Genomic DNA, 121896 nt, shown 5'->3' with positions numbered 1-121896 from the left:
AGTCTGAACAGTGTGTGCTGAGGTTTAATTCACGAGACAGCAGGACTGTGGTCAAGACACACTTTGGTTTCTGTCCAGTTAATGGGAACAGATAATGAAGAATAAAATAAGCTATGATCTTTTGAAATAAAATAATTTAAGGCTACTGTTTAATAGTTTGAGGTCAGGTTTTTTTAATGTCTCTTATGGCTGCATTTGATTCAAAATACAGTAAATATTGTAAAATAATATTACAATAAAAAATGTTTTCTATTGTAATATAATCTAAAATTCTATTTATTCCTGAGAAAGTAAATCTGAGTTTTCAGCAGCCAGTGTCACATCATCCTTCATAAATCCTTCTAATATGCTGATTTGCTGATCAAATTATTATGAATGTTGAAAACAGTTTAATTTTTGTGGAAGCTGTGATACAATATTAAGATTATTTGATGAAGAGAAAGAAAGGAAATCTTAAACATACATGTCTTTGTCACTTTTGATAAATTCAATGCATTCTTGCTGAATAAAAATATTAATTTCTTTAAAGAAGATCTTACTGACCCAAGACTTTTGTACGGTAGTGTACATGCATCTCCTTTAAAAAAAAGATTGAATGTATAAAAATCATCATGAGCTAAACAGGGCACTTACAGTTCAGGTAAGAGCTATCATGTTGAAGACCGCTGGGAATGTTCTGTCCTTTTGCCTCCGTCTCTCCTCTCTGTGGGGGTTTTAAATGTCAGATGAAGAAAAGATGTAAAATCACAGCCGGAAGAGGGCAAAGGCCAGTCTCGATACACTTGAAGTCAAATCCTGTTGCAGTTTTAAACTGTCTGGAAAATAAACAAGATGTGTCACATGCATGAATGGAAAAGGTCTCATTTACATAAATAATTCAGCTCCTATAAATATAAAGTTTTGGTATCTGTTATCACCATTTAGACTATAGCTCACTCACCACTGATACTTCAGATTGTGCTACTACTTTTTTGCAAATAACTGAATGCAAGTGATTTTTATGCCAATAAACATTTTGTTTTTAACAGCACAAATAGCAGTTTTTACACACATGGTAAAAATAAATAAATAAATAAAATCTGTGAAAAATAATAAAGCATAATGCAGAGCAGCTGTCGGTAAAATAATTTGCTTATGTAAAAAAAATTGGCAATGCATAGGCTCTGCAACAATAAACAACTTTAAATTCGACTATATTTTTTAATTAAATTAAATCAAGCAAAACCTGCTGAGAATATAAAGTATCTCTTGGGATCTGTGAAGACTACAAGTGCGAGGAAAATCAATACTGTCTAGTACTGCAATGAGATTTTATCACTATACCGAATCAATACACAGACGTCGGGTATTGATTTTAATTATTATTTTTTGTTTAGAAATGTTTTTTGTTGTTGTTGTATCATTAAGATAATGCAAAACTGTTTTCTAAGCAAATGACTGTAGATAAGTGAATTGTTTGATATGTTGAAAATTAGGCAGTAATTAATAAATAAAAAGATTAATGAATGGAAATGCATATATATATATATATATATATATATATATATATATATATATATATATATATATATATATATATATAATGTACAGTATTGAAATAGAATACAGTGTGTGTGTGTGTGTGTGTGTGTGTGTGTGTGTGTGTGTGTGAGTGTGTGAGAGTGTGCCTGTGTGTGTGTTACTTATTGGGTTATGCATAATAATTTGGAGACTAATCCATCATAAACTGATGAATGAATTATTAATGTGTCACCACCTAATAAACAGCTCAATACTCATTTTTTTTCTGGTTTTCCAGACACAAACTGTGAGGAGGTTGGGCATGCTTATGTAAAATGTTTCATGCTTTTGCATTCTCCATGCCCTTGATAAAATAAATACTGAAAGTCACTAAAATCACTTTTAACACAGTAGAGAGATAGAGGAGAGAAAGAACCCTGATCTAGATTCATTTGCTTTCTGTGCCCTATTGATTTAATAAAGCATGCAGTAACAAAGAATTCAATAATAATACCACACAATAAAGTTTAATTGCATATCAAAGTGCTTATATTTGGAGTGGCTGCTGAAGGACATGCTTTTCAAAACTCCAACTGTGCAAAGTGAAGCGCAGAATGTTCCTGCGTTCAATTAAGCTTACAGTTTGTTGTGAAAAGCGCTATAAATGTATTTATTTTTTATTATATTTTTATCTTAAACAGCAATACTGCATGACCTTATCCTCAAAACTCAATATATATATTTTTAATGATTATTTACATTATTTAATCTCTAATCATATTTACTGCCTTGTAATACAAGAACTGTATAACTGATATGCCTGGTTTCATAGACAGGGCATAGACTAAGCCAGGATTCGCCAATAGTTCAATTAGGACATTTTTATAAATGTGCCTTAGAAAAGAAGAAGAATGGAAAAAACATCACTGGTGTGCATCTTGAAAAGGCATTGATATATTTTAAAATCAATCAGTGGAAGTTTCTTTCAGTTATAACAGACGTAAATTTTAGTCTAAAACTAGGCTTAGGCCTTTTCTGTGAAACCAGGGAAAAGTCTTTTAAGACAAATAGGCAGAGTTCAAACACAAACCCGCCAGGACAAAAAAAAATCAGGCTTTGTGAGTGTATTTTTGTTACAATTTTGTGGCATTTTGCTAGCAAAACTTATTGGAATTTGATCTACTGTAGACCAGTGGTACCATTGCTCTGCACATTTTGTTTGTGTCTTTTATCTGACGCCCTCAGTTCAGTTCATGGATCTCTCTCCTAACGAGATGAAAATCTGAATCAGATGTGTTAAACAAGGGAGACAAGCAAAAGTGCAGATCAGGGGGAATTTGAGAACCACTGCTCTAGAGAGGTCACACAAACTGGAAGCAATATTTGAAAACAAACCAACAGTGCCCTCTACAGGAGCTGGATAAATGAAATCTCGCACACATAAACAGTGAACAGAAAGGCAAATCTTTTCATTCGCACAAAGCTTTGCAGCAAAGAAAGGAATACATATTTGCATATACTAGCCCTCATAACCAAGCAGTAAAAAGGTTACTGGAAAAGAGTTTGATGCATTATGACAAAATACAGCTCTGTAATTTCCAGAATTATTTCCGTTCAAACTTCCAATCCTTTAAAGAGCACTGAAAAATAAGCTACAACCATCTGATGTCACACAGATAAACGCATTAACACAAGACTAGCGACATTCACAATGATGTTCATTTGCTTAGTTCCAATAACCAAATACTGGTAAATACTGGCAAAATCCTAGTCTGATAGAAACAGCATCATCTCTAAACTACTTCACGTGACACACTATAAAATGGCCATATTCACGTAGAATATTATTAGACTTCAAAAACGCCTTGTTATACCACATGTAAAATAACAAATAAATGAATGAATGAATGAATGAATGAATGAATGTGTTTACGTGTACTGAAGAATGTTTTACCTGAGGTAGGTTACATTCATTCTCAAGTTGCACGTGCAGGTGTCGAACGTAAAATACCGTTTTTTTATCGGATGTATAATTTTTTTTTATTTTACTGGGTTGTAGGTAAATATCTATCGTAAATATCGAAGGTAAATGTTATAGGTAAATGTAAAATGCGTTATTTCCCTGAGTGAAAAAACTGCTCCAAACATCATTTGATTCAGAACAGAACCGCGAAAAGATTCAGACTGAAAATACCTGACTTAAAATTATTAGCAAGCAGACAAGCAACTTGGTAAATTATATTTTCATTGAAAATGTAACGTTGTGGAGTTTGTGAATAAAATTACAGCTACACTGTACAAATTAGCAACCCTAGCGACACTACTGCCCGAAATTAGTACATAAATCCTAGTTACTTTCAAAGTCACTTTCACGCCAATGATCTACTAAACTGGATTAGGTCGTCATCCCGTCAGGTGAGCGTCTCAATCAAACTGTATTTGTTAACCAGAATATTTGGTCAACGATTTTATTTATTTTTTGTCAAAAAGCCAGAGTCCATTTCTTAAGATTTAATAAGGCAGATAATTCGGTCATATTTAACAGAAATAAACATGAAGAGATTTAAAAAATGGGATGGACGAGGGGCGTGAACAACAATGTTGTTTTAAAGCTACATGATTCCTTCAGATACAAAGCTTTCCAGCAGATTCATTCATAAACATTTAGCTAATCTGCATGAAGGAGGCAGTGTGTGTGTGTGTGTATATATACCCTTACGAAAAATAACCATGGTTTTATTATAGTAAAACTGTAGTAACCCATGGTTTTTTGGCGTGTTGACTACCATTTGTATAACCACAGATTTACTACAAATACCATGGTTATACTATGGTTAATTTAGCAAAACCATGGTTAATTTGTGGTTACCATGGATTAACTATAGTAACCATGGTTTTTTGGTTTTATTTGTAGTAAAACCATGGTTAATTTTCGTAAGGGTATATATATATATATATATATATATATATATGTATGTATATTTATGTATATATATATATATATATATATATATATATATATATATATATATATATATATATATATATATATATATATATATATATATATATTACTATCATTGTTAATATTTATGTGTATTATTGTCATCCATCCCAGTCCATCCATTACATGTTTGAGTGTTTTTCTTCTGTGGTACATAAAAACACAATTTTTAAATAATATCCTGGCCATTTTCCTAATAAACTATTAATTCAGATATTAGTACATCATTAATCATGTACCCTTATTGTAAAGTGTTACCATTTCGACAACAAGATACAAATCAACAACAACAAATGTATTCTAAAATTGACTTGTGCACTATATTTCAAGTCTTCTGAAATTATAAAGTAGTTTTGTGTGAGGAACAGACTCAAATTGAAGTTCTCACTGTGTAATTCAAGATACAGTTACAATGGGTTTTTTTTTTTGTCATGATGGAGCTTGACAGTCATCTGCTTCTATATGATTACCTAACCCTCACAGAAAACTGCACTGTACACATCATTTGATTTAAATATTCACATGATTTTGCCAATTTATTAGGATTTTTAAGTAGTTAGGACAAATAAAATGTCTTCACAAGTTGTTTTTTACGATATTTCATAATATTAGTGAGGATGTTTGGCCCTCACAAACCAAACTCTCTTATTAACGTCAACAAGGAAACAAAGTAGGTTATAAAGAAAGGTATCATCTGTAAGTGACAGAGTGCTTGTGACAGTTGCAGGGGATTGCAGTAGGAAAGCCTCTTATAAGCACTAACTGCAGCTTCCCAATGCTGCTGAGAGACTGCAAGTTTACCACACACACACACACACACACACACACACACACACACACACACACACACACACACAGTGTAAAATAAATTGTAACAATAATTATTAAATCAATTAGTTATTTTTCCAGTGTACATAACAATCATAAATTATATTGATTGTTTTTTCAAATTACAAAATGTACAGTATGTATGCAATTATACGCCCCAACAGGGTGTTTGCTGAATACACAGTACATCGGTTTCCATGAATTCACACCCCGTTTTGTTCTGCTGGAGGTTTGCCAGATGGTGGCAGTGTAGGCACAATTGCCTTCCTTACACAAGTCTCTTAATTCGTCCTGCTTAGTGATGAGGAGACTCAAACATACGTCAAGGGGATTTGAATACCTGGCTGACTTGTTGACAACGTAACATCCTACGACATAAACACCTATTTGTGTGCCCATGACACCTTTCTCCTCTGCCAAATCCTTCCCACGACATGCAGACAGACAAACCACGCATCTTCGATCACAGGCTAATTGCCTTTCCCTCAATATAAATGCATCAACACAAGTGTCTGATGTAAGGAAGGACACTCGTTTGCCTGTGCATACAAACAAGGGTCAATGTCTGTTCAGCCACAGTTTTGCCAGAGCACTTCTTATAGAGCGTCTGCGTGTAATTAACCCGTCAAGAGCCATTTTCTGTTGCTCCAACCTGAAGCCTCTGCAGGGTTGAGCACACTCCATCAGTGCACCCTGGGATTTGACTTTGTTTATGAGAAAGCCGTTTCTAGGCTGTGCGTACACATAGTGACAGAGGCGTATGAATGCATGCACATGCAAAAGAATGAATGTGACACCCAAATAAACTGTTAACGCATATTTTTATTGATACAAATGCATGCTTTTCATAGCCACATGAACGCACAAATGTGCACTGCAATGTTACCTTTGGAGAAACAAGAGGTGGGGCGTGTAAAACCCATCCCTTGTCCTTCGCTCCATTAGTGAACACCATGCAAGCACCACAAGTTCCTCCCCCTGTTAAGGCACACACACAAACACACATGCACACTTAATGCTGCAATCCTCTTTGTGAAAGTGACGCGCTTCTGTCAGAAACAGAGCTTAACTGAAGTGAAACAGGGAGAGAGAGAACCAGGCTCATTCAATTTTTGCTTGTCTGCCATCCGGTTAACTACTGTCCTGTCTGAGGTTCTGTGATCTGGTTTTTCTTTCAGGTTGATCAGTGGGACTACGAAAAAGACATCCAACCAGATCTTGGAAGCTTCTCATCTTATACATTTGAAATTTGGGATTGTCAGCTGTTAATCAAAATCACAACTACATCTGAATTGCTGCAGGTAACCTGCTTTGCACTCGCACAACTCTACAAACTTCGGCCTGTGGTTAGGGAGATGCTAATAGCTTATGCAAATTGGATACAAATCTAACTGAGGACTCGCATATCCAGCGCTTATTATTTTTGGATTTTGTATCCTTTTAAACTTTGTGGAGGAGTTTGAATCCAAAGTTTTACCTGGTGTATGAGCAAACAGCTGCGACTGTGAAGGGGTCTCAGGTGAAGGGGGTGAGAGAACAATCAGGTGTTTTTTTTGGAAGGGTGAGTCAGGCTCAAACAGAGCCACGGTGGAGGACGACCTGCTGGTTTTTGCTGATATGGACGTCCATGGGTATGACCGCTATGCAGATGGGGATAGGGACAGCTACCAGATTGATTACCGGCGTATCGTGGGGGACATGGAGCCGGCCAGACCACAGATGTCATTACGAGACTCAGATCATCACTTCTATGGCCCGTTTACCCATAATACAATTCATGGGCATGGGCATGGGCATGAGACAGCTGGTCAGCGGTACAGTGCCACCCGGATTCAGGCAGGATATGAACCAGAAAGGTGAGGACATAGTGTAGGTCTACTTAAAGGATTAGTTAACTTCCTGAGTAAAAAATACCTGATAATTTACTCACATTTATTTCTTCATTCGAAAAGAAATTAAGGTTTTTGAGGAACGCATTTTTCTCCATGTAGTGGACTTCAATGGGAACTAACAGGTTGAAGGTCCAAATTGCAGTTTCAATACAGCTTTCAGAGGGCTCTACATGATCCCAGCCGAGCAATAAGTCTCTCGTCTAGCAAAACAATAGGTCATTTTCTAAAAAAAAAAATTTAATCTCATGTACTTTTTAACCACAAATGCTTGCACTAGCTCAACTTCACCCATAAAGTAGTCACGTTGGAAACGTAGGTGTAATTACGGACCCAGTGTTTACAAAGCAAACGTGCAAGGGTATAGCAATGATGTCGGATGATTTTGAAGTTGGAGGAGAAAATTTGATGGCGTTTTTCACCCTAACCTATACCTTTTGGAACCGGAGTACACAGACGAAGAGCTAACCGTGCCAGCCCTTTCCAACGTGATTACGTAATTTATGAAGATGTAGACGCGCATCGCAGCGCTAGTGAAAGATGAGCATTTGTTTAAAAGTATATAAATCTTATCTATATATATATACACAGTATATATATATATATATATATATATATATATATATATATATATATATATATATATATATATATGAATACAAGATGTTTATATTTTTATCATTAAATTGGCATAATTTGTTTATTGCAGGCAGCAATAAAAAAATGATATAAAATAAAAATATAGACATAAATATAAGCATTCTGTATATTTAATTATTCATTCATTCATATATTTATTTGTACAAACTTATTAATAATTAATATTGTTTTGGTAATAACTCAGGAATTGTTTTGGTGTTGATTTTGGTCCCCTTTTGTGTTTGCATGTAATTATAATAATTTATTTATATTTTATATTGTGTTGTGTTAAAGAAGTAAATAGAATAATAGAAAAATAACAGCTGTGAGCGAGTGGCAGAGAAGAAGGAGGGGGCGGCTCTGTTTTGTCTGGATTGACCTCCGTCCAGTCAAAACAAGTAAAGACAGTCATGTATTGTTGATCAGCTGTAAATACGGAATTAACATAATGATATATTAACAATATTTAAGCATTTAATCATCATTGAACAACATTAAATGAATGAATTCAAAACAATTAATTAAATGACTGATGTTAGTTATGTGTTTTTGCAGCCTATAATAACTTTTTATAACGTTCCAGCTTCTTAGCTTGAGAACCAATGTATAGATAAATGCCAAATCTCGTCAGTACCTATCAAATCCTTTTTTTTTTTAATGGTATATTTATTGTGTTAGCATTTTAAACCTATCAAAAGTATCTTTGTGCTATCGTTATTTAAAATTAATGCCATTGGTTTGATATTTTCTTACTTAATATGGTGACACTTATAGATGTCCAAATCTAAGGCTCTAAGTGTCTTTTTGTCTAAGGGTCAAACAAGGGTCACCCCCACCTCTGCGGCTGACACTTCTACTTGCCCTCAGAGGTTAACTAGTATTTATCTGCCTCAGAATTGCAGATCTTCAGCTTAGCTCAAGGACCATGTGACTCTGAGAATGTGAGACATGGCCCATCAATCTGTAGTGTGCCTGCGTGCTCTTCAAAGCTCCTTACATATCTGAAATAAGCTCTGCTTTACTGTGTCATGAAGCTCTGATGTGAAATGTTGCTGTAAAAAATTTTTTAATCTAGAGGGACTTTTTCATTTTTCCACCACATCTTTTCTCTTTCCATTAGAGTTGGCTCTCTCGACAGATGAGCAGAGAACTTTAACGAAGGATTACATTGAGAGAGCACTCTTTAGATCTAATCTGCAGTTTAGCGTATCCCACTAGGAAAGAACATGTCTGTGTATGTGGAGAGGGCAAGATTAAATGTCTATCTGGAATAGATTCAGCTAATGGCATAACCACTTAGAGTCATCTGGGTGTTAGAAGCTGACTACATGTTAAACAAGGCTTTAAATGTTGAATGTTTAAATGTTTATTCTAGTGCAAAATGTATTACACATCCCATGATGTAATCAAGAATTCATAAATCAATGAATGATTTTGCAATTCACAATTAATGATACAAAAAACTTATGTTATTAAATGCAAAAATATAGCACTCTCAGGGAGTTAAATTATTTAAGTGCACTGACGTTTAAATTTGTATGCTCAGATAACTAGGCTACCTGAAGATCTGGCATAAAACAAATTGCCATTTATATAAAATATTTTTTATTATTATTTAATAAGACATTTTTAGTATATATGTTTAAGTGGTAAATAAACAAACAAACAAATAAATACAAAATACAGACTTATACAGTAGTAGTCTGCCCTTCATACGAAAGATAAAATAAGAACAATTCGAGATCAAATTTAAAAACAAATAAAAACTGTAATACAATAAACTATAACATCTCAACTAAAAAATATTGCATGCTTTAACAAAATAAATTAAAAGGCAGAGAAAGTTTCACTTCAAATAACAGGTTTATTTAAATAATCAATAAATATAGTGTAGTCTATATTTCCAGCCAAACAAGCATGATTCAGCTTATTAAAAAATAATTAAGATGTAATATAATTTTAATCCACCTTAAGCTTTATTATTCTTTAATTGATTCTTGAACGTATTTTACTTGTGCATCGGTTCGATCGAATCATCGAATAGATTCTATGACTTGTTTACGAATCGGACTTCGCGTTTCTGTCAGATTCTTGTTCCGTAACTCGAAGGATACCTGTTTCGATGACATCTGTCAGGTAGTACGAACATTTTGCGGTGTAATCAAAAAATCGCTTCAAGATAAAAGTTGATCAAAAATTGAATTACTGACTCAAAAAAACAACAACAGGTGTGTGAAGTGTTTAGCTCAACATTTCCTGTTCCTTTTCCAACGCTAAACTGAGCGTGTGTCATGTGACTTCAGTACACGTTGACGTTCTCTGGACACACTGCTGCGCGTCTCACCATGAGAGCCTCCCTTCATTCAGAGCAGCTTCAGCTTCAGCCTCAGCCTCCTCAGAACACTGCGGTTCGGGATGAGAGACCGCTGCTCCTCGCACTGATCTAAATGCACTTTAACACAACCATCATCATGTGAGATACTGTACATGAAAATGAATATTTAGCAGAAGAAAGTCTGCTTATAATACTGCTCCGAAAGAGAAAGTAACTCGAACCTGTAAGTGGATACATATTTTTTATTATTTGTCGTCTAACTCGCCTAAAAAATCGTATGTTTCTGGCTCTATGAGAATGAACAGTAAGTTATCTGCATAGAAAACTGTCGCTTTCTTGTCGTCTCTCTCTCTCTCTCTATCTTTCTATATATATATATATATATATATATATATATATATATATATATATATATATATATATATATATTATACTTCTCAAAAAAAAAAAAGATTTTGTCAGGTAGAAAATTGTTTGTATGCTCTACAATATAGTCATTCATTACATTTTGTCTGTGCATGGTTGTAGTTGAAAGCAATTTTCATATGCATGTGTTACAAACTCTCTTTTGCATGTTTGCATGGTTATAGCATGGCTGATTACCTTATCAGTGGGGGAACTGGGTACGTTCCAGAGGATGGGCTGACTGCCCAACAGCTCTTTGCCGTCGGTGATGGTCTCACATACAAGTAAGTCGAGGATCATGCAAAAACCTTTTTTAGATGCCCTGCCTTGTAATCAGACACTTAGACTGATATGGACAGCACAGTGTCAGCGCAGGACCTATCATGTGTAGCTTCACCCTGGCACACACACACACACATACACACACGCACTTTAGGTAGGCATCTTTCTGGACATCTGTCATGAAATGGCTCTCAACTCCATGGCAACCCTCTGTGCATCTCCATAGCAACGGAGAGCTCAAGTGCTCAGTCCCAGCACATGCGGCCCATGTTTATGGGACAATGCAAATCAGATGTGTGGTCCTTTTTGTCCCTGTTTTTCTTTCTTATTCACAATCCAGCTTGCGCAACATGTGCTTAAGTATCATTTATGAACATTGTTTTTTTTTTATGCAGTATGTTTTGCATCAGTGTATTATATAAGCTTGTGTTTGTGTGTAAATATGAACATGCTTAGGCTTTTTCAGCCTTATGAAAACTTGTTGGCAGAGCAGTGGTCTCTGCGTCTATTTTTGTCATGCTGGCTGGAGTGTTTGGTTAATCTGGTCTAATGGAGGTTTTATGAGCATTAGGCTACAGGAAACATGATACATTTTTTTTTTTTCGGAATTGTTTGATGAATAGAAAATTCAAAAGAACAGTATTCATCTGAAATAAAACTGAACTAGCCATTATAATACCCAAAATTCTGGATCTACCATGGTTTTTTAATGTTTGTTTTAGAGTGTTTTTGACACAGATTTGCGAGTGCGTTTAAGCATTTTGTAATTCTGATAATGTTCTGTTTCATAAATTGCTGATCTAAAGGTCATTGTTGCCTAACTCTGCCATCTGTCCTTCCTCTTTCAGTGATTTCCTGATACTGCCTGGCTTTATTGACTTCACATCCGATGAAGTGGTGAGTAACAACATTTATCAGAGGTCATCAACAAATGGGTGGAACAGGCCTCAAAAGCTCCGATGTGAAATGTTGCCGTAAAAAAAAAAAAAAAAAATCTAGAGGGACTTTTTCATTTTTCCACCACATTTTTTCTCTTTCCATTAGAGTTGGCTCTTTCGACAGATGAGCAGAGAACTTTAACGAAGGATTACATTGAGAGAGCACTCTTTACATCTAATCTGCAGTTTAGCGTATCCCACTAGGCAGTGTTGTAGTCGAGACCAGCTCATTCGAGTCCGAGTCCAGATCGAGTCCAGAGAGGGTCGAGTCCGAGTCAAGACCGAGTTCAGAAAGGGTCGAGTCCGAGTCAAGACCGAGTTCAGAAAGGGTCGAGTCCGAGTCAAGACCGAGACCAGAGAGATTGGGTCTGAGACAAGACCTAAAGAAATCTTCAAGAGTATGTCAAATGTTTGGTGGAAACAATAAAGGGTAAAAGGGCCACATAGTATGTGGTGTAAAGGTAATTTTATTAGTATTATGAAGTGTTACTTGTCAATATTAAGTGCTCATTTTCACATAACATCGTTGTACCACTATACACATCCATATAACCTTTCTAGTACACATAATATTACTGTACGACTCTATATTGTAATTCTACATAACACTTCTAGTACAAGTAACATTATTGTACCACTATACCTGTAAATGTTCAACTGTAACAGCTTTTACATAACTTTTAACCTTGAAGCTTAGCTAATAACTGCTAATATCCTTACAATGTCTTGGATTATGTGCACTTTAGATGTTGTGAAGATTAGAGATAGGCATAATTACTTTTCAAAAAAATAAGTGAGGAGACCATCCAGCTACCCAACCAAGCACGATGTGGTCTCATGATCAATCCACCCCAACTAAAAACTCTCTCTACTGGCACAGAGGAAGCCGGGACTGACAACAGTTACCATTTTATCACTTTCTGTAACAGCAACGGATAATCTAATGCTAATTTCCCTGGATGGTGCGTTTTAATGCAGGGTAAAATACACACTATTTTTTTTTTTTTGTTACGGAGGGCATACACACAAGAGCCGAGTGACTGTCCAGGAAAATTTCATCCAAAAGTGTGTATGTGCCAGGGGAAGAAAGCTGGATCAAATGCCATATAAGTTCAATGCATTCTGTCAGACATTGTTTTTGAGGGGGAGATGTTTAGTGTTGAGACAGTCAGTCTGTGTCTGTATTCATTATATAATTTAACTAAACAATATTTGTTTTTTTTCTGTGACCATTTTGTCCTACTTTGTAAAAATAACACAGTTGAGAGAAATAATGTAGCAATGTGGCTTCCTGGAAAGCGGGATCACTACAGGCGGATGGCAGGAGGGTAACTTAAGGCCGGTGACACACTGGCTGCGTTGCGTCTCTACTGCGTGCCAGAAACGTGGTGGCTGCTTCGCGTTTTCTGTGTCTTTACACACCAGAAGCGTGCCTGCACGCGGCGCTTGGCGCGCTGCTGCGGCTGTAGGTGACATAGAGGGAGGCCGCCAAAAAAACTGGCTCTCGTCTTCATGACAACAATATCAAATTTTTTTTTTTTTTTTTTTTTTACACACCTACTGATAAGACACCATCAACAGTATTGACGACAAAATAGAGTATGTTTGACAGGTGCAATATTTGAAAATCGATCCTTATTAATTTATTTTTAAAATTACATTTATATCTGAATTTATGTCAACCTATAGACTTTCAAATATCAAAATGTCATGAATTAATATGTATTTGTGTACAAAATGACATATAAACATATTTTCCTAGTATATTTTGCCTGGAAACACTTCCAACATGCATGCGTGTCGCGTGAAAAATAGGCGTCGGTTCTATTTCTAGCATGCACGGGTTTTCCGCGCGTCTCACGCAGGCAGTCTGCAAGATCTAACCTGTTAACATGGGAGCCGAATTAAAAACAGACACGCCACGCAGCTGAGTGTGTTGCTGGCCTAACGTCTCACGTCAAAAGAAAATCACCAGTCATTGGATGTGTCAATCATACATCAATTTAAATAAACATTAACATACAGTAATAATCATGAAATATTTTGATTGGGACTCGAGTGGACTCGGGCATAAGTCCGATTCCTAATATGTTCGAGTCCGAGTCAATACCGAGTCAAAATGCACACGAGTCCATGACAAGACCGAGACCATTAAAATACGGTCTCGAGACCGAGTCCAAGACCGAGTCCGAGTCTCGAGTACTCAACACTGCCACTAGGAAAGAACATTGACATTGGCTTTATTGATTTTACATCCGATGAAGTGGTGTCCAACTCAGTCCAACTCAGATGCTAAGTTGATGGAAAATGAGCTCTTTAAGCATCAGCAAGGTGAAAGATCTGCAGAGAACAGTACTTGTGTGCATGAGAGGTTAGCATGGCCATGTTAGTATCCACACAGTCCCTGGTGTGCTGGGCATGTTGTCACAAGCACTGAAGCTCAGGTGTGTGAGTGTGTGAGACAGGGTGAGATAGAGAAAGAGACCAGGATGACACAAATATCAGTCCCCCTGGAACCACAACTTTAAACACATTTTTAATAAAAAATGGAGCGAATTTTACTATGCTGGTATACATTATAAACCAATGATTTAGTTAAACAGGGAATCAGTTAAACTTAATAGGTAGTTAATATGGTAGTTATGCCATTAGGTATTTTAATTTATGCATTTAGCAGACGCTTAAAAGCGACTTACAGTGCATTCAGGCTAACAGTTTTTACCTAACCTGTGTTCCCTGGGAATCTAACCCACAACCTTGTGCTGCTAACGCAATGCTCTACCACTTGAGCCACAGGAATACTTATTTTATTTAAAAGTCCGTTCTTCATGATCCCATGTTTCAAACTTTAGTTAGTGTGTAATGTTGTTGTTAGAGTATAAATAATAAAGCTCAAAGTTCAATGCCAAGCGAGATATTTTATTTAACAGAATTCGCCTACATCGAACGGCCCGTTTGGACTACAGCCCTCTAGTTCCTGCAGTAACGACGTCACTAGAACCGTTTTTTGACTAACCTCCGCCCACATTAATATACAAAAAAAAGGGGTGTGGTCTTGTTGCGCTCTGATGGAGAAGAGTAAGAGTTGCGTTTGTGTTTGTCGCCATGTCGTCGAAAAGCTGTTATTTTCATCTCGGAGTCCAATCACCATTGTTTGGGCTTCCCAGGAAATGCTGTACTTCGAGATCAATGGTTACAATTTATGTTTAACTCGGTTCCCGAAAATTATAATCCACATGTAAAACTATGTGCAGCACATTTTGCTGAGGACAGCTTCCTCACTCTCAATCAGTTTAATGCCGGATTTGAACAAAGATTATTCTTGAAAGATGAAGGAGTTTCCTCTTTGTCTGGAGAAGGCGTTGTTTATGGACCACAACCGGTTAGTGTATTTTATTATTTAAGTTGGTGCATTTAACAGTTTCTGTAACTTATTACACAAAGTGCAATGCTGTTTAGCTTCGTTAACTAGATGGTAGGGCTGTGCTAAAAATCAAATGCGATTTTCATGCGCATCTCGTCAGTGAAGGCATTCTGTGATTAGAAGTACATCTCCAGCACGTGCGTTCAGATCAGGATTGCCAGGTTTTCAAAACAAATCCTGCCCACTTGCTTCTCAAAACTTGTCCAAAACTAGCCCAATCGCGTTTCCAGGAGGGAAGCGTGCGCTAAGCTGCTGTCGAATCACAACACAGGAACCGCTGGCACAATCAGAACTCGTTACGTATTTCTGAAGGAGGGACTTTATAGAACAAGGAAGACATCAGCCTGTTTTTATGACAGTGAAAACAGCAGTATACAGATAAGTAAATTGTGTGAATTTTTTTTATATTGCACACTGTAAACACAAAGCTTCAAAAAAGCACGAAAAACGGGACCTTTAACTTATTTTGTTGAAAAACTAAAAAGAAATTGATTTAGGGTAGTCGATGAGTCTGTTTAAAATGTTTTTTTTTCTTGTGTAGGGCAGGTATGTTAGCTTCCTGCAGGTTGAACAGTAAATGCACAAACACAACACTGTTTTCTCTGAGCACTTCTGAGACTACACAGAGCTGTGGTTAATGAAGGGACACAGGTGTTATAGAGGGAGAAGAAAAATAAGACATGTATATAGTGCTTTTGTCAGTTTGAGGAATTTTAGTACTTTTAACCGTTAACCGAAAGTAACCAATTAATACTATCAGTTAAATGGTTTAATTTTTTTTTTTTTTTAAGTTTGCTGTTAAATAAAAATATTCTAAACATATTTGTTAACTCATACTGATTCGTGCAACCACACGTACTTACAGACATGTTTCGCTGAGCAAGAACTTGCTTTCGCTTACTTGAAGTAATAAAGGCAGCAAAATGGCAAAAGGCAATACTGGTTAAACGTCGATTTACAGTTAGGGAATATGCAAAGAGATTCTTTTTAAAGAGGCAGAAAGAAGTTTTAGGCAATGTTCAAATAAGTACAATCTAGAAAGCGAAGGAATAAATAAAGTAAACTCGAAAGAGTTTTCAGCTGTCGCTTGTTTGTTCTGAGAAAAAAACAATGATTCCTGGTTGAAAACAACTCGTTTGAGGGTTTTCGCTATGAATGTAAGGAAAGAGACAAATCTGTAGCTGTCTATAAGATAAGTGTTTAATGAAGGCTTTTTAAAGCAGCGGGGTTACTCAAGCCTGCTTGAATGAAGTGGGAAAGGTGCCTGTGAGGAGAGATGTGTTTGATGATGATGTGGGAGTCCTGGTAATAGTGTAGGAGAGATTGCTTGGAGAAGGTGTGAGGGGTTTGGGGGTTTGTTACATAGACAATTTATCCCTTTCTGATATATTTTTTTAATAGTTTATGTGTTGCCACAGGATTTGACATCTGCCCTGACCCGGAAGATAACCCTGAAGACGCCCCTCATTTCATCTCCCATGGACACAGTCACAGAGTCCTCCATGGCCATCGCTATGGCTGTAAGTAACACTCACAGAAACATTATAAATCATTATTTTTTCTTAATGGCTTTTCCATTTCATCCACTGGTTTGTCCCATAGCTCATGGGTGGAATAGGAATTATTCATCACAACTGCACACCTGAGTTCCAGGCCAATGAGGTCCGGAAAGTGAAGGTCAGTCATAAGATAAGAGATGAAGATTCTAAAAAAAAAAAAAAACTTCTGGTAAATTGTAGATTCACATATTATAAAAATTGTTGAATTAAAGATGTAATGAAAATGATCAGTTACTATAATGTTTTATGTGTCTGTCATAATGGCAGAAATTTGAGCAAGGCTTCATTACGGACCCTGTAGTGATGAGTCCACGGCACACGGTCGGCGATGTGTTTGAAGCAAAGGTACGGCACGGTTTCTCCGGCATCCCTGTCACAGAAACTGGCAAGATGGGAAGCAAGCTGGTGGGCATCGTTACATCACGAGACATTGACTTCCTGTCAGAGAAGGATTACGATAGGCCACTGGAAGAGGTTTGTGATGTGGAAAATTCTAAATTCTATTTTAACTATTTAATAGTTTAAAGTTTGATTCCAATTTAAGTGACGTTCTACAATCTAAATATTCATTTAACTTACATAAAGTAGCATTTTGAGTTTGACTGAATATTCAGCAGCACAACTGTGTTCAGCATTGATAATAATAATAAATTATTCTTGAGCACCAAATCAGCATATTAGAATGATTTCTAAAGGATCATGTGACACAAGACTGGAGTAATGGATGCTGAAAATTCAGTTTTTCATCACAGGAATAAATTAAATTGTATAATTCATTAATTTTATAATACTTTTTTCTTGTTAAAATAGGCAATAGTTATTTTAAATTGTAATATTTCACAATATTACTGTTTTACTGCAGTTTTGATAAAATAAATGCAACCTTGGTGAGCATTTGGGGCTTTCAAAATATCGAACATTTCAAATTTAAACTTTGAAAAACATTGAACATATCAAAATGTATTTTGAATATTGTAGCATTTAAAATAACATTAATCACTGATGAATCATTCACAATAAAACCAGTTACATTTATTAAAAAATATATATCCTGAGGTTTTTTTTAAACACTCATAATAGTCCTGAATACTATTATTATGCTTAAATGATTGTTTCTGAAATCTCTCAAATCCTCCAGGCAATGACAAAACGAGAAGACTTAGTGGTTGCTCCAGCAGGTGTAACATTAAAAGAGGCAAATGACATCTTACAGCGCAGTAAAAAAGGTATGAACTTCAGCTTCAGTCTTATGTTGTGATGTTTAGCACAAGCCTGCTGATCACATTCCTGTTTCTCTCTCAGGTAAACTGCCTATAGTGAATGACAGCGATGAGCTTGTAGCTATAATAGCTCGTACCGATTTGAAGAAGAACAGAGACTATCCTCTAGCCTCCAAAGACTCTCGTAAACAGCTGCTGTGTGGCGCTGCCATTGGCACCCGTGAGGACGACAAGTACCGGCTAGACCTGCTCATGCAGGCCGGAGTGGACGTGATAGTTCTGGTGGGTCCTAAGGGGAATAGGGTGACATTAAACTTTAATGACACTCAGTCCTCTTTCCGGAGATCAAGCTTATTGCATCGCTTTTGCTGCATTTCATAATTTGTTATGCTATGATGCAAATGAAAGATGTAAACAGTTAATGAGAAACATTCACTTTTAAAAGAATGACTTACCCATAACTTAAAATATGCTGAAAATTTGTTTGATTCTTTGTTGGAACAGATTTGCTCACCAATGGATCATCTGCAGGGAATGGGTGTCGTCAGAATGAGAGTCCAAATAACTTTTTGACTTTTTCACTGGAGAAAGCAATATTATTAATAGAGAACTACGGTAGCATTCCTTTGAGTGCTGGAAGCTATGGTTTGAAGTAAAAAATTAATTTGTTTCTTACAAACATGCAGCTTTTCACTTCACAGGACATTAATTGATGAACTGGAGTCGTGTGGGTTATTGGGATGTTTTTATCAGCTGTTTGGACTCTCATTCTGACAGCACCCATTCACTGCAGAGAATCAATTGGTGAGCAAGTGACGTAATGCTAAATATCTCCAAATCTGTTCTGATGAGGAAACAAACTCATCCACTCATCCAAGTACATATCTAGCAAATTTTCATTTTTTTTGGGTGAGCCATTCCTTTAAGCAAAAAATGCACCAGCAAGACAAATTTCCGACGTGACAAAAGAAAACCTTTAGCAACAAACTTGTTTTAGCAAGCAGAGACACATGCGTCAAACATGGTAAATGACCCTCTCTATAATCATACACCAGCACAACACATGCAATGGAGACAATGATTACAGTCAAACCTGCAAAACTAAAAATAGAATTTCCATTTGATTTCTTTGAACCATGTGTTGAGTAGTGTGGTGTCCAGCATTAGCATGTTTTCATTTTCAGTAGTAAACTGTATTGGGCCAAAGGTAGTTTGAATTACACAAAAATGAAAATTAATGTAAACCTGGGGTTTCGCACTCACAATGTATGTTATGGGTAAACCATATTCTGAGATTGAGATTTCATTTGTTATATGATAGTTTGTATTTAAGCCAAAATGTTTGTGAACTGCTTAGAGGCCTATAATGAAGCAAGTATAAAATGCGCTTAAAGTGTAAACCAGAAAGTCAAGACGTTTGTCAAATATTGGCAGATATTTGAGGGGAAGGGTTGCAATTCAATTCGGAAGACTGGTATGTGAAATAATATTGCAAAAAAATATTGTATGGCAAACACTATATGATGTCAGGCTCTAGGACGAGACCAAGGATGTATCTCTGAAGTAATATTGCAATTTAAAATATCAATTTTCAATTTTATTATATTTTAAAATACAATTTATTTCTGTGATGCAAAGCTGAATTTTCGTAGACCTTATTTCATCATTCTCCATTCTGTCATTATAATGTGCTTACTTGCTGGTCAGTTAATATTTCTTATTATTGTCAATGCTGAGAAAAGTTTGTGCTAAATATTTTAAATAATTAATTTTCTTACGATTTTCTTACGATAGAAAGTTCAAAAGAAGAGCATTTAGAATGTTTTGTAACATAATGAATGTCTGGACTCTAGCGTTCTTGCTGAATAAAAGTATAAATTACTTAAGTGATCAATCCATGATTTTTAGAACCTGTGTTGGTCAAATAAATGTAAAGGTTGTTATATTGACTACTTTGAACAAAGAACGGTGTCATTTCTTACAAACGACAATTAAAAAGACAGAATGGATTTATGTTCTTACCAAAGAAGTTGATTAGCTGGTTCAGGTGTGCTTGATTTAAGATGTGACAGTACTGTTTGGCTACATCTTTACTTTCATTAGGAAATTAATTAGAGGGTGGATTAGGGCAGATAATAATATGCAAATAATATTGCATAAACTATTGCATAAACTTCTGACTTTCAGCTCTTAACCCTTCATGATATGTGATGGTCTTCTGTTATTCTGTCCCAGGACTCTTCTCAGGGGAACTCAGTGTTTCAGATCAGTATGATCAACTACATCAAACAGAAATACCCAGAACTACAAGTGGTTGGAGGAAACGGTGAGGCTTTTTCCCCCTTTGTGTGCTTTTTACTTTTTCTGTATAAACTGAGGATAGCTTGATATTAGTCATATTTAAGATGCATGGACCTACAATTGCAGTTTTGCAAAGTTAAATCAAGTAATAGCATATTCTCTGTGTTTTATTCTTTCTCTTGTATACAGTGGTGACTGCTGCTCAAGCAAAGAATCTTATAGATGCCGGTGTTGATGCTTTACGAGTGGGCATGGGCTCTGGATCCATCTGCATCACACAAGAAGGTATGTCTTTAGAAGACAAACTTGCAGTGGAAAGTTCTCAGAAGTTAGCTAAATGTTGAATAACTTTATGAGGACACAGTTGAAAGTAAAACTGGTGCCTTTATTACTTCTGAAAATGGCAAAAGTTTTATTTCAGGGTTAGGATTTGGGATTAGTCTAAAAATAAATGAATTGGCAATTTTTATAGCAATGTAAACTTGGATATGTAGACATACTTAAAATATTCATTTTTAGGGATAACTATCATTTTAGACATTACCGTATTTTTTGGACTATAAGTCGCACATGAGTATAAGTCGCATCAGTCTAAATATATGTCATGATGAGGAAAAAAAACATATATAAATCGCACTGGAGTATAAGTCGCATTTATTCCAAGAACCAAGAAAAAATATTACCGTCTACAGCCGCAAGAGGGCGCTCTATGTTTTCAGGAGTAGACTACAGGAGCACTGAGCAGTATAGAGCGCCCTCTGGCTGCTGTAGATGGTAATGTTTTCTTTTGGTTCATTTCTTTTGGTTCATGTCAAATTAATTTTGATAAATAAGTCGCACCTGACTATAAGTCACAGGACCAGCCAAACTATGAAAAAAAAATGTGACTTATAGTCCGGAAAATGTGATAATTAGATTAATAGTATATAGTTGTGTGTTTATCATGTAGTGATGGCATGTGGGAGACCGCAGGGCACATCTGTGTATAAGGTGGCTGAGTACGCCCGGCGTTTTGGGGTTCCGGTCATTGCAGACGGTGGCATCCAGACGGTTGGGCATGTTGTCAAAGCCCTTGCTCTGGGAGCATCCACAGGTGTGTGTTTTTCTGGGTGATTTGCCTGAACGATCGTTGTTATTAATAGCTGGGATTTGTTTGCCTACATTTTACTGGCCACGTCAGACCGTGCCCTTCCCTTCTGCCTGTTTTGTTTCAGTGATGATGGGGTCATTGTTAGCAGCAACCACAGAAGCGCCCGGTGAGTATTTTTTCTCAGACGGCGTACGACTGAAGAAGTACCGTGGCATGGGCTCTTTGGACGCAATGGAGAAAAGCAACAGCAGTCAGAAACGTTACTTTAGGTAAACAGTCTTAGACTCGGATGACTGCATGTGTACATGGATAAAGATGACAGTGGGTGTTTCTTCAGTTATGAATGCAAAGGAGAGTTTCTTACATTTTGATATCTTTTCAGTCATGAACAGTTTCTCCAGTGTCATTTCTAGCACATCTCAAATGATGATAACGGCATCCTCTTGTGGAAATGAGGGATGGAAATAAATGTAATTGAAAACAGTTTAATTCTCCTAAATACAAACAATTATTAGAATTTTCTTCACACTTTACATGTCATATTTCATCTCATGTATGCTCTTCACTGACAATGCTGTCTTCTTGTTTGTTAACTTATCTAAAAATGGTTTATGTTGGAAATGATGCCAAAACTGATGTGTGTGAGTTTTTGAAAAATAAATAAAATATTCTTTATATTAGAATAGTTTATAATAGTTTTGATAAATATTATAGTTGAGCTTTCAGTATATAATAACAATTTGTATTTCAACATTTTTTTATAATCCAAGGTCCGAAACAAATAAATATATACATAAATGGCATTTTGAAATTGAAATAAACAATAATGACCTTCATATAACAGAAAAAGTTTAAAACCAGTTTAGTGAAGTATATACAATCTGTTATATTACATATTTATTGTATGCAGGACATAATGGGTTGTGTGTATATGTTGGTGTTTTCCAGTGAAGGTGATAAAGTGAAGGTGGCTCAGGGAGTCTCTGGCTCAGTTCAGGACAAAGGCTCCATACACAAATTTGTTCCATACCTCATCGCTGGAATTCAACATGGCTGTCAGGATATCGGTGCAAAGAGCTTGTCCATTCTGCGGTAAGCGTCATTTTCACTTCTAGATGTCCGGAAAGCTTGACAAAAGACCTCATGAAATCAAAATTGTAGTTTTGTTTCTTTTAATTCATGTTTATTAGATTTAAGCCCATCTCTATACTAGTACACACTGTATTCTAGCCCCTTTATGAACTAAAGTCTTATTTTTTTTTGGATCAAACTTTTATCATATATACACTACTGATCAAAGGTCTGGGTTTTCAACAAGGCTGTATTTATTTGAAAAAAATTACAGTAATATTGTGAAATATTATTCCAGTTTAAAATTGTTCTTAAATAGAAAGTTTTCTATCTAATATATTTACAAATGTAATTAATTCTGCAGCATTGACAGTAATAAATTGTAAAACATTAATAATTGAGCACCAATGAAATGGAGCTTTGCCATCACAGAAATAAACTACATTTCTCTATATATTGAAACAGAATTATTTATTCAATTTTTAAAATGTATAATTCAGTTTATAGAATTAAATTGTATAATATTACTTTATAATATAAATATTAATTTATATTAGTCTTAGTTTAATTTGATAGTATTTCACAATATAACTTTTTTTTTACTTTTGGTGAGTGTAAGAGACTTCTTTCAAAAACATTAAAGTCTTTTTTTTAATGAAAAAAATTTAATTGGAATAATAATTAAATTCCAATTTATTATCCCAACATTTTGCCATTAGTTATTTCTTCTGGAAAAAATTAACTACAAATATTTTACGTATTCTGCACTAAACAATTTTTTGATCATTAATTCTCTTAAGAAAAGAGTATCCTGTTTGATTTAAATTATAAATATCACCAACATTTGACTAGCAGTAGCTAGATCTGTCTTCACTGTCTTCAATGCTTCTACAATATTTAGTTTCATACATCAGATAGAAATTATATGTATTCATTACTTCCATCCAAGTCTGCATTTATCAAGCTATAATGTAAACCAAAGGCTGTTGACTATATAACATAAGGCTGTTGACTATATAACATATAAAAACTCTTTCTCAAAAAGAAAACATAAACACGAAACTGAATGTAGTCCGTCCGTACCTACATCTGTGTAAGTCTCCCCTGCGTTACATATAGATCGATGATGTACTCTGGAGAGCTGAAGTTTGAGAGGAGGACCATGTCTGCTCAGGTTGAGGGCGGAGTTCATGGACTGCATTCGTAAGTATCCTCCCACTCATTTAACCCCACCCACCTGAACCACCATGTCTGTTTCTTTCCACATAACCTCAAATAAAAGCTGTGAAACATTTCACGTCATTAGAAGTCTTCTAAAAGTTTAGCAATCTCCTCTCAGAGACCCTCAGTCTTTCCCTTCGCACATTCTCATGGAAAAGTAGAGTTTACATGTGAAACTGTCTTCTCTTTCTTTCTCTTATGCTGTCATCATAGATATTCTTTTGTGCCATGTAAGTATAATAACGTCTCATGTCTCTTATAATAGTGTTAAGTTTTGGTGGAGGGAATTGTGTTGTAAACAGCGGTAGGATCTGGGCTCTTTAGTGGGCATTGAGACTGTTCTTATCAAGTAGACAAGTGTCCCAGTGTCCTCCTGCTGTGGTTGTGTACTCGTAACGCTCTCAGAGGCTTGTCTTTGACAGGGAGATTATCTAGAAAGAAACCCATTCCCACTTTTAAAAGGAGAGATTACCCAAAAATGACAATTCTGTCATTTATCCATCTGAAAATTTCAGAGCCTTTTTTATTTCCATAATTCGCATGCAAATAGTAACTAGAGGCTGTCAACCTTTAAAAAGGACAGAAAAAGACCAGTTGGGCTCAGTAGGTTTTTATTTTATTTTAAGAAATCTCTCATGTTTACTTGTGTGAAACTTATGTAAAATAATTTAAATATTATTACAATTTAAAATAACAGCTTTCTATTTAAATATATTTTTCGATATAATTTATTAATGTGAAGCAAAGCTGAATTTTCAGCAGCCATTACTCCAGGCTTCAGTGTCCCATGATCCTTCAGAAATAATAATTTGTTGTTTTAAGGAAAATGTCTCATTGATAAAAAAGGGTTGCTCTGCTAAATATTCTTGTGAATAAATTTTTTTTTCAAGATTCTTTGATGATTAGAAAGTTCAAAATAACAGCATTTATTTGAAATATATTTTTTTAAATATTTAAATGTCTCTGTCACTTTTGATCAGTTTATTGTGCCCTAGCTGAATAAAAGTATTATCTTTCATATAAATAAATAAATACACTATCTCCCTGACCCCAAACTTGTGAATGGTAGTGCATCATAAAAATAATCCATATGACTTGTGCACTATATTTCATATGATATCTTTGTGTGATGAACAGACTGGAATTTAAGGTCGTTATTAAATATGACATTAGATCTATGACGAGGCCATTATTTCTCATGCTTCTCATAACCAATGACAATAAGCAATTTCAATATCTGGAAGCAAAAATTATATTTAAGACTGAATAATGTCTTAAATTTGATTCTGTTCCTTGCTGAAAGGCACTTTTATGATACTTACATGCTGTTTTTTATATTAATTTTTGGGCGAACTGTTCGTCTAATGAAATGATTTAATTAGATTTTTTTTTCTGGACCAATCAATGTGTGGACAATAAAACTGCATTTATTAAGGTTGTGTTGCTTTTCTGTTCTCGACAGTTACGAGAAGTGGTTATATTGAACAGAGCAGCAGGGGGCACACAAGAGCTGGACCCAATGTCCCGTCACCAGCCAGCCGTCACTAAACACAGTTACACAAGTGATTTCTGCAATTCTCAACCCCTTGATCCTTTTTCATGGGCTGTATTTCAAGGTTAACTTACCATCACATATACCCTGAACTCTCTGTTGATTAACCCAGACCATGCTTACTTGAGTATATTCACAGTTAACACACAAGACTTTCTCAACAGAGCGATGAATCAACGAGTCACCATGCAAACCGACGCTATGAATAATCGCACTATAGTGCTTTCTTCTTCTTTTGATCAGTGCTCATTTACTTATTTGATGGCAGTGGAATATTTCTTTTATGTTAATTTTTTGTTTTGTTTGTTTAATCTTTTAATCACAGAGAATAAGAATTCAATTTTTTGTGTTGCACCAATTATATAAAAAGAAATATCAAATATGTATTTTTTATTATAGAAATGCACATTAAATATAGATTAAACATTAAAAATGAAAATAAAAAAAACTGTCTGATTGTAATAAAAGCCAGCAACATTACTAAATGTACAAGGAAATTTGTTTTGATTGTTTTTATTTTGTTTGGGCTTCCAAGAAGGTACTTGACATATTATTTGAGATATTATTTTGAAAATCCTATGAATGTACTGCATCATGTGAAATATGAGGATGCAATGTATGTGTATGTAAGAGAGAGGCTTTCTATGAACATTTCTGATATGTGGGGTATATTTTTCCAGTCTGTCTTGGTGGTTCCTTCTAATTCACATTGTCTGTTATTTTAATAGCAATAATACTTTTTGTGACCATCATGTTATGAGTAAATCAAGTGCTTACCACTTTGCCATTAGAGTGTTACCAGTTAAATTGGAAGGTAATCTTAAAAAAAAAAAGCATTTGTTTTCCTTATTGTTCACAATGCTATTCCGATTATCCAGAAAGCATGATTATTTTATGGACCAGATTAAGTATCAGCCTTAAAGTCAGGTATTCTGTACTGTTACTCTCATTACACTAGTCAGTCATGTACACAGACATTAGATATGCTCATTTCTTTGTTTATTTCACACAAAAAAGACTGTTGTGTTGTCATTCTGAATATAATCCAGTTTATAGAATAAAGATTGAGTTTTATAGACTGTGTTTCCTTTTTTCGTCCTGTAGTATCCATTTCTGTCTACTCTGATTCAATATTTTTCTAAACTGTATACTTTGATTAAATCTTTTAAATGTTAGTGTACCTTTTTCTAAACACAGTAGCATAATGAGCAATGCAATACGGAGGTTTACATTGTCATGCATAGAAGTGTTGGACCATTTACTATTCAAAGAGAGAAAATGCATTTGAGAATTTAATACATTTGAAGAAAAAAAAAGAGAAGCCAAGCATGAGACAATCTTAAAGTTTCTGTGATGATGCTGTCAGTCACAAATGCACAAGCTGTCACAACTTTATTACATCTCCATGGCTAACAGAGGGCAGTATTTAAGAAGTGGGATTATGGGTACAGGGTAGAATAGATCTTAATGAAGCAATACATATTAAAATAACAGTTAAAGCTGCGGTCGGTAACTTTTGACGCTCTAGCGGTTAATAAACAGAACTGCTTGCGTCTTGCGGAAGAACATCGTAGCCGGAACTACTTCTCTCTGTTTATGTCTATGAAGAATCACAAAGGTACTGGGTTACTCCGCCGCGGTATCCCCGAAGCAATATAAAATAGTCCGAATATAAACACTTAATATAGGTGCACCCTAGTGATTCAGGACAAGCCAAAAACACGGTTTGGAAAATGGATTCATGTTGTACTCGCTTATTATATAAATTTTTCTACATTTTGAACACAAACAAAGTTACGGACCGCAGCTCTGATTGGTTATTTTTTACCGGGAGCGATGGAATTTCTGCAAAAGGCAATAGGACCACTGGGAGGAGCCAGAGGAGCTTGATTTTTTTCACAGATTATCTGTCTCATATTCTACTGTCAGGACATAATGACAGGTTTAATAAATATGTAAAAAATATTTTTTTTTACAAAAGTTCCCTACAGCACCTTTAACTACTTTAAAGAAAAAATCATGATTTTCTCCATGCAGCCTTTTGCTAAATGCATCTTTTCCCATAAGTATATGCTCCAAAAGAACACCTACTGTAGGTCTCACTCCAGATTAAAATGTTAAGTGACAGGGCTGCCACACATTAGCATGTTAACACCAATGATAGTGCTGAAATAAAATGCAAATTGTTTCTAAAGAATGTCTCTCTATACAGTTGTAATGTTGTCAAGAGTGTTTAGGTGATCTGTGCTGTAAGAACACAACCAAAATATCATCATAAAACATGTTCGTAAGTGCTTAATGCTGAAAGTTACACAAGCCTCATGTTCATTAAATAATTTTTTTTTAAGTCTTTTGATCAAACCAAGCATTTTCAACAATATTCGTCGAATATAAGAAGTGGATTTCAGAGAATTTCTAACTGTTGAAAGAGAACTGTGATCTTGAGAAAAGTTATACTCACTTAAACGTTGTAGGTTGCCGTTTTGTCCATGTCATGTCTGCTTCCAAAATAAAAAAATACTTTCCATTCAAGCAGAGTGCATGAACAGCAAATTCCTCTCTATGTTTATATCAAGAAGAGTTCTGTAAATAGGGTTGAAATTACTTAAAGTTTGTTGGTTAAATCAGGGGTGTCTTCTCGTCCAGCAGAGGAGTTTATAGCCAAAATTAAACGCACCTGAAACAAGCAGGGAAGTTGGAGCTAAATTATGTTGGAAGGTGGACCTCCCAAGAACACACCTTGACAACCCTGCGTTAAGCGTTAAACTGGAAAATGTTAATTCTGCAGGTAAGCACAGCACATCCTCTATATTGCACAATCTGTAGCATCTGCTAAATGAATAACTGTAAATGTGGTTGAATAAAGATATGTCTCCCTATAGGTTGATCGTAGCACTGCTGATGCTGATTGCATCTATTTGCCTGCAGTCGTTGATGAATTCATCCTGAACGGCATGCTCATCAACATGAGAAGTTTTCTCCACATCCACGCTCTCTCTGGTGGACGTAGGGCCCAAGGCCATGTACCGTCTGTGGGGTTGCTGCACAGATTGAGAGCCCCTATGTAGGTTGCTCTGGGACAGTTGTGTTGAGTTAAACCCACTACAATTGACCGAGGCGTGAGCAGGTCTCCCACATACAGTGCTCCATTGCCTAGGTCGGCTGGGGACTGTAGCAGGGTCCACATCACCACAGGAGGCAGTGCGGTATATGCTGGGTTCGGTGGAGTTTCTCCAACAGGATTGTCCGTCCGGGGGTCCGCGTGTGCTGAGAGAGAGCCTGGAAGAGCCGAACTGGCTATGCTGTAACAGAGCCTCACTGTTCAAGGCCTCGTCAATGCTTCGTTGCAGATCGATTGTTGAAGGGGGCTGCAGATCTGCCGTGGAGTCGGCGTCGGAGCTTGCAAAGGAGGACGCATGGGATGCTTTCCTCTTTGTGGTTTGGGAGAGCTGTGTGCAAGACTCATGCTGAGGGCTGGCTGGATAGTGGAGGTCCAAACCATCTGATTCGCTGTTCAGAAGTTCCACCAAGGTGTAGAGCGGCACGCTTTCACTTTCCCGTCGTACTATTCCCTCACCCAACCCCAGCTTCTCGGCGGGCCGTAGTGACCAGCCACACCGACTCGAGAGGATGGTGGGTTTGGCCAACGTGGCGCCTTCTGTGGGTGTCTTTTTGAAGAGCCAGCTGCAGCCTCCTGGTTTGGAAAGGGGCACTCCGCAACAGAGAAGGGGGTGAGTGATTACAAGAGCGAGTGTGAGACATACTCCTGTTTCACACACTCGGCAGCTGAGCTGAAAGCCCCACCAGGGCCAGGGCTTCAGGCCAACCATGACTCCACCGGTTAGCCCTCCTGCATGGAGCATGGCGTAAAGTCGTAGACTGCCACATGCTAGCAGAAACAGGGCAGAGAATACCCCTGTCCTGGCTGCCCTTTCCCACATCTGTGCCTCTGTGAATGGACACCTGCTAGCATGGCATGATGGCCGCTCAGGACAGCTCTCTTTTAGTCGGTAAATGTGCTTGACATCGGCACGGCCACAGCAGTAAAGAAGCAGGTACGTGAATGAGAAGAGAGAGGACAACAACACAAAGGCTGCAGGCGGCAATAGAGGCACAATTTTCAGGGTGGGAAAGAGTTGCAGTATTGCCATGGAAGCCATCACTATGGCTATGTGCAGCAGCACTAAGGCGGCCAACACGCAGGTGCTGCGCTGCAGGGTATTCTGGGAAAGTAGATGGGAACAAGAGCGAGCAGTTAGCAGTAGAAGCAGAAGGCCAAATGACGCAGTAATACAGGGATAGGCAGCTTCGTGCAGCAGTCGTGCCCAGACTACAGGTAGGCGCTCTTTTTGGCCATATGGATCATAGAGGAGCCACAGAGCTCTGCTGGAACCTGTTAGTAGTTGGAGAAGGTGGAGGAGGCTGAAGTGGGCACAGCCAGAGGGCCAACGCAATGGCAAACACATCAGGCTGAGCACAGACAGCACAGCCACGAGCGAGAACACACAGCTGAGCCCGTATACCTGCAACTCCCATGCAAGGCCCCATGATGCCATAGCAGCATTCCAATCAGCCAGCAAAGGGACCAATAGAGGCGGGGTCTGGGCTTCAGGGGGTGGGGTTATTACACCAGGGGGTGTGGTTTCATACATAGGAGGTGGAGTGGACAGGGTGTTGTTAGTTGAAACGTGATTCCTTGAGGAGTCAGGTGACTGACAGATCCCAGTGCCAACCAGGCTGCAGTCATGAAGCGTGGAAGATTTGCGTCTGTCATCACTTGAAGATGCTGAAATGCAATATATAGACTGGTTTAAGAATAAGATGCATTTAGTTGAACTCTCTGAAAGGCACAAAATTGCTTTAATGAGCAGAACAATACAGAGTGAACCATTTCATTTGATTTACTCATATTTTTTTAACTGTTAGTTATAGAATGCTGTTTTTAAAGTGGAGTAAGATATTGTAATGCAGCCTCAAATTAGATTTAGTCTTTTTATGCACTCATGAGGTTATATTCGCAAAACACAAAGCTAATTTTCCCCACAAGCTTGCTAACAACTCTAACAACGACTGTGTTAATTAGCTATTATGTGTTATTAGCTATGTGGAGCTAGGCTGTTGTAAATGGGCCGTACACTTCATCTCTGACACACATTCACATACGGCACAGATAAGAGGGCATTGATCCTGTTAACGTTCCCCTGAGTGTGGCTATTTAAAAACTAGTAACTGACACACTTTCATGACATCACATTACTTAAATACCTGTGCGTGGACGTGAAAAAGAGAATCTGAATACTGAAATCTTTTTACCAATACTCTGCTCTAACTGTGGATCAAAAGGCACTTCATTGCTTATTTAAGGACTGACTGATTAATATAGATTATTAGTTAGAGTTTCTGCATGAGTAATGATTAAGAATACACTGGGACTGAATATTTGAATTAGCATTAGCCTTTAGCATTTATTAATTAAGGTTAGGGAATCTAGCTTGAATTTTGATTTTGATTGAATGATTGACCTTTGTTCACAGGAAGAAATTTCAATATTACCACCCTTAAAAATCTCTTTGGTTTGTCTACAAGAACCACAAAAAAAGAGTTGCAACATTTAATTAACCCTAAATTCTAGCATTAATCTTCACAGTTCGCCAGTTTCTGCTACAGTTTTAGCTTATTTCTAAGAAAAAAAATACTTTTTTCTTAGCTTTTGCAACATGTCAATTGTCTCATGAAATTTTCTTTTAGTAATGTAAACAAATGGTCATTTGCTGTCATCAAGCTGTAAACTGTAGTAAGTTTCACTGTTTTAAGAGGAGGACAGTCTCTCTTACTGACGCAGACATTTAGCGGAAACTAATGCCAAAATGCCAAAACAGGATTACCAAAGAGATGCAGTAGAAGTACATAGTCGATATCCCTTTATTACAAAATTTTGATTTGTACATTTATATATTTTATTCAGTCTAAAATGTCATCATCAGTGTTTCAATATTGTTTTTCAGCAGTGAGGTTTTCCCATTAATCATATTTTACCTGTGTATTAGAAAAAGTGAATGAGGGAATTTTTCATTTGTATTAAAAGTGATGCAGTAAAAAAAGGCTAAGTTGTCCGATTCATAAACAAATGTCTCTTATGAGCCAAATATTTCTAGTGAATGGAAAACATACAGTGCCACCAGATTAGTCCGATTCATTAACAAATTATGAGCCGATTATTTAAAGTGCATTATAAGCATACAGAGAAACATTGGTAGTCTGATTCATGAACAAATTGCTCTTATGAGCCAGTTTTATTTTTGTGAATCAAATAGTGCCACCAGAGTAGTCCGATTTATGAACAAATGACTCTTATGAGACAAATATTTTTTTAGTGAAAAAAAAAAACATACAGCGCAGACTGAGTAGTCAGATTTGTGAACAAATTACTGTTATTATCCAGTTGTTTTTTGTGATTTGAGAATCAAAACATACAGTGTTATTCCCAAACAAATGAATCATATAGGCCGGTTCTTTTAATAGTTTAATAAGACATGTTACTGCTTTGAATTAGTCTCACAAATCCTTCACTGACCAGAATCCATCAGAACGGTTATAACAACTGACTCACTTTGATTAGCCTATTATCATGACTATTTTCAGTGGTGGCTGTATCAAAATTATAGATCAGCACCAGACCGACATGAACCATCATGATCCAACATGGAAATAGATTTGGTCTAAGCTGGTCTTTTAAACAACCCAAAAACTAAGCATGTCTTTTCTGCAGGTACACGCTGTCATGACACGCAGAGTTGGCGTATCACTGGTGTATCATTAATTTGATTACCTGTAGGAGCATCTGTCAAATCCTTTGTTTCCTCAGATGGTGTCTGGGTAGCACCGGAGGACTTCCACAGTCTCTGGTAGGTGCTAAATCTGGTTTCGGCAGGAGTCTGAGGTGTGTATGTCTCTGTATTCCAAGCAACAGGTTTCTTGGACTCAGCACCCCAGGCCTGAGAAGGAAAAGGCTGTAGTGTTGCCAATGAAGATGATTTAAAAGATTGTTCCATATTGACTTGCATAATAAAAGTTGGCCAATCAGATGCCTCTTCATCATTCTGGATGTCTAAAAGAGGTTCAGTGTTAGTGGAAGTCAAAGTTTTGATCCACTGTGTTCTTGAGGCTAGAAGTCTTGACAAACCATGATCATTCATTGCAGCATAGGGGTTTAGATCAACTGAAAGGTCCACCTCAATGTCTTGCCCAGTCTCCTCTGAATATAATACATCGGTTGGAGTAGTCATGTCCATTTTTGTTGATTGGGACGTCCATTGTGTTGGCTCAGTGTCTGTGCTAGCCCAAAAGTGGGCTCTTTCATTTCTATTTAAAGATGCAGCAGACAGACTACCACACAGTGAGAAACTGAAGACCAGCAGTAGAGCTTTAGTGTGAAGGGTCATGCTGACACTCAGTGTCACCAAGCTGTCTCCTTTTGACTCACATTCTGCACTGGGGTGAAGCAAACACGATATAAGAAAAGCTAGATTCAACCATAAACTGATTTCAAATATCATGCACCAACATTAAAATCCAGCCAAAACTATAATCCAGTTATTTCCGTGTTAAATAGCAATATTAGAAATATACTCATTCAATCAGCTAATCAGTCACTCGTTTCGTTTTTTGTTGTTGCTAAATAAAATATTATAATAATTATAAATTATTATAAGTCTATACTTCTTAGTAAAACAATAAAATAAATAATAAAATGAAATGGATGAAGTTAGTATAAAATTATATTTTATTCAAATACATTTATTCTATACTTTTTTCTAAATAAAACAAGATACAATCAAATCAAAAACTATAAATTAGTAAATTAAAATTAGCTTAATTACAAATTCTATATAACATAAAAGGGTTAAATGTTTACAATAATCATTTCCTATCACTTTAATTTAGTGTTGGTGTTATGATAATATTTAAATACAAACATAGGCAGTTTAAATGTATTGGTCCCGTAAATATTCACATTTCCAACAAAAATCCAATAATACTGAAATTATGAATGCACAATGTAATAGTTATCAGCCAATGTCTGTTATTTTATTCCATGTATCATATCTGATAACTGATGTATATTTATCGCTTAATGTCAAATCTTTACACGGAATTAGACATTTTTGGTTCCCCAACAGTGGCATTGCACTTAAGGTTGAGTGCTGGGTCGTGTATATTACCGCCAGAGCTCTGAATTGACACACCATCAGTCTTATCCGATCCCCTCGAATCATGTGACCCAATTCAGAAAAAAAAGGTACCTCACAGAACAGGCCATCCACCAAACATACAGAAATACTTACAAAATACATCATAGTGCATACTTTTACACAGACAAATGCTATATATTTTGCATAGTCTACATGTATCAGTCCTCATTAATTATATAAATATCTGTAACAGTCAGCAATTCCATTAGACTCCTCAGATTTATGTCAAACGACCTGAAAAATGCTGCAGTGCCAGCAATGGTTAACTCACATTAACCCTTAGCCTCTTTGCATTTTAACTCTTTTCTCAACCCTCTTTCATCTTTTTTTTTTCTGTCTCCCTAAGTGGATGCAGAATTTATCCTTTATATTTTAGCAATAGAGAGGGGTGGGAGGGGGGGTTGGTGCTGGTCAAAATTTCCGACCAGCGCAGCACCGTTTCATGCATCCTCTCTTCAGCAGCATTCAGTGACACATTTTCACACAGAAGCACCTGAACTCACATACACATATATGCATAGACTCAAAGTTTGATTGTGCAAGAAGAGATGTGCTTACCCCGGGACGCATGGATGAAGAGTCTAGAACAGAAGTAATGCTTTTGCCTCCCATCCTGCTGCAGAAAGATTTCATTCTGTTTGTGCCTGCGCACGAGTGTGTGTTTTAGTGCTCTCTCTCTGTCTCTCTCTCTCTAAAACACACACACATACCCATCTCTGCTTTTCGCAGTGACACACACATGCTGCCTGACACACCCCTTTTAGTATCCCATCTCCATTCTCTTTCTCTCATCTGGAGTCTGATCTCTCTCTTCTGATTCAGTTAAACTGTGTCTAGTTTCTAGAGCTGGGTTAGCCTGTTAGGTGGTTGACTTCCTTTCTCTTACTTCATTGAGTACCAGGGGCAGGTGATCTACTGAAGTCTACTACTCCTAAAAAAAAAAATATGTTTGCAGTACATTCATATATATAAATAGAAAAGGGAGTGTAACCTTTCATCCCAATTCAGTTCAGCAAATCAATTTACAATATTGAACGTGATCCCGTCCTGCTGCAGAAAAGATTTCATGCTGTCTGTGCCTGTGTCACAATATTACTGATTTTTCAGATTTCTGATCAAATAATTGCAGCCTTGGTAAGCATTAGAAACTTCTGTCAAAAACATAAGACATCTCAAACATCATCTGTGCTGTTATATGAACTATGGCTACTCATTTTTTTAGCTGATCCCATTGGCATGTTGGTAAATTATTGAGTGGCAATAGCTGGGCAAACAGTCTACTTCCATATTCAGATCCTATAAACACTCAATACATATTTAAAGCAGTGAATCCAGGATGCATGGTCCGCTGGGATGCTCCAGTGTGTGTGGAAATACAAAACAAGCAGGATGTAGATCAATCCTTATTAAAACAGACCCTAAGAGAACACAAACTGGGGCAGTTCCATAAAAAGCTAGTTTTGAGAGGACTAGTTAGGGTCAATGAATATAAACAGATAACGGTTGTATTAGTAAGCTAATACATAATAATATTTGGCAAAACAGTTAAAGTAATCACTGTATGTCCTATTCACCAGAGAAACTGAGACTGATGACTTATAAATTCATTCTTTGGGAATATAAAGGGATGTTTTCATTTGTTTTCACATGCACTTTGAATGCAGGGCACGTTGCATTTGCTTATAGTGTGTGTACAGGAAGGCACAAAATGAGCTGGAACTAAAGGGGGTTTGGTTTAGAACAATGACCCAGATGAGCTGATCAAACATATGGCATCAGAATAGTCCGCAGCCAGATCCCCAGAGGAAAGGGCTGCTTTTACGGCCCTACCAATCATCTGCATCAGTGCTGCTGAGAAGGGGCTTGTTGGGTCAGACCCGGCAATGCTGACTTCTCCAAACAAGACAGCACTAAAAACAAGACAGCACTATACAGCACACATTCTGCAGAAACAGTTCAAATGCATGGCTATGATGATCAGATTCATCAAGTAAAGAATGAAACAAAATCTGTCAATTCAAAGGAGAAACTGTTTTTTAATGTGCACAAATTGAAGTCAAGACTAGATGAAGACCTAACCCCAAGATTCAGACCACAGTCCAGAACAACTGAAAAAAAAAACTACATTTATTTTGATATTTATTCACACTGAAGCTTTCACTGTATTTGACATTAAATAAATAAATAATATTTGTACCCTGCCAATGCAAATATGCTTTGACCATCATTAACTTTTCCTATTAAATGAAAATGAAAACACAAGTCGCGAGTAGATAGATGTAATACTATTCAAAAACATAAAAAAAATACACAAAAATATTAAGTAGCATTTTCACACCCAATTCTGTCCGTCTTTTATATTTTATGCAGTTTTACTGTCACTTGATTAGAATGGTGGTCATGTATAATGATTTTACTCCTTTAGTTAATTTCTAATTGTTTGATAGAATGTAGGGATTTTTCTCCAAATGTTTTGTACCCATACCTACTGAAGGGCTTTGCCACTCATTCAGCTTGCAGGATAGTCTTTGAATAGGCTATAAAAGTGGTCACAACTGACTTCATAGAAAATATGCGTACAGTACATATGGATTTAATGTATTTAAGTGTTTTTTAATGTATAAACATGACGCTGGGGTATCAGATTTATGTAATGACACAAAAATAACTGATCAGTTTGTTTGAGTCGGTTCACTAAAAAGAAACGTTCGAAAGAACCGGTTCAAGGTAACTGAATTGAAGTCGAGTTTCATCTAGGTTTCAACCCTTCACAGCTGGATGAATGTGCTTGCTGAGAAACCATTATTAATCTACGCCACCTGCTGGAGTTCTGCTTCAACACACATATCATATCTTTTCCAAAAAGCATGAAGGACTTGATCATAGTTGGTGTTTGATTAGGTTTGAATCCAAACTCTGCAGGGCTCTGACCCTTTAGGAATTGAGTTTGATACTCCTGGTTTAAAACGTGTGCACTAGTTTTTATATATGTATTTACGTTTATTTATCCGATTTATTTTCTTTATTTTATTTTTCCCCTGCTCGCGCCCGTCGCAGAGTGTCACGCGCAGAGCGTACCCAACCGTTTCTCGTGAACGCCGCCAGTATCTGCCTCAGCTCGCCAGTCCTGTCCGTAGCAGGTAAAACACGCTCATAATCGTGCTCCTTATTTTTTTAAACGTATAACGTTAGTTTGTTAACACCTAGTTTGTCCAGTAGAGATCTGAGATAGTTTATGTAAAATAAAAGTCGTTGAGTTGTTATGGTTTTATCATTTAATTTGGCGTACCTAACGCGAAAGCTAGCCATATAAACAAGTAACTTAACGTTAACGTTAATCTCTCCAAAACTATAACAGAATGCTAAATTTAATGAAAAGCTGACTATTTCCGCGTAAAGTGGAGCAAAACTTCAAGCCTATCTTCTGAACGTTTTCCTAAGCTTTTGTTTTGACGTTAGAACTTGTTAAATTATTCAGAAAGGCAGCTAATTGTGTTAGCATGTTTTAATGAGCATGATTTAATGTGATTTTTCTGCATCAAATATCATAATCACCATCATCCAGACATCAGTTGATGATCAGGAATTATGATCGTGGTTTATTTTGAGACGGGTGTTTGTTTTGGATCAAAACACGAGTGAGATCGTCGACATGTTGACACTGACCTTTTAGAGCACATGCATCGTAAGACTGAATAAGCATACTAGAACAAAACAGGCAAGATAAGATTACCTTTGCACCATAAGACCATAAACATGACAGCACTGAATACAGGTATTTATTCGCCGTTGCTTGCTTTGCGTTTCCACTTTAAGTGACGCGACACATTGGACACACACATGGCATGATGGCAAACTACATAATGAACCATTTATTGAACCTTTTGCACAGTTCGGGTTGGAATTTCTTTCACTTTCGAGGATGTGTTTACAGTGACAAAGGGATATGACACATAGGCAATACAATAAAATGTTTGCTCGATTAATGAGGAAAGGTCACCCGCAGGGCCGTGCACAGACCTTTTGAGGTGCATGTGCTGAAACTGAAAAAGGGCACCCCCCCCCTCCATTTTTTTTATATCAAAATTATTTAGTAAGTTTTTTTGTCAGTATTATTTGTGGTCCTGTGTTTGTGAATTGCTCTTTTGTACTCCCTCTTTTTTTAAATTGCATTTATAGAGAAAAAAAATACTTGACTCATACATAAACATACAAATTAGCTTATAAAACCAAACAGAAACCAAAATCTTTTTTTATTGAAGTTTATGCACTTTTTTAATAAACTTTGCAAAGAAAAAAATTATATATATATTCTCTTTTTTAGCTGTTCTGTATGGTTTTATAAGCTAATTTGTATTATTTGGTTAACATGATTATGAATGACATTGAGAAGAGGGGAAGGTGAGCAATGAGTCAAGTATTTTTGACAAACTTTTTTGAAATATAATTTAAGTAATTATGTCCAACTCAATTCGAGATTATAAGAGACTATAGCCATACCGTTACTATAACATATCCAACATGCATCCGCCTACCTGGCAAAAATTTGATACTGTGGTGGACCAGGGATGTTGGTCTCTTGAAGGTCTCTTATTCACTACACTTTCACTAAAATAAGCCAGCAATGAAAAAATAAATAAAATGGTGTGAAAAGTACAGTTGCAGTGAAAAGCATTTCTGAAGGATCACGTGACACCGAAGAGTACTGAGTTAATGATGCTGAAAATTCAGCTTTGATCACAAAAATAAACTACATTTTAAAATATATTCAAATAGAAAACAGTTATTTAAAATTGTAAAAATATTACACAATATTACTGTTTTTGCTGTATTTTGGATCAAATAAATGAAGCCTTGGAATGAATCATGAATTACATTCTGCATGATAAAATGTAACGATTTCACAGTGATCTTCTGTACTTTTTTTTTTTTTTTAGTTACTAACTTACTACATTACTGTAGTAAAACCATGTTTTACAACATTTTATACATGTGAGGACGAGCGGAGAGTATACCATAACATGATTAGCCTAAATGTTAATAAATTAAGTGTATAAGCAATCATAAATCAAAGAAGAAATTTCTTAGAAATATATGTTATCTAGGTGACGAGGATCACTCGTCGCTTTGTGTAAGTTCCAGTATGAAACAGCGCGGGATTGCACCTGTTATGATTTCCCGATGGTAAAAACTAATTATATGTAGTTGTATTACTTATCAATATATAGTTTTTGACCAGCGAATGTGTGCAAATGTGATTTTTTTTTTTTTTTTTTTTGTCCGTCATAAGAACGGCGACGGCGCCTGCTACTGTATGCACAGGCTATTTAAGTGTTGGCTATGTATTGGCTATGACTAGATGGCAAATGCTAGCCCTCTCTCTCAGGCGACGTCCCATGTCTCAGTCAGTGAGTCAGTCAGACATCCAATAAATAAAATAGGAGCCTTTATAGACATAGTGTTTAGTAGTACTTATTCAAACAACAAGGTATTTATTTACCCTTCGCAAAACTTTGTTCAGCTCAGCTGGTGTCTACTGTGCGGCTGCTGTGGAACTTCAGTTGATTCAATGAATATAGAGGGGGCGGAGTTATCAGCTTATTGACCGCTTGAGGATCCAATAAGATTTACACAAGCTCGTTTTAAGAACTTTCATTTGCTAAATATTTGTAAAACAGACAGACAGACGTAAAGGGTGACCAATAGCATTGATTAAAAAAAAAAAAAAAAAAAAAACACCACCAAAAAAAGGGCACTTCGGAGTGTAAGGGCAAAAAGGGCATGTGCTCTGCACAGGTTGAGCCCTACCTGTGCACGTGCCTGGTCACCCGTTCAATTGATAAATTAACGGCTAGTTAAAGATGTAAAAGAAACTGAACTACTATAGTATTAATTAAAAATAAACTGACATTAGGAAATCAATCTCTTGCTCTCCTTATGTTTCTATATGCGTGTTAACACAATTCAGCAGAAAATGAAGACTGACGCCAGGATGTGGTTTTTCCAGAAAAACTTTTTACTTCGATTTCAGTTTAATAAGAAATAACTGAAGTCACATAAATCACTGTTTACACAACTCACTTATATTACACTGCTCATTTATATCACATTCCTCACTTATATTACACTGCTCCGTACTATCCATATGCATCTTTGCTGTTTCGTGTTTTTTTTTTAGCTTCTCCGAGAGATGATGCATTTGGGTGACACCTGTAGTTGTCCGCTCTGGCGATGGAACAAAATGCAGCAGAATAAAACGTCTGCTACTTCGCAGCCTATTAGCCTTTTTCTCCACTGCTTCAGCTGACAAAGGGATAGCTGTGCCCATCTCTCTGTTTTTTTTTTTTTTACATTTGATAAAGATAAAGTAGTTTTTCATTTTTTTTTCTTGTTGTTAAAATTCAAAATAGTTTTTAAATATTATTGGATGTCACTGTTCCCACCAGTCGTTGCACAATTTAAGGTTTCGCACGATGACGAAAGCACGTTAGGGTTAGCCCTCCGGGAACTCATTGAGATTGCATTGCAGTACCTGCAGTTCGAAAAAAAAAAAAAGATCTTTGAATGGAAATCTATGGCTGCATTTACACTGCAGGTCTTGATGCCCAAATCCAATTTTCTGACTATATCCGATTTTTTTGACGACTCGCTTACATCATCTTTTAAAAGTGTCCCGTATCCGATTTTTGCATTTACACAACACACTGCTGAAACTACCAAATGTAGACGTTCTGACCCGGAAAAGGAAGTAAAACAGCACGAAATACAATGGATGCAGATGCAATTAAAATGATACAGTGTTTTGCTTTCCACAATATTTTGAAAAGTCAAAAAAATAAAAAAAATCAGCAAAACATTGGTCTCATACGGCGGAGAAAAAAGAGGAGCCCTTGTTGCAGCCTGGGCTAATTTTGCGCCTATAAGTCATGTGATCTCAGTTGGTGGTGTCCACCTGAGTTGACGTCACTTTTTTTAATGACGTAGCCTACGACTCGCATTTACTGGGGAGTATCCGATTTGTCTGCTTACATGGCACACGCAAATGCACGTATCCTATTCATATCCGATTTATTACCACATATGAATGAGGCCTGAATCCGATCTGAGAACATCGGAATCCATGCATTTTTTTCCTGCTTACATGTTCACCAGTCATATCCGATTTGTGCCACATGAGAGGAAAAAATCAGATTTGGGTCACTTGAACCATGCAGTGTAAATGGGGCCTATGAGAGCACTCGGGGTGATTCTCAGTTTGACAGAAATTGCCCAAAAAGGCAGTCCCTCCAGAAAAACGCGAATTTTTTTTATGATTGTTGCGGGCAAAAATCCTTGATTTTACGGCACATTTTCTTAAAAAATGCGATGGAATATGCAGAATAATTTTGCAATTTTATGCAATGAAATTGCGTGAACTTGCAAAAACTGCGGTTTGATGAAAAAGACAAAAAAAAAGGTGATTCCCCCAACACCTTTTTCTCACTAGGCTATACCTTAATGTAATGAATAATTTCTTATTACTTCCTATGATAAGCGAGCATACTAAATCACAGAATATTTAAGTTGCAATCTCTTACTGCAACGTAAATTATTTTACATACTACTAATATAATTACAACTGTAAGTTTTTTGGGTACTGTTCTGTAACAAAAAAGTGCAATCTTACAACTGTAAAGTTGCATCAACTTCTGAATGAAACTACAACAGTGTTAGTAGCCTAGTGAGAAGGGGGTGTTGGGGGAATCACCTTTTTTTCTATTTCATCAAACCGCAGTTTTCGCAAGTTCCTGCAATATAATTTGGCTCAACAGTCATGTAACAAATCGGGAAATTGCTTCGCGTGTTCTTTTGCGCTTATTTTTGTTGGCAAATAAGAATGATTTGTGCACTTCAAGTTTCACCCTGGTTTCACCGCGGGGTTTGCAGATGATGTTCACGTCATGTAATTACGTCACTTCATAAGGTTCCCATGGCAATAGGGGAAAATGGCGCTTTACTTGTGTAAAACATTTTTCAACGTTCTGCTAATATATATGTGAGTTTTTTGCAAAGAAAATACAGGGATTATGAAATCATGCTAGCCCCACATATTTTGCTTTCTGAAATCGGTAATTTATGCGGCAAAAGAGTAGTGTATTTGAAAAAATGCAACCCTGCATAAATATGCGGCCTTTGGCTGATTAACGTTATGCATTAAATCAAGAGATCGCATAATCGCGTTTTTCTGGAGGGACTGAAAAGGGGTCGGTACTACAAAAAACGCGACTCGACGATGATTGGACTATTTAGAGGCAGCACAAACAGTCTAGATTAGTGAAAGCTAGCGTGACACTGTGGTTGAATGTAAAATAAATAAAAAAATCCCTCCCTTTCCTTTGGTGGTGCGTCGCCCAATCGCCCTAATGGAGAAACTGCCACTGTTCACTGTATTTTGAAGTGCCTACAATAACAATATTGTTCATGTTCATTATTGTGATATCACAATTATAAATACCAGCACATGTCTACAAGCTGCACATGATCTAAGTTTATGTTATTTTTATTTTTTTCTTTTATCTAAACAATCTCATGTAATGGAGGACATTCAAAATATGTAGCACACCGGGGAAACTCCAGCTGCAGGATGGACAAATACAGATGAATGTGTGACCAAAGAACAAATGGCATGAGTTTGTTCCAGGACTCTCAAATTAATATCAAGCTGACCTTGACCTTTCAGCACAAGTGAGTGCACAACACATATTGCAAACCTTCCACATTCTCTCACAAGACTAAATGGATTTAATGACACTTTCTATTCCAGCATGTTCTAGTTCAGACATTCCATCCAAGAACGACATGTTCTAGTTCGGCAATAACGTTCAAGAACGACATGTACCAGTTCAGACATTCCATTCAAGAAAGACATGTTCTAGTTCGGTAATAACGTTCAAGAACGTCATGTACCAGTTCAGTCATTTCATTCAAGAACGGTTAAGTCATTCTTTGACCGGATGAACCCGTCCACAGAGCCACCCGGTTAACTGAGCTGCACATGTGCTGCTATGGATGGAGGGATTCCAGTGAACTGGAATAGGACTCAATGGATTATGTCAACGAGAACGATTCGTTCTCCTAAACTATTATTAAAAAAAGAAAAGAAAAAAATAGCAGTTCATACATTACTATGTTACAGGAACTTTCAGCCAAGTTTCTGTTGCCGTTTCATATTCATTCGTTTCTTTTTCATCAAGTTTGCATTAAATATGTCATTAGGTTATGATATTCGATCTATATTCCATTGGGTTATGATAATCTAAGGCTCTCTTAAAAAAATTTTTTATAGACATTTCATAAACATTTATATTACGGTTCATGCACTGAAAAGGACAGAGAAACAGCGCTGTATAGACAGTGCTTTAGATACCAACATGTTAATGAAGCATCACATCATTAAAGCTGGAATAGAAAGTGTCATTAAGTCTAGTAGGTGGATTTATGGATTAGTCTTGTGAGAGCATGTGCAAGGTTTGCAATATGTGTTGTGCTCTCACTTGTGCTGGAAGGTCAAAGTCAGCTTGATATTAATTTGAGAGTCCTGGAACAAACTTGTGCCATTTTTTCTTTGGTCACACATTCATCTGTGTTTGTCCATCCTGCAGCTGGAGTTCCCCTGGTGTGCTACATATTTTGAATGTCCTCCATTACATAAGATTGTTTATTTAATTTTTTTAAATAACAGCAACTTAGATCATGTGCAGCTTGTGCCGGTATTCGTAATTGTGATATCACAATGATGAACATTGTAGGCACTTCAAAATACAGTGAATAATTATTTATTACAAATTATTCCGATTTTTTTGAATGCATTGTTTCCCATCAACTGGTCACAATGCACAACACCGCTGCACACTCATGTAAACAAGCACGGATGAGAACACTATTTTGCAACTAAATAGTGATATGACAAGTCAGTTATAATACTGTATACTAGTGGTTGACCGAAATGTGTTTTTTGACAGCTGATGCCGATATCTTTACATGACAGAATTTTTCACAAATAAAAATTTAATACAAAAGTATTAAAAAGAAAGTAAATAAATATTGTAACCAACAGGGCACTCAGTATTCTGGGAAGTGTGCATCGGGAATCATATTTTTAAAATAAAAGTGCCACCTCAAGCACATCGGCCAAGCAGAAAAACGTATTGGCCGATGCCGATATTTGAAAAATGACAAATATCGGCCGATATATCGGTCGACCACTACTGTATTGCATGATAAAAGCAATTAGCAATTAATCACAAAAATCGAATTCCTTTCATATGGATATAACACCTTGTAATGCCTCTTTGTGAGTTTTATGACTATAAAACGTCAGTTGCTGTTAGATGGGGCAAACATGTTGAAAATGACGTGGCTTTTTACAGTAGAGTTCTCAAAACTGTTAACAGAGTTATGAAATTATTAAAAATATATATTTAAAAAAAATTAGCATATTTAAATAAGGCTGTAAAATTCTGGAACTATACCAGGCTAAAATAAAGAAGGGGGCAATAAGTAAATACAAATTTAACACTGCAAATAAATGTGATTTTTATGTATTTTAATTGATAGTTTGTTGAAATCTGACATGCACAAATGACAAGCTTAAGAAAATGCATTGTTCAGAATAATCAGTTTTATATTTGCAGATCAAGTTCTTGCAAAATGTCAACATTATTAAATACTGTACATCTAAAGTCTTGTAGTCTGTCACCAGAACTCACTAATGTAATTCAGACTGCTATCGCTCCTGGTCAGAGGTGTTATTTTATATTCACTGTTATTTATTAAAGTTTAATGGTGCAGCACTTTAAGTATTTAACATTTCATGAATTTGTAAATTGCTCCCTCCCAGGGGAGAGGGTTTCTTAACCATGGTCTGTCAAGTACATTGTGAACACATCCAAAATTAGCAGTGTCTGAGTAGCAGGGCTCAGAAACGCTCTGCTTTAATAGATTCAGATCTTACTAAAACAAATGCAAGAATTAAGGCAATACAGCATGTCGTTCTTCCAGAAGATTAGATGTTTCTTTAAGAGGCAGATTTCTAGAGTTCAGATGACATTGAGCGGATTTCTTTGGTGCAAATGGACACGTGAGTAAGTTTGAGTCAGTTGTTACTTTTATCAAAGTGAACTGTTGTTCTTTCCACTGTGTACTTTCTAGGCATGGGCCGGTATGAGATTTTGACCTTATAATAACCTTAAGCAAAAATATCACGGTTTCACAGTATTGTGATTACAGCTCTAAAATGACTTCTTTTTAAATGTCTTGATCCGGGCTCCAGACTAACTATTTTTAACTAGGAGCACCGTAGCCCCTGATTGAAAATTCTTAGGAGCACAAGCAGAAAATTTTGGGGCACACTATAAATCGGCTCGAAATGCAAAATCGTTCACATTTTCCCCATTTTAACTGTATTACTGACAAATGCTTTGAAAATAAATAGACTAGGGGGTTCAAGAGTAACATTTGTGAGCAGTGGCACAAGCGCCAGTAAGTTCTACAGATGGTGGCGCAGGAAGCAGATTTGGTAGCATTGGGGTTTGATGAGGGGGGTATTAAAAACAAATATAATTTAATCTTAAAAATACTGTTGTTTTGAATAACAAGTGCAGTTAATAATACTATTACATGTTTATTTCTTGGTATTAACATTTGACAGCAAAGCACTGAGCATGAGTTGGGCAGTTTACAAAATGTACTTTTATTCAAAACCGTAACGAGCAAAATATATATATATATTTTTATATGAAAAAAATTATATTGTACTCATTAACTGTTCCATTATTCTTATAGTATCCTATCATATTGAACTGTCTGACAACTAGCGATTTCTGAAGGAATGCTCTTTGAGTGAATAAGTTGCAAATTTAGTGAAAATAGTGATTTTATGATATCAAAATCTAAAGCAAAAAAGTGGAAATGAATGACTAATAAGTGCTCCTCTGCTGCCATCTACTGGTTATAGTGGTTATTCGATGTCTTTTTTTCCTCGTTAAAAACAGCATTTAAATTGGATTAAAAGTGCTGAAAATAGTGGTGTGAAATAATACATTTAAACCGTTTAACTGATTGTATTAATCAGTCAAAATTCTTAAAGGTTGATTAACTGTTAACCGGTTAAAATGAACATCCCTACTTCCAATATTTTGTGCGTCATGATAGGAGTGTCTCATTGTGTTCAGAGGTCATTGTCAGCTAGACAGTAGTTTAAGAGTCATGGAGCAAACACTTGCCATTTCTTCTTTGACCTTGCATTGTGCAAGAAAGTGCATTGTTCAGATCAGTTTTATATTGAAGATGAAGTTCACAATATGTCAACATTATCAAATACTTTGTTTAAAAGCTTTTAGTCTGTGACCAAAACTACCAGAGTATAGTATATCATTCATCCAGAAAGTTAGATATTTCTTTAAAGACAGATTTCTAGAGTTCAAATGGTATTGAGTGGATTTCTTTGGCGCCAGCAGACGTGTAAGTTTGTCAGCTGTTACTTTTAATAAAAGTGATCTGTTGTTCTTTCCACTGTGTCTTTTTTTTTTTTTTTTTTTTAGCTCACCTGCTATCATGCTTTCCAGAGCGGCCACCACGGCTGGGGTCACAGCTCACAAGATCAGTAAATGCATCACCTTTCTCGCCAATGATGTCACTGGGACTCCCGCGGCTTCTGTGTCACCTGCTCAACCTAAACCCATATTGTTGTTGCTGCCATGGCTGGGCTCCAAACCGCAGGCCATTGCCAAGTACTGTGATATTTACTTTCGCACAGGCTTTGATGTGCTTGTCGTGGAAAGTGAGGTGAGCCAGTTCTTGTGGCCCCGCTGGGGGTTGGAGTATGGTGGTCATGTGCTGGAATTATTAGAGAGTGAGCGCTTCTCACAGCGCCCCCTGCTGGTCCATGCTTTCTCCATAGGTGCATACACATTTTCTCAGGTGCTTGTTCATGTGGCCAATGACACACAGCGTTACCAAGGCCTGACAAACAGAATCAGGGGTCAAATCTATGACAGCCTTGTCATGGGATCGCTGGAGCATATGGCCAACGGTACGTACAGAGATAGTAATGTAAAGTGTTTTTATATATACATATATATATATATATATAACTTACTGCCTATACATGCACTGCTAATGATTTGGGGTGGATGTTATGATCAGAATCATGCATCATGGTACAGTATGACTATATTTATATCATGTCATTATTAGAAACCACTCCATGCCATTGCAATAAAAATGTTTTCTTTATTTATATATATATATATATATATATATATATATATATATATATATAAGCGATTATTAGCCTACTTGTTGCACCAAACTTTTCTTATTAGTGTAGGGCGATATGCTCAATAGTCATATCGTCCTATTGTTAGCCTGTGAAATAAACAGTATTGATAAGTTAATTTAATTATTCAGTCCAAAAATATGTCATGATGAAGAAAAATACATATATAAGTCGAACTGGACTATTAAGTCGCATTTATTTAGAACCAAGAACCAAGGGAAAACATTACCGTCTACAGCCGCGAGAGGGCGCTCTATGCTGCTCAGTGTAGGCTACAGGAGCACTGAGCAGCATAGAGCGCCCTCTAACGGCTGTAGACAACAATGTTTTCTCTTGGTTCATTTCTCTTAGTTCATTTCTCTTGGTTCGTGTCAAATGAATTTTGATAAGTCACACCTGACTATAAGTTGCAGGACCAGGCAAACTAAGCAAAAAAAAAAAAAATGTAATGCATTCTTGCTGAATAAAAGTATAAATTGCTATAAAAAGAAATCTCATTGATTGATCAATCAATCATTTATATCTATAGCATTGTTTAAATCAACACATGTTGACCAAAGTGATTAACGGACCCAGAATTACAAAACATAGAAGGACACACAAACCATAAAGCACAAAACACTAAACAAACCTCATGTAATTAAAAACAGTTAAAAGCCGCAGAGAAGAGAGTACTCCTGAACATAGATTTAAGACACTTGATTGAGTCACAGGATTTAATATGTAGAAGGAGGTTATTCCAAAGGCCTAGTGCCGCAAATGCACATAATAATATATCCTGCTTATTTTTTAGCCGAGAAACTTTGAGATGATCTTATGGGTCTGGCAGCACAATGAAGCTGTAACAAACTAGATGTATATACAAGGCAGGGACAAGCCCATGCAAGCCTCTAAAAACCATTAAAAGGACCTTGTATTGCAACCTATACTCAACAGGGAGCCAATGGTAAGAATCACGCGTCGGAGAGATACTGGAACATTTCCTGGTGCCAGTCAACATTCTGCACCAGCTGCAGCCGTGAAAGCAAATACTCAGACAGCCCCAAATATAGAGATTTACAGTAATCCAATCTGGACTAAATAAATGCATGGATCCCAGTTTCATCAATTTTTATCAATTCATCCTGATGGATTTTCTAGTCTATGAAATAACTTGCCTAATTGTTTTGGGTTTGTTTGTTGTCCAGGTCTGGGCAAAACCATATTTCCCCGGATGGAAGGTCTCGTGAAGTCGACTAGCCTTCTCTACTTTCGTGTCTTCAAAAACCAGACGGTTGGCTACTTCAGCTCAGCGATCAATGTTTTCTGGAACACTCCTGTGACGGCACCTTCTCTTTTTTTCTACTCTGAAAATGATGCACTGTGCGATTACGAGAGCTTGGAGAAGATGGTGGAGTTCTGGAGGAGCCATGGCCTAATTGTTGAGAGCAAGAAGTGGAAAGAGTCGGTTCATGCAGGTCACCTGCGCACACACCCTCAGGATTATCTGTCCACACTGGAGAACTTTGTGCAGTCTCTTAACATGGTGCCTCTGAAGGCCAAAATGTGAATTCTGAAGGCTGTCACTTGTCTCATTAAACATCCAAGTTGGCTGAAGTGCCTGGTTTTAATGTCTCAGACATTCTCATGCTCTTTGTTCAAGTGGTACTATGTTAAATTGATGTCTTAGTTTCTCAGACTTCTTCAGCCTTTTTATATTGATGTGACTACATGAAATCCTTTTCAGCCAAATATTCCTACCTGGTCCAGAAGATGATTCTGGGCTCTTTTTGAAGACCGTAGCACTGGGATGTTGGGGTTGTGCGATACTGCATACAGTCTGCTGATATGCGTCCAGTTAGGTTCATTGCAATAAAATCTGAAGTTCCTGTACTTTGTCCAACATCTGTTCGGACCTCAAAATGACAGTCTATCTTGAAATGCAAAACAGTTTTTATCCTTTTTTTTATAAACCGTAAGCACTCTTCAATAACACTCAACATGTTTTATTAGACCTTTTGTTAATAGAGAATAATGGTTTATGTAACAACTTAATTTATAACATCTATGTGAGTACATGTCCTTTGATCGTTTATCTGTTGCCTCAAAAGGAAACAGCCCTGACTAATTATTTTTTGAATCTACAGAAATAGCATAATTTTTTCAATGACCAAATCTGAATTTATAATAAATAAAAAATATATTTAAATATAATCCACTGTTTGACACAATCTTGGTAAACCTATCAAATGTTGTTTTTCTAGAAATGGCAAGTGTTTTAAGTAAAGTTGGTATGATCAGGTACCTATGCAGACAATATAGTAAATACAGTAAAGCGTGATACCTCGTTTTTATATTACATTTCACTTTCTATTCTGTAGTGTGTAATGTTATTCTTCAGTTTATGCCAACTTGAATATTTTAAAACGACGTTCATGGCAAATTATCAAAATGTTCTGCTTTACAAAACATCAATGCAAAAATGAAGGTTTTTACTTTATTTGTTGCTTCATCTTGCAAAAGTCAAATAAATCTTTCTTATTAATGTGTGTGTGTCTTTGTGTGTTCTTTAAGAAGTCTAGCATTTTAATATGCAATCATCTGTTTTAGACGTGCATACAATTCAATATTATTGGAAAGTTGACAAATAACATGGACCTTTTTAGTATTAATAAGTAGTTAATAATTATTTCGACGTTTTCGAATATATTACAGATATTGTTATGTTTATGACCCTACGGTGGTTGATTATAGAAATAATTGATGTTCACCCCAAAAGTATAAAACTCTTCGCGAGTGTATATGTAGGCTACTATGATTTAAGATCCCGCTGTGACGTCATTTATAAGACTTCAAAGCGGCTCCGTCAGATGACGTTGTTGACGTCGCTCGCTGATATGATGGGACGGTCCCGTTATTCCAGTCGGCAAGCGATGGAACGCACGAGGAGAAGCATTGTCCGCCAACGAAGCTGTTTTATACTGCATTATTCGGCGTGGATATGTTACATTTTCATCGTGAGCGCGTCCGCGGCATTAGCCGCTCACCTGCGCCAGTGTGAAGAGGTGAGAGGTCATTCCCGCTGAGGTTTCTGCGTTCATATTCAGCGTTCTTTGCGATAAATGCACTCGTCCAGTTCATATATATGTTTGTGCACACGCCGGGTTGTTTTTAAAGCATCTTTGACTGTTTGGCATACATTTATTTGCACTTTTTGGATCGATTTCCTTTACTAACACGTGCAGCAAGATGAGGTTGTCACACCTTACAATAACCAAAGTAACAGGTGCGACAGATACTCTACACAGATTGGATAACCGTAACCAATGAGAAGTAGACTGTCTGAATAAAGTACTAAAAGCTGGTTTATAGAAACATTTAGAATAGATGCTCCGTTCAATTGTTACTTGTGACTTTTTTTTTTTTTTGCTTTAATATGTAACATTAAAACGAATCAGACTGTCACACTGACAAATCTAAACACGTTTACAAACGATAGTTCTGCAAAAGGCTTCCTGAGGAGCCTTAAATCATATCTCTGGAAGCTTTGGAGTGCTTAATGGAAGTCATAAATTCTTACAAGAAGTGGAAATACTTTTCAGGGGTTCCTTCAGCCAAGAGGGAAAGAACTTTTGTGGCTCTGAATATACATTTAGATTCTTTTGAAATCAGATTTTTTTTAGGCATTTTTAGTTCACACAGTATTATAGTTTATATGTTTCCTGTATCAAATGTTTGGCATTTTTATACTAATGCATCTTGAGATTTTCAGATTCATATTGATTTAAGAAGCTGATATGCTTTTTGTCTCGCTGTGTATTGATTGGTGTCAGATTGCTGTTTGGGATGGGCATCCCATTTAAATATGCATTTATCACTGAAATAATCGGAGAGAATCCAGCCAGGGTGTGTGTTTTATGTCTAATGTTATGGTAATGGATGAACAAGGTTTCAGTGGCATGCTAAGTGGAGCTTTTGCCCGAGACGGTCAGCCCTGCGTTCCCATCTGAAGAGCCTGGTGATATGATGCTAAGAATAGCCTCGCTGAAACCACTTTCAATGAGAGCTCGTCTTCTCCTCTGGCCTTTGTGCATGGAAAAACTGTGACTGTTAAAATCCTGCGTGTCCCGTAACCTAAAAGATTGACTGCAGTTATTGGCTATGAATAAGGAAAATTATTGCAGATTTGGAACTACTTGACTTATGCATTCATAAAAATCAGTGGGTAATTGTACACGCTTCTCTCAGGCCACATTAATTATTTACATTATCCGGTAAAGCCTGGCATATCAAATATATCAAGCTTTTTATTTTTTTTATTTTTATCATATTTGACACATCAGGCTTTTATGACTTCTATAATATTAAATAGGACAATATGGAGATCATACTCAGAGTAAAACACCTATTTTTTCTTTAGAGGCTCAAATTGAGCAAAAATATGCCATTTGATGAAGATGCAATCAATGCGATCTTAAAAACAGTATAGCAGGCTATTTACACAAATGGATATAAATGTCATATAATGAATAACATTTCACCCTATATCTGTCAATGTCTCAATGATTTAAATACTTTTATGATCAAAGCTGTGTAGTTTTATCATGGGGGGGGGGCAAAATACATAATGCAATACAAAGATGATTGAAAGATTAAAAAAATAAAGGTTCCTCAGAAGTTTGATGTGTCATATTTGATACTCATAACATAGCTAATTTTTCAACTACAGAAAAGTGGCTGCACAAAAAGATTGATTTTACTGCATGATTTGTAATGCATTGTGCCATTATAGCCATCAGAGGCACATTATTAATACTGTATCTGTGGTAATGCATTAGGGTTTTGTATGGTAACATCTGAGACTAGCTCCTGTTTTGAGCAGTCTTTCAGTCCGCCCTCCCGTATGTTGACCCGCAGGGCATTCTGGGTTTTATTATCAGCTTCCTCCTGATGGCTGCCTTTCCTTCCAAGTCACTCAGTAAGTGCTGGAGGAATTGCAGGCATGTGATGTAAAAACATTAATGATTTGGAGGTTTTCTATTGCATTATGGCACAAAAAAAAGGTTACAGCTCAGCAAAATCAGTAAATTAGGTTATTAATGTGCTTTATATATGAACATACACCGCAGTTTGATCATAAATGCGATGTTTCTCTAATTTGGTCGAGTCTAACTCCGACTCAAAACACAGACTTGTTGAGTGAAGGGGAATTGGTTTCCAGTTGAAACCCCACTGATGCTGATGCCTGGAATGGAAAGGGTGCGTCCTCCGCAGACTCCGGACGAGATGACTCATGCATTTATTAAGTCATGTTCACTGTCCTCTGCATTAAATCCACAGTATATTCAAAGGCCCAACTCTTTTTCAGCCAAACTTCACACCCACAAAACACAAGTATCTTGTTAAATTTAGACGTGTTGTTTGTTTTCGCAGGCGGACTACTACTTTCAGTACACAGAGTGTGACAGCACTGGGTCCAGATGGAGGGTGGCCATCCCTCTGAATCCAGGAGAGTGCACAGGACTACCAGACCCTGTGCATGGCACCGACTGCAGTAGGTTAACACAGTGTTTTTGACAGACAGGAAGTTTGATTTTAACTGAGAGGAGATGTTGAGAAATGAACCTCTATATAAACTTGCAATGTTCATGCATAAATGTGTGCACTGATGTGATTGCATGCACTTTAAATAGCAAGTGTGTGTATTTGAACAGCATTTTGTCACCGCTTATCAGCACAGAGGAATTTCTTCTTGGACAGAACATGTTCAGTGGCCCCTGAGAAATCATTCCGAGTCCTCGGACCCTGTATTCGATTTTAGTCATCATGTAGTATGGATGAAAGCAGCTAACTTTATAAACACATTTTGTGGTCTTATTCTGCACATTATTATTATTTATAATATTCCCTGCCTCTAAAATTACTTTTCCTTCTGACCAAGAGTACACAGGTAAAAAAAAAGAAAAAAAAAAAAGATTATTAACCAGTAAAAATGTTCATGATTCTGTGAGATTGCCATGTGTAAAAAGGCTCCCACTAATCACCTTATTTCATGCTAATTAGTCATTTTCAATTAAAACTGTGTCTCATTATGGAAGTTAAAAGCTTTTAAAATCTGTTGAATGTGCCTGAAAAACCTAGCCTGTTCTAAAAAAAACTTTATAAAGCGAATATTATGGCCTAACTGATTTCAGATCTGTAATAATTCTTTGGATGAGTGATTGAACTGGTCAGTATGGCATAAACAGTATTGTACATTTGGTTCCGTCCTTCGGGCAGCATTCTCGTGCAAGGCGGGGGAGTTTCTGGAGATGTCTGCTCAGGAGTGCACTCTGTGTGCGGCTGGCACTTACTCGCTGGGCAGCGGCCTGCGCTTCGATGAGTGGGACGACATCCCTCCTGGATTCAGCAGCCTGGCACCCAGCGGACAGAATGCGTCCACCTGCAGCAGGTCAGTTCCTTTGAGGAAGTCATCGGGTACAGTATTAAAGATTGTCTGGCTTTCTGTATTTGGTGTGTTTAAAAGGTATTGCTTGTGTATTCTCTTCATTTATCCAACACTAAATAGAAATAAAGTCCAAATGCACAAAGGACAACATGCATATAAGATACAGTTTTATTTACAACCAGTCAGATATACATAAATGATTGTTCCCAAGTTTTCAATGTCTTATTCTTATCAAAGTAATTACAACTAACACTGTACTCCCTCTTATATTTTCATTTAATATCAGCACATATTCAGATTTAAGCATACACAGACTTATTCGCACAGGCACACACACACTTCCAGGGACATGAAACAATGAGTATTAAACCAATCTTTTATTTCTATCCTGTTATATAACTTAAGACTGTAGTGCCCAAAGTATGTGCGTGTTGTTTTGTATTTATGCATTTAGTGCAAAGTGGGTTGCTCAGGGCTCGTATCTGGAGTCCAACCGAGATGAGTGTACCGTATCTCTGATCTACACTGTACACTTGAAGAAGCCGGGGTCAGTGTCCTTTGACTACCAGTATGTGGATAACAGCATCTTCTTTGAGTTCTTTGTAAGTTTGGATCCCATTTTGGCTCTGGAATGTTTGTGTGCAAGATATTTAAGACGTCCAAAGCAGCTAATCTGTATTGTACAAATCAAATTGTCTTTATTTTTTATGACAGATTCAGAACGATCAGTGCCAAGAGATGGACCAGGAGTCAAATAGAAAATGGATCAAACTGACCAGTCATGGAGAGTGGGGAACACATATTGTAAGTCAAAAACACTTACCATATTTTTGAACTATTAGTCGCACCTGAGTATAAGTCTCATCAGTCCAAAAATACGTTGTGACGAGGACAAAAACATATATAAGTCCCACTGGACTAGAAGTCGCATTTATTTAGAACCAAGAACCAAAAGAAAACATTACCGTCTCCAGCCATGAGAGGGCGCTCTATGCTGCTCAGTGTAGACTACAGTAGAAATGAGCAGCATAGAGCGCCCTCTCGCGGCTGTAGACGATAATGTTTTCTGTTAGTTTTTTATATTTGTATTTATATTTGTATTTACACTCATGCTTGGAACACTACCATACGAAAGTTTAAAACATTCAGTGAAAATGTCAATAAAATAATTGTTTTCTATATGAGTATATTTTAAAAATGTAATTTTTGCTTATGTGAAGCGAAGCTGAATTAGAGCCACAACCCTAGTCTTGAGTTTCACATGATCATTCAGAAATCATTCTTATGACTGATTTGCTGCTCAAGAAACATTTCACATTTTTATCAATGTTGAAAACCGCTTAATATTTTTGTGAAAAACCATGATGCAGTTTTTTCAGGATTCATTAATTTATAGAAATTATTAATTTATTTAACATTTTTTGTAACAATTTAGAAATCTTTATCACTTTTGGTCAATTTAATGCATCCTTTCTAAATAAAAGTAATAACCTCTTCAAAAAAAAGTTTTAAAGGTAAAACAGTAGTGTACATACATTAGTAATTTTGTTTGCAATTCTGTTTCTTAATTCTAATTCTAATCCTGGTATGATCAGGTGAATCTGAATTCTGGCACTAATATACTGTACTGGAGAACTACTAGAGTCACACTCGGCTCTAAAGCAGTCAAACCTGTAATCCTGAAGAACATACGGATTGAAGGTCAGGATGTGCTGATATTGAAATTCTCCATTTTAATTTGAAGTAATTACGCCTTGTTGAAAGATTATATGATGGCATTTTTCTCATTCAGGTGTGGCGTACACATCAGAATGTTTTCCATGTAAACCTGGGACATTCAGTAGGGCCCCAGGCTCTTCCTCCTGTGAGCCCTGTCCACGAGACACATACTCTGGCCGAGGGGCCAGCTCCTGCACGCCTTGCAACTCCAAAACACACTTTGCCTGTAAGTGCACACATGCATATAGATGCCACATAAACTGATTTCTAGTGAATGCGTAGGCCTAACTGCATTATGCAGATATATGTCCTTGTAGAACATAAAAATAAAACAAAAACTCATTAATTCACTTTTTCCAAAACTTGGGTTTGTGAGGGACCTGAAGGGTGTTCATAAGTTGATCAAAGCTAATGAAAGTTGATAATTTGTTAAATAATAAAAATCATAATTCTAAAATAAATACACACACATTTATGCATGACGTGACCATTAACAAACATCAGAGAACTGTGTAATTTCCTCACTTTCATATGATTAAAAATTCACATTATTGTTTCTTCCTCAAACATAAAGGCATATTTACACAAATTGACTTTACTCTTTGTTTTACTTATCTAAAATACATTAGGCAAATATTTCAATACTTTTATTTTCATCATTTCAGTTGTTGAATTTCATTTATATTGAATCGCATGTATCAAATCAAATTGTTTTTGAATTGAAATATAAGGAATCAACCAATCCCAAAGCTTCACAGACCTAATTTGGACTAAGAAATTAACATGAGAGAAAAACTCCACAACTATCATCTCCTTCTACACTTATTTAAACCTCAAACATGCCTTCACTCATATTACATGAACCTATTCTTTTTATTAACATTTTGAATAGTTTTGCTTGTGTGAGGCTTGTTTCCAGTTCCAGACTCTTCACTCTTCTTTATCTTTAACAGCAGAAGGCTCTGCCACGTGCAAAAGTAGACCGCCATGCTCCGAAAAAGATTATATCCAGACATACAGCACCTGTGATAAAGATGGAAAGGTAAAAAAAAAAGCAAAACAACTAGCACTGTATTTCAGATGAAATAAGTAACATTTCTTTTTACATACACACACGCATAGTAATGTGGTCAAATGTTTTTCAATTTAAAAAATACAAGTACATTAATTCGGTCTCTCTCATAGACTCAGGTCATATACAAGTGGGTAGAGCCTCAGATTTGTTTGGAAGCTGCTGCTGGCGCAGTAACACTGCCACCTACTGGTCAGCGTGAGCCCTGTCCGCCCTGTAATCCCGGCTTCTATAACAACGACACTGCTACCTGTTCTCCCTGCCCACCCGGGACTTACTCTGATGGGGTCAAAGGTGATAAATCATCCTAACATTTTAAGAAAGACATATGAAACATGATTATTTCTACAAGCATGAACAGCATACAAATAAACAGCGAGAAGATATTAACGATGGATTGTGTGGCATCTGTAGCATGCCAGCCTTGTCCAGCTGGCACAGAGCCTGTCCTCGGGTATGAGTACAAGTGGTGGAACGTGCTGCCTGCCAACATGAACACATCCTGCTTCAACGTGGCCAACAACAATTGTGATGGATTGAATGGTGAGAAATTACATGAGTGTGATGTGGTATTATGTTACGGGCATATGGCTGCAATGCTCTTCTTTGCTGCTAGGTGTCGCTGTTGCATCACTGATCTATTTAAATGGACCTTTCTAACAAACGTTCTTCTCGTTTTATGTGTACATCTGTGAATAATACTTTCATATCTTGAACATTTTGTGTGTTTTAGGTTGGGAAGCAGCTGGTGGTCAAGTACAATCAGGGGCAGGTCGTTCAGATAACGATTATCTCATATTAAATCTCGCTGTTCCTGGATTCAAGTGAGTTTTAAGTACTTGTCCACCTCCACACAACTATTCAAGTGCTGCCCCCTGTGCATAATGTTCATTAAAGCCGTGTAAGATTAGCATGGTTAAAATTCTGTACATTGTGTGAGTTGGTATAGGAAGAACATAATGCCCTTTGGTACTCTATCAAAGAACTCGCTGTGTATATAGAAGCGTTTGTCCTCACATAACCTGTGCTGTCTGTCTAGCAGTGAGTCTGTCTTGTTTGTTGTATCAGGTTGCCTGTGTCGGTTCGAGAAGCATCCGGTGGTGAGTACGGCCGGATCACTTTTGAGTTTGAAACCAACTGCTCGACTGACTGCGAGTTCTACTTCATGGAAGTGAGTGTGTTTGTGATGTTTTTTACGGCAGTTTGTTTTTATCTGCTTTTAAAGGTGCACTTACAATAATTTATTAAGGATGGTACTTTTAACTTATCGCTTTCATGACATTTATCCCCCCCCCCCACATTAACCCTTTCTGCCAATAGAAATGTGCAAAATATACATTACAAGTTAAACTTATATATAATTTTTTTTTTTTTTCGATTATGTTTTGGTTTATGGTTAGGGTATGTGTTTGTGCAAAAAACAAAGATTAAATTACTTACTGCAATTTTGCTATAATTAATTATATAGAAAATAGACTACAATTTCTAATGACACAGTGTAGAATATTTTAAAAGCATGCACATTCACACGAGATGAAGAATTTACTGGTGTACCTTTTAAAGACATTGTCCACCCAATATAAAATTAAGATTAATTAAAAAAAAAATCATCAAATGAATGTCATTCCAAACCTGTATTATTCACTATCTTCTGTGAAAAAAAGAATGTAGATCTTCAGAATATATCTTTTGTGTTCCACAGAAGAAAGAAAGTCATAGAGGTTTGGGATGTAAATAATAAGAAAGATGAAATAAAATGTCCTTTTAATTTAGTACTATCAGAGTTTAGACTTTCAGCCTTTAATTTATTTTTTATTGACTTTGTTGTTGCTCCAGGATGTGGACAGAAGGAGCACAAATGTCATTGAATCATGGGACGGGAGTAAAACCAAACAGAGTTACACACACGTCATAACTGAGAACTCTTCTGTCACGTTCACCTGGGCTTTTCAACGCACCAGTCACGCTGCTGATGTGAGTACAGATGCACGCGCCCACACACCCTGATAAAAATAAAATAATTGTACATAGAATGACAGTAGTCGATGTTCATTCCCACTGTCCATCAGGTGCGTCAGTATGTAAATGACATGGTGAAGATTTACTCTGTGACTCTCACTAACGCCATGGATGGAGTGGCATCAGTGTGTCGTGCGTGTGCCCTGCAGTCTCAGCAGACCGGCTCCTCCTGTGTGCCCTGTCCAGCTGGACACTACATTGATAAAGAGACCAACCAGTGCCAAGAGTGCCCTCCTAACACCGTCCTATCTGGGCACCACATCTATGGCAAAGAAGCGTGCCAGCTGTGTGGGCCAGGTAGCAAAAGCAACAAGGTATTTCAACTGTTGTTGCTCTGTATTGGGGTAGCACAGTAACACTTGTATAATTTAAATAGAATTTAATATCTATTTATTATTACTATTGCTAAATGCAAATAAACAGAAGTAATGAAACCTGTTCTTTTCTATGGGTTTCTATTGGGATTCACTCCACTGTGTTGAGCGAGAGCGCTTCTCTGCTGTCTTCACGTGCTATCGGAAACTTCCTATTATAACTTATAAAATCATGATTATGAATTATTCTCCCAAATTAAACAATTTGTAATATAATGCAATGTTTTCAAAAGTCTGGCTAATGATATTTTAGCACTATTCATGAAAAAAAATATGATGATGGGTTGTTATATGACATTAAAATTTTTATTTTTATTTTAAGTCATTATGCAAATTGATAAAATGACAAAATGGCTTAGTGGTTGAGAAAACAGGCATTACTGAAAGTGCTTCAGGAATAATAACTAGTTCACATACACTGACCAGAGCCGGACTCTTCAGTATGACTTCAGTGCTCTGACCTCCACTGGGTCCTTCATGAACGGGCCCAGCTTCACTGCAAAAGGCACAGAGTACTACCACCTCTTCAATGTCAGCCTGTGTGGAGCTGAGGTACGACACCAACACCTGAAATGAGCAGAAATTTCATCACAAGAATGTGGTTTATTCATTCATCTGTCTTTTATCAGGGTCACAAGACTGCAGTCTGCAGAGATAATGTCACAAACCTGCCCAATGAGGACGCTGGAGGTGGTCAGCAGGGCAGTTCAGTGGAGGCGTTTCTCTGTCAATCAACGATTATCCCATCCGATGGGCGGGGCTTAAGAACGGCTCTATCCTCTCAGTCCATTAGCCTGGCTGACACTTTTCAGGGTGCGACCATTTCATATTTAAAAATTTAAAACCAAAAATATATATTTACAGTTTTTGATAGTGTGACTAGCACATCCATTTGAATTACTTCCTAATAAGGCTGCCAAAATTAATGTTGTAATTTATGAGATCAGTTAAATGTTTAACAGACTTTCCATTTCCAGTAAATAATGGAGAAAAGCTTCCTTAACGATTTATTTAATAAAAATTTAAATCCCAATGGGCTTTTTACTAAAGTCATTTGCAGTTTAATCATCAAAGCTCAATAAGTATGAAATATCACCTATGAGCAAAAACATTGTCTGCGCTGCTATTGTTAATGAGAAGACCACTTGGGGACTGTTGCAACTATAAAACATCTTCATGCAGTGTACATTTTTTGTTCTTTTTTTTAAATTATTTTTTATACGAGTAAAATTTGAATAAGAGTTAAATATATTTTTTTGTGTGTGTGAATACAATAAACAAATTAATAGTGTTCTCCACACACTTTTGCACGCAAGTAATCCTGTTACACCTCAACATTCCTGCAAGAAAATAGGTAATATTTAATATTTTTTTATAGAATAGTTAAATATTGAATGAAATATTAATTATACTTTTTTTCTTATATTATAAAAAACTTATATAATGATTTAAAAAAAATAAGAATTCTATATATTTATACATTACTTTTATATCTCACACAAAATTACAGAATTATAGCATCAATACATTTATCGGGACCTAGATGGAATGCAACATTTACATAGAAACCTTGGATCTTATATGCTAAACTCATGTATTCATTAAAAGATCCTAGCATCCTGACACTAGGAATATTTACTGTTCATAGCCATTAATATTAGAGAAGCTCCAGCTAATAAAAATGTGCTGTAGATTTCTGTTTCTTTATAATAATTTAACACGGTGCCTGTCATCTGTGTTCTAAGGTATAAAACTTGTTTAGTGATAAATGCGATTAATTTCTTGAATCTACGGGTGGTCCTGCTTACTGAGCACCTCCTGCTGTGCTGCCTGTCACCCCCATGTGTCCTCTAAGACAGGTTGTGTGTGTGTGTGTTTGTGTGTGTGTGTATGTGTCACAGGAGCCACAGTGGAGAAATCACTTAACGGAATAACCGCCAGACCTGAACTATTTCCATCTGCATCCAAGAGAATCCCAGATATCCACTTCTTCTATCGGTACTGGCAGTTACGTCATCAAACTACCTCTTAAACTTTCTCTCATATATTGTTGTCTGGAGTTTTAGGGGTTTTGTAATAAAGTGTGATGTTTGTTCTTTTGGCTTTATCATCTATAACCTGTTTAATGGTGTCTTTTATTTGTTAAGATCTTCACAGGTCACAAGCTCCTGTCCGAGAGGCAGGAATGCAGTGGTTTCACTGCGCTGTAACCCAGAGAAGACAGCGAAGGGAGACATCTCCATACCCAGGTACACACACACACCCACACACACACACACACACACACACACACACACACAAAACAAGTACTCTGCTGTTAATGTAGTCTAAATTTGGCACAGGGCATCTCCCATCATGCCATACCAAATCACCTAACCGCAGGCCCACTGAGCTGATTTATTTGTCTTGTTTTATTTTGGTAACATTTATTTTATCACCAAAGGTGTGTGTCTATGGATTATTAATAATGCCAATATATTAGAGAACAGCTTGCAGTGTATAAGATCAGATTTTTTTACAGTCATTAAGAGGGTTTTCAGTTAGGGTTGCCATGTCTCAAACAAAAATTTGTACTATTGCTAATCAAAAGTAGCCCCTTTCTTTTCCTTTCATAGTTTTCTCCTCTGTCCGGGTTCCCCTCTGTCAAAATTGTGTTCCAGGGAGATTACTAAAACACATGACAGTATTGTAAAGGTAGCCCAATTCCAGTTTAGATTGACTTCCTCCGTCCTGTGTCAGTGAGTGTCCTGCAGGGACCTGTGACGGCTGCACGTTCCACTTCCTGTGGGAGAGCTCTACTGCGTGTCCACGCTGCACTGCGGTCAACTACCACGCCATTGAAGGAGCCTGTAAGGCAGGAGTGCAGGTACTCTCTCAATAACTTCTACTGATGCGTTACGGTGTATATAGCATCGTCTGTAATGTTTGTGTTCCTAATAGGGAACTGCAAGGTATTCTATAGTTTAAATCCGATAAGAATAATAGGCTGATCCTTATTGATGTAAGTAATAAAATGAGTCTACTATAGCATCTGTTGTGACTTGTGCGCACCCTAGTTTTTCTAGGGTACGTTTGTTTTCTTCAGAAGTTAACAGCATGATGTGGATCCTCTTTCTAAGGACACAGTGTTTGTATGGACTGAACCTCGACTGTGTACTGGAGGGCTGTCTCTCCCGCTGAAGAGAATGTCTCCATGCGAGACGATTGATTTCTGGCTGAAGGTGGGCGCTGGGCTTGGAGTGTGCAGTGCTGTTCTGCTCGTCTCCCTGACCTGCTACTTCTGGAAGAAGAACAAAAAGTAGGATTCTTGTGACCTATCTTAGTTTTTGGAGATCTACAACCATCTCTGTTTGTTTCTGCTAATAAGCTTCGTGCTCCTTTATCTTTGTGCTCCGATAGGCTAGAGTTTAAGTATTCCAAACTTGTGATGTCGGCCAATAAAGAGTGCGAGTTACCGATAGCGGACAGCTGTGCCATTATGGAAGGAGAAGGAGAGGAGAACGAAGAGGAAGAAGTGGTTTATGCCAACAAGTCTTCTCTTCTGGCTAAGCTGAAGGCTGTCGCTACCAAGGTTAGCTGAACCACAGCAGGTTTAAATGCTTTCCTTGAAATAAACATTGTAAATGGTGCCAAATTAAAAAGAGTCCAGCCCTTTTCTGATTTTGTTTATTAAAGAGGCATAAGACTCAGAAAAACAGGTACTCCGTTTTTAAGAACATAAGCTGATTGAGGAAATTATACACTAACAGCACTGAACTACATTGCTATACTACTTTTTTAAAGATCGAGTTTGTGGCCCTCCAAACAGAACAGCAAGAATAACTCTTCATTTACATTACATTTTACAAGTACACATATAGCAAACGCTTTTATCTAAAGCAGCTTAAAAAATAACAAAAAGCAATGAGAGTTGTAATATAAAACTTGTAACACTTATTTGACAACTAGATGCTAGAGAAGAGGAGGAATGCAAGGGGGTTTGTTTTTGTTTTTCAAAAAGTTTGAGGGAAGACTTTAAAAAAATACTTTTATTCATTGAGGATGCATTAAATTGATCAAAAGTAACAGTCAAGACATTTATAATGTTACAAACAATTTCTGTTTCAAATAAAGACACATTTTCTATTCATCACAAATCAGTTTCCATAAAAATATTTAATAATAATAAAACGAAGAATAATAATTGAGCACTGATAATAATTGAGCAGTTAATCAGCATATAAGAATGATTTCTGAATGAACATGTGACTTTAAAGGCTGGACTAGACTGTTGAAAATTCAGCTTTGCATTAAAGTAAATTAAAATGTAAAATATATATATATATATATATATATATATATATATATATATATATATATATATATATATATATATATATATATATATATATATATATATATTATTATTTTTTATTTATTTATTTTTTTTATTGTAATATTTCACAACATTACATTTTGACTATTTTGGAGCAAATAAATGCAGCATCGGTGAGCAAAGGAGTCTTCTTTAAAAACATTTGAAAAGAAAATCTGAATTATTTCACATTTTTGACCAGTAGAGTATTGTCTAGTGACCTCTACTGGACAATCAAGGAAGGGTTTTTAAAAACATGCTTCAAGTCCTTAATGATTTCTCTTCAACACCCAGCAGTTTCTTCATTGCATATCTGATGAAATGACCTAAGTTCAACTCTCCTTGTAATCTATTTTTATATATTTTTCTCTCCTTCGTCTTTCCCTCTAAGACTCCACGCGAGAAGCCAATGCAGTCAGAAAGTTAGCTGTGAGTCTGCGTGAGGGAGGATGTGTATATGTCTTGATGTTTAACTCAGCCGCTGAGGGACTTCTGGAAACATCTGTAAGATTAAAGACTGTTGAGCTGCTTTGGCGTATGTGTGGTGTCACACTGTGTTCACGGCCAATTAGAAGAGAGTTTGCGAGGGAGCGAGTTGTATTCAAGTGTCACTCTTCAGAACTTACATTGGCTCTTTAAGTTTTAAGTCTCAAGCGTTCAGTCCTGAAAAATGCTGTATGACCGCCGGTGGGAATGTGCTCAGATTTCCAGCAGTATATGGAGTCAGTTTTGGTCTTGTAATTATCAGGGAAGTTAATTAAGAGAATAATCTGTCCAAATGGAGAGGAATTAATCAATCATGCAAAAAAAAAAATATATATATATTGACTGCACTCTCAGCCAAGTTTTAGAGAGGTTTTGGGCACTTCTCAGCAGGCAAATCAGCTAGAAACACCAGCTTGGTGGACAAAATTGCGGTTAGACTTTACAATAAGGTTTCATTAGTTAACATTACAAATATATTTTTGTACCGTATTTCTGCTGCTTTCTACAATTTTTTTTTCATGTCATATACAGTAATCAACATTTGAAGTGGATCAGAAAAGTTTATCAAAGTTGTCCTGAGACAATAATACTTTTGGTACTTTTGGACAACGTTGATGAAAGGTTTTGATCCACTTAAAAATTCTGACTTGTGTGTGTATATATATATATGTGTGTGTATATGTGTATGTGCATATGTATGTGTATATATAATATATACACACACACTAATACTACTGTAATTAGTAGCCTACTAATTATTTAATCAATTTGTATTCAGATGAACACATTTAAAAATGCTGATTTTACAGGTTGAAATATTTAATTTTTTAGATACATTTGTGTGCTGAACTTCCTTTAAATTCAAAAGTTTAAGTATCAAATTATAAATACTATGTTTTGCCAAACGATGAAAAAATAAATAAATAAATAAAATATATAGCAATGCTTGGGTCTTTGAGCGTTAAAGATTTGTTGTTGTTGTTTTACATACAGTCTACATATTTTGTAGTGAAATGATTCCAGAGGTAGAGAAAGTTGTTATGATGTGGTTAAAATACCAGATGACAACAAAAATGTATTTGGAAAAATGTACACATGAATCATTCACAATAAGACTAGGAATATGTTTTCATAGTAAATAGGATCTAATATTGAGCTAATAAGAAATGTATACACAAATATTGGGTAAAATAGCCTTTCAGTATTGATTAAATATGTACATTTTAGCCAGCATTTCTTTCAGCTCAGTGGATCTGCCATTTTGGATGGATTTTTCACTGTGCTTATGTCATAATTCATTCCATTTTTGTTTTCTTTACAGAGGATGTATGTGATGCTGCCTTACATTTTGCCAAAACGAGTTCTTAAAATGCAGGATATTGTTGTTTAGAACAGCTTTTGCGTAAGGAGCATGTCAGCGTTGCATTAAAAACTGTCTATGAAGGCATCTAGGTTTCATAACCAAACTTATGTGTGAATATAACAGCGTTTCTGTAGTGTTCCAGAAATCTGTTGCAGGTCATTTGTCTTTCAGTTTGACAGATGTAGCTTACCTAGCAACTCGCTGTTTGATCTTCACGCTGGTTGTCCTGGTAACACACGGTGTCCGCGGACAGTCCTTGGCCTTCACGGGGCAAGCTTTTCAAAGAGATGCCACCTTGACGAAGAGGCCGACTCTGCTCTCTGTTTGTGAACATTTTGTCGCGTCTGCGTCCAGTGATTTGTTCCCGTTTCAGCTGCGTATTCAAAACAGTGTTCCTGTTTCTAGGGCAACAAGAAGAGCGGTGAAGCCGTCCAACTGAAATTCCCCAATACAGAGAAGTCTGTGTGGGGATAGAAGACGAGCGAAGAGGGATACGGAAAAGGAAAGGGATGAATGGAAGTCCCTTTCTGTTCGACATTACATGCAGTGGCCTTAAGAAAACATGGAAGGAAAATGGGTTAAAAAAGCCTGCGATGCCTCAGGAACATGGATGGATATGCTTATATGAATATTTCTGACTATGCAGTTGTGTATGTGTGTGTGTGTGTGTTTCTTTTGTAAATGCATTGAAGTCCCCTTCCTTTGCCTGTACCCATGTTTCTCCAGAAGCTTTTTGGAGCGACAGCCGTGACTTTACATGAGTCCTAGCTTGTCAGAGCGAATGTAGCCAAGGGTCAGAGTGAACACACAGATCCACTCAGACATTAAGCTTTACTGACAGACACTTCCAATCCCAGCTAAACAGCACTGGAAAGCCACGGAAAGTGTGTTTTGTTCAAGTGCAGCCAATGTTTTTTTTTTTCTTTTTGACTATGATGGTGACTTTTCAAATGAAATATGACATGAATAAAGTCTATGAATAAAGAGATTACAGCAAAGCAGGAGCCATTTCTGTACAGCTATTTTTATTATTTTTTTGACATACCTCTATGTCATTCTGGCTTACAGTAGCAAGACAAACACAGGAGATTTCTTGGGAAAAGTGTTCCTGCAGAACAGTGACTGCAGACTGAGGTGATGAAACTTGTGCAGTCTAATTATAGGAACATAATGAACTGCCGCTGGGGTTTTATTTATGAAACTTTAAGACCCATCAACATGAAATCTGGGGAAGGATCTGCTGAGACCCATATTGATTCTGAATTGAGTTCTAAATCTAGTTTACTGTCCTGCTGGGGTTTAGTTGTTTTGCTTGGTCCACTACTGCTCGGAGGTGTTAGATATACTGGAGGCAATATTATTCACATGAGTAATTCAGTTTGTGTGTGTTTAAAGTCAAATTAAACTGTAACTGTGTCCAAATTATATCAGTTCTCGATATAATTTGATTTTGTGTATAATAAAATGATTGTTTGCACTCTCAAATGTGTAAAACTGAAGAACTTCATTAACTAAGCAATGTGGTTTATTTCAGTAAAAAGGTTTTTGATGACATCCTTTTTTTGTAGTATTTATATAATATATAAATATTTTAAAATAGTCTCTTTTTTCATATGTAATGGAGTAATTTTATCGTGTTTTTAAATATTTCTATTTTGCTTTAATTTCAATATTGTAATATTGTGAGTCCTGTTGTCTTTGGAATTTCGGAAGTTAATAAAAATACTGAAAAGTGCTTTTTCTTCCATTCAGATCTTGCAATATTGTAAACTTGACTGGTTTTTATTCATTATTTTAAATGAGAAAACAAATGAATACAGCAAGGCAGCTAATAAAAATAAATCAGGTAACCTAAGTAAAAAAATAATAATAATGCGTCATTTTCATTGTCTTCTGAAGTCATCTGTAAATATAGCGATCAGGTTGATATTGAAGTCATTATTTATGGAATCCTCTTTCCAAAAAACAAATATGGTTTTATAAGTTGCATCGCAGCTTGACATCACTTGACATTTTATGTTTAGCCTATATTAAATATTTTTCTCACACCAAGCTCAAAATGAATATAAGCTGGGTGAAGACTTTTTCTAAAAAGAACTGATGATTTTGCTCTCTTTGACTCATTGGATGGAAATGGTGCTTATTCGCAAATGTTTTAGGTGATAGCCTATTTCAAGCGCAAAAGTTAAATTCGCAATTCTGGATGGAAACCCAGGAGTAGACGATCACAGAACAGTCACTTTTGGGTGAAGTATCGCTTTAAGTAACACAGCAGCGGTGTAGCAAAAGCTTTATGCATAGCTGTCCTCATTAGTTCTCTCACTCTTTGTAGATTGCACATCTCACTGTCTTTTCTTCTGACTCTCACTCATCCCTGTGCCGCCTCCTCTCTCGGGGCTTCAGAAATCTTGTGGTTGTAGGTGGAGGAGGTTGTGTTACCTGGAGAAGTGCAGCGGCTCTGATATCTCCCGTAAAAGCCTCGACTCAGTCAGTGGCACAGCCATTAGAATTCCACGGAGGACGAAGGAAGGGTGATGTGCACAGTTCACCAAAAGAAGAAAAGAAAAGAAAAGTCCTTGACTATCTCTATCCCTCAGAAATCACTTTAACTCTCTCATTTATGCCGTTTTCTCTCACCTGTCCTCTCTCTCTCCTCAGTCGAACTCGTGTGGCTGATAAAAGGAAGAGTTTTCAAAGGCTTCAGCACTTCCGATGTATTATTCTGGCCAGAAAATCCCTGGCAAAAATTGCATTCCATTTCCCCCGCTCATAATCTCTGCTGCTTCGTCCTCTTTAGAAAGGCAGAAGCCAGCTGATTGGATGTCAGCAGAATAATTTAGTGGAAGAGAGAAGAGGTGAGGGAAAGCTAACCTGACTCGTCTTTGTGGGACATCTGGATCCATCACAGTCACGGTGACAGACGGTCTTGAAGAGGTACAGTACTTCAGTAATGTGTGTTTGTGTATGATAATGATTCACTGTTATCCCACAACCTCTACGTGAGGAACGAAACATACACTTCATCATTTAGTTTGTTTATTATGATGTCATGATGTCCTTTTTATTGCACACTGCTCCATTGGCACTGTTCTATTGCTTTGTGTTCAAACCGAAAAGTTCAGTGCCTTCCCGAAGTACACGTCCCACGCTTTAGTAAATTTTTACAGATCTGAAGGAGGGTTTTTAGTCTAGTTAAGCGTTACATACAAATTTGAAATCACCCAATATTGCTCTTGGCACATCCAACGAACATTATGTTTCAGAAAAACAGACAGAGTGTCCATTCACACATTCAGTATTTGGGACTGACAACTATACTGTATTTACTAACAGATGTGACACTAAATTGTCCTGTACATACAACAGAAAACAAAGTCAATTCATTTCATGCAGGCCTGCACAGAATCAGTACAATATTGGAACCTACCCAAGTTATATTTATTATGTTGGCTTAATTGATCATCTAAGCTCTGTTTATCAGATTTTTGCAGGTTTTTATTTCCAGGAACGCACTGGAGATGTTGGGAAACGTCTGCAGATTCTGTTCAGGCCTGGTCTTGAGTTAGGCCTGTCACCATAAGTGATGAATAACCACAGTCAGACTTTGTATTATTTTGATTTAGTTGGATTAATCGAAAAAACAATATTTGGCAACTCCTGCTGCCTTTACTGTAGATATTGAGCCAAAAATCTCTTTTATTCCAATTACCTCATCTGCCCAGACACTTAGATATTTTGATGAAATTCTACTCACCCACAGGTCATCCAGTATGTAGATGAGTTTGTTTTTTTCATCTGAACAGATATCTCACCCATGGATCATCTGTAGTGAATTGGTGCTGTCAGAATGAGAGTCCAAACAGCTGATAAAAAAATCACAATAATCCACAATATTCCAGTCCATCAGTGAACACCCTATGAAGGAAGCTGTGTGTTTGTAAGAAACAAATCCATCATCATGTCTAAAATTCATAATAATGCCTCCTCTTGTAAAAGAAAGTCCATCCCCTGCTGGACTGATATTTTAGACAAAAGCAGCAGTCTGAAGATAAAAAAAATGATTTATTTCTTCCCAACATGCAACTTTTCGATTCACAAGATATTAATTGATAGACTGGAGTTGTGTGGATAACTTTATTGTTTATTATTGTGTTGTTTTTATTTGGACTCTCATTCTGACGGCACCCATTCAGAGCAGAGGATCCGTTGGTGAGCCACATTTCAAACATTCAAACTCATCTACATCTTGGATGGCCTGAGGGGTACATTCAATCTTTTTAGGTGAACTGTTAGTTTAACAGAATTTCTATCTTGCTCTCGGCCTATATAATACATGCTCCACTATTTAATGTGTGTAGTTCTGCACACACATCAACTCCATGTTGAATTCAGATGTGATACCTGTAAGTGTGAAGTAGTCACTTTAGTTATAGAATACGGACAGATGTCACTTTTTCTTTCAAAACCAAACTGTTTATAAACCTAACCGTATTGAGGACTCCAATCAATCCATTCTTCCATGGTCTGAAGATTTATGTCAAACATGAACCGATCTATGAAAGTTTGCTTTAAACTTTCCCACACAGTGACACGTTTAGACATAGCCGACTGCTTTTGCAGTAAGACCCTCGATCCCCACTCTGAAATGAGATTGCTGCAGTGGGTGAGGGAGGCTCGCTCTCTATTTGTGTTTCTGGGCAGACTGCAGTCTTGGATCCCTCCTAAACCATTTCGAAGCCACTCGAACGAAACCGCCACATTTGACTTTTTCTTCTCTCAGAAACATTCACAAAGAGGCTAAGTCTGGAACGAGGACCCCTAGGAACTTAACGTGCAGAAAGAGGATGTGTGCAGATTTTGGGAGGGTGTTTTACTGTAAGCCTCGCCACAAAAGCATTGAGCTGCTGGAGTTTATGGGGCAGCGAACTGCTTTACATAACCGCACGCTGTTTATTACTCTGCACTCACTGACTTAGTAACTTTCTTTGTTTCAAAAGTGGCCTGTATCTGCTGTCCTTACGTTGCCTTTTGTTTTGAAGTTCTTCCACTGTTACTTTACTCAAAGTGCAAAATAATGTAAATATTTATTGATATTGACAAAGTTACCGCCACAGTACTTGTTTCCAGGGTGTTGCTAGGCAACTGCTATGCTGCTCTGAGTGGTTTTTAGAATGTTACTGTACTGTTGCTAGGACGTGATTGGTTTACGGAGTGTTGCTATGCAGTTATTTTCTGGATGGTTTTTTAGAATGTTACTGTGCAGTTTCTAAGGTGTATTTTAAAATGTTCCTATGCAGTTGCTAGGGTGGTTTTTTTGAGAAATTTGTAGTATGTTACCATGCATGTGCTAAGGTACTATGGTTGGTTTCCAGGGCATTTTTAAGCAGTTGCTAAATTTCTCATAGTGGTTTTTGCCATGTGACTGTGCCGTCACTAGGTTGTTTTGGATGGTTGCCAGGGTGTCGCTATGCATTTCCTAAGGTTATGCATTTCCTAAGTTAGTTTTTAAGGTGTTCCACTTCCAGGCAGTTTCCAGGGTGTTGCTATACAGTTTTTCAGAAGTTTTAAGTGGTTCTTGCATTTGTTGTTTTTACCACATTCCTTTGCAGATGCTAAAGTGTTGTGGGTGGTTTCCAGGGCATTGCTATGAGGTTCTTAACACATTTTAAATGGTTTTAGCATGTTGTTTGGCAGTTGCTAGGGTGTTCTGAGTGTTTTAAATGTTACTATGGAGGTGTTAAGGTGTTCTGAGTTGTTTCCAGTGCATTGATTTTCAGTTGCTAAAATGTTCTTGGTGGTTTTTTAACATCTTACTGTTTAGTTGTTTGGTTTCTTGGATGTTCTGAGTGGTTTCCAGGGCATTACAATGTGATCGCTAAGGTAAGCTGGCAAGTCTGTGTCTCTTCTGATGCTTAGGTATGACTTGAATCTCTTCATCAATGTTAGTCCAATTCATTTTTAGAACTTTTAATCATTTGACAGGCAAAAGCTGTAGATTTGCGTTACCTAACAACATTTATTAAGGGTTTGGGACTTGTTGAAATACGTAATCCTATTCTTCACCAGAAGTAATGACTAAATAAAGGTGGGAAAGGGAAAAACTGAACAAGCATATAGTATATATGGGCTCGGCTACAAATTGATTGTATGTGTGTGTGTAATAGTTGCACTACATATCTTGAGTTTCTATGAGCGAGTCCGTCTCCACTGGAAGACTAAATCTGTCATTCATTGGTTCTGTTTTTCTGTCATCTGATTTATCGTTCCTGCTGTGCATGTTCACCTCCTGTACTGTTAACTGACACACAAATGATTTCCTCTGCTGCCATGCTGATGAATTATGAATGTTGAGAGCTTTAGCATTTCTAGGTTACTGTTACATGTTTGTTTACTATGTCTCTTCATGATGAGCTAAGAGTGGATGATCCTACAGTGACATGATTTTGACACTTGCATTAGGTAACGTGATATTGTAGAGAATCCCTTGAGGCCGTGCGAAAACCGCAAGCTAAAAACAAGCAATCAGTCAAACTTTTAACTCAATCTTAAGCTTGTCGAAAGAACCAGTGTCCCACTCTCTTCCAAACGAACCAACAAAAAAAAAAAACATAGAAATGTATAAAACTTTTGAAATGTAAAAAAAGACGTCTTTAAAAAAATGGTCTGGCCCCCTCCTGCCCAAAGGCTCTGAGGAACCTGTCATATTAAAACTACAGGACAAATGATAAGGCACAACAAGCCGATATTGAGCAACAGGATACATTTTACATTCACTGCATCACAAAGCATTTCACACATCAGAAACCTAACTGATTATCACCAGTTTTCCACTGAAATGGAAACTCGGTGCCAGAGTTGGGATAGACAGAAATATTAAGCAGCAAATCAGCATATTAGAATTTCTGAAGGATCATGTGACACTGAAGACTGGAGTAATGATGCTGAAAATTCAGCTTTGCCGTTTAAGAAATAAATCCCATTTTAAAATCGACTAATATAGAAAACAGTTATTTTAAATTGTAATAATGTTTCACAAAATCTCTGTTTTTGATGTATTTTTGATTAAATACATGTAGCTTTGGTGAGCAAAAGATAATATAAATATTTGCAAATTTATGATTTTCTAATTACTTCCACTTTCCAATTACTTAAGTTTTTCCAGTTACCTCTAATTCTGATTTATGTTTTAAAAAGTATATTTGGTGAGGACATTATCCTAATATTTGAGCTCTGAAAATTTGAACTCTTGCTTTGTCACATGCAGGTTTAAGGGACAGGAGTGGCCCTGTCTTTTTCTGGCAAATCATCTTTGATCCGTGCATCCAGAAGTATGGAACGGCACCAGCAATGGCACCATGATGGTTGAAAATAGGTAAGTCAACTTTGTAAAGTGCCTCACATGCTCATCTTCCAGACTTTCTGTCCCTGAAGGCTTCTCGTCACAGGCAATGTAAACATATAACGTCTTTTAGCACTGCATATCTGTGTTGCAACATAAACATGCATCACAGCCAATCTGAATACAATGCTTATGAGATGCAGTTAATGTAATATGCTTTCAGATGTCATGACATTGTACTAAAATTGGGTTGTAACCTCTTGCGTCAAGCCACTGCCTGTGATGAGACGACGTGAATTTTGACCACTCTGTGGTTTCTGCTCTGGACCTCATGACCAGTGTAGACTCTAATACTGTCGGCTTGTGCTAATAAAACCATCGGTTAAGATTCTGTACAAAATGTACAACATAGAAATACATACAGTTAGGTTATTACAATGAGGCCTACAAAAGAAAACGACAACAAAGTCCAGTGTCCAGTATTGTAGGTGGAGCCGTTTCTGTCAGTCTCTACTGTGGTCCAGTCAAAAACGGGTCTGTGTTTTACATCATCACGTCATGGCCGTTGACAACATACATAATAAAGCTATCAAAACAAAAGTTTCCAAAATCTTTCTATAAAGGATTATTTTGTTCTTTTGTTTCTTTACAACTTCAGTTAATATTTACAACAAGCCCTAAAAATAATTTAATAATCATAATCATACACACTTTCTACACACTGTAGGCAGACCTAGTTCTTGGGTATAGCACAATGTGTGCTGATTGGCTAACAGTCGCTAAGGGGCAGGGGTCTGGAGGAAGGGTGGGGTCACAGAGAGGAAGTGGTGGAGTCGACAATCTCTCTGCCGTTGCACACTGTCGGGACGAAGTGGGCGCTCACAGATGCTTAAGAAAGAAAGAAAATAAGAATTAGATGAATGCAGAGAAGGAAATGTATCCAAACAAAATAGTATATATTTCAAAACCATGCGGTAATATTATTTTAGATTTTCCAGTAAAATAAATATATACATGTTTTACTAATTAAATAAATGATAGCAAAGAATTAATTGAACAAAGGCAAAATGAGGCGAAAGTCTTAGTTAATATTACGTTAGGCCCTGTCCCAAATGGAATACTTCATGTGCACTTTCGGTCTTCTGGACTGATATTGGTCGCCGCGTGTCTGTTACGTCCATGAGACCGTAGGGTGTCCCATTTCTCATTTTAGCGTTCAAAAGTGTGCTTGTGAGCACCCCCTTTGTGGCCATTATGCACCCTCGATCCATACGTCAGCTGAGCCCAATGGGCCGAGCTCTGCAGCAGACTTCTAGCGACATTATGTCACGAAAGTGAGGACTTTAGGGTGCCATTTGGGACAAGGCCTTAATAGTGAGAATTGGACCTTAAAATAAAGTGTGACCATAGAATATTGACATATAGTATGTATCAGTTATGGATATTTCATGCATAATAAAATATTCATACCGTGAATACAGGCTATATTGTATATTGCAGCAATAGTGATGTAAGTAAAAATGGTACACCCAACACAGCCAGGTTTACAGCTGGCCAACTTCACATAAAAGGCACCACAAACTTTTCACAAAGTTCACCGACATGCTTTTCCCCTGACTTGATTCTCCTCGTTCTCCTCTCATCACCTCCCTCCCCCTCTTTTCCCTCCTAGCGAGTAACTCGATGTGATCTCTGCTCTGCAGTGTCTTCTCTTCTTTGCAGTGTCTGTCATGTTATTTATTAGACGGATGAAATGTGAATAAAGATGAAACCGTTTACCTGATCTGTTTTTGTGCTCGTAAATAATGCATTAGAGCAGAAGATGTTGTCGGCGCACACATGAGCTTATTACCCAGCAACGGCCGCTCAGCCGCAACTTTCCTTATGGGCTCTTACACAACTGCTCTGTGTGACAATGCTGACATTAAAATCCTCAGTGTAAATTGCCGTATCAAAGGGCTGTAATCATTACAAACCGTCTGTGTAAGCACTGCGGAATGTTCAACATTGACAAACAGTTGGCCTCGCGTGGCCTTTGCAGCATTTTCTTATTGTTTGAGTGTAGTTCTCACCGTGGGATGCGTAGCTAGTGGCCGGCCCGCTCACACTGAACCGGTTCATGTTTAACCGATGACTGGCGACATTCTTCTGAGGCTGGAACATGATGATGTGGACTTTGGGGGCAAACATGCAGCCCAGCACCACAAATCCGCTCAGACTGACAGATATACACATGGTTGTGGTTTGGACCTGAGAGAGAGAGAGGAAAAGCACAATTCATTCCCCACCCTCATTGTCTCTAATGTAATTCCCATTCATTCCCGTAATCAGAAGCTATTAGTTGTAACTACCAAGAACCCCTTGGTTATTAAAAAGGTAGAGCGCTGTTATAATAACAGTGACATTTAGCAAAGTGCTGCGTAAATAGCTTTTGATTAGAAGTCGTTAAACGTCTCCCATTAGCAACATCATTTTCCTCGCTCCAGTTTTAGATCTTCGTGTTGTTCCCCGCGGTCCCCCGTCAAGGCACACCACTGTTAGCGAAACGGATAGGAGGATGGATATACCACTAAACTGAACAGGAATTTCTCAGCCTAGGGGTATCTAGACCATCACTTACAATCCAACGCTGTTCTGCTTAAGGAACGATTTCACAGAGACCTAAATGAAGAGTATAATCGGTTTCAGTTATACCTTTATCTCATTATGACTTATCAGTGGGTTAAATAAATTCCCCATGCACATACATTCATGTCCTGCTAAAAATATGCAAACCGCTAAGCTGTTCTGTTAGTCTTGATCATATTTTCTGCGTGAGCAGAAATCTTACGAGCAGAAATCTTATGAAGCCGTTCTTATTCTGTTGTGTTTTACTCTGTCGGTTCCTAGCTCCGCATGCATTTGCAATCTGATTTCTGTATCTTTCAACTATCCTGCACTTTTACAGGCATCAGCATTCTGTGCGAACGGTCTCTGTGGGCCGCGTCCCTTGAGCAAAGAAGCTCTCTTCGCTCTTCATTGACTCTTGCCTTTTAAGACCCGTTTTCGTCCTGCTCACTGCAAGAATTCCTCTTTACGTCATCAAGCTGTCTACGTGGTCCAGTCCCTCTCTTGAGTGGAAATGCTGTTTGGGTACTTCAAGCTGGATTCACGCAGTGTGGTGAATGACAAGCTCGGTTATAGAGACTGAATCGCTCTTTGATATATTTGTTGCATCAACGAGCTATTGAGAAGTTGTCTGTTGAGGCTACATGTTTGCTGAAGATTTAAATTTGTCAACAGATTTCTGTCTGACAGTTCTGCTTACTTGGTGTGATTCCTAATACAAGTAACAGCTATCCAAACAGCAGGCGTCTTGCGTTCCCACAAGCGCGGATACAAGACAGCGTCGTCTGTTTTGCATGTTAATAGCTTTTTTTTGGTTCTGCTTTTCAGCTCAGATCAGTTTGATTCATTCTCACTAAAGCAGATTAAATCTAGCTGTGTTCAGTTAGCTTCAGGTACTTTTATTTGATTTGAGCAGTATTTCTGCTTATGTCAGACAGGACTGGGTGTGATTCAGTTAAGTAAAAAATTGGTTACCTTTAAATTCATGAGCTGGAAATGTAATCGACAACACCCCAAAGGAAGTTAAATTAAATTAGATTTGTGCAGTAACAAATACAGTTATTTTAATGTAAGTGAAAAGTTAAGTAAGATGTCCCCTACCCTCAGAATATGGGCAGAATGTCAACAGTGGGATGCTTTCTGATGGTATTTTTCATTAATATTAATTAGTTCTCTTAGACACTATTCAGATGTGTTGAATAGTATTTATTTATCAGTAATTTTGCATTTACATTTTTAAAACAACAAATATATAACATACAATATTTAGATTAAATAATTGAAACACTCAAATTTCAAAATAGATCTGTCTGTCTATAAGGCCTAAGAAACTTCTTTAAACTTTCAGACGAGGCCATCATTCAAGATCTGCCCTGACAAACCTTCCTGTTCTACTTAAAGGGAAAGTTCACCCAAAAATGAAAATTCTGTCATCATTTCATTGCAAAACGAAAAAGATACTTTGACATTGGCACCTTAACAACACTGGAGCCCAGTGTCTTTTGTGTTCCATATAAGAAAGTAAGTCATGGCATGACATGAGCATTAGTAAATGGTGACAGAATTACATTTTTGGGTGATTTATCTCCTTAAAAGTTGCACTAGTTGAATTTCAGTTCACTTTCATTGTACAGAAAGAATTACATTTAAAGTGTCAGACTTACCCTGTAGTCACTGGAGGTGACGTAGAAGATGGGCAGGAAGGCCAGCCAGATGATACAGGTGGTGTACATGGTGAAGCCGATGAACTTGGCCTCATTGAAGTTCTCTGGACACTTGCGGGTCTTGAAGGCGTAGACCGTGCAGAGGACTACCAGAACCACATCGTAGCTCAGCGACAGCAGCATGCTAGAGTCCCGTACATTACACTTCAAAATGACAGTCTGGCGTTTCTCGGGCGTTGTGAATCGCCGTGTGCCGGGCACTTCTATGAGCAGCCAGACAGACACCAACAAGAGCTGCACGGAGATCAACGACAGACAGATGAACACCTGTGAGCTGGGACTGATGAAGCGTGGCCGCTGAGCTCCGCCCTCTTTCACACCACTGAAGATGCGAGCAATGCGATTGGTCTTGGTGAGCAAGGCGGAGTAGCACACTGCGAACGAGGTGCCGAGGCCTAACCGCCGCAGCGTGCACACGATAGGGGAAGGTTTTGCAATGTATATGAAAGTCATGATGTAGGACATGAGGACACCCAACAACAGGATGTAGCACAGCTCACGACCGGATGCTTTGACCAGTGGCGTGTCGTTGTGCCGAATGAAAACAACGAAGACCATTAAGGTGCATATGAAGCCAGCGCATGCAATCGTGATGGGTCCAATGGCCCAAGCATCCTCCCACATGATGTAGTCCTCAGGAAGGTCGTAGCATCCGGTCAGGTCAGGACGGGGCCACTGGCCAGGCGCACAGGGCATGCATGTGAACTCATCTGGCAGGTATTCGTAGGGCTCGCAGGGAGTACATATCCAGCAACAGTATTCACCGGCTTGCATCTTCTTCATCTCATTAGGAGCGCAAGGGTCACTGCACTGAGACGTGGGTACGTCCCCTCCCCTCGGCCAGCCGATCAAGCCCTCATTTAGGGAAAGAGTCTCTGCCCACTCTCCAACCTGAATGTAGGTGAACTTGTCGCTGCCTGGCACAAGCTGGTAGTTGAAGATATTGTAGCGGCCCATTCCGTCACCATAAGCGTCAAACTTTACATGATTTTCCAAACCGGCAGGGGAGAACGGAGCTTGAGAGAAAATATGGGAAAGAGTTAATTCACACATATCAAGTGGAACAAAACACATGATTAACTTAAGAACAGATTAGATAGTTCCCTTTATGACTGTCTTTGGTTATTATCAGAAACATAAACGGCTACAGGCTCATGAAGCAATTATAGTAGGCAAAGAAAAGTATCATCAAATCTCTAATCAAAATGACAGCAATGTCGTTCAACTTCAAGTGGAGAACGTATCGAGGGTTAGCTGAGGAATCGGGCTGCTTTCTGTCAGGGTTTATGTGGTATTGGTTTTATCGTTCATATGAAGTCTGTCTCCCACACACCTCTGTACTGTAGCTCGGGGCTCTGGGAGGAAGCGTCCTTGGTCAGCACTATTGCAAAATAAGACATGGGCAAATGAGCACAGAGGAGCTGGTGCTTCTATCTTGCGTTTTGGCCTCAGGGAGAATGATATATTTTGAACCGGGAGAAAAGACAAGAAGAAAATGTCCCTTGAGGGATGATGGGGAAACTGTCACTACTGTATATAGGTGATTATTTTTCTATAGTGGCAAAAGAAAGAGTGAGAAGTGAAGTTGTGGAAATGTTGACAGAAGTTGTCAGTCTATCGGTCTTTCTCTGGATCGATCTATCTATCTATCTATCTATCTATCTATCTATCTATCTATCTATCTATCTATCTATCTATCTATCTATCTATCTATCTATCTATCATTTGCTTGTTCTGTCATAATCATAGTTCTATCATCTATCATAGTTAAAAATTACAAAAATTGGTAAATATCACCATATTGTTTTTTTTAATCATTTTTATAAATATAAACATGTATACAAATATGACTGAAAATCTGTCACGTGTATATATTTATATACAGTATTTATAAAAAAGAATAAAGTGCCATGTTATTTATTTGCTTATTTTTGTAATTTTAACTAAATGTAGACACACAAATAGTAGTCTGCAGCCAACCTGGTGCAAGGGATTTTCTCCGCTCAGAGTAATTGCTCAGAGGGTCTCTGAAAGCTCGCTGCTGGATGATGATTCATCAGATAAGGAAAACAGGTTAGAAGTTATGAACCCCATCATTCACAAAGATAACGTCAACGTCAACACCCGTGCCCTCACACACCTACATACCCACACACATGCAGCTGAGGTGCAATGCAATCCACACACATCTCGTCATAGTCAAGAACTTCTTCTTGTGCTGAATCAAATTAACCTTCTCTGGCCCATAGTTCATTTCTTCATAGCTCATCTGTTTGTTTCAGAATTTGATGGCATGCAACACTTGATAATGTGTAATCATCCCTCATTGGGAGCAGATGCTGAGCACACCCATGTATTAAATAAGAACCATCTGGTAACAGGATAATTAACTAATATAATTACCTGTTACAAACACTAATTGCAGTTAATTAGCTTGCGCTGAGCCTCCAAGGATATGGCCATACCTTTTGTTGGACAAATGCTTTCTATATAGGATTCATAGAGACAATCTGATGGATGGATGGTGTTAGTTAGTTAACTAGTTAGTTAGTTATATCAAGTGAGGGATGCCGTGCCATCCATTCACTAGATGGATAGATTTGTGATTATGGGAGAGGTTGAAATACATCTATCAGTGATAGATTTATGGATAGATCTGTATGATTCAAATACAGATATTAGATCATGTATAGTAAGACAGATATGGTATTATAAATGAAATATAGCTGGAATTGGTCATAATTTGAATTGATCCTCAGTTCAAAATCAGTCTCTTATTTTATGGCAGGCTACAAAAGAAAATAGTTTTTTGTTCTTTTTTTTGTACAATTTTTGAAGATATATCATAGACAAAAAGAGTAGGGTATATATTTATCATATATTGTTTGTCTGGGACAACATAAAATAATGGGTTAGCAGTGTCGATCCGAATATCTCTCTGTGCATCCCTGACAGATGTTTGCATGTTTTGTCAAGGGATGCTATAGACACAGATACAGTAAATCAACAAATCAGGCTTGTAGTCTGACGGTGCCTTAAAATAGTGTTAGGCACTTCTTTTTTTGAAAGAGAAAAACACTTTTACTACCTTAATAATCCTTTAAGTAAGACGTTTGTTGTTTGGCTCTCTGTACCGCTTCACTCAAGTTGAGTCTGCTTGTTCAGATGAATTATGCATGCAGTGACTGTTTCTGCAGGCTACAGCGTTACGCCTGTCGGTGGTGACTTGAGTCACTGATTCATTAATTCAACCGATTTGTTCCAAAATGTTGAATCATCCACACAACCGATTTCTTCAAAGTGGAAAAACTGGTCACACGTGTTTATCAGCAGTTAATCATGCGCTCAAGTGATTTGTTCAAAAACACCATTTCTTTTAGAAGGCCACTACTGTCTATTGGGCCATGGAGCAGAAATAGACAAACTAAGTAACTAACTAAGTATTTATTTAATGTATGTGTATACACAATATAGTAAATATATATTTTATTATATATTATTGTTATAAAATAGAAATAAAATCTGAAAGGTCCTGCACTTTTGACTATGATGATAACATGTTGATACTTGTTTTCAACAGAAAAGTGCTAGCTCTTGTTTATTTTATTTTTTATTTTTATTGTAGCAACTTGTGCAGTCTCTCTTTCTCAGGTGATATGTGTCAGTGTCAGAACTCTTCAAGCTCCATGGTAACATTATTTTCTGTTTTGACAGAGACACATAGAGTTGGTGATGTGACATCACGTTTGAGCATGATCCGCTTGACTCTGAGGTACCACAGCATGTCAATCTGGCATCCGAGACGTTTCCAAAATTCAGGGCTTAAAAACATCATATCTCTACTGTGCACACCTATGCAACTGACAGTCGCCATTCAGATACAGCATCCCCGTCAAGGACCCACACGCACATCCACAGACACTCACACAGCTGAGTTTGACAGTAGTGTTTTGAAGAGCTTCTTCACAGAGAAAGGGAGAGCAGAAAGAAATGATAAAGAGGTGTGTCTGAGGAGATAGCAGAGGCTGAGGACTAACTGGAGTTACACATTTAAGGATTTGTGACTTGTTTGACTAAATGAAATGACTCAGGACTCTACTTGGATTTTTGGTAGATGATGCAACAATGTTATAACAATGAATTATTTTGCATTTCGGTCTACATTTGCACGGTGCACAGTCATGCAAAAGCATGCTATTTACAGGAGTTGATCAATTTGATTTGATTTGATATTGAATAACTACATAAATATTGCTCTGTTTATCATACAGTGGAGTTGAATGGATTACAATTACGCTAACTTTAAGTCCTTCTTTGAGTTTTTGAACACCATTGACTTTCACTCTAAAAAAACAACAACAAAACAGCTGAAACCTTTTCTGAATATTTATGTTCTTCAGAAGAAAACCAGTTTGGAACAGCATGTGGGTAAGTAAATATAATATAAGTAAATTGGTAATGTAAGTAAGTAAATATATATTAACACTAACATTCAAACTTTTGCAGTCATTAAGATTTTTAAAATTAGCTTTAAAAGAAGCCTATATTATTCCCACTAAGACTGCATTTTTATGGTCAAATTTTATGAAAAATAAACAAATAATAAAATTCATATATTTTAAAATGTAATTTTTCATTTCTGTAATGCAAAGCAGAATTTTATAAAATTTTATAAAAACAGATGTGATGCGTAATTAGTTTTTCTTGTGGAAAACATGCATTTATTTAAAATTAGAATTTATTTTTACTGTCACTTAAGAATATTTTCATATATTTTTTGATTCCTAATTGACCAGGGTTAATAACGAATGTTTTTTTGTGACCTATTTGCTATATTTTAGTTTTCCTTGACAGCTGACAGAATCAGTTTTTAGATTATAATGCAGATATTTATAATTCATGAATCAGCAAGTTCATTTCCTGGAGGGAAATAAATAAGTAATATAAGGCACTTTTTGTACTGTGACATTACTTGATTCTTACACGAGGTGAGTCACTAACTTGCATTTATGGTTTACCACCTCTGGTTGTGGATGTGTTTATGACTCTGTCTAGCTATATAAATGAACAGCAGTTTGGACAGATAGCGTGGTATTGTAAGAAGGTGAGGTATAGATGCTATCCAGGCCTGACTTTCCCACATCGCTGTTTACATGACAATAAATCTTCCATAGAGCAGCAAATACACAAGCTCTTCTTTCTGTGGTGCCAGTTCAGTTTGTGTGTGTGTGTAGTGCATGTGTGTGTGTCTGTGTTAATGGTGGGTGGATGAGCGATTGCTTTGTGCATAGTGTATTATGATGTTGCTCTGGGTGTGTTAAGAATGTAAACACGGTGAAAACTCTTCTGTAGCAGCTCAGTGTCAAATGCTTTTGCTGCTCTGAAAATACACCATCGCTAAAATAACAAGCTATTGTTGTGAGGCATGATAAATATTTACTCCAGATCTGTGAATTTGAGAGGGGGCTAATTAGTTGTAAGTGATCTAGTAGATGCAGATGGAGGTGATGGTTAAATCCCAGCTTTCAGTGTGTGTGTGTGTGTGTGTGTGTGTGTGTGTGTGCTTGGTGGTGATGGTGGGCGGATGAGCAATTGTTTTGTTTTATGGTGTGTGGGTTGAAAGTGTCTGAGAAAAGGAAGAAACACAAATATCCTACTGTGTGTGTCTTGATAGCTCTTTTCCGAATTTTAGTGAGCTGCCTATCTAGACGTCATTTTGAAGCATCACAGGTGTTTCCGACACAAATGCCAACTGTTTCAAAATGTTAGTGGGACAATTATTCTGCACTTTAGATACCTGGTCATTTATACATTTTGTTTTTTATTTTTTGGGGGGTGGGGGTGATTTATAAGGATTCAGTAAGGATGCATTTAATTAAAACTGACAAAGACAGTTATAATGTTACAAAGATTTATGTTGCTAATAAATGCTGTTCTTTTGAACTTTCTAAAAATGTATTATTGTTTTAACAGCTGTTTTAACATTGCTAATCTTAAGGTATATATTAAATCAGCATATAATAATCATTTCTGAAGGGTTGTTTATGCTTAGTAGCCAATCACCTATAGCTGGCACTGAGGTAGTCATATATATGATTTATTTATTATTATTTTTTTTTTTTTGCATTGCAGTGGTCTTGCTTAATGCATTTAAAATTACATATATCTATAAATATTTATATATTTGTCATTTTACATGTACAAAACCCTACCACTGTAATGAAAAAATGGCTTACAGTTATAGTTTTAGCAATTGCTCTTTTTAACTAAGATGTTTTAACCATGTTATGCAGCACTTAGTTTCTCACGCTCTTCACATTACATGGGCCAGTCTTTCATTACAAAAATCTTTACGCGCCAGTCTCAGCTAAGACTAAGTTTGACTAAGTTGTTGTAAGTACAGTGGCTCCAGATGTACAGTATCACGTAATAAGTTCTATTTTAGTTTGGATGTTGCTTAAGAAGGCAGTTGCTAGTAGAATAGAATAGAGTTGCTGGTTGTTAGTAGAAAGCATTGAAGAACGTGCATTTTTGGAATACAAGGGTGAACATCTAGTGTGTGTTTGTTGCTTGGTGTCTAAATGAGTGTGGCCAATGGAAGTACTGACAGAACTCCCCCTGTAACCCTACTGGATTACCTCACCACTTGATGCCATGTGGCGACCTAATTGCTATAGCAACAGTATGTTGCCACAGTGTGTTAGGGTATTCAAGGAGTCGGGGCTCTTGGAGATGTGACAGGCTCCTTACAGCACAGAAAAAGTCTGACGCAAAGGGTAAGGTTTTTACAAAACACACCTGACAAGAGGAGCTGTCTGTGAATAGCACTTTGTGACATTCAGCTAACCGCTTCTAACACTTTTAACATGCAATAAGCCATAAACACTAGGGATGGGCAAATCGATCCTGAAGTATCGATATCTTGATACTGATGCAAGTATCGAAAGTATCGATGCTCAAATAAAAAGTATTTATTAAAAAAAAAAATGTATTTACCAGTGATAAGGTTTATTAAAAAAATAATTATAATAATGGCTACAATATGCTTTAAATTGGACGAATAACCTATGTTAGCAAATAATTGTGTGGAAGGGATTTTCCTGCTCATCTGAACATATGCAAATGTTGCAAGGCAGAATCAATCAATTACAGAGAGCATTCAGTCACTTCCGACCAGTGTTAATTTTGACACGAAATTTTAATTTAGTTTTAGTCTTAGTCTTTTGACTATAATTCTTTTTAGTTTTAGTCAAATTTTAGTCATCTGATTTGTTTTAATTTTAGTCTTATTTTAGTCGACTAAAATTGCTTGGTATTTTAGTCGACTAAAATTGCTTGGTATTTTAGTCGACTAAAATAAGACTAAAATCAATAACAGATTTACTAGACAATTTTTTACAGCTGGTATAGGAAACAAACTTAACCAAAATATATAAAACACAAATTCAACTTTATTTCAACACAACTGTGTCTTTATTTCGATTCAAAAGCTTTTATGCAGCAACAAACACTGTCATGATAATGTAAACAATAACTAGCTGCCAATTGACCATCAATAAAAGAAAAATAAAGTTAGGTCCAGGACCTTAAAGCTTACAGCTGAGCTGAACAATAAGTGCATACATTTAAAGTAAGTATTTAATAAGTTGGCAGCTAGGTGGATAAAAAAAGTAACAAGATTTTATAAGGTATTCATTTGTCTAGCAATATTGTATGTTTTAAATACTACAATATTGCTAGATTTGTATGTATAATGATAGGATGTGAACATTCATGTTTCACATGACTAATATAGAAATATTTGTGATATTGTCAACAAGTAGAACATTATAAAATATACTAAACATTAGTATTAATCAAATGTATTTATCATGATATTACGTATTAGAATTTGATTTTATTTGAAGAAGGGGCTATTTTACAGTACTTTTCAGTTCGTAATATTTAATGCTACAACATCTACGCACTGCACTATTCCAATTTTCCTTAGCTCAATAAACAAAAGAACATCGTTGTAAAATTACATTTGAGAAAATGTCCGGGTGGCTCGTCTGTAAATGTCTTTTCAAATTGGTTGTGTTCTTGCCACGAATGAGCGCTCTGCGTGCTTTACACTTTGTTTTGTTTTGTTCGTCGTCAAACGTGAAGTGAGCTGTGGACATTTTGTCGCTCTTTTAGACAGTAGGGACTTTAAGCAACAGCTGCGAATGGAACGGCTACAGCGACCGGAAGTTTGCCGTCACACCGCTGTAGCCAAGAACGTAAAAGTCACTAAGCAACGGTATAACAGAACAGCGCAACGCAGCATTAATTCATTTATTGAGATCCAAAAAAATATATAATTTAAAAAAGCAAGAGAAGGATTGCTTTTGGCGTTAAATGACAATCTTTTGTCAGAAGAGGAGTTTTTAATATTGTATGATGTAAATAAGTCTAAAAACATAACATTTATTTACCTAACCTCTCACGTTGTAGCGACTCTGGCAAATCAGCTGTTCTCCCGTAGTAGACCTTTAAATTAGAACGTCATAAAGTAGCAGTTAAATTCGCGCAGGCGCAATACAACGCCAGAATGGCGTTGCCGTTCCACCAGAGGCTGTTGCTTAAAGTCCCTATCACCTCTTCGAATGCCGACTTCCCGGGAGCTCATAAAAACTGAAAACCTTCGCTTCACGTCTCAATAAGTCAGGCTCTGATTGGTTCTCTTCTCTCATGCAGTCTGTTCTGTTTTGCCGGTTCTTTTGCTCATTCCTCGCATCTCTCCCGTCTGCTGATTTGATTTTCGTCACAGTCTATTTTCGTCTCATCCTTTATTCGTTGACGATAATGTCAATCAATTTAGTCATAGTTTTAGTCTCCATCAGTGCCTTCTATTTTAGTTTTCGTTTCGTTTTCGTCGGCAAAAATATATTCGTGACGAAAATAATGACGAAAATATTTAGTCAACGAAATTAACACTGCTTCCGACAGTGTATTTAAATAGAGCCTATAATAAGAAAGCATTTATGTTTTTGGAAAAGGCAGCCCAGAACAACGCAGAAAAAAACATAGGCTATATGTTTGAGTAATTTGACAATAAACCTATTGAAATTGTATCCTTGTTTGTGCAGTACATTTATTTAAATTTTAATGTTAAAAGTTCAAATGAAGTTCATATTGCTCATGTACTATTCTGTATTGTTAATGTAAATCATACACTCTATGAATAAAAAGGTTGCATTTTATGCATGCAACAGCCTATTACTGGCGGTCCCTTATGACAATAAACCATAGTTACCACTACAGTAAACATAATTTAACGATGTGTAAACAAAATATAATCTAGTTGCAATTAAAGTGTATTGAATGTTAAAATGCATTTCACATATAAAGTTAAGTAGATATTATTACCCATTGTACTCATAATAATTCAATACATTTCATAATCTAAAAGTTAAGTTTAGATGTATCATATCTGTATCGATTTAGACGATACTTGTCATTAAAAGTATCGGTATTGTGTCGAAAACAAAATATGTGGTATCGCCCATCCCTAATAAACAGGTCTTGCTGGAAGAATGTTCTAGAAGGAAGTGGAACAAAACAATAAAAACTCAAAAATGTATAAAAAATATAATAGTATCTCAATAATACTAAAATGTCACAGTTCTGGAATATAACAGAAGATATTTTGAGAAATGTCTCAAAATCAATGGATTCCAATATTGTTTGGTTCCCAGTCTCTTATTCTCACCTGTCTCTTATACTCTTTTTTAAATGATTTTTTTACTCAATATATGTGTGTGTTATTCATTTTAATGCTTATTAGAATACATTTTACCCAAAAATAATATTTTATGTTTCACAGAAAAAAGAAAGAAATACAGATTTGCAACAACATGGGGGTGAGTAAATGATACACAGTGTTAATTTTTTTGTGTGTGAAAAACCCGATTCCAAACTCCCAACTCGCTAGGTACTGGAACAGAGCAAATGTTAATATCAAGTGTAGGCTGTAGTCTGTAGTTGAAGTAGGCTGCCACCGGTCATGCAAAATGCCAAAAGGTGTGCATCCGAGTCCTGAAAACCAACCAGAGGAATGACAAACAGACTCAGGTCCGCACCAAAAGCTCTAGTGAAAGCACCTTTAGTAATAATAGGCTCTTCACAGATAGAAAGAAAGCTAGAGAAGGGGCAGCTGTGTGAACTTTGTGAGTCAGAATGCTAGATAGTGCAGAGGGATTTAATTCTTCACTGTAGGGAGGAGAATGTAAACTGTAAATCGTTCTGGGCTTCTCTTCTCTTCTCTTGCATCTTTCCTCTGTTTCTCTCTTTCTCTATATTGCAGATCATCTATACCAACACCCTTCTTTTGATTCCAAGCACATCTACAATTATTCTCACTCCACATTCTCCTCCATTCTGTCTTTTCTGTCTCTCTCTCTACCTCCATCTCCTCAGTCTGCATGATGATGACGTTTTTTTCCCGTCCTGTTCTCCTGCATGGCTTGCCTCCTGCCTCCCTCTCAATCGCCCCAGACAGCAAACCCCACACGTCTTTGATTCTGCGCTTGAAAAATGAAGATGGTGAACTTCAAAGAGAATGTTCTTCTGCTGATGCGTACCAGCCCACTCTACCTCTCTCCCATCATTTTATCTGCCCAATCTTTCGCTCGCTTTCTCCCTTTCTTGCTCTTTGTGTCTCTTTCTCTCTTTTCTGTGTGTGAAACTAGCGCTACCTCCCTCTGTTAGTCTGTTTTTGATGCATACACATGCACACATATGCACTGTACAGAAAGTACTGTGGCGGTACAGTGATAGTATCAGATGATAAAAACCTGGTATTTTAAGATATACCATGTAGGTTTCATGGCACAATTTTTCATGTAGTTTTTGTGTCTTTCATATATATATATATATATATATATATATATATATATATATATATATATATATATATAAAATGACAGTAAAAAACATTTAAAATGCTACAAACCATTTCTTTGTACCATAATATTCTGAAAAAAGTAACACGTTTTTTTCATATTGAGCAGCACAACTGTTTTCAATATTAATATTAATATTAAGACAATGGTATTTATTTACATCTCTCTGTAGCCTCTTTCCTCTCAAATTAAGAAATTTCAGCACTAATCAATATTTAACGTCCATTTATTCATTTATTTGGAAAATATTCATGTAATCAAATAAATTATGCACAGTGTGCTGGTCATTATTGCAAAATTACCCCCCCCCCCCACACTTCAGGGTGATATAAGACCACTCTGTTTCATGTAAGGGTCTTGATTACCAGTTGAGGTTTATTTTTCATCTCTACATGATCCCTTATGTATTCATTATGCAGTGTTTGAGTATAATGTAATTGTGCTGCTGTTGCCATCATCTCTGTTTGGCATAGTCAGAATTCTCTGCATCTTTTCCTCCTCTAAACTTCCAGCTATCGTTCGCTCTCTCCCTCTGTGAGTTTGTCTTTGAATGAGTTTGTGCATAGTCAGATAAGTGCGGCATAATCCCATCTACTTGCTACGCCAACCTGAGCATGCTGAGCACTTTTACATAGTTTATTTTTACCTGCCTCTCTCCTTTAGCTGTCAGTCAATGCTGAGCTTTCAGTGACACTGACAGAAGATGCTCGACTCCTGCCTCATTCTCCTAGTAGCAATCAAGACACACAGCGTCTCTAATTACAGAGCCTGTAAACCTGTCTTTTCAGAACCACGGAGAGTGACACAAATACACCATAAACAACGTAAACTTGCATGGTGCTAGACTGAGAGAAACTGTGAGAAGAAAAATAAAGCAGGTTACCTCTAAAGTTGACGTGGAGTAGGAAGTCCCGGTAGAGTTTTCTGCCGTCAAGACTCCTCATGGCGTCGCACAAGCGTGTGGTGTTGGCACAAAGAGTCCGTTGCATTCGATGCAAGGCGTGTGCCATGGCGTATACGGCATTTACGACAAACATGATCTTTGATTCTGGCTCAAAATTTGACTTGTCGACGGTCAGTTCTGGGTCACAAGGTGGCTTTGGGGTTCCCGCCCCTGCTGCCGAAGCACCGCCCAATGAACACTGAAACTTTTGCTCCCAGAAGTCTTTGAACCAAGGGTTGCGGTGATTATTAAGGGGCGTGAGGCTCTGGAAATACCGGTTGAACTCTGGTATAGGCTGAGCCGCAAGCTCCAACGTGATCGCACCATCCGCCGTGAATTCGTTCCCTTTGACGATGCTCTCTTGCGCCCCCCATCCGTCACTCGCCACCCAGAGGAAAGATGCATTGAGGCGGGCGGCAGCAGCGATGAGTTCTCGTGCATCGTCGCTACGCAAAAACAGCACTGCCACACGGGCTGTGGGCTTCTGTAGAAGCTGACGAACCACCGCCTCATACGAAGAGCGTTTCGCACTCGAACGCCCCACTTTTTCCGAAGTAGCGATACAGATGTTTCTTAAACGGGCTTGTTGCTCGAAGGCTTCAATTCCTGTTTCTCCGTAGTCACCCTCTGAGGCAACGGTGGAAACGTAGGTCCAGTTGAAGGCACGCAGGATCTCTGCCATGGCCTTGGCCTGGTAAAAGTCTGGCGGGACGGTGCGTGCAAAGTAGTCATAGCGAGATTTGTCGCTGAGTTTGGCACTGGTACTGGCGTAGCTGATCTGAGGTATCTGAAATAGCCGCAGCAGGTTGGCAACCTGGCAGAAACACACGCACAAACATATAAAGCATTACAAACCCTGTTTCCATCAATAAATCAGGAGAAGTCAAGTCAAAAACTCAGGAAAAAGACAGTGAGAGGGAACAAGAAGAAAGATTATGGATTTTGGAACTGATAGAGGAAGTCAGCTTTTGCTGAGACTCAAATGGGGAGAGGGTTATTCAAAATAATGCTAACTCCCATGGTTCTGTCACCAGTGGTAGTAGAAAGCAACAATGCACAACACACACAATAGTATAGCCGCAGTGCTAATCCGTGCATGTACACGAAGAAAGGAGAGAGCAAACTAGATTTACACAAGCGAATGGAAACGGGTGGCGCAGAGTTTTATTTGAGGACGGCCCTCTAAATAATGGATTGAGTTCTTCATAGTTGGTCAGGAAAAAGAGCTGTGTTGTTTTTTTGTCAAGTAGGTTTCTAGAGGGTGAAGAACAAATTTGTGATTAACAAAGCCGGAATTGAAAATAATTCAGTAATATTGGTGAATTGATCCAAACTGTACACAAATGAAATAGGTTTATTAAGGTGACTGTGCTCAAAAAGTGAACTGGAAGATCTCAAGGGGGGGTAATTTTAGTGTACAGGAGTACATGAGCTAATTAAACTCCGATTTGAACTTTTTTTTGCAACTTTTTCATTGCATACATTGATTTACAATAATTTGTTAAATAAGACTATGTTTAATCCATTTGTTTGGGACTATATGGAACACTGTATAAATATATATATATTTTTTTATGAATTAAATAGTTTTTTTATTTATTATTAATTTATATGACCCATCTATGTTTATTTAGCTTAATAATAATAATAAAATTATATATATATATATATATATATATATATATATATATATATATATATATATATATATATATATATATATTATTTTTAATATGGTTGTTTCCTTATTTCTTGTAGTGCTCATTCATTTATTTATTCAATAAACAGTTTAGTTAAAGTAGTTGAAGTGCGTTTGTTCCCATAGATCTGTTCAGGCATGACATAAACTTGAAGTTTGTTTATTACTTACACTTATACACACACACATAAATGTAGATAAATCAGTGATAACTGGAGTATGTTTTGCTATTTCAAAAATACTGTTACTAGAAAATACTATTTCAGTCTTTTAGTCTCCATCACTTGCTGTTTCTTTGTAATTTAATTTACATAATTTGTTATTTTTCATTTTCAAACTATTGTTGAGTGAAAATAGTTTATTTCAGCCATTATTTCAGTGTACCTACCTTCTTTATTTATTGATTTCTTTAGATATTTGCACGTTTTCGTAAATGATACAAAATCATATTTCAAATGTGAAATTTAAGCTTTTTAACCTAAGTTGCTAACAATATTTATTCCACATAAAAATATTATTATATTTAAATATATTATTTTAATGATTTTTTCATTATTATATTTTTTTTGTAAAAACTTAGAAATTGCTAAATTATCTATTTCTGATGAAGAAATTTATTATATATAGTGTAGTAATATTTTTAATGCTCTGTTAAAGTAGACGTATGTAATGTGATCTGGCATGTTGCGTGGTAGTGCATTTGCAAAAACTCATTAAAATTGATTAAATTGTATTGTTTTGTGTACATTTAGATTAAATTGACTGGTTCTGACCTGTATGGAGACACTGCTAAAAGATCCCCCAATGACACCGGCAATGGCCAGCGGACTGTCTTCCTGAAGAGCGTATGATCCATCAGGACAGATGAACTCCGTATCATCCACTTTAGTAAGCGAAGCCCTAACAAACTCCAGCGCCTGTTCCAGAGCATAGGTGTCCCTCGAGCAGGTGTCCAGGATGTGGACACCCAAAGCCACACCTGGTAGCAGACCTACATCCTGGTTGATCTGATCTATGGCGAAGAGCATTGCCTCAAGCCGCTGGATGCCTCGATCTTCATTGATCCGGCCACATTCATCCATGCCCATGCCCTTCTCATGGATGGGGAAGAGGCCACCAAGAACCAGGTCCCCGTCGATCTTAATTTCTTTGCGGGGAGAGTCTCCACTGGAGAGCAGGACCCCGGTACCCAGAAGCACCGGGAGCAGGGCACGGATCGCAGACCACATCATTTAAGGGAAGAAGATTGAGGAGGTGTAATGGTCAGGTGGGGAAAGAGAGGGTGAAAGGTGGGCGTCAAGGAACTGAGAGAGGCATGAAGGGGAAGCAGGGAGCTCTGTCTGGTTACTCATGGAGATCCAAAGCACTGGCTTTAGCCTTTGAACTGCAAAGAAACACACAGAGAGAAAGAGACACTATAAGGCAAGGAAACAGAGAAAGTGTTGAAATATAAATGTGAGAAATCCTAATGCTCAATATGGCAGCTGTAGGACTACCTGCCTTTCAGTTAAAAGTTTGTTTACTGCAGACAGCACATAAACTGGACCAGCCTGAAAAAATACAGGTTGTTCTTAGCCTTAGGAGCAAATCGTATTTGAAATATGGAAGTGGTATATAATCTTGACAAACAGTTTTGGAGATTTCAGACTTATCCCAGTCAGGTAGTTACTAAGAATATTAGATTTATGTACTTATTTACCTATTTTTTTCATTTACATAATTTATTTATTTCGATATTTGGATATTTTGTTTTTAATACATAAATTACACAAAATCATACCTCAAATGTGTATTTTAAAGTTTTTTTTTTTTAAACATAAGTTCCTAACAAGTTGCTGTGGAAGAAGAACTGCAATAGTTGCCTGGCCCTTATGAGTTTCTTTCTTCTGCTGAACTTAAAGAAAGATATTTTAAAGAATGTGTGTAACCAAACAGTTGCTGGTCTCCATTCACTTCCATAGTACGGAAACAAAATCCTATGGTAGTCAATAGGGACCAAATCCTGTTTGGTTACACACTTTCTTCAAAATCTTCTGTCGTGTTAAGCAGAAGAAGGAAATTCATATGTGTTTTGAACAACTTGAGGATGAGCAAATGATGACATGAGTTAAATTTTTGAGTGAACTATCCCTTTAATTAATGTAAAAAAATTGAATAGTTGTCTGATTCGTAAAGCATTTTGGTATTTGGTTTATAAAATACATGCTTAATACAAGTTTACAAGATACTTGATATGTGTTTGCTATATTAAAATACATGTTTATCGTATAACTTTGCAATTATGTAGTAGAACAGTATGTCCAAGTATCTTATAGCATTGCTTATCACAGACCTTATTTTACAGACCTTATTAAATCCCAAAGGAAATTCCAGAGGGAACGTGTAGGTCAAAAATCCTAAATCTCTTCTGGGTTTTTGGACTACCACCTGAACAGCTCCATTACCTGCATATACTGTAGGAGAATCTAGCCAGGGGCGTTTCAAACCTTGCTTGAACTGAATTAAATAGGCTTTTGTTAGTCATATGAAGAGACTCAGACTTGAGCATTAGACATTTCAGAGCTCTCCTGGGTTTTTTAGGGTCAGTTTGTTCTCTGTAATCACAGTGTTCAATTTAGAGCTGAAAAAAGATTGTCTGCAAAACCAACATGCCAAAAGTACAACATGAACGCGCAGACAAACTAATCTCAACAAATTCACCCAACACCAGCTCCTCGGTGCCTTCCGTACCCTTACCAACAAATTTGTCAAAACAGATTCTCAAGGATGGAAAACACATGAGAAACATAAATTAATCAGCACAGAAGCGCAGACAGATGATGCAACTGTTTCGCTGACAGAGAAAAAAAAATTCCACTGATGTTATTTATTTTATATTAGTTTACAGTTTTTTTTAACCCTTGATTCCCTAAAAGAAATATGCTAATCAGGTAATTACGTTAACATCAACACATTTAATTTAATTTATTACTGCTTCTGTGATCAATAGAAAATTTATGCAGGTGTCTCTTTTTGAATACTACATTGCCGCCTGTATTTTTGCACCTTCATTTGCTTAATTAGAATGAGCTAAAGCAACATAATTCAAAATAATTAAACATAATGAAATTAAATAGTGATAGTAAGTTCAAGAATTGTTGCTTAGCTCATTGTAATTGAGTAAACAGCTGCACTTTTAATATCGTGATCTCAAACAAAATTATTTTGCCCAGATTAAGTTCCATTCTGCTGTGTGGAAATGTCATAAATTTATAAGCCTAGTGAACTGTTTTGAGTCTGTGTTAAAGCACTAAATTCGACAGTGCATGCCGTAGTATTACGCAAGCGCAGATTGTGCCTCGTTAATCTGAATAGTGATTTAGTGAATTATGTTTTTTACACTGAAATCTGTGCAACGGTTTGTGAATTCACCTGAGAAAATCATGTCTGTGGAGTGTGGAGAGTGTGAGAAACTATTGTAAAGCTAAATCCCCATTATGTCCTGTTATGTAACATCTTTTGCTTCCCTTCCTCAAATGAGCGTGAATGTTTCTTCCGTGTCAGTATGGAGTTGATTTCCCCCTTGTTAATGGAGCTCAGATGACAGAGGTATGAAATACTAATTAAATCCTGAACCTACGACTTTTAGAAAATGCTACAGATTTAACTGTCGGATAAATAGCTTCTCCGAGAGCTAAGCGAAAGGCACTAATTGTTAAATCTGATGCTGGGTATGTGTGTCTCACAGCCTTGATTTCTAAGCCTTCTTTTTTTATTTTAGGGCTTAGGAAAAAATGTCTCTAATCTGATTCCCTCTTCCACATTTCCTTGCAGAAGGGTGGGCGAGCGCAGGCAGTGGTAGCGACGTAGAATGGGGTTGGGGATTGTTGGATTTAAGCGGTGTGTGAGATGTCTTGCCGGGTTGCCACAGAACTGGCAGCTACACAAAGGCTCACAGCCTGGCCCGGAGATGCCTCCAAGACTGGATAACACTCAACCGCAGTGATGCTATCTTCACCGTGTGATGCAACATAAAGCACAACACACAGGCCTCTGGCAGAATCGCACTAACGGCAGCTTTCCTCATTATCTTCTTCCATGATTCAGTCTGCCAGCCGAACAGCAACAATAGTGCTCTCGCTGGGCAAAAGCTACACGGCCGCCGTCGGTTTAAAGTGCCTCCACTTGCTCGTGCTCTTCCTCTCTCCTCAGAGGTCAGCGGGAGATCTGGAGGGCCGGAGGAGAGGGGAGGGAGAGCGCTTTCTGCTTTGATGACAGACTCTTGGACTCTTCAGAAGTGGACTGGTGTTGTTTTAACACACTGAATCTCTGGGGCCACAGTGGGCGCGAGAAAATTCATGCCCGCTTCCCCCCTCACACCCTGACGCTGAGCATAACTGAGTGACAATGTGTGATGCCCTGTCAGACATCATCCACTAGTTGAAATGGGCTCTCTATCATCTATCCATTCATCCATCCATCCATGATTCTATTTGTCATATTATATGTAAGGCCTAAAAAACCTATAAGCTTCATTTGCTCAGCATCAAGCATGAGTTCTGTTGAACATAAAGATATTTTGAAGAATGTGGGTAACCAAACAGTCGCTGGTCCCCATTCACTTCCATAGTATGGGGAAAAAAATATACGGAAATTAATGGGAACCAAAAACTTCAAAATATCTTCTTTCGTGTTAAGCAGAAGGAGAAAATTCATACAGGTTTGGAACAAATTGGGGGCAAGTAATTTGTGACAGATTTTTCATTTTTGGGTGAACTATTCCTTTAAGAACTGCAATTTAAAAAGCCGTCTCAATGGTCCATTTTAGTGGACATGAATTTTTTTTTTTTTTTTTTTTTATTAAATGAAGAAAATATCAGTGAAGAAATAATGCAGAAAAAAAATGTTTAGTAAGCAAATAAAGATTCTTTACATAATGTATGATTTGTTAGTGTACATTATTTCAAAGAACAACATCAAAATGTCATGCTTGTGAAAAGACATTCGTTTATTTTTTCAGCCCTTCAAACACCTGTCATATACAGTGCAGTTTTAATGATCCAGGCACTTCCTAACAGATGAAATAATTATATAACTCTGTAAATATGTCTGTCTTAAATCAGTGGGAATATAATAACCATGCAGATGTATGTTATTATACACAAAGGGAGCCCCTGTGCATAATTTGTGCTAATTAATTATTTACATTCTCTGCCAAGTTCAAATCTAATGTTCAGAACAGGTGACAAATGTGAGAGAAAAAAATCATTTCACATTTCATAACCATATGAATTGAAGTAAAAAAATAACTTTAATGAGTTTTGATCATTAAAAATCTAATTTAGATAGGATTTTATCTCTAAATAGTACATCACGCCGTAAATCGATCCAGAGGCAGAAAAAAAGTGATCAACAACAAAATTCAAGGTCAGACTAACCCCGAACATCTTTAAATTAGTTATGATATTCATCAAGACGCTCATTATCAAATCAATCAAACAGGTCTGATTTTAACACAATTCCCCAGAATGCATTTTCGTTCCTTCCCTCAACCACCTACTGTAGCCTATCTTTAAGCAGTTCTTCATGGCTAATCATGTTAATTGTTAATTAGTTAAGAGGGGTAGGACAGAAGAGCGGTACGGGGCGTTTTTGGGTACAGAGAGGTTCAGGAATTAATTGGATTTTGCTCGCAGGCAGTTCCTTAACAGCATGCCTAAATCAAACAGTCAGCTCGAAGAAATCAATTGCAAATTCCAGTGCCAAAAAAAAAAAAGAGAAAAAGAAGTTATCCCTTTTTCCAAGCAACAATGCTCTTCATCCGTAAAAACTATTAAATTTGTTTTGCTAGCTTCGAGGGCCACAAAGAATATACTGTAGTGAGTGTGTTGCAAGAAGAATTATTTTGTCATGGTGCAATTATTTAGTCTTTATTGAAGAGAATGTGGATCCTCTTGAGACAGCATACTTTCTATTAAATTGCATACAGTGCTTTTACAAGAATTCAGGAATAATAGCAGAGTTTCAAAAGAAAGGATGGCCCGGGGCCAGTGTGAGAGCGTTTCAGACCAGTTGACAAAACTGTCACTGCAAGCATTGTCAATGCTTTTAATGCATGTGTATATGTTTTTATACCTTTCAAATTTTAGCATTTGGTTTTCTGTGATCTATTATAGCATTGTTCCTGCAAATTAAATATGTCACCAAGGTAACATTATGTAGCTGGCTTACACAGATGAGACTTTGTTGAAATTGTGAGAATGATTTATGGTACTATGGATAGTGCAAAGCATCAGTAAGAATGGGCTGAAAATGATAAAGTATGGTAAGCCATAGTTTTCCAAATTGTTTTCTAATTTTTTTGTCTGATTGCATTTTTTATGAATATATGAAGTACGTCTCCCTTGTATATACTCACTTTAACTTACAAAAAACATATATATTTTTATTATTACAGATATTTTTTTTTATTTATATTTTGATGTTTGTTTTTTGATGATATGGATTATCTTTAATCTTTGTACAATATGACAAAAATGCAATAAAATAAAATAGAACATGTAATTTCAATTCGATAATTATGCATTTATTGGTGTTTTCTTATTTATTTATTAATAACTATTTGAATCTTATTTATCAGATGCCACTGCCAAGCAATGTAAACAAACGCTCGCTATAGGCAGCATGTTTATTCTGTCCCTGATGTCAAACACAAACTCCAGATTTCATTTTCTGCTTTAAGAAAGATTTTCATGCTGTCATCTCAGAACCTGAGCCAGAAATCTCCCACTACTCTAAATCGAACCTTCGCAAAGACTTGGTATTGATATGTCCGACAAGCCATGGTGCTCTCATACCACACAACATGTTCTAACGCAGTGAAAAATACAAGATGTGCTGTTTTATGTGCCGTGACAGATTCAATCGGCACATTAACCGATTATCTCTTCCTTTTTACTAGTTATAGCACAAAATATACATGAATAAACACCAGAAAGTATCTTGTTTCAGCCACGGCAATACACCATTTTCAAGTTCACAAGTTCAAGTCCAACGGCGTTAATCTGGTTTGTTTGTCCGAAAAAATGCCAGATTCTGCATTATGATTGTTCAGATCACCTGTCAATCAAACACCCTGCAAAGGGTCAGTTGAGCAGAAATGACAGTTAACGCCACATTCTGCCCTTTCACACAGACACATTCCAAATCAGCAGCATGATGATTGCCAAGTTTAATTAAATGTTTGTTCACTTTAAACTCTTTGTAATGAGACACGATTATACATGGCTCTGATCAAAATGAAATCAAAACGTATTTATTCAGTTGTCTCCATTGTTGAGTTAAATGAAACTGGTGCACGTATGTGATTTTTCTAAAAATAATTAATATTTGTGTTCATGAAAATTATATAAAATTTTTATACAATCAAATCTATCCGTATTTTTGTTATTATTATTATTATTTTTGTATGAAATTTCTTGTTTATTTAACTCTTTCAAGAGGTTTTTAACGATATAAAGTCCTGGATTCATTAGGAGCGACCACTTATTATGTGGTGTGACCAATAACTATAATTAAATACAGCAATAACTGTATTAAATTAAAATTTCTGTGGCTGAAATATGAATCACTGGTACAGTATCCTTAAGTGAATGGTGTTTTGAAAACATTTTTATCAGTTTTATGCAATTTATAGGAAAAATAAGTCTACATTAACTACTTTTAAGAAGGCAACTCTGAAATTCACGAAGAACAATATAAGATTTTATTATATTATATCAAAATATTTTTATTACTTTTATTATTACTAATCACTTAAGGTTTTATTGCATGCAAAATCATTTTACTGCAGCAAAACGAGAGCTTGTGATTGGCCGGGAGATTTGACATCATCCATCAAGAACTTGTGCACTAGACTAGAGCCTTTCATGACTCGTCCTCTTTGTGAGTAACTCCTCTGATGATGAAACGCCAGAGAGTCCTAACCAGCATGCCAATCGATTCATCTGCCAATCAGCAAAGCAGATCAAGGGAGGACATTACCACAGCACACTACATTAAGCTAGCACATGGTTATAGAACTGGAGTAAAAGACAAATTACGCATGGAGGACGTATCACTCACTGGTGCGTCTGATACCAGATACAGCTCATTAAGAGCCTCTGCTGTCATCTAAATCTCTTTAAAGTCACTGTGTGCTGATGTAGTTGAGGTCATATAGAATCCGTCTGTTGTCCTTTAGAAAGGATCTGGATTGATGCTGAATTGTCACTGTTATGGCAGACCCAGCTCACCTTTGACCTTCATTAGGTTGAGTCGTCTCAGTTCAGCTTTGAATTCTGGTGATACTGACATTCTAGAACTCAAAAATAATAATTTAAAATATAATTCAAATTAATACCTGATTTTTTTGTTTTTTGCTTTTTGCAGTTCCAAATTAAAATAAAAAAATAAACTAAATTATCCAAAGGTACACAAAGAGCATTTTCTTAATAATTAAAGTTAATATCAACATCAACAACCTAAGATATTCAGGTATATATAAATGGTCGGTCCCTCCCTCAATCTTTGCCCAATCAAGTTTATGATTTTTTTTCCAGTCAAATTCTCATTCTGAATGGTAAATGGTGTACGGTAAGTTACACACATTTTGCTCAATTCATTTGGGTTCAAATAGAGTTTATTTCTGAAGTATGTGTTTGTGTTTTGTGTCTGGTTGTATGTTCTTAAAGTACCTATAGGAATGTTTTTCCGCTATTGAAGCGATTTTTTAAGAAGGACTAAAAGATCCACTTGAGTTTCTTCACAGAGGGGATGGCACTAAGCTTGAAACCTGGCACTAACACACACACACACACACACACATGCCCAGTGGACCATCAACCCCCGCTAAACGAAGTAGCTATTCAGAGCCATAGAGCCCTTCATTTGTTTCCCATGCTTTAACACAATCTCTGTTGTGGTTAGGATGTTTGTTGCTTAATGGTTCTGACCTGCATATTAAAAGACTCTAGGTTCAATCTCGGATCACTTCAAGAAGCTAGCACTAAAAAACCTTTGAGTTAAGAGTTTGTTCAAATCCCTAATTGTAAGTATGACCAATAGTAATGGTGATCCTTGCTTTAGTAAATTACACTTTGTAAATTGTCCTGCATTGTTTTTGCTACAGACATGAGTGATCACTCAAAATGTGTGGCTTGGTGTTGAGCATACGTAGGTGGTGCTATTACTTTTCTAAGCAGACATACATTAACTTTTGCCAAGTGGACATTATATCAGGTGAAAAGAATCCCATATAGGCCTACTAAGACTGAAGAAGGGGACATCACAAAAAAAAAGAAAAGAAAAAAAAAGGATTTTCTTACTTTGTATTTTTTGTCTTTTTATAGTACAACTATAAATATTAAAGTTGTTTATGCTTAAAACAAGAAAGAAAAAACAAATCGCAAGGGGATATTTTACTTGCTACATTGAGTTTTATTTTATTTATTTATTTATTTTTGAGTTAACAGAGTCATATCACACAAACAACACACCAGCAACTGGGGAGGGTTGAAAATATAGTTTCCCGATTTTAATCAATCTTCATTTTAAAGTCTCAAACCCAAAGAGATATGGGGGCAAATTCCAAACGGAAGTGAGCATCCCTATGCCCTACTCCCTTCGAAGGGCAGATCCCTTGAAGTGTGTTCTTTGAAGTGTGTAGGTAATTAATGTCTCATATAAATGTTTGGAACTCCCTTGGTGAAGGGAATGACGGACCAAATGTTACCTTGACAACGCTGCGCATGCATGCAGCATTCAGTGCTCCATCAGTTTTTGCAAATAAATATTTCTTATTATTTTATTCAAATGTTGTCTGTTTACTTTTAAACTTTTTCAAACTAAACTTAAACTACCGTCTTAATCATATTTCTATCACTGACAAAAAATATGTTGTTTTTAAAATAGATACATTTCATTAACCTATTCTATTTATGTTTGTATGTGAATTAGAAATCATCTTTGCTTTAAAAAGGATCGCAAGATCTCCTAACTGAAGATCACATGATCACAAATGGAATCCATCACATGCACCCTTCGCTAATGGAATTCTTGAAGTGCCCTTCCTGAAAGGATTCAGTTCGTTTGGAACATCCCTAAAAATGGCATCCCCTTCCCCGAAGTGCCCTTCAAGGGGGCAAAAAAGCAGTTTGGAATTTGTCCTTAAAAAAGTGAACAATCAACTACGTCCTTCCTAAAACGCTTCGTTCAAACACTCCCATATATATCTACGTCGGTTTGCATATGACCACCCAAATGTATATGCAAAGAAATAAAGGAGATGCTGTGTACGTGTTTCATTGCAAAAGCTAAACTCTGTTTGGCCTTCCAAAAGAGGACACAACTAGAAATCAATGGTAACATTTTATTTACAACACTGTTGCAGAACAGTACAACCCAAATATTCGAGTGTGTGCAGTGCATTTTACGGAGTAAAGTTTCCTTAACCTGGTAAGGGGCCTAAAATTTCTGTCACATGCTTGAGGTTTCCAGCCAATCACAATGCACTAAAAAGCTGGCCAATCAGAGCACACCGAGCTTTTCAGAACGATGAGCGTTAAAAATCGACGCATTTTTTAAAGGACACGAAATTCGAAGGATAAATAACGTTTTTGGCGCTCTTTGCTGTAGTGTGACAGAACGCTGTAGTCCTCAGTTTAAGCGAGTAGATGTGAACCGATGTGAACAAAATAAACAAATGAACATTAAGAGGTATGTTGAAAGACACAGTACAACTTACTGAAATGTATCTTCTTGCATGTAATTGTGTTTAATCGTCTGAAAGACGTCAGTAAAACAACTTCACGTAACCCTACATTTACCTCAGTAAATAACTATATAAAGGTTATTATAATGAATTGGAGTAAAACATTTAAATGCAACTTAATTTGAGTGCTGTTTATTACTGTATTAGAATTTGAGCTTGTGAATGGGAACCAAATGAAGTTTGGTTGAAATCCGTCACTGTCCAGCTCCTCTAGCAATCACAGAGCCAAAGCACAACGGGTAAGTATGACAAATGCACTATATATCGCTGAATCCTTTTGTTAGATGCATTGGAAGAATGTTTGACAATAATAAATGTGTTGCAGATTAGAAAAAGACCTTTGAGCAGCAATAGTGGAGGGACACAATTAAATATTAAAAATGCTTCTCTAACAGCTGTAAGGCCACTGATCCATAAACACGACGTATAGCCAGGAAAAACTCCAAACGCAGCAAAACCAGAAAGCTGAGCGTGAGGACGAGTCCTGCAAGACAGAGTGACCTACAATGTGTTTTATTAGGACTTTTGTTTGACTCAAAAGCAAGCCGTATTTCCTGAGATATGAAATGGAGTTGTGTGAGTTAGCCATTAATCGCATTCTATGGATTAAAGGGGGGATGAAATGCTCTTTCATGCATACTGAGTTTTTTACACTGTTAAAGAGTTGGATTCCCATGCTTAACATGGACAAAGTTTCAAAAATTAAGTTGTACGTTTGAAGGAGTATTTTTGTTCCCAAAATACTCCTTCCTGTTTATCACAAGTTTCGAAAAGTTTTTTTTTGATTATGGCTCTGTGTGACGTTAGATGGAGCGGAATTTCCTTATATGGGTCCTGAGGGCACGTCTGCCGGAAGAGCGCGCGCTCCCGTATAGCAGAGTACTGAGAGCACAGACATTCACTGATCAGAGCGATTCACTGTGGATGGAGTTTATTTTTACAGAGCATCAACGGAGTTGTGCAAGTGTTTGTGTTTGTTTCCTGCATTTCGAAGATGCTTGTTTTACAAACAAGGCCCAGTGACGACGGATTTGCACTTTGTTTATTTCTTAAGGATGATGCAATCCCAACGAAAAAGGGTCACGATCGTGTGTTGGAACCGCAGGCGGTGAGTAAAACTGCTTAAAATATCTCTGCCTCCTTGTTAGTGCGTCCCCTCCCATGCCGGAGACCCGGGTTCAAGCCCCGCTCGAGCGAGTCCTTGCTGCTGCTGCTCTCGTTCAGTTTCAGCCTCGGGATCTTATTCTGGATCATAAATGAACGGCTGAATCTGACTGTAAGCCATGGTTTGTTTTGGATGATGGTTTTTCCCTCACGGTAATGTCACAGTTTCCACATGCTCTCAACGCAAAAGCCTACTAGCGCTCGTGATTCTTTAGCTCCGCCCACACGTCACGTCTCCAGCCGGTCGTGTTTTTCCGGGAAAAATCGGTACAGACTATCTTTCTTTATGAATATAATAAAACTAAAGACTTTTTGGAGTTATGAAGGATGCAGTATTACTCTATAGGTACTCAAGATTAACAGGATATTGAGTGAAAACAAGCATTTCACCCCCCCTTTAAGATATTCAGAGAAGCCGGAGAGAGCCGAGAGATAAAGTGTGTGTCAGGATGCTGTGACTCAGCGGGGGAAGTGGCCCTGCAGTGGCGATTTAGAGAAGCGCTGTCAGGAGCCATAGACTGAAACTGATAAAACACATCATTTATTTAGTCACACACAAAATAGATAAATCTTCTGACACAATCAGCAGTAGACTCCTATAAGACAAAGTAGTTAGTTTCATTTTGGGCTACATGCCCAAAACTTTTCCAGTCAACTGTGATCCCTCCTGCCAAGCCGTCGCTGTCAGTAATTACTATCATTAGAAAGTCTTCATTCCATTGTAGAAGAGATGTACGTTACGCTATGGTTAACATCCCTGTCATTTCAGATGTGCTTAAAGGGAATTTTAAGGCAGATATTGAGTCCCCTGTTCATTGCTACCCCAATACTGAACTATAGGTTGTATATACATGGGTTTTCCCAGCAAATAAGTAAATAAGACCTACTGGGTGAATCTAACAGAAACAGATTTCATGCCAAAAAAAAAAAAAAAAAAGCCTGAATGAAGCATATATATATATATATATATATATATATATATATATATATATATATATATATATATATATATATATATGCAAAAAAAATTTATTAGTTTCTAAGCTAAAGAAAATTATACAGGTTGGGGAGGGTGAGTAAATATTCACCGCATTATTATTATTTATATTTTGGGTTAAATGTACAGTTTTTCTTATTGTTTATTGGGTGTGATTATGATCTAGATCTTTTATTTTTATTTTATGGGATTTGACCTATCATGAATACATTTTAATATTACCATAATTTATTTGTTTATTTTGTCATAGTACAATTACATTAACTACCTTCACAACTCAAGGTGGCCATATGAGTGCCACAGCACAACGAATGAGATCATGTGACATATTTATAATAATAATAATCATAAATATTTATGAATTCCAGAACTTGATGTAGAATCCAACTACCATATACCATGAGTTGACCACGAATATAAGCTGGTGTTGTGACCTTTACACACAGAACGGCGTGTAGTGTTTGAGCATGTTTCCATTGTTTCAGTCTTCTACAAATTGATCTTATGACCTTTTCTGATATTATCTGTTAAAGAAACCTGATCTGGTACTATGTAGAACCATTTTTTTTTTAAATAAAGGAATAGTTCAAGCCAAAATTGAAAATTCTTTTAATTATACTGATGTTGCCTCAAACTCATGACAAAGAACACAGAAGAAGAAATTTTAAAAACTGTACCTATAATTATTTGCAATTACTGGACTTACAGATAGTCAGTGAGTTGAACTTGAAAGCCGGGTCAGTCTGATTGGGAATGAAATCATTCATTCATGTGCCAGCGTATTCTTCAAAATATGTGAATTGTGACAGAATGTTCATATTTGGTTGAACTATCCCTTTACGAGTTTGACTAATCTGATCTGGAGGAAGAATTAAATGTTCTCACACGAAAGGTTGTTACCTTACTGTATTGCCCTTGAATAAAAATCATTTGTGGCAGAATTTAAGCCTAAACCTAATCGACTAAATTGAAACCCCCTACTGTTAGGCTGCACTAGGAAAAACATTCTGTACTTGTATATTTTTCTCATAATAATGTGTTAGCATCTGGTTTGAGACTCAGTTTGCTTTGTTAATGTGAGATTGTAGTGCACTGTAGAGTGTAGAAGTGCTCTGCAGCAACAATGCTGCTCCTCCAAAAAAAAAAAAAAAAAAAAAAAACTACAAAGCTGTTCTTTTTGCTCAGAAATGGATTTACTTGGCAGCGAGGGGGACTGCCAGACTGCTGAAATCTCTGCATATCACTTTCTCTTTCTCTCTGCATGCACACAGACAGACAAACTCAAACATCTCTTTATTGATTTGATGCATGACTTATGCAACATAACTGCTGTTTTGAAGGAGTCTGAAGAGGCTAGCCTACTTTATAAAACCACTTTCAGCAGGAATGCCACACACTGGCCGCCACCATATGCTACATCTGACATGCTCATTCTTCTCATTATGATCCAATGCTACTCTTTTACTCTTACACTATAATGTCTTTCAATGCAAATGTCATATTTTAGCAAGCTGAGGTAAGGAAACCCTTTGAAAGTGCCTGTTTGCATGCATATGCAACTACGCAATGTCCCTGTGCTACGTGTAAAAATATTACAGCGCAGTGAAGGCATCTTTAGTTTTCAGCTCCATACTCTTTCCATATTAATGAATATGAAGGCAAGGCTTTTGAAAGCTTGATGGGGCCTTGGAGTCTCTTACTACAGCAGAATTTCTAACAGAGCTCTGCACCCATGGGCTTCGTCGCAGGGAAAAACGCAGTCTAACAAAGGTAGACTTCCTAAGCGGAGAGAGAACACATGCGTAGGAGGTCGAAAATTATAAGCACTCAGGATGCTTTAACGCTTATGGAGATAAACAGCATCCGCATCACTGAGCTCACAGATACTTCAGCTGTGTTCACGGTGGTTTACATGCCTGCCCTTTTTGGGTTGGACTTGTAATGCTGTTTGTTGCATGTTTTGGGTTGTTTGAAAATACATGTGTTTGGTGACATGGCCAAGAAGGCGATTGCCCGAAAGCAAAAAATCCATTGCTACTCTGTTTACTTTATGTCATCATCTAGACATGATTTCTAATGTGTCTGTAATAGAGTGAGATCTCAGTCTCATTTAAAGCTCATCTGACTGACTGATAGCCAAGCATATGTGCAAGTCTAGTTATAGCGCGCTGGGCTGTGGAAGAACTTATTTACATGCACTGAGCGGACTACACTGTTGAAAGGCTAATTATTACAGCACACCACTTTACTGCTTCATATTCAGTAAATGTAGTGCCGTCCGGTCTTATACAAGACTATCCTGCATCTTGCTAATTCAAACTTCTACACAAGCACACGTGTACAAAATGGCCCGATGCACAAACATGCATGTCAAAGGAGAGATGCACACCTGTGCACACATGCATAAAATCTTGCAAATCCCAGGAGACAGTTTGAATAACAACTTTGGACGCATATTAATTAGCTAACGCTATTGTGTCCATGAACGTGTACATTTTATTTTAGAAGCTGTCAATTTCTTGCACATATGCATGGTCACAGAACACATGCACTGTAAGCTTTGCACACAACACACTCTCAGGCATTTCAACAAGGTGGTCTGGCGTATACAAGGCCAACTCCTCCAGTCCGGTAACAATGATTTCTTTAGCACACGCACATTCACACACAATCCACACATCATCAAGTGATTTTCAACCATCATTTTAAAACATCTTAAACCAAATTAAACTAAAACAAAAACAAAACATCTCTCTCTCTCTCTCTCTCTCTCTCTCTCTCTCTCTCTTTCTCACACACATATATATATATATATATATATATATATATATATATATATATACACACATATATATGTATATATATATATACACACATATATATGTATATGTATATATACATACATACATATATATATATATATATATATATATATATATATATATATATATATATATATATATATATACTAAAAACTATTAAAAAGAAAAAAAATATTTATATATGTATTCGGATATAATAAATAATAATATATATATATATAAATCATAATTTGTTCTATTTTGTAAATTTCTGAAAAACTATATACAATTTTATACATTATATTATTAATAAATGATTCAATTTGAATGTATTTTATGTATATACCTTACATTTTAATGCATGATTTATATATGATATATATATATATATATATATATATATATATATATATATATATATATATATATATATATATATATATATTTATTTATGTGCATATGTGTATATATATGTGTGTGTGTGAGTGTGTGTCTAGATGAATTTAATAGTTCTTTTAGTACTTTTTTATTACTCTTCTAGAAACATATATCCAAACGTTTGGATCATTACATTTATAGACCTTAAATGACACACACTCTCCAGTGTAACCCTGGATGACAGACTTTCTTTACACTTATCGGTGGCTGAGTTGAAGTGAAAATCCTTTTACATGTTTGTACTTCTGCATTGTTCTCCAGCTGAACTAATTGTGCTAATTATCATTCCGAGTGAGTTAAAGCCACAACTCTGTTGCGTGATGAATGTCAGAACAACATCAGGCTCTACAACCTCACATCTCACTATAACATTCATTGCTCCAACCTAACGCAACAGAGATATTAAAATTCAGCGCAGACCTCCGACGCAATAAATTATGAATAATCCCAGTCTTTTCTTTGGTTATCTTACAGATCCAGGTGAAGCCTAAAGCACAGCTGCCACACCGCTGCTCAAACTGACTGCAAGGACACAAAAAGAGACTAATTACAAGTGAGTCTATTATTTGATGTTTATTATCCAAAGTAACTTAAAGGTACAAGGATAAGGACAGTCCTCTTGGAGATATCAAAGATTATGTGTCTTGATCAAGGACAGAATGATTCATTTCAAACCTGCAACATTTCAGTCACCAGTACCAACAAACTCTTAAGCTAAGAAAACCCTGGCTTGCATATCTTTCTTTACTAGGCAACACTACCACTTCTTCCAGATTTTCTAAACAACCACATGCATTTAGTTATTGTTTACAAAACGTCTGGACAATTTTTTCCAGGAGTATCCCAGTCAGTTTCAATGTGCAATCAAAATTACAATCTACAGCAAAAATACAAAGTGGAAATAGTTAGAGAACGAAATATTCCTTTGTAGCAGCAAGTAATCATTTAAACAACAGATCTACAAACAAGTATTACGCAAAACACTCACGCGCTGCTATCAGTCTCTTCTGTTGACTAATCATTTACTGTTAAAGGAAAACAGTTTTCTTGTGTTTTGATCGATTCACACCAAACAGGCAGACAATTTTATATATATATATATATATATATATATATATAAGAAAAAAATGTTTCCCGGTAAGTTTTGATTCAACTTGGATTTCAAAGTGGTTGAAGACTTTTACGCGTGCCATTTGTGTAAACTAAGACGCATTTTTTAGAGACATGCTTGGGAACATGCAAAGTTTTCTCACGCAATCCTGGAGTCTTTTTAAAACATTTTAAACCCCATATACAATTTTAAAATATTTGCTAATATTTTTTTTGCCTACATTTTTATGTATTACTATATGCTCATAAATGAACGATGTCACATCAGCCCTGATTTATGAAGCTCATCTCAGCACTTTGGCTTTTCTACAGCAAAATTTCTCTTTGCATTCATTCCCATTCCAACTGTTCAGTATTATAGAACCGCAGCAAATCTCATTTAATATTCTATGTGAAAAAATGCATTACCTCTGTTAAACATTCCTTTTGTCTGCAGTCTTGCATTTTTCCTCTTCTTTGCCGTATTGCAAACTGTTCCTAACTCCGTTTGTGTGGGTCCGCACACGGGGAGCGCGGCAGAGAGGCTGACAACACTGCCCTCACTCATCAGAGAATGAGCGAGCGAGCGAGAGGGAGAGTGAGAGAAATAGTGCCGTTGCTGTAGTAGAAAACACACACGTCTGACGTTTGGGATGCTGCCTCGCCTCAGGATGCTTCTGTCTCCTAGCAACAACAATCGATCTGGAGAGGATGCTGGCCAAAGAGAGAAAACACACCTTTAAACAATTAATAAGAGTTGCACGCACAAACAGATTAAGATCAGCTACCTAGATAATGCATTTGAGAGCTTGGGAGGTATAGAGAGAGAAAAGAGAGAGAGCAACAAACATAACCTACAGGAGCACATGGTCAGGGTCTCAGGTGTGCTAGGATTCTGTCCGAAGTCATAATTTTATTAGTAATATTAATGCATAGATCAACATTATGAATAGTATATAAACACTGCATATTTTTCAGATATATTCAAATGCAATTCAGTTTCATTCAATCTAAGGTAATTGTTTAGATAACCAGTTTAACATCTGAAGTCTGTCATCCTTATTGTGTGTGGCTACACTCCTGTCTCAGTTTGGTGACCCTATTGAGACGTCTGGACACTTTTAAACATTTGAGCATGTTGTGCTTTACAGTGGAGGATGTGCAGTTAGATTTCTGTCCTTCAGTACTAATCCATTCTGTCTCAGACGTGATGTCAACGAGGTCTGTCGGGTGACATTAAAATGCAAGCATTTAAGCCTGTGGTTCCCCTCGAATGGGCTGCAATTGGATGGAGCAAAGGTACATGCATGGCTGCACTTGTGTGTGTGTGTGTGCGCTCTACTTTGTCCGCACTTAACTGCATGAGAAATACAAAATGTTCATTTGAGAAGGAAAAAATGTAATAATTGATTCACTCTTAATTATTGATGCCTTTTTTTCAAGTCGCTGAAGTGTGGAGTGGAATTTGGAAATGAGCATGTTTAACTGATTGTTGTGTGTTTGTGTGTGCGTGCGTGTGTGTGTGTGTGTGTGTGTGTGTGTGTGATAAACTAGTTGGCATGCATGGTGTGATGTTTTGCATAATGTAGTACAAGCACTGACACAAAATCACACAAACACGCGTTTACCCAGCTAAATGCAGGCATAAATACATACATACATAAATATATATATATATATATATATATATATATATATATATATATATATATATATATACACGCACACAGACACACACACAGCCACGCACGCACACATGCACCCACACACACACACACACACACACGCTCACACGCACTATTAAAGGTATTGCTATTTTTAATTAAATATTATTAATATTAAGTATATTTATATATTTATTTTGAGCGAAAATTTAAGAAAAAAAACAACTCCCATCAGCAGATTGAATTCAATTTTGAAGTAGAAAGACTGCAACAATATTTTCTTGTAAAACATACTCCAATAATCTTGACAAATACTACTAATACTAATATATATCCACGTTCTTCTCTTAACAGTACATCCGTAATTTATATAGTTTTGCTTTCAGGAGTGTCCTAAAATATAAACTGTACTTCTCCATCTACAGTATATGAGCTTAAAATGAGTATATCTTTACATTAAGGTGAAATGATTTACATGTTTATATACATTTGTACATTCTAATATTTTATGTTAAAGTTAAAATAATGCATTTTTATAGTATAAAAAGATACGCAAGGAGGTGGAGTCCAATCTTGAAACAATGTTTATGCCATTTTAATGGTGACGTCCAATAGTGAGTAATGTGCAGCAAGGGGAAAGGAAATAGGCAGCATTTATTAATACCACACCGGGTCTGCCGCTAAACAAATGAGACTTGAGAGGAATTATTTGAGCAGGGACCCTCCGGGGTGTGCTGTTAGACCACCTCCATTTCCATTCCTCCCTCTCTATCCTTCTTTCTCTCTCTCTCTCTCTCTCTCTCTCTCTCACTCTCTCTGTCATTCTCTGGTTCCGTCCTCTAAAAGTGACAGATAATCTAACAGGCCGTTTGCAGCTACATATGAGATTTACAAATGTGCCAGTGTTATTGCATGGGGATGCATGTTGTTGGGAATGAATAGTGACTTCCAGATGGAAGACTTTTATGAGTCGCCTACTGATGTGAATTATGTAACCTCTCTGTCATTGCTTAATATCTCTATTGAGGCATGTAATCGCCAATTTTAAAGTCCTTGCTGGGTGTTCTTAGATGGAATATGTTGTGTTTATACAAATGAATATGTGGAGACAAGAATTTATAAATAGGTCTTCAGGCAATTGTTTTACTAATAATACAATGCATATTACTGTGACTAATGAACATGTTTCATCTAAGGCCCCATTATATCAAAACTGGAGTGTTTGTTTATGCCTGTTAGCTCTGAGGCCTATATGCTAGTGCCCTCCTTAACTTTAACTAAATTTATTAGAGCATGTATGCTTTTAAATATATATATATATATATATATATATATATATATATATATATATATATATATATATATATATACACACATTTAAAAGCATATATGCTCTAATAAATTTAATAATAATTTAATACATTTTTATTGGTTTTGATTCAAACTAAAGTGTTTTTTTTTTTATTATTATTATTTTTATATCCTGCCCCAATTAACTTTGGCTTTCAACAATTCAGGTTGTACTGCTCTAGCTAATAATAATAATAATAATAATAATAATAATAATAATAATAATAATAATAATAATAATAATAATAATAATGTTGTTATTATTTGTAACATTGTTTTGTTTTTAGTTTTTTTTTTATGTAATATTTAATTCGAAAAGTGTAGGCTACATATCAAAACAAAAGACATTTTGATGCTACAGCTGAGTACGTCCAATATCAGATTTTTGTCCCTCACTTGACACAGTATTTGTATTTTGATCTGTATTTTCAATGAATGTACAGCAATTAATTTAATTATTATTATAACTTTTTATTTATTTTTAGTTTAGTTTAGATCAGAAATGGGTACTTTAGTTTGCAGTCTGGCTGTAGCCTAAAAGTGTAAACATGACATAGAAAGATATATGAGAAATATCTGAACATCTCAACTAAGCACAACAATCAGTGCCTAGCTGGATTGCCCTTGACCTCTCTTTGCTTCATCTGAATAGGAGTGAATGCCATGATCAGCCTGTCAATCAAAGCTGTTTCCCAGTGTAGTTTCTCAGAGCCCTGCTGCTGGTACTGCATTTTTGATGGATGCCTCTAAAGCAACAGTCTCCTCTCCATGCTGGGCCTCTGAAGAATAGAGGCTTTGTACGTTTGCATGCATGTATGCTGGACAGAAGTGCTTTGTTTGGGCAAACGCCTCTCTCTCTCTTTCTTTATCTGTCTCACTCTCTCTCTCTCACACACACAAATGTACACACAAACATCCATACACAGTAAAGCCAGATCTTTTGTGCTGGGTGCCTCTCAATATTGTCCAGCGGAGATGTTGGTAAAAGAGAGGGGGGAAGAGGAAGTAAGCAGTGAAGTGTGGGATTAGAAACAAGGGAAGAGGGAAACAGAGTTACAAAAGAAGTGGAAATTTGGTAAGGAATGGACAGATAGGATTGGGGAAAGAGAGAAGGAAATAGGGAGAAGGTAAACAGAAGAAAACAAGTTGGATAGGAAAATGGAAATGGAATGGAAAGATGAGATGAGAAGTAGGGGTGGAAGAAAGGATGTAAGGAACAAACAAAGAAGGGAATCACAAACAAAGGAAAAAGGAAGGAAGGAATTAATGATAGAAGGAAGGGAGGAATGAACAAACTAAAGAAAAAAAGAAACAAAATAAGGATGAAAAGGAATGAACAAACAAGGAAATGAAAAAGGAAAGGAAGGAAAGTTATGTAAAAGAAAGGATGGAACGACAGATGGAAACGTAAAAAACAAAGAATTTAGGAAAAGAGGTGAATCAAAAGGGAGGAAGTGAAAGGAAGGAAGAAATAAATGAAGCAAGGAATTAAAATGAAGGAAGAAGGAAAGCAAAGTTATGTAAAATACTGAAAGGAATGACAGACAGAAAGATAGGAAAAGAAAGGAAGGACTGACAGAAATGGAAAGCTAGGTAACAAAACAAAAAAATAAAGACAAAAGGAGAAAGAACGAAGGAAGGAAATGAAAAAGTAAGGAAGGAATGAATGACAGAAGGAAAGGTAGGAAGAAATAAAAATTTGAAGAAATTAGTAAATTAAAGGAAAGGAAATGGAAAGGAAAAGGATGAAGCCCACCCTCTCACACGTCCCCCCACGGACGTTTTCATGTGCAGAATTAGAGTCAGTGCGAGAGAGTGAGAAATGGAGAGAGCAAGACAGTGGAAGAGAGTTTAACACTTCCCCCACATGGGGTGAGTCCATCTGTTCCCCCTCTGTAGACATCCATGGCCTTAATGTTCAGCACAGTCCACATATTAATACGATTATCAATGGCTCATTTATCAACTGCACAATGGCAGCCATGCTCCACTGATTGATTAAAGTTCAGTCTGTGCACACACATACACACAGCCACGGATGGTACATCAGATCCACCATAACTAACCCATCAATCCCACAGAAACAAGACCTAAAATCTTTTGAACATTGATGACATTTTTAACTGTGTGCTGTTTGATTTCCCAGAGACTTAAGTTACATGATGCAACCACCGACTGAAGAGACGAGATCAAGAGTCACCTTGACTTGACAAGATCTGTGAAGTACTGTTTCTGATAATTCAGTACAAATTCCGACTTTGAATAAAACATTGACTCATCTGTGTCTCTTTATAGTCACAAAGGAGCATCTTAACATCTTTAACTGAGTGTAGAAGATCACTAAATAAGCATCAAGCAAACACCTGTTGCACGTCGTGATTAGCCGTCTGGGGTGTGTGAAGGTGAGACGTCATGTGTTTGTTAATTTGGGGACTTTTTATGGCAATGACTGCAGGGATGGATGATAATTAGTTTTGGTAACGGAGGCATGGACACCAGATTGAGGCTGTAAAACTCGCCAACTCTCAAAGTATGTCAATGACTTTAAAGACCAATCTAGATTTTAAACTTATTCCCTGTGTGATACATTAAACTTTTTCCTCTGGCATTAAGGCTCTCAACAGACAGACATACATGCCACCTAGTAATTATTTTAGTAAACACTCAGTTTACCCTGTGAACTGCATAGCAATGCAAAAACTACATTTTGAAAAACGAAATTCATAATACCTTAGCAATCATCTAACAATGGCCTGGCAAGCACTGACAACACCCTAGGAATCACCTAGTATTCCCTAGCAACAGCATAGCAAACACTAGGTTACTACTACCAGCACGGTACTGCTAACGCCCTTAGCACCTTGTGAGTCTGAGTGTTGTTAGCGTGTTGCTATGCAGATGCTATCACTGTAAAAAATTATTGTGATTTTAACAGTAAAAGATATGCTACAGTAAAAACATGTTAATTGGTTATCAGTAAGTTTCCATACTATATACGGTGAATAACTGTGATTACATTTAATGTAATTTTACAGTAAATTACTGTTAAAAATACTGTTTTTAGAAGTGTAAAAAAGAAAAAGTAATTGTATAATTTACAGTAAATAACCATGAATTGCCACTATCAGAATTTCCTGCATGACACTTCATATTTTTGTTTTTTCGTTGAAATAAATGTTTCTTAGTTTTTTCTTATCAGTTGTGTACATCAGGGTTTTATCTAACATCTAATGTTGTTAAATTAAAGTTTATTGCATTATTTCAGTATCCTCTGTGTCACCATGATGGTGTTTAGTGTTTGTGTGAATGACACTGTGTATATATATATATATATATATATATATATATATATATATATATCCGTTCTCAGTTCTGGAAGAACTGTTTGTGATGAGCTTTGATTCATCATGTGACTTTTTCATCAACTTATGTTTTTGGTGGTTTTTAGTATTACAATGATTCAAAATAGATATTAGTACTTTTATTAACATTACATCAGTTAATGAAATAACATTTTTTTATTGTGAATTTAAATTAAGTCTGTAAAACCTAAAATGTTGCTACCATATTTTTAACTGTGTAGATTTGGCGACCACAATTGCCGGTATTTTACCGTAAATGTCACAATTTTTTTTTTTTTTTTTTTTTTTTTTTTTTACAGTCAAAGTGATACGCCTTAAAGGTGCATCATTTAATATTGCCAGTTAGCTTTTGAGTTCAAATTCAAAATATTGTTTTAGCATTAAAAATATCGGTAGCACTTTATTTTACAGTCCTGTTCCCAATGTACACACTATGTACTTATTATAGTAATTACAATAACTATGTAATAACTTGGTACTAACCCTGAACCTACCCCTAAACCTAACCCTACCCCATGTAGTTACCTTGTATTACCAGAACTTTCTTAGATAAATAAACTGTAAGTACACTATAAGTACATGTAAGTACACATACTGTAAAATAAAGTGCAACCAAAAGACTTTATTTCTTTCATTTTAAGTTTAACTTATTTTAGGTTACTTGTTAGAGCAATTTCAAAATTACGTTGTTTTTTAACTAATATTTATTTATTTCTCCTTTATTTAAATAAACTGAATGAAATGTCTTTCATAGTTTTAGTTTTAATTTTAGTTATTGATAATAACTCAGTTAGTGAATCAGTGCATTAATGATGTCAAATCTTGTGCCACATTTTGATTACACAACAGAATGTGAATAAAATTTGATGGTTGTGGCAAAGAGGAAGATTTTCATCAAGCATTTATTTTATTTTTATTCAGTTAATTGATTTGGTTTGTTCCTGTAATTATACGGCAAAGCTGCACAAAGAAGGTCATACAGGTTTGAAATGACATGAAGGTGAATAAAAAAGATGACAGAATATTCCTTTTTTGTGAACTCTAAAAAGTGAAGTATCTACTTCTGATTAACTAGCCAACTGTGAAAAAGTTTATACACTGTTCGGATAATTATAGCCATAAGGCTGATAGAAATTTGGAGAACATCCTTTTGAAATGCTGTAAACAAGAAAAGCAATTTATATTTTACTGTTAAAAAAATAGGCCAGAGGAATGTGTTTTATGATACTTCACAATACCCACGAGCATCTCGCCAAAGAAAACATGTAAATGTGCTGCAGCCATACTCTGCGTGCACTTAATTTATCTTTCACAAAGCAGTTTAGAGTGCACTTTTTAGGAGCGCGTCAGTCTGTGTTGCAGTCCGTGTGCCTTTTCATCCTGATCGAAACAATCATTCCCAGCCTCTCGACACGGCCACCATTCATTAGCACTTGACCACAGGAGCTCTACTCATCAAACATTAACTCTCCATACTGAATTATTGATTAATCAGCAGCTGCATTGCTACAATGAGAAGCATCAAGAGGATGATACATCAAGAAATTCAGAGAAGAACCTTGGTTTGTCGCCACCACTTGGCTGTGAGTTTGTGGTTTCTGTGGGGATGTGAGGGTGCTTACCTATCTGTAAGTAAGAGTTAGAGATGTGCTGATCGGCATATCATGTGCTGAGGGATGGTGGCTGAATTGAGGAGATTTGTCTAGCTGTCCAAGTTGTCAATGTTCTTTGCTCACACAGATCTGATGAATTTGTCCTCATGCTGTGTGGAGTTTACAGGCCACTTCTTATGTGCTGCAGGGTTAATGTGCCACCTGTGGTGGACCGGTTCAGACCCAGAGGGAGTCATTAACTTCTGGAGGTGACCCACAGTTTGGAGGCCTGAGCTGGATGCTCAAGCCTGGAGAGAGTGTGCTGTGCTGGGCTTGCTCGGCTGCCTCCGTTCCTCTGATGCCTATGGAGGAGACATCTGCCAGCCCGGCTGTCTTCTCTTTGCTCTCTTTATCACTTTATCTGAATTTTGTGTATGTGTGTTCACTTCATGGACACTACCTAAAACTATTTTTTTCAACCGTCTGTCTGTCTGTCTGTCTGTTTCTGTCTATCTGTCGGGTCTCTGTCTGTCTGTCTGTCTGTCTGTACAGTATGTCTGTATGTCTGTCTATCTGTCTGTCTGTCTGTTTCTGTCTATTTCTGTCTATCTGTCGGGTCTCTGTCTGTCTGTCTGTACAGTATGTCTGTATGTCTGTCTATCTGTCTGTCTTTCTGTCTGTCTGTCTATCTGTCTGTCTGTCTGTCTGTCTGTCTATAAAAACAATGCAGAAATTCAGTAATATAAATACTAAAGAAATAAAATATAGCAAACAGCGATGATTGGAGTATTATTGGGGAAAACCCTATTGTATTTTTGTTAAGATTCTCAAAGATCACCATTCTGACCTAAAAGTGATCGTGCAGACAAAACCATAAGATCAAGATCCTTGGGTCAAGACGGGTCTTTTTTTTTTTTTATAGCAAACCTGAAATTAATAACCTAAATTTATTTTAGGCCACTTTAAATTATAAAAATTATTGACCTAGAGAGTCCAGATAATTGTTCTGGAATGTTTTTCTCGAGGTTAAACAAAAAACCTAGGATTTTTAAATAATCTTGAATAATTAGCAAACGATTTTAGTGCCGTCTCCTAATAAATAAACTGACAAAAAGTACCATATTTCAATTTTTTTAACATAATATTATTTTGTTTTCATGTACTGTGGTAATACCATGTCTGTTTGAACACATATTAAATACAAAACAATTAACAGAAATACCATGATAATGGCTTTAAAAAGTGCTGTGGTGGTAACCATGGTTCAGTTATGGTACCAGATGGTAATACTATGGTGCTTAAAAATGCAGTTTTAAAAGGATAGTCCATGATACTACTATGTACTACTCTGCACATTTATTGTACTATAAAAAATACCATGTTTTTGCTTATGTACCATCCTTGGTTTTCTTTGTATTATCTCTAGTACTGTGCAAATGTCTTTTTATGGATGTGTTAATCATTTAGTATCATGTTGTTACTTTGTGTGTGTATTTATCTAAGCACTATGGCATTACCATTTGATACCATCACTGTACCATAGCACTTTTCTGTAAAGAACATATGAGCAGAAACATTAAGCTGTAGGGGTACATTTACCTCAGTGTTATGAAACAGTCTTTGAGTGTGTGTGTGTGTGTGTGTGTGTGTGTGTGTGTGTGTGTGTGTGTGTGTAGTATGTGTCTGAGTTCTCCTGTAGGTCAGAAAGAGGAAGTTAATTCCCCAGGTTGGGCTCCTGACTGCCTCGTCTCTTTGATAGTGTCACTCTTCTCTTTTTCTGTGAGCGCTGCCTAAGATCTGTGCCATAGATACATCCTCAATAGCGTGCCACAGTTGCAGCGGTAATGGGGAAAATGTCACACAGGAGAAGAAGCTTCTAGACTCCTTTCAGCTCCTCTACCGAGCCTTTGTTAGCAACAAAAAGAGCTACTGACATATTTTATAATATAAGCTTAAAGCTCTGCCTGAAATAACTGAAACTTCTCATTCAACTTAAGCAAACATAAAGATTTCTTGGAGTTTACTGATGGGAAGTTCAGATCATTTTAATCGGATCTTTGAATCTCGTTCAGCAAAATAAATGAATCCTTTACTCATTTTGTTAATTTCAGCAGAATATAATTAAAATGTTACACGCTTGTATCCAAATTTCCCAACACATGTATTTCACGCAAACGTTGATCACATTATATAAACCATAATATTCTTTTGCCATGTAACCCCTTCCCGGAACATTATCTTGTAATGTTGTGTAATAATTAGGAATTATCAAAGTGATTTTCATCATACGGATGAAGTTAAAAAGATAAAACATTAACCAACTCTTCATGAACGAATGACTTAAACCCGAACCCAAAGACTCGAGAGGTGAACTAATACTTTCTGTTACCTGTACAGAACCCAGTGGATGTTGCGCATGCGCGGTGGTCGCCGTGATTTTGCCAAGTACGACATGTTCCTGGATCAACTTCTTTTGTTGATCCTGGATCAACATTATTATTAAAAATATCGATTTTACCCCTAAATCTAATCCTAATTACCCAATTACCCATAATTTATTCCTAAAATCAGTGGGAAATTATAGCTGATTAACAAGAGTGTAGAAGCACCTAACCCTGATTTTAAGCCTAAAACAGACATTTCCTGAAATGTTATATCTGAATTCTGATTGGTTGATTGGAATGTTGTTGATCAACGAGGATGTTGATCCAGGAACATGTTGTACTTGGTGAAGTCACGCTCACCCATGCGCGGTCAACAAAATGAATGAATCCCTCACTGAAACGACTCGTCGTTCCCTCATCATATTAAAGATTCAAAATTAACAAATTGTTCAAAAAAGACCCATCACTACTATTTGCAGTCCTCATAAGTGGAAAAAACATGTAGCGAGATAATGAAGACTGACATAGTTAGGGAGATTGAGCTTGCGGTTTGAAGCCAGGGTTATTGTGGGACTTTCTATTGTGTCACGGTGACTCGCTGTCTGACAGACGTTTTGAAAAGTGTCCTGGGCTGAGAACAGGGGATAGTGCAGTTCATTATCCATCTGTTTAATATTTAATCCTGCGATTTGATAAAAAATGATCTAACATTTATGATTCAATCTATCTCAGTGTAACATAGACACATTCAATTTATCTGTGGAGGCTTCCCTCGGGTCAGAGAGACTTTCCCTCTTTCTTCCATCACAGAAATCTTTTTTTTGTTCCCAAATCCATATATATAGTATATATAAATTTAAAATATTTCTGTTTCAAATAAATGCTTTTCTTTTGAAGAATCCTGATTTTTTTTTTATAAAGGTTTTCAAAAAATATTAAGCAGCACAACCTTTTTTTAACATTATTAATAAGATTTTTTCCTTAAGCATCAAATCATATTCGAATGCTTTCTGAAAGATCACGTGATACTGACGACTGGTGTAATGATGCAAAAAATACAGCTTTGCATCAATGGAAATTTCATTTCTAAAATATATTCAAATAGAAAACTCTTATTTTCAATTGTAATAATATTTTACAATATGACAGTCTTTCCTGTATTTATGATCAAATTAATGTCTTGTTGAGCATAAAAGACATATTAAAAAAGACATCAACAAAGAAAAAAAATAAAAAAAATAAATAAATAATAATAATAATTAAAATTATATATATATATATATATATATATATATATATATATATATATATATATATATATATATATAAAAATCTTTGAACTGTTATATTGAACAGTAGTGTATATGTTGAATGATTACTTATATCATATGGCATAGTATTTAAAAAGGTATTTGCATCAAAGAGTATTATTGTATTTTGTTATTCCTACAGTACCATGTTCACAAATCAATGGTAATATCATATTGCTTTATGTTAGTTTTTGTCATGGTTAATGTTTTATTTTTGTGCCATGCAGCATAAAACAGCTTTTTTTTTGTTATTTTTTAAATGATTAACCAAAGCGTTTATTTTTTTTTTTCTTTAATGGTATAAAATCTATTTCTATTTTTAAATAGTTCCAATGAAAGACAAATTTGGCAATATCTTTTAATGTATTTGTTAATGCCTTTCTTTGTTTGTTTCTGTGTGTGTGTGCTACAAATTGGAGTCATAACCAAAGGACTGTTAAAGTGTGTGTGGTAAAGCATATGGCTACGCTGATGAGCTGTTTTTGGATGGCTCATTCTCAGCGAGCTTGTGTCCTTTTATGTGAGAGTCAGAAAGCGTGTGGTGCTGTTCGCAGGGTCTCAGATGTCCACTCTGTGGTCGTTTATAGCGTCAGTGCCACTTACTGTCATTTGGGACAGTTGCACACAGTCCGACACAGACAGCTAATTAAATGGGCTAATTATTATACTCCTCACCCTCCGATATTTATATGCCAGCCAGTTTTTCATATCCTCTCCTTCCTTTTCTTTATCTCCCCTTCAATGGAAAAATAGGACAGTCAATTCATGCATCAGCCCAAAGTTTCAACTTGTTCCCCTTTGAAAATACCCTCCACTGATCTGGAGCTGATGATGAGTACAGAGTCATTTTTGTATTCCTTATCTCACTCCAGCATGGCTTGTTCTCTACTCTTTATGTCATTACGAGCCCTGCTGTTAAGGATTCAGATATTAAGAAATCTTTGGGTATCTTTATCAGTTGGATGGCATTCAAGTTGAGACGTGCCAAGCCTGTCTGTGATGTAAACATCATTTTGGCATTGTACTCTCCACAAGTTAGCAATGTACAGTTCAAGAGTGCAGCAGTTATATGATTAAACTTTCACTTGTGATGTAACATCCTTGTTCTGGTTGTTCCATGTTCTGATGTGGAGGGACTGAGTTTAGATAAGGATCGTCTGTAAATAGCTCACTATTCACTCCATTGAGCCTTTCAGCATCTGTATGTTGGTATGTGATTATGAGCGTGTTTGTGTACCTTTTTATTTGAAACTGTGTGAATAATACCACTGTTAAAAATTATTAACTCTTTTGTAGTTCAGAAGGCTGTCATGTAGGAATCAATGACGCTGGATTATTTTAATGATGTTGAACATGCTGTAGTTTGTTTTAATATGCAAATTTGAAAGCACAAATTTTAGGCATGAATTTCGCATTCTATGATACCTAATGGTATTTTTCATGATATTGTGTCCTTTTGTTTGAAAGTATAATTACTGTAACTTATTTTGGGGTGAACCATAAACGTTTACAGCAAAAAAAAAAAAAGATTGCTGGATTGTTGTTAATGTTTACCATGTGGTTATGATGGTGGTTGCTAGAGTGTTCTGGGTGGTTGCTTTATTTATATAACTGTATTTAAAAAGTGCTTTATAGCAAACTTATAAATGCCATTGATTTATGTAACATTGTAATGTAGAATGTACAGAATTTAAGGAATGCTTTTTAAGGAATTTAAAAGGATTGCTTTTCTTTTGAACTTTCTATTCATCAAAGAATCCTGAAAAATGTAGCATGTTTTCATCAGAAATATTAAGTTAATTGTTTTCAATACTGATAATAATCAGAAATGTGCTTTAAATTCAGTGTTTCTATCACATCAATTCATTGCATTTTTAAATATATTATCATAAAAAAGCAGTTATTTTAATTAAAGTTAATTTAATTTACAGTTAATTGTTTTTACATTAATAAGCAAAACAAAACAAAAATACTTACAAACCCTAATCTGGTAGAGTATAGTATTCTATAAACGCACAAGCATTTAAAGCTGTGCAAAGTTGTGTGATCAGCATCCCTTAGTACACACACACAGAGAACATACTGTTTATGTAAAGGATCCATTTCCAATTTGACAGTGATTGATTTCTAATAAAACTAAGCCAAGTCTCTTTATCGTTTTAGCATGTGATATGAAAGCATTCATTTCCTGTGAAGAGGGGAAGTTGATGCCAGCTCTGCTGTGTTCAGAAGGTTTGTTTTAAGGCTGTTTTTTTATTTGATGTTTGGGCCAAATATGCTATAGAATACTTACAGGAAATTACAATATCACATTAATAAATTTCATTTTTAAATGTATAATAATATAAATCAGTTATTTTATATTGTAATCATATTTAATCATATATATATATTTTTTTTACAGTAATACTAAATAAATAAGTAAATAAATACTTACCAACCCCAATCTGGTATTCTTTGTCTGTTTGGTCTCCATCCAACCCCCTCATCTTTACTATGTTTTTTGTTTTTAACATCTTCAGCTGTTCTAAACATTCTGTTAAAAATCCTTTGTGTTTCATAGAACAACAAATATCGGTTTCAAACAACATCATTTTGGGGTAAATTATTTGTTTTTGCAGCGATCGTATATTTCTCACATTGTTAGTTTGCTTTATTTTGCCCAAAAATGAAAGTTTTGCCCAAAGCCATGGCAGCCCTAACTTTCTGTTTGCAGCGTGGACCACACACACACACACACACGTTTGTTTTTGTGAAAAGTGGGGCATCCCATAGGTGTAATGGTTTTTATACTGTACAAACTGTATATTCTATCGCCTTTCACCAACCCTACCCCTACCCCTAACCCTCACAGGAAACTTTGAGCATTTTTACTTTCTCAAAAATCTCATTCTGTATGGTTTATAAGCGTTTTGAAAAATGGGGACGTGGGTTATGTCCTCATAAGTCACCCTCTCCTTTTAATACCTGTGTCATACCCATGTCATTATACAGAGTTGTGTCCTGATATGTCACAAAAACAAGAGCACACACACACACACACACACACGCAACGGCAGGTTTCTCCTGGCTGAGCC

At 36.6% G+C, this 121896-nt stretch overlaps 5 protein-coding genes across 13 annotated transcripts; 3 read left to right on the top strand and 2 right to left on the bottom strand.

Annotated features, from left to right (window-relative positions):
* Window positions 1–3811: 3811 nt before the first annotated feature.
* On the top strand, window positions 3812–26801 carry LOC113073061 (inosine-5'-monophosphate dehydrogenase 1a-like). 6 transcript variants are annotated; one of them, XM_026245949.1, is made up of 17 exons: window positions 3812–3915; window positions 6511–6633; window positions 10786–10884; window positions 11731–11779; window positions 16663–16764; window positions 16847–16921; window positions 17071–17277; window positions 17942–18029; window positions 18106–18305; window positions 20259–20349; window positions 20514–20609; window positions 21274–21417; window positions 21539–21683; window positions 22363–22506; window positions 23605–23688; window positions 23920–23936; window positions 25169–26801. In XM_026245949.1, the coding sequence occupies exons 3-17, from the start codon at window positions 10787–10789 to the stop codon at window positions 25252–25254; spliced, it is 1626 nt and encodes a 541-aa protein (XP_026101734.1). In that variant the 5' UTR covers window positions 3812–3915; window positions 6511–6633; window position 10786; the 3' UTR covers window positions 25255–26801. The 6 variants fall into 6 exon arrangements, with proteins under 6 accessions (XP_026101734.1, XP_026101730.1, XP_026101733.1 ...); XM_026245945.1 differs by having other exon boundaries at window positions 6511–7188; XM_026245948.1 differs by lacking the exon at window positions 3812–3915 and having other exon boundaries at window positions 6419–6633.
* Window positions 26802–27582: 781 nt separating this feature from the next.
* On the bottom strand, window positions 27583–32744 carry LOC113073060 (proline-rich transmembrane protein 4-like). The gene is made up of 2 exons (XM_026245943.1): window positions 32088–32744; window positions 27583–30044 (listed from the first exon to the last, which is right to left on the bottom strand). The coding sequence occupies exons 1-2, from the start codon at window positions 32698–32700 to the stop codon at window positions 28135–28137; spliced, it is 2523 nt and encodes an 840-aa protein (XP_026101728.1). The 5' UTR covers window positions 32701–32744; the 3' UTR covers window positions 27583–28134.
* Window positions 32745–36429: 3685 nt separating this feature from the next.
* LOC113073059 (transmembrane protein 53) lies at window positions 36430–49354 on the top strand. Of its 3 annotated transcripts, none has more exons than XM_026245939.1 (3): window positions 36430–36650; window positions 46092–46582; window positions 48016–49354. In XM_026245939.1, exons 1-3 carry the CDS (start codon window positions 36499–36501, stop codon window positions 48375–48377), a joined length of 1005 nt encoding a protein of 334 aa, XP_026101724.1. In that variant the 5' UTR covers window positions 36430–36498; the 3' UTR covers window positions 48378–49354. The 3 variants fall into 3 exon arrangements, with proteins under 3 accessions (XP_026101724.1, XP_026101727.1, XP_026101726.1); XM_026245942.1 differs by lacking the exon at window positions 36430–36650 and adding an exon at window positions 43684–44629; XM_026245941.1 differs by lacking the exon at window positions 36430–36650 and adding an exon at window positions 43684–44633.
* Window positions 49355–49662: 308 nt separating this feature from the next.
* On the top strand, window positions 49663–65640 carry LOC113073072 (UPF0577 protein KIAA1324-like). The gene is made up of 22 exons (XM_026245975.1): window positions 49663–49872; window positions 52241–52361; window positions 53087–53258; window positions 53710–53857; window positions 53970–54059; window positions 54851–54956; window positions 55048–55200; window positions 55928–56016; window positions 56160–56340; window positions 56461–56589; window positions 56780–56870; window positions 57115–57217; window positions 57883–58020; window positions 58116–58379; window positions 58848–58991; window positions 59069–59252; window positions 60341–60437; window positions 60587–60688; window positions 61179–61305; window positions 61559–61737; window positions 61839–62010; window positions 65048–65640. Exons 1-22 carry the CDS (start codon window positions 49678–49680, stop codon window positions 65114–65116), a joined length of 3054 nt encoding a protein of 1017 aa, XP_026101760.1. The 5' UTR covers window positions 49663–49677; the 3' UTR covers window positions 65117–65640.
* Window positions 65641–68857: 3217 nt separating this feature from the next.
* Window positions 68858–107738, bottom strand: LOC113073058 (metabotropic glutamate receptor 3-like). Of its 2 annotated transcripts, XM_026245937.1 has the most exons (6): window positions 107587–107738; window positions 90653–91263; window positions 88121–88994; window positions 76253–77328; window positions 74054–74231; window positions 68858–72869 (listed from the first exon to the last, which is right to left on the bottom strand). In XM_026245937.1, exons 2-6 carry the CDS (start codon window positions 91109–91111, stop codon window positions 72793–72795), a joined length of 2664 nt encoding a protein of 887 aa, XP_026101722.1. In that variant the 5' UTR covers window positions 91112–91263; window positions 107587–107738; the 3' UTR covers window positions 68858–72792. The 2 variants fall into 2 exon arrangements, with proteins under 2 accessions (XP_026101722.1, XP_026101723.1); XM_026245938.1 differs by lacking the exons at window positions 88121–88994; window positions 90653–91263; window positions 107587–107738 and adding an exon at window positions 78461–79145.
* Between the last annotated feature and the right edge of the window lie 14158 nt (window positions 107739–121896).

The sequence above is a fragment of the Carassius auratus genome, unplaced genomic scaffold (genome assembly GCF_003368295.1).
Source record: "Carassius auratus strain Wakin unplaced genomic scaffold, ASM336829v1 scaf_tig00011294, whole genome shotgun sequence".
Taxonomy (NCBI): domain Eukaryota; kingdom Metazoa; phylum Chordata; class Actinopteri; order Cypriniformes; family Cyprinidae; genus Carassius; species Carassius auratus.
Note: the sequence above shows the minus strand (reverse complement) of the source record. Positions and strands in the feature narration are given on the sequence as shown.

Bases quoted from the DNA above. Each gene is read 5' to 3' on its own strand.
- LOC113073061 (XM_026245945.1), top strand. From the start codon at position 6,950: ATGGACGTCCATGGGTATGACCGCTATGCAGATGGGGATAGGGACAGC. The intron at 18,306-20,258 runs GTGGGTCCTAAG...ATTCTGTCCCAG, and splicing joins GAGTGGACGTGATAGTTCTG to GACTCTTCTCAGGGGAACTC. The intron at 20,610-21,273 runs GTATGTCTTTAG...TTTATCATGTAG, and splicing joins CATCTGCATCACACAAGAAG to TGATGGCATGTGGGAGACCG.
- LOC113073058 (XM_026245937.1), bottom strand. From the start codon at position 91,111: ATGATGTGGTCTGCGATCCGTGCCCTGCTCCCGGTGCTTCTGGGTACC. The intron at 74,232-76,252 runs GTAAGTCTGACA...TCTCTCTCTCAG, and splicing joins TCACCTCCAGTGACTACAGG to GTCCAAACCACAACCATGTG. The intron at 72,870-74,053 runs GTGAGAACTACA...TTCTTTCTTAAG, and splicing joins CACTAGCTACGCATCCCACG to CATCTGTGAGCGCCCACTTC.
- LOC113073072 (XM_026245975.1), top strand. From the start codon at position 49,678: ATGACGTTGTTGACGTCGCTCGCTGATATGATGGGACGGTCCCGTTAT. The intron at 53,259-53,709 runs GTCAGTTCCTTT...TTATGCATTTAG, and splicing joins AATGCGTCCACCTGCAGCAG to TGCAAAGTGGGTTGCTCAGG. The intron at 54,060-54,850 runs GTAAGTCAAAAA...TGGTATGATCAG, and splicing joins GAGAGTGGGGAACACATATT to GTGAATCTGAATTCTGGCAC.
- LOC113073060 (XM_026245943.1), bottom strand. From the start codon at position 32,700: ATGACCCTTCACACTAAAGCTCTACTGCTGGTCTTCAGTTTCTCACTG. The intron at 30,045-32,087 runs GTAATCAAATTA...ATTGCATTTCAG, and splicing joins TTTGACAGATGCTCCTACAG to CATCTTCAAGTGATGACAGA.
- LOC113073059 (XM_026245939.1), top strand. From the start codon at position 36,499: ATGTATTTACGTTTATTTATCCGATTTATTTTCTTTATTTTATTTTTC. The intron at 36,651-46,091 runs GTAAAACACGCT...TTTTTTTTTTAG, and splicing joins GCCAGTCCTGTCCGTAGCAG to CTCACCTGCTATCATGCTTT. The intron at 46,583-48,015 runs GTACGTACAGAG...TTTGTTGTCCAG, and splicing joins GCTGGAGCATATGGCCAACG to GTCTGGGCAAAACCATATTT.